This window comes from Salvia miltiorrhiza, chromosome 7, assembly GCF_028751815.1.
Source record: "Salvia miltiorrhiza cultivar Shanhuang (shh) chromosome 7, IMPLAD_Smil_shh, whole genome shotgun sequence".
Classification (NCBI taxonomy): domain Eukaryota; kingdom Viridiplantae; phylum Streptophyta; class Magnoliopsida; order Lamiales; family Lamiaceae; genus Salvia; species Salvia miltiorrhiza.
This window is the reverse complement of record NC_080393.1, coordinates 55865593-55991168: the sequence shown is the minus strand read 5'-3', so window position 1 is coordinate 55991168 and position 125576 is coordinate 55865593. Positions and strand designations below refer to the sequence as shown.

Genomic DNA, 125576 nt, shown 5'->3' with positions numbered 1-125576 from the left:
TTCTTCTCTCTTCTTCTTCTTCTTTTCTTCTTCTTCTTTCTTTCTTCTCTTTCTTCTTCTTCTTCTTCTTTTCTTCTTTCTTCTTCTTCTTCTCTCTTCTCTTTCTTTCTTCTTCTTCTTCTTCTTCTTCTTCTTTTCTTCTTTCTTCTTTCTCTTCTTCTTCATAAATCAGAGAGAGAGACCACGTTATTTTGATTTCCAACTTGGGAAAAATTTTAAGAAAAAAAGTTTATGTATTATGACACTTATTAAACATTTATGCTAAAAATAAAAAATCGTCTAACATTGGTGTATTTTCACGCCAATAATTATAATTCGTCAGTTTCAATTTGGAAAAAAAAAATTAACTAGTAATAATTTCCCCAAAAAATAAAAAATTCGTGTATAATTGAACATTTTTTAATGTTCATGTTAAAAATTAAAGAATCGTCCAAAATTGATTATATACATGTCAATAACTTTTGATCATTAGAATTATAAATCTCGAAAATTTTAGTCCTTTTCAAAAAGAACTTTAATTTAAAATAAAATGAAGTCGAACGGATTGGATGGATTAGCCCTTAGGGTTTACTGATTGATGCTAAACGGTCATCTTTCTACAAAAAGCATAATGATTTAAATTAAGAAAAGAAATGCCATAATAATTACCACAATTGGAAAAAGGAGGCATTATAAAAACAAATTTGTAGGAATTATGGTGTTTGTAACTTTGTATATATATTATCCTAAAGTTTGGAAAGCGACAGGTAGTGTGGGTGAACTTTGAGACACTAACCCTTGCCAGTTTTAGCAAAAAAGTAATTAAAAAATAGCATAACGGTTCTAGGGTTTTTTAGACCTTAGAAATTTGAAGGGTTTTTCAGACCTTAGAAATTTGAAGGAAAAGTAATGGAAGAAACTTAAACAACATCAATAAATAACTAGCTATTATAGATATATATGTTGCTAGCTAGAGGGTTTAGGCTTTATATATAGTTTATGTATGGGTTTGAGTAATGTTGGCCATTTAGCCTAGTTATATATTTTCTCTGTCCACTAATTCAACTCTTTTCTTTTTGGTCCGTCCACCAGCTCAAGGCCTATCTATTTTTAGTAAGTTTTTATTCATATTTTTATTGGTGGGTCCCAATAAACAATACATCTTTTCTTCACTCAACTAATAAACAATACACTTTGTGGGTCATTTTCTCCACTCAACTAATAAACAATACATTTTGTGGGTCTCTTTCTCCACTCAACTAATAAATATACACTTTTTCTTAAAATTCGTATTTTGCCTGTTAGGTCTTGAATTAGTGGACGGAGGGAGTATATATATAGGTCGTGGGCGGCTATGTATTTTCTAAATTTATTTCAAAAGTATAGTTTTTAGAGTGAAAAACAGTATTTAATTCAAGTCTCATTATTATTCTCTATTTAATACTCCCTCCGTCTCACAAAAACATGAACAAAGAGAAATGCACGAGTTTTAAGAAATGTTAGTTGAGAGTTAAAGTAAGTGGAAAATGGGTCCCACTTTAAAATGTGTTGTGAGAGTAATGAATTAATTAAGGAAAAGTAGTGGTGGCCATGATGTACTAAAATGGAAAGGTTCATGTTTTTGTGAGACACCCCAAAATAGAAAAACGTTCATGTTTTTGTGAGACGAAGAGAGTATTTTGTTTGGTATAAATTACACGGCTCTTTATAAATAAAAAATTTGAATATATTATATAGATTTGAACGATTCTATGTATCACTCGAGGAGGTAGTATACATTATACAAATCATAATTACAAAATTATTAATAACTTTACATAATCTTAATATATCATATCAGACGGCAAATTATAATTTTAAAGATAATATATTTTATCAAATATGATATTAATTACGATCGTAGTTAATAATAAAAGACGAGCCCTTACTATATTTAAAATGCAGACTAGAATTGCCAAATGTGAAATCAATTATATTTTATTTTCAAATATAACTAAACAAAATTATATAACTATATTTTAGATGAGTTATTGGGCTTAATTAGTCTTGTATGGGCCTAATATGGCCATTCTTTTAAGATAGTAATAGTTTACAAACTATAGATATTTGGTCTGAAATTTACTATTTTCTGATCAATTTAAAATTTGAAAATTTCCTAGATATAGTTGCAATTCTGTACCTCTTTTCATAAAAGGGTTGAAAAACCAAAATATTAATTATTTAGGTGCAAAAATAAATTAAATTATGCCGGCAGTGCATCTAAACAGTGAGATTCAATACTCGTTATCCCTTTCTCCGTGAGACTCCATAATCTCCATTAATGCATTATCTTTAATTGTAAATTTATCATAAAAAAATAAGGAATAACAAAAAATAGAAAAAAATTATCATTCCCATCTTTGTTATCTCATATTTTTAAGGTGAAAAATATAGTCTATCACATCATCAATACCCCAAGGAAAATATTATCATATCAATTCCGCATGATAATATTTTAATGAGTTGGAATGAAAAAGATGGAAAAGAGGCTGCCCAAACTTTTTTCCATCATGCCGTAGGAAAATTATCCTTTCTATTGAACATGTGAAAATAGTAAAAAAATTGTAAAAATATATGTTTTCCATCCTTTCTCATCAAAGAGAAACGCACCCTAAAAAAATTATACGGAGCAAATAGGACTCAAAGTTTTAGTATCAATATTAAAACTCTCTAAAACTAAATGTTTTACTCACGATTGGATATGCATGTGTCGAAATAGGCAATCTCGATCGGCTCAAACCTAGTAGGTCGGATGGAGAAATTGGACCGGTCGGGTCGACCAAATTTTCGGCCTATCCAAGCCCATCATGTCTTTCAAATTTTATGGGCCTTGACATTTCGATCCATATTTTCATGCTAAAATCTGTGTAGCCCAATTCATCGGATTTTCAGGGTCGGGCTGAAATCGATAATTTTACGGGTCGGGCTGAAATTTGGCAACCCTAGTCAAGATCACAATACAATATAATTATACATAAAAGTATGGTTAATTACAATACTATATGCATAGCCCATATATATACCGAATATAACATACAACTATGATATGAAATAATGTGATATAATTGCACAAGTTGTCTTTTTCCAACCATGGCCCAAAAATCAAGCAATAATAAGACAAGAGTTTAATTTACCTTGATGTTTAACTAAAAAAAGATTCCATTTTCAGCAAATGTGGCATCTATTAGGTGAGATAGGACTATATATATCCATCAAACTTTGAAAAAAAAAAAACAAATTTAACTGTTCAGCAGCAGAAGTTAAAGGTGTAACTTAGCAAGCAATCCACATATTTAGCAATGCTTCAATTAGAAAGTCAAGATGTGGTGTTGTCTAATCACCATCATTGATCCAACACTTAACTTCCCCTCGTTTTAAAGTTATCTCACCCCTTTAATTACCTACTTATTCTCATAATTATTTTATCTTAATTTATCCTTGGTTTTTTTCAGCTATCTACAAAAAATGAAACTTACCTACATAAGATTGTGTATTTTCATATATATTATTTATTTATTACTCATGTGTATACATACTTTCTCTATCCTCCAATGTTTTTTTAAGGGTCTCAATCAATTGCATAGTCCAAAATATGTGATATTATATTTCTTTTCATAATCATTTACAGATATGTTCTTATATATTTACAAATTTAACGCAAGTACATTAGTTACATATTTATTTTTTTTGAAAAAACATTAGTTATATTATTAAGAGCCCGAATTTCATTAAATAATCTTTGTCCCAAAGTACAATCCAATATTTGATATTATGATATGTTTCATAATCATTTATATGTTCTTATGTGATTTACTCCATTCGCCTCAGCATTTAGTATTCATATTTCCATTTTATAGATGTTCCACATTTTTGTATCAATTTCTATTTTTAGTAAAAATAGATGAGACACTTACTCTATTTTAATTATTTTAACACTCACATAAAAGGTTGAACCCTTATTCAACTCACAATACATCAAACCACTTTATTAAAACCCTTTCACTCTCAATCGGATACTAAAAGCTGACACGCAGGGAGTACAAAATTAACGCAGTACATTAATTATATTAAGCGGCCCAAAATTCATTAAATAAAGGTATAATATAGGAAATTTAGCTGAACACCTTATTTTTTCTAATAAAGTTTAACACAAGAGGCCAAAGTGAAATTAATGTGTGATTGGAATAGAGGGAGCGTATAACATAAGTTAATAAAATAAAAACGTGATGAATTTTGGTGTGTGCTTGTATTGTTTATTTATAAGCTTGGGGCTGCATAAATAGTTAAATCTCTCTCTCTCTCTCTCTAAATTGGTTGGTAAAACATTACATCAATCATGCATGCATGGTATTTTAAATTGTTTATTAGAGACGTACATAAACCTCAGCTCAAACATGCATTAATTAATGAAGCCACCTATTTCAAAATTAAACCTAAAAAATACTCAAAACACAAGCAAGCACACACACACGCATATGTGTACGTATATGTATATATATAGCATCTACAAGAATTAGTTAATTAATATTGGCTGCATGTTCTATATCTTACGTAGTTTCTTTCTCATAACATCACTCACAACAAATTTTCACACTCCTCTCTCTCTCTCTCAATACATATAACACACACACACACACACAACCCTATCTCTCACACACACAGAGAGTTGGAGAGTTGAAAATGGGAGTGAGGAAATGCTCCAAGTGCGGGAAAACGGGTCACAATTCAAGAACTTGCAGAAATGATTCATCAAGAAGAGAGAATTGTGGTCAAATTATGAGGCTTTTTGGTGTGGAAGTAGCAAGAGTGGCATCTCCTAGTGATGGATTTGGGCTCATAAAGACTTTGAATTTTAATCAAATGGAATTAGTATCATCTTCCGACCAAGATTCTGATAAACTTAAGCATGTTGGAACACTTCATCAACCCCAGAGGAAAAAGGGTATGTCATCATATATATCTATTTCCAATTAAATTGCATTTTTATACCAAATTTACCCACTACTACTAGTTGGTTAAATGGCTTTGCTCCCACAATCTTGAGAGGATTCACTTCGAAAATTCTTTGTTTAATTTTTACTTGTATATTTTATTTTAGGGTTAATCATAGTGTGTGTTCTCAACTTTCAGCGTTTTTCAAGAATAGCACCGGACTTGCGTTTTTTTTCATTTCAAAAACCCTCAATTTTAGAAAAAAAAATGATTTGTTTCCCACTTTTCGGTAATGGAATAACGACTCGTTTAGCCAAAAATTGCATAATTCAATATAAAATTACAAAAAAAATCCCTAAACCCTAATAATCCAGCAAAATGACTCGTCATTCTGTCATCGGATTTAGTTAAGCTGGACATAAATCAAACTTTTTCAAAATTGAAGATTTTTGAAGTGAAAATGTACGTTAGAGAAATTTTCTGAAAAACTCTGAAAGTCGGGAACATAAATTATGATTAATCTTTAATTTTATGAGTATGGTTCGTGAGATAGTTAGGAAGCATGCATGAAATGTATCACACATGCATGTACGTACTTGATGCTGATTTAAGGTCAGAGCAAGAGTTCAATTTGAAGTTTAATTTTAGAGTAGATACTTCATATTTTATACTCGACTTATTTATTAATTATTGAATAGGTATACCGTGGAGTGAAGAGGAGCACAGATTATTCCTAATTGGGCTTGAAAAGCTTGGAAAAGGAAATTGGAGAGGAATTTCAAGAAATTTTGTGACCACAAGAACTTCTACACAAGTAGCAAGCCATGCTCAAAAATATTTTCTCCGCCAAAATAATGCCAACAAAAATAAATTCACTCCTACAGTGCTCTCCATGGTATGTCATCTTTATATGATTATGATGGTCAAAAGGGTTTTTTAGGACAATAATTTAGACTAATTTGAAAATTATGATAAAAAATTTCGGGCTCGCAAAAATAGGACATTGATCAGTAAGTAATGCATTCACGGGACAATTCTCGACCTATTTTAATAGTTTAATTTCGGCTTACTCGGAACTAAAATGGGCCAAAAACTAAAATTTTTGGACTTACAAAAATAAGACACTAATTAAGATGGGACGAGAATTGTCTTACGATTGCATTACTACTTAGGGCCTGTTTGATATGAGTTTATAGGTAGGATAAATTAAATTAATACAGATTAGTGTGATGTTTGATATCATGTGCAGTTAATATGGTCAACTCCTACTTAATCCCACTTCTCCATGTTATTTTGTGGGAATAACCCATACTAATAATCCACCCCCCCCTTGGATAACTTTAATACTGCGAAGTTGGATAAAAATTCTGCTACCCTTCCTCACGCATATCGATGCAAATGCCCAAGTAATGGTGGACACACATGGTATTTTTAAAATTATATGAGGATAGTTTTGGTATTAGATAATATAATACAACAAAATCCTATGGATATCAAACACAATACTCCCATGAAATAGTATAAATCCACACTAATCCACACTAATTTTTCAAGATAATTTTAATCCTAATCAATCCTAAATTGCAAATCAAACGGACCCTTAGTGTCTTATTTTTGCAAGTTCACAGATTTTGTCCTATTTTTCAAATCAATTTAAGTTAATTATAGTCCTAAAAAACCCTATAAGTCTGATCATTATGGTATATAGGGTTATTTGTCTGAATTTCTTGCAATTGCAAAAGATTATATATTCAATTTTTGCACTTGCAACTTCGATATTTTTTTTCCTGCATTTTCTAATTTTTGGACAAATTGGTATACAATGTTTCAGCATTATTTTAATAATGCTATACATGTGTTTTCTCATCAGATCCGGTATGCCACATGAGTTTTCTGATGATGGTATTTGGACTTCGTGATGATTTAAAAATGTTGATAAATTTTGTACCAATTTATATATATATATATATATATATATATATATATATATATATATATATATAATGCAGACATTATTTACGACGAAAAAAGCATGTCATTAGTTTTGACCGATTTTTGCTTTTAATATATGATAAATATTATTTTAACTACTAAATTATTTTTGAACACTATCGAAAATACTTTTTAAAAGCATGAACTATTAATTGTGTACTATTTGAACCCTCCGTTTATTTTTCTACTTTAAAAAATTGATGTGATTTGTCGGCTGTCATGGTGTATTTCCGATTATTCTTTTTTTTTTTTAAATTACATGACATGAAACAATGTCTATATTTACTAATTAAAAGAATTCACATTAAATTTTATAAAAGTGATTTTTTTTATAATCAATGAGACATAAAACGACGTCGTTTTGTGCAATTAATATGAGTTCATTTAGGTTTAAAGTGTTATTTATAACAGGTGCGGCGCAATGAAGCGCAATGTTGTATTTACTCGAAGAAAAAACCCAACAATTCGCCGTTGAGATTGCCGAAATCACCTTATTTTTGCAGACTTTACAACGATTCTGCAGCTCAAAATTCACCCTGCAGCTTAGAGCTCAGCCTTGCTGCTCCGCCGCTCCCGGCGGCGGCGGTTTGGGAACGGCGGCCGGTTGTGCTCTGGAAGAAGCAGTATGTGGTCAAAAAAATATAGCCATGTCCACCATTATTATATGTTTTGATATTCGATACACTAATAAGAAAATTATTTTAAACGTTCATGTCCATTATATATAGACAAAAACATAAATATTATTTTATAGGGTTTCAAAAAAAAATTTAAACTGTAGTGACCCGCTCTTTTATATATTTTAAATCCAGTAATGAGTGTTTATTTTTGTTCATCAGTGAATGAAAACGTTTATTATCCTGATATGAATTCAGCTTATGATCCTGAATTCATATTATTAAAGCAGTCAATGATATTATTTCAGAGTTATAACTGACTTAGCAAAGTCACGTTAATTAATTAAGCGAGATGAGACTATCGATTCTATTATTTATAATTACTTAAGTCGTGGATTATTTCCGGCTTATGAGGAGAATTAAATCTACGGATTTAATTTAGATTTATTTTACAGTCCATCGATGCTAGCAAGCAAGAAATCAAATATCGTGCGAGTATATATATATACGCTACATTAGTAAGAATTCAAGATTAGTATTTCATTAAGCGCGTTACTGTACTACAAGTTTATAATTCCCAAGAGGCAAGAGCTGTACTTCAGCCATATCCCACATTACTACACATCAAATGCAACACCATTCCTTGTTTAATACCATCAGCAGACAAGGAATCAATAAAGGAAAATCATTAGAGTTAGTGGAAAGAAATAAGTATGTTGCCACCATCCTTTATTCCCCACCTCTTCAACCACCAAAAGCCATGCTTTCCTCCCTTTACAGCCACCAACTTCACTCTTTATTATATCATCCACCAAAAATCCTTCTCTCTTTACGCATCAACAGCTTGAGGAAGTTGTCATAGTTGCTGCAAGATTCGAGAGGTAAGATTGACCTGATCCTCTCCAGTTTCTTCCTAAGTTCCTCCTGCATTGTTAAGCAAACAAAATACACAATTTGTTTTCAGCTATTTTCTCATTGAACTCAACATCACCGCAGCCAACCAAAAGCACAAACATTCAAGGTAATCATGCTATCCTAATATTTAATCCAGTTCACATCCATATCTTACATATCACAGTTCATCTGCATCAACATCAAATAGGGAAGATATGTCCTACAGTAGAGAGATCATAAGTTTCACAATCTGATGCACTCTAGAATAGCAAGTTATAAGCATCTTGAACTTAGTAAACACCCAACTATGCGATCATGAACAAATGACAGATTACATAGGAGTAAACGAGCATAATTTGAGTTATGCAAAACAAGAAGATTTCACCTTGTCTAGTTCACGTTTTCGAATCGATAAAAAGGAAGAATTAAACTAAAGAACTTAGCTTAAGGAATAGGGCCGACTGCCCTGTTTAGTCGAGCTCAAGGAAGACGAAAGCGAGCTGCCTTGTCGGAATCCGAGTTACAGCAGCGACGTCGGGGCTCGGGGAATCGACGGAGGCGGCAGACTTTCGACGGAGAAGTCCGAGAACGGCAGCAGCGGCGACGTGAGGCGCAACTCGAACCCCATCGACCCCGGAGAACAACGAAGGCAACACCCTTCGCCGGGAACAGCGACAACAAACGTGGACCCTCCCCTGCTCGCCGGAAATCACACAACAGCAGCTGACCTGAACCATGGCCGAGCAAGGGCTCGAGCTGCAGCAGCTCCAGGCCGCGACTCCGGCGAAACGGCAGCGGTAGTTGGCGGCGACTTCGGACGAGCTGACGGCAGCGGCGTTCCTCCAGCAGGCGTTTTGACCACCGATCTCAGACAGCAGCAGCAACAGCAACATCTGTCGGCGGCGGTTGCGCCGGATCCTTCGCGGGTCTCAGGCAGTGGCAGCAGATCGCGTGAGAGGGTGAGATGTGCGTCTGTGTGTGTGTGTTTCTTTGAGAGTGAGAAGAGCCGACGCAGGAGGTCGAGCGAGACCCGGCTGTTCGCCGGATGTTGCAGCGGCGACAGATGCGATTTCCATGTCAGGGAGAAACTGGGCTCGTCCTTCTCGCCTCGGACGAACAGATCGAGAAAGAAAGAGGAAGGGGCTGAGCTCGACTGATCTTGAGGGAGAACTCGGCTGAAGAGGAAGATGGAGAGAGGCGTGAGTGATTTTTGAGAGAGAGAACTCGGCTGAGCTCGACTGATTTTGAGCGAGATGGAGAGATGCGTGAGTGAGGAGAGATATGTGTTTCCTTTGAGAGAGAGAGATGGGATTTTGAGCAAAAGGAAGTGAAACAAGCATGGCCGACAATTTTGAGAGAAGAAAAAGAGAGATAGCGATTTCTTGAAGAGAGGGAGCTCGATTTTTTTTAAATAAAGAGAGAGAGGCGAGATTGAAATTGTGTGGGTGAGAGAATGGTATGGACCGTGTTTGAAGGAGAAGAAGATGGAGTTGGGCCAATTCTTTGGGCTTTATTTATTTTAGTATTTGGGCTGTGATTGGGCCTTTATTTTAATTGAGTTGGGCCGAAAAATTTGGGCCTCCTAGTTATTATTTTATTGGGCTTTGTTATTTATTTTCAGTGGGCTTGAGTTGGGCTGGATTATTTATTAATTTTGGGCCGAATTTATTTAAATTGAAGCCCATCTATTTTATTTTAACTGAGCTGTTATATTATCTTCGTTGGGCCTCGTTTAATTTATTTAATTGAGCCCAGTTAATCAAATTATTTATTGGGCCAAGATTTATTTAATTACTTGAGCCGATGAATTATTTCAATCGGGTCTCATGTTAACTACTCAAGTCAATCATATTTAATTAATTATTAGGCTGCCTTATGTGGAGCCTTTTAATTATTTAATCTTATAACATTACTTGTTCCTATTTATTAAGCCCGATTAATTATGAGGTTATAAAGCGAATAAGTTGAAGTATTTATTTATTTTCTATTGACTACGAGGAGCGGGGTTTATTTAATTGGCGGATTAGAACAACCTAAGAGAACGGATTAATTTTTATTAATTATCTGGCTTCATGAGACGAGACTTACTTTTGTTTAAATCCGATAACCTGGATTAACAATAGAAATTCCCTGATTATTATTTCAGAATAATAATTCATGCATAAGGATCATGCATAGTTAAATATACATTCTCATTTGAGGATTTTTATTCGAGCAAATACCTTATATATGTACATATATTCTCGTAATAAAGGTCAAGGGCGAGATTGATAATCTGTTGAGGAGCTTTCGTATCACAGAAAATCACTATCAGGTGGGTTTACTTTCATATATATCAAATGAGTTTAATGTTATGTTTGAACAGTTATTTCATTGCAAAATCTTTGAACTGAAAATTATTTCAACTATTGTCTTGCCATAAATGTTTCAATGTTTGGTATGATATCTATCTGATGTGGCTTTGCCAGTTATTATGAAATCGAATTCGGGTCCTGAGCAGTTGATAGCTATCCTGCCAGGGCTAGTGTACACCAGTGACCGTGAGTCATCTAGCGGGTTGGCCGGTCAAGTGTCCGTGAGAGGTGGCCACCTCTCCGGCACACAGTTCCAGATATGATAGATTACAAGAGAACTTAGTCTGCAGACGAACTTTAAGAATCACAAATGAATTTAGTAAGCTTGGGCCTTTTTAGCGAAAAAACTCCCTTGCTGTACTGTTTATGATGGCATGACAATTTACAACTTTACGAAACATGTTATATTTCATAGTAGGCATATGTGCCCACTGAGTACTTTTGTACTCAGCCCTGCATATATTTCTAAATGTGCAGGTTGAGCAGCTGCCGATGGTGATGAAGTGACGAGCGGGACTCTTTTATCTTATTATGTATTAATGAACTCTAGGGTTACATGTCTTCATACATGTAATCAGAACCTTATTCCGCTGCGTACTCAGAAGTTTTATGTTTATTTGGCTAAGTCAGAGATATCTGAACTTACTAGTTATTTGAGTCTATACGACTAAACTTCTGTTATATTATAAATATTCCTTTTGTTAAATGATGAAATGTGATCCTTTCTTGTTTGATTATTCCCCTTTCTACCCCGCTTCTAATCTCCCTCCATTAGTCACGGTTCCCCCGGCTTAATTATCCTTAATTAGGGTCGGTCGTGACAGAGTGGTATCAGAGCAGTTCATTTGCTCTGAACCCTAGAGTTAGCCATTTTTCTAGTATGATCACTAATATATATGAGTCAGTCAACCAAAGCTCATCACTTCATCACATCGTCATGCTCAGCAAGAAAGAAGGTGGTAATGATTTTAAAACATTGAGAAGTTCACGTTTTATATGAATGTACTGATGCTTACATTCAAGTTGTATGCTTTATTGATTGATTAGATATCTCAATGAACTTAGATGCGTTAAGAATGCATGATCACTGTTACGAGAAAAACAATAGAAGCTAGAAACTCAGTTATATTTCACTATAGCCATGGTGAATAGCTAAGAAAGAGGAAGAGAATCCAATGAAAGCAGTGCAAGCGGAGTGCCACGCACGAATCACTGATGCAGGCATAGTTCTTCATTCAGGTTGTTCACGCGAGACGAAGCACCTAATCGACTATTGCCTTATTCGATGATAATTTAAGTATGATATTGCTTATAGCGATGAGTGCGACTTATGTAATCAGTTAGCTAATCCCTAATAAGCTGAGACTCGCTTGTAGCCTCGATTATCACTAGCTATGGCTTAAGGATAACCTTCATGATTCATGTATGAACTTCAGAGTTAGACTTACGAGGGGTCAAAATGCTTTGTATATAATGTTATAATATTACGATTAAAGCTATCAGCTTATAGTTTCAGATATTCGGAACCATTCTACTTACAGTACCAGGGCTAGAGCAAAACATGGCCTCACCACCCATACAACCAGAAAATAGAATAGAAGAACTATTCTTATGACATAGTCCTCATTGATACTAATTTCCCATGAATATATAGTGACCTTATTAGTCTTTCGCGGCAAGTCATCCCGCTATGTTTTAATTATATGTTCGCTTAAGTTTTAGCAGTAGCAGAACTCGATGAGTTAAGGAGTAACTATAGAAATGATAGTATGTCCTTATTGCATTTTAATGCGTTGACAACTTGTGTTTTGACCTAATAGAATGCCGCCAAAACGAGGACGACCAAGAGGAGGGGGCAGGATTCCCCGAAATGAAAGAAGAGGCCCAGAAACAGGGCCAGAACCAGAAATAGTTCAACCACCTGTTCAGCCAGAACGACGGATTGAGGAATTATTCTTGCGACAGAACCCACCTACCTTCAACGGGACAGGAGACCCGGCAGAAGCTGAAACTTGGGTCCGCGCTATTGAACGCATTTTCAACTTCCTGCGTTGCACCGACCAAGAACGTTTGACTTGTATGTCCTTTCAGTTGACTGGGTCAGCTGATTTCTGGTGGGAAGCAAGGATGAAAACGATGACAGCAGAGCAGTTAGAAAACCTGACTTGGGAACAATTCAAAACCGGTATATATGACAAGTATATACCCAAGAGCTACCGCAAGAAGAAGGAAGCTGAATTTTACAATCTAAAGCAAGGGAAGATGTCAGTAACTCAATACGACAGGATGTTCTGCGATATGTCTAGATATGCGCCGGAACAAGTTGACACAGATGAGAAGATGGCTGAAAAGTTTTGTGCCGGACTGAGGCACGAGATTAGGATGGCTTTGGCAAGCCACGGAGGATTGTCTTACACTGAGTCGCTCAGCCGAGCGTTAGACATTGAGGCAGCCATGCCTGGAGAAAGACTTGCAATTGTACCTGCGCCAGCACCTCCACAGGATCAAAATCATAATCAGAATTTTAACGGAAAAAGGAGATGGGACAACAGTAAACCGAACCAAGGCGAGAAGAGGCCATGGCAGGGACGGGTCTTCCAGTCACAGGGCTATGGAGGCCAGAGTGCACCGAAACAGATGGGAAATAACCAACAGAGAGCCCCACATTGCCCCAAATGTAACAAAAGTCATGGGGGAATCTGTAAGGCCGGCAGTGATAGTTGCTATATCTGCAACCAGAAGGGGCACTATGCAAACCGGTGCCCGAATAAGCAACACGGGACGGGTTCAAGGCCGAACCTACCTATCCAGGCTCCGCATCTGCGAGCAATCCAAGCTCTGTCCCAACCATACCCAGGGCAGCAACCACAGTATCAGCGGCCACAGCAGCACCAACAGCTACCGTACCAACCACAACCTCAACAATCGTATCAGCAACAGGCTCGCCAACAACAGAAACAACATGAAGAGCCTCGTCATGCTAGAGCCTATGCTATGAGGCAGAAGCAGCCCGAAAACAACCAGGGAAACCTGGCAGGTATGGGCATGCTACTCAATACTCCTGTTGTACTTCTATTTGATATGGGCGCATCGCATACTTTCATTTCAAGAACATGTGTCGACACCTTGAAACTTAAAATGGAAAAAGCTGATCAGGAGTTGAGTATATCATCACCTATAGGAGGGATGACGACAGTAGATCATGTGTGCTTGAACCTAGAACTGAACATAGGGTCACTCAAGATTGTAGTGAACAGCTCGTATGTTATACCGATGGGAGATGTGGACATAATCCTAGGAATGGACTGGCTAGCCGAGAACTATGCCACCATCCTTTGTAACGAAAGACGGATATCATTCCGATCCCCAGGAAGGGAGCCGTCACATTTCCACGGAATTAGTATGGGAAGAAGAAAGATGATCATCTCCGCCCTCCAAGCAACGAAAATGATGAATAAGGGATACCCAGCTTACCTCGTATACTTGCACGGAGAACTGGGAACTGAAAAGAGCATAGAAGATGTAGCAATTGTACGGGACTTTTCAGATGTATTTCCAGATATTCTGCCAGGGCCACCACCGGACAGACCAATTGAGTTTACCATTGATTTGGAGCCCGGGGCAGCTCCCATTTCGAAGGCACCATACCGAATGGCTCCTAAAGAGTTGGAAGAACTCAAGATACAACTGCAAGAACTTTTGGATCTTGGATTCATTAGGCCAAGTGTATCACCTTGGGGTGCACCCGTACTTTTCGTGAAGAAAAAGGATGGCACATTGCGAATGTGCATAGACTATAGAGAACTGAACAAAGTGACACTCAAGAACAAATATCCTTTACCAAGGATAGATGACCTCTTCGACCAGCTCAAGGGAACAAGCGTGTTCTCGAAGATTGATTTGCGGTCTGGTTATCACCAGCTGAAGATTCGACCAGAAGACGTACCTAAGACGGCGTTTCGAACTAGGTATGGCCACTACGAATTTGTAGTTGTGCCATTCGGGCTAACCAACGCGCCAGCCGTGTTCATGGACCTCATGAATCGAGTGTTCCATCCATACTTAGACAAATTTGTCTTGGTATTCATAGATGACATCCTGATCTACTCGAAGAACGAGAAAGACCATGAGGAACATCTGAGAATTGTCCTAGAAACGTTGAGGACGGAGCGCCTTTATGCCAAATTCAGCAAGTGCGAGTTTTGGCTCAGCGAAGTCACATTTTTAGGCCATATTGTGTCGTCAGAAGGGATTAAAGTGGACCCTGAGAAAGTGCAAGCAGTGCGCGAATGGAGACCACCTACTAACCCTAATGAGATAAGAAGTTTCTTAGGATTGGCAGGTTACTACCGGAGGTTCATAGAGGGATTTTCCAAAATCGCAAGGCCAATGACGCAACTACTCAGGAAGGGGGTAAAATTTTCTTGGACAGATGAGTGCGAGAAGAGCTTCCAAGAACTCAAGGAAAAGTTAACTACGGCACCAGTGTTAGCCGTTCCAACAGCTGACAAGGAATACGTGATCTACACAGACGCGTCCAAAAATGGACTTGGTTGCGTGCTGATGCAAGAAGGAAGAGTGATAGCATATGCGTCGCGACAGCTTAGACCACATGAACTGAACTATCCGACCCATGATCTAGAATTGGCTGCAGTGGTACACGCATTGAAGATTTGGAGACATCACCTATATGGAGTTAGGTGCGAGATATTCACGGACCACAAAAGCCTGAAATACTTTTTCGAGCAAAAGGACCTTAATATGAGACAAAGGAGGTGGCTCGAACTAGTAAAAGATTATGACTGCGGTATTAACTACCACCCAGGCAAGGCCAACGTAGTGGCTGATGCATTGAGTCGTAAGACTCAATCTAAATTGGGATCTCTCATCACTCGAGAGAAGAAGCTCATAAGAGAATTTGGTAAAATGAGCATAGAAGTGGTCAAACCACCAGGAACGATAGCAAGCGTTGTTGCAACGATACCTAGCTTGAGAAAGATGATCGTAGAAGCACAAAGAAAGGACGAGAAAATGGAGAAGCTACGAGAAGCGGTAAGGAAAGGAGGCGTCAAGAATTATCAAGAAGCATCAGATAATGCTATCCTATTTGAGGGAAGGATATGCATCCCCCAAGATGATGAACTTAAGGATAAAATCATGAGCGAAGCTCACGATACCCCTTATACTGCCCACCCGGGGAGCACTAAGATGTATCAAGATCTAAAGAAGCATTTTTGGTGGGAAGGCATGAAAAGAGACATAGCATCCTTTGTAGAGAGATGCTTAGCTTGCCAACAAGTGAAGGCCCTACACCAAAGGCCATATGGAAAGCTACAACCATTGGAAATCCCAGAATGGAAGTGGGAGCACATAGCAATGGATTTTGTGACCAGTTTGCCCAAGACAAGGAAAGGAAACACTGCCATTTGGGTAATAGTGGATCGACTCACAAAGTGTGCTCATTTTATACCAATTCCGATCACACACGGATCAGACAAGCTAGCTCAGTTGTACGTTCGAGAGATTATACGCTTACACGGCGTGCCCGTGTCGATCACTTCAGACCGAGACTCAAAATTTACTTCTAGATTTTGGATGAGCTTACAAAAGGAGTTAGGCACGAGGCTAAATTTCAGCACCGCTTTCCACCCGCAGACAGATGGGCAGTCGGAAAGGACAATTCAGACTCTCGAAGACATGTTGAGAACAGTGGTGTTAGACAGAGGTGGAAGTTGGGAATCAGTGTTGCCGCTGATTGAGTTTGCCTACAACAATAGCTACCAGGCGACCATTGACATGGCACCTTACGAGGCGTTGTATGGAAGAAAATGCAGATCACCACTTTACTGGGATGAAGTGGGTGAGAGAAAAATCCTAGGACCGGACACGGTCAGCGAGATGATTGAGATAGTCCGACAAATCAGAGGGCGAATAAAGGAGGCGCAAGATAGACAGAAATCTTACGCTGATGCACGCCGAACCGAATTACAGTTTGAAATAGGAGACAAGGTATTCCTAAAGGTATCTCCTACCAAGGGGATAACTAGGTTTGGTGTCAAAGGAAAACTTAGGCCCCGATTCGTAGGACCTTATGAGATTTTGGAGAGAATAGGCCCAGTAGCCTATAGGTTGGCGTTACCGCCAAGCTTTGGAAACGTTCACAATGTTTTCCACGTATCACAACTCAGAAAATACGTTTTCGATCCAAAGCACATAATCCACCAAGAAGAGATGATCCTTTGCCCAGACTTGAGCTATGAAGAGAGACCAGAGGCCATTCTAGATCGAAAAGTACAACAACTCAGGAATAAGGCAATCACATCAGTGAAAGTCTTATGGAGACACCACGGACAAGAGGAAGCCACGTGGGAGCTTGAAGACAAAATGAAGGAGAAATACCCCGAACTGTTTTAGAAGAAATATGCAAATTTCGGGACGAAATTTTTGTTAAGAGGGATAGTATGTAGTGACCCGCTCTTTTATATATTTTAAATCCAGTAATGAGTGTTTATTTTTGTTCATCAGTGAATGAAAACGTTTATTATCCTGATATGAATTCAGCTTATGATCCTGAATTCATATTATTAAAGCAGTCAATGATATTATTTCAGAGTTATAACTGACTTAGCAAAGTCACGTTAATTAATTAAGCGAGATGAGACTATCGATTCTATTATTTATAATTACTTAAGTCGTGGATTATTTCCGGCTTATGAGGAGAATTAAATCTACGGATTTAATTTAGATTTATTTTACAGTCCATCGATGCTAGCAAGCAAGAAATCAAATATCGTGCGAGTATATATATATACGCTACATTAGTAAGAATTCAAGATTAGTATTTCATTAAGCGCGTTACTGTACTACAAGTTTATAATTCCCAAGAGGCAAGAGCTGTACTTCAGCCATATCCCACATTACTACACATCAAATGCAACACCATTCCTTGTTTAATACCATCAGCAGACAAGGAATCAATAAAGGAAAATCATTAGAGTTAGTGGAAAGAAATAAGTATGTTGCCACCATCCTTTATTCCCCACCTCTTCAACCACCAAAAGCCATGCTTTCCTCCCTTTACAGCCACCAACTTCACTCTTTATTATATCATCCACCAAAAATCCTTCTCTCTTTACGCATCAACAGCTTGAGGAAGTTGTCATAGTTGCTGCAAGATTCGAGAGGTAAGATTGACCTGATCCTCTCCAGTTTCTTCCTAAGTTCCTCCTGCATTGTTAAGCAAACAAAATACACAATTTGTTTTCAGCTATTTTCTCATTGAACTCAACATCACCGCAGCCAACCAAAAGCACAAACATTCAAGGTAATCATGCTATCCTAATATTTAATCCAGTTCACATCCATATCTTACATATCACAGTTCATCTGCATCAACATCAAATAGGGAAGATATGTCCTACAGTAGAGAGATCATAAGTTTCACAATCTGATGCACTCTAGAATAGCAAGTTATAAGCATCTTGAACTTAGTAAACACCCAACTATGCGATCATGAACAAATGACAGATTACATAGGAGTAAACGAGCATAATTTGAGTTATGCAAAACAAGAAGATTTCACCTTGTCTAGTTCACGTTTTCGAATCGATAAAAAGGAAGAATTAAACTAAAGAACTTAGCTTAAGGAATAGGGCCGACTGCCCTGTTTAGTCGAGCTCAAGGAAGACGAAAGCGAGCTGCCTTGTCGGAATCCGAGTTACAGCAGCGACGTCGGGGCTCGGGGAATCGACGGAGGCGGCAGACTTTCAACGGAGAAGTCCGAGAACGGCAGCAGCGGCGACGTGAGGCGCAACTCGAACCCCATCGACCCCGGAGAACAACGAAGGCAACACCCTTCGCCGGGAACAGCGACAACAAACGTGGACCCTCCCCTGCTCGCCGGAAATCACACAACAGCAGCTGACCTGAACCATGGCCGAGCAAGGGCTCGAGCTGCAGCAGCTCCAGGCCGCGACTCCGGCGAAACGGCAGCGGTAGTTGGCGGCGACTTCGGACGAGCTGACGGCAGCGGCGTTCCTCCAGCAGGCGTTTTGACCACCGATCTCAGACAGCAGCAGCAACAGCAACATCTGTCGGCGGCGGTTGCGCCGGATCCTTCGCGGGTCTCAGGCAGCGGCAGCAGATCGCGTGAGAGGGTGAGATGTGCGTCTGTGTGTGTGTGTTTCTTTGAGAGTGAGAAGAGCCGACGCAGGAGGTCGAGCGAGACCCGGCTGTTCGCCGGATGTTGCAGCGGCGACAGATGCGATTTCCATGTCAGGGAGAAACTGGGCTCGTCCTTCTCGCCTCGGACGAACAGATCGAGAAAGAAAGAGGAAGGGGCTGAGCTCGACTGATCTTGAGGGAGAACTCGGCTGAAGAGGAAGATGGAGAGAGGCGTGAGTGATTTTTGAGAGAGAGAACTCGGCTGAGCTCGACTGATTTTGAGCGAGATGGAGAGATGCGTGAGTGAGGAGAGATATGTGTTTCCTTTGAGAGAGAGAGATGGGATTTTGAGCAAAAGGAAGTGAAACAAGCATGGCCGACAATTTTGAGAGAAGAAAAAGAGAGATAGCGATTTCTTGAAGAGAGGGAGCTCGATTTTTTTTAAATAAAGAGAGAGAGGCGAGATTGAAATTGTGTGGGTGAGAGAATGGTATGGACCGTGTTTGAAGGAGAAGAAGATGGAGTTGGGCCAATTCTTTGGGCTTTATTTATTTTAGTATTTGGGCTGTGATTGGGCCTTTATTTTAATTGAGTTGGGCCGAAAAATTTGGGCCTCCTAGTTATTATTTTATTGGGCTTTGTTATTTATTTTCAGTGGGCTTGAGTTGGGCTGGATTATTTATTAATTTTGGGCCGAATTTATTTAAATTGAAGCCCATCTATTTTATTTTAACTGAGCTGTTATATTATCTTCGTTGGGCCTCGTTTAATTTATTTAATTGAGCCCAGTTAATCAAATTATTTATTGGGCCAAGATTTATTTAATTACTTGAGCCGATGAATTATTTCAATCGGGTCTCATGTTAACTACTCAAGTCAATCATATTTAATTAATTATTAGGCTGCCTTATGTGGAGCCTTTTAATTATTTAATCTTATAACATTACTTGTTCCTATTTATTAAGCCCGATTAATTATGAGGTTATAAAGCGAATAAGTTGAAGTATTTATTTATTTTCTATTGACTACGAGGAGCGGGGTTTATTTAATTGGCGGATTAGAACAACCTAAGAGAACGGATTAATTTTTATTAATTATCTGGCTTCATGAGACGAGACTTACTTTTGTTTAAATCCGATAACCTGGATTAACAATAGAAATTCCCTGATTATTATTTCAGAATAATAATTCATGCATAAGGATCATGCATAGTTAAATATACATTCTCATTTGAGGATTTTTATTCGAGCAAATACCTTATATATGTACATATATTCTCGTAATAAAGGTCAAGGGCGAGATTGATAATCTGTTGAGGAGCTTTCGTATCACAGAAAATCACTATCAGGTGGGTTTACTTTCATATATATCAAATGAGTTTAATGTTATGTTTGAACAGTTATTTCATTGCAAAATCTTTGAACTGAAAATTATTTCAACTATTGTCTTGCCATAAATGTTTCAATGTTTGGTATGATATCTATCTGATGTGGCTTTGCCAGTTATTATGAAATCGAATTCGGGTCCTGAGCAGTTGATAGCTATCCTGCCAGGGCTAGTGTACACCAGTGACCGTGAGTCATCTAGCGGGTTGGCCGGTCAAGTGTCCGTGAGAGGTGGCCACCTCTCCGGCACACAGTTCCAGATATGATAGATTACAAGAGAACTTAGTCTGCAGACGAACTTTAAGAATCACAAATGAATTTAGTAAGCTTGGGCCTTTTTAGCGAAAAAACTCCCTTGCTGTACTGTTTATGATGGCATGACAATTTACAACTTTACGAAACATGTTATATTTCATAGTAGGCATATGTGCCCACTGAGTACTTTTGTACTCAGCCCTGCATATATTTCTAAATGTGCAGGTTGAGCAGCTGCCGATGGTGATGAAGTGACGAGCGGGACTCTTTTATCTTATTATGTATTAATGAACTCTAGGGTTACATGTCTTCATACATGTAATCAGAACCTTATTCCGCTGCGTACTCAGAAGTTTTATGTTTATTTGGCTAAGTCAGAGATATCTGAACTTACTAGTTATTTGAGTCTATACGACTAAACTTCTGTTATATTATAAATATTCCTTTTGTTAAATGATGAAATGTGATCCTTTCTTGTTTGATTATTCCCCTTTCTACCCCGCTTCTAATCTCCCTCCATTAGTCACGGTTCCCCCGGCTTAATTATCCTTAATTAGGGTCGGTCGTGACATAAACATTGCAAGTATAAATTATTAAGGGCCATTTTTTTAAAAATAGCCCTAACGTTCATTTTATGGTGATTTTTTAATTTGAATGTATAAATATTGCAAAAATATAATCTTTGTCAAAAAGAAACTGCAATGCAGCCTGCCTTTCTTGTGTTATCAAATTTTTTTTTCCAGTCATTTTTTCTTTTTTGAACTTGTAATGGGAATTGGGATTGGGAAGTAATGGTATCTGCTGAACTCTATGTATTTATAGTTTGGGGTAATTCAACATCTTCTCTCCTCTGCATCTTTGGTAATTCAATGGCTATCTTCTTTGTGTTCTCTTTGTTTCCAATAGCGGAAGCCGATGAAGCTTAACTCAAATGGCAAAACTAAGGTATTCAAAGACTCTCTTTTGTGAGAGGTCTTGAATTCAATCTCACTTACGTGCGGATAATTTTCTCACCTTTATGTGAGTAGTGGTTCCGCCTGCATGCGGATAGTTTTCCCACCACTGAGTGATGTACGAGTTGCTTATTTATCCAACGCTAGCTAACAGTGACACGCCCATCAATATTTTCTTCAACATCCCTATTTTTCTCCTTCTTGAGCCTTAATTCCCCTTTTCCCAAACATTATTTCCTTCAAATATCCCTCTTTTTTCCTTTGTGATCTTCAATTTCTAAGTTTGGCGGATAGAGCACCACATTCCCTTGAGCTTTCATTTTAAACTTTAATTAGTTTGAGTTAATTCAATCTTCCCTCATCTTTAAGTTTAATAGTTTGGGGTAATTCAACGTCTTCCCTCATCTTTAATTCGTTTGGCTAGTAGAGTTGCTTATAGGCTAGTTCAGTTTGTTAGGAATCTTTCGTAATCGATGTGTTGGACTGCTAATTTCGCTACTTAATTGATGAACATTGTTTTGAAAAATATTGATTGAGCAATAATACGTATCCTCTTTTTTTAAAAAAACAACACATTTGAAATTAAATCTTGTTTAATTCACTAAATTGAATAACTTTGGGTGATCATGAATCATAGTAATAAGTAAGGTCAAATGGTTTATTTTCGATCTAAAGATTTATATAGAAAATATGCTAAAACATTTAGGACAAATCAAAATTAAAATGAGTAGACAATGAAGCGCAACTTAATTGATAAAATGCTTCCCCTCTCATTAATAGGTTGGAGGTTCGAATCACCAAAAAAAAAAATGAAGAGTATTTTTTATTAAATGAAAGAAAGGAAAAAAAAATCAATATATAGCGCTACGTTTTATTCAAATTACTAGGTTAGTCTATTTTAGGATTATAGTTTGGGATATAGGCTATAGCTATGGATTTTTTATTGGGTTGCGCTTACTTTGATGGATAAATTTATCCATGGAACATGATGGATAATAAAAAATTATATCTTAAAATGTTTCATTTCTTTTCCAACATTCGACACAAAAGAGTTGTTTACTATTTTTTCTTCCATCAGTGGATAATATTATCCATCCTTGAGGTGAAAATAAGAAAGGAAAAATGGTGAACATCTCTTTAGTGTGTCAAATGTTGTAAAAAAATTGAAATATTTCAAGGCATAATTTTTTATTATCCTTCCTTTTACATGGATAAATTTATCCATCAAAGAAAACACAACCTAGATAAAATTATCAAAATACAGTACCTAAAACTGTTTTAAATCATAAACTTTGAATTACTATAATATTTAACCTCGGTTAGCAAATTGAAGTAGCTTTACACGTAACCTCGAGTTTTAAATCAGAAACTTTGAATTATTGTAATTATTAAAAATGCAATAATTGCGAATGATAAAGTGTTAAAGATGATTAAAAAAAAGAGTCCGGCACGTTTTCACTTTGAATATGAAATAAAATGTATTATTTGCTGATAGTTGTATTTAATAACATTTATTTACTAATCAATGGATGCTTATACTAGGTTTTAAGCAATCTAATTGCTTTATTAAATATCTTTATTTGGTGGGTCATATGCAACCAACACCTGTGATGTGATCATAGAAGTACTGCAATAATTTTATACTCCCTCTCACCATGAAAGAACTTCTTAGGAGGGAGTAGCACAAGTTTTAAGAAAAAATATTGTTATGTGTATTGAGAGTGGATAAAAGATAGTTGAGTGTATTGAGAGTGGTGAAAATGTGTTATAATTAATATTGAGAGTTGTGAAAAGTGAAAAGTAAGAGGATTATAAGTGATGGGGTATAGTCCAAAAATAGGTAGGAAATTCTTTTGTGGACGTCCCAAAAAGGAAAGATAGGAAGTTCTTTCATGGACGGAGGGAGTATTTAATTAATCCGGGAAAGTTGAAGGAAGTTGTACGTCTGAAAATTGGAAAAGAAAATTTATACCAAATGTATCATAATTCCTTAAAGAAAATTTTGGATTTAAGGATATTGCAATAAATAAATAAATAATTGTTAGAAATATTTAACTACAAAATACTCTCTCCCTTGTGAACAAATGGTATCAACTTTTCATTTTCACAAAAAATAGTCTCATTTTATTTATAGACTTTACCACATAATATATTACAGTTTAATATATTAACTTATTTATTTTTCTATTATATGACCGATCATTTTTTATTTATAATATAATTAATTACTCCCTCCGTTTCATTACAAATGTCTCATTGTTTTTGGGCACGGAGAATAATGAATGTATAATTAATAGATTAAGTGACTTGGTGGAGAGAGAAAAAAACATTGAAATTTGTAAAAATAGGTCTAGAAAGAGAATAAGTGGTTGACCCATTAATTAATTAATCTTTTAATTATTTATTTAAAAAAATAAATGAGAAAGTGAAATATTTGTAATGGGATGAAAAGAGTATCATTATTACACCATCTCTAAGACTCTAAAGTGAGACATTTTTTTTTCTCCATATAATGCACTCAATTTTTTTTTAAAAAATTCGTGTCATTATTTCATATGATATAAGTACATAACGGACAAACGAATCAAATTACATAATTGTCATTAATTTAGAATTGGTATATATAATCTTCTTTTTAATCCTTTTCATTCTTTTTTGTTGGGGAGGTAGGGAAGGTAAGCTTGGATATTCTTCATCTACAAATAATAATAATAATAAATTATATATCCATACATAAATGAAAGTGATAAGGCTTGACCGCTTGAGTGAAACATTAATGGATTTAACAAGAAAATAAACCACCTGCCAAAAAAGGGAAAATATACGAAATAATCAGCTGTGCATCGATGAGCATGGTCCTACCAGATTTTCTGAAATGGATTCGAGCAACAATTCGCTGGTATATTCTGATTTGATTCATCCATGTAATTTTGATCAGACTGTTGATTTTCAAGCGAAGAGTTATTGATAGTTTTCTCTTTGTTGATTGTTTTTGGTGAGAAGCTGGAGTCTAGCTCTCTGACATTTGCGGAGAAGCTGTGCGCGGCGGTGTTCCCGATTGTAGCGTTAATCGACGCGTTGATCTTCGCGGTTTCCAGTTGTTTCGATTTCAAGTGCAGAAAATCGAGCAATACGAAGAAATTGAGCTACGACTACGAGGATATTGTTCGTCTCTCTCGGGGATCTCATTGTAATAGTAATTTTGATATCTTAAATTGTGCTTTTTATGAAGTTTTCAGTGTGTGTGATTGTGTGTTTAGAGAGAGAGAGAGAGAGATCTGTGCTTGTGTATTTTTAACGACTCCACTTTTTATTGAGTTTATTTGCGGTTGCTTTTGCAGTTACTGTAAATGAAGTGGAGGCATTGCATGAGTTGTTTAAGAAGCTAAGCAGTTCGATTATTGATGATGGATTGATACATAAGGTATGGATTTGTAGATGAGATTTTTTGATTTGTACCTAATTTCTGCATCGCTAATTTTAGTAAATTTTAGCTGCTATTGTTGGCTGAGGACTATTTTTGGCTGCTGTTCAATGAAGTAGGTTGTAATTTTACATGTGAGTGACTAGCTGCTCTTTAAGCTGATGCACATAACAAGCCAAGTTTAAGTAATATCATATCAGATAAAAAGTTTTGAAACTCTTTCGAGGCTCGACTTGATTAAGTGGTAGAAGAGCTCCAATCGTGCTTGAACCGTCCAATGCTCTTTCAACCTCAAATGTTACGACATGCTGAATTTTCATCACATTCTGATTTCTGATTCGTGTTTCATGGAGTAATATTTATGCTAAAGGCTGGCTAATGAAACAGTGCACCACAGTAATGTAGCGTATGCACACCCGACTTGTGTAAATGGTCATTGGTTTTGGTATATCACGGGAATCAGTAATGATTTCTTGCAAAACTAACAGGCTTTAAGTTTAATCCTGGAACGTTTGATCTTACGTGATATTGGATGACTGTATTTTCTAATGTTTTGTTTCACAGGAAGAGCTGAAGCTGGCATTGTTCACAACGGCAAGTGGTGAGAACCTTATCTTGGATCGGGTAAACACAATCTTAATTCTTGTAGTATTGTCATTTTGACACTCCGTACCTGAGAACCTTGCACAATGAAAAGATACAGGGGAAAAACTGATGTTCTGCTGCATTTTTCTCTTTTCTCAATGTTTAGTTTTAAAAAAATCTCAAAGAATAAGCTATTAGGCATTTTGATTGGCATAATATCTGTCTTCAATTGAAGTAATGTCAGTATGACTGGCTAGAAATTAGTGAAAGCTTATTAAGTAAGTTATGGACATGTCTGACTACAAAGTTGAATGAAAATGTTTCGAACACATGCTAGCGTTCTCCTGAATTTCCATATGAAGTCTAGCTGCACATAAATTTGTTGTTTTTTTAATGCATTTCATTTTCACAGTGTTATATTTTTATTCATCACACAGGTGCTGGTGCATATTAATACAGCAAATTAGTTCTCTGTTATTATTATTTCTTTCATTTGTACCGAGTTTTTATGCTCTTCACTCACCACCCAGTGTTATGTTTCTAAATATTACGCAGGTGCTAGTTCAAACTAAAAATGCAATATAGTGTAATATTATGCATAACTAGTTCTTTATTATCTAAATAAAAACTGAAGAGGCTGCTTTGTGATTCTGAATCTACAGGTATTTGATCTTTTTGATCTGAAAAGGAACGGTGTCATTGATTTGGAAGAATTTGTTTGTTCACTCAACGTGTTCCATCCTAATGCCTCTTTGGAAGAGAAAATTGAATGTAAGAGATCAAGAAAATTCTTTTTGTTTTTTGAACTGTGTAAGATAAACTATGTTGTGATGGTGAAGTGAAGTGATTCTTGTTATTTTGCTTAAGAATGTGATCTCCCATCTTCGAACGAACTCTTTTCAGTTGCTTTCTGTTATTTTGCAGTTACATTCAAGCTTTATGATCTGGGACAAACTGGGTTCATTGAGCGTGAAGAAGTAAGTATCTCATAGAACAACTAGTAAGCAATTCCTAATAATTCTGGAATGAAACATAAAGATAGCAAAAACAATATTTTCTATAAACATAAACAAAGGAAAAGCTGTATGGTATTACTATGAGGAGACTTTCTCTCCAGCTTATGTCGTCACTGTTGTAAATTTCTTTTACCCACTGTCCCCACCTGCACATGTTTCAACTGTCTCCAATCTCCTGCAACCAGATACATTTAAGTTGCGTTTATCCTGTTCCATCACGTGAGATGCTCCATATCAAGAGTTCCTTTATCCCCTAGTAACGTTGGGCATCAGCGAGAGGTGAGATCAATAACTTTCCTATTACGTCCAACTTGAATTCAGATATAAAAGCAAGACGATGAGATTGATTATCAAATACAGAGCACATTATCCAACTAGTAGCATTTTTTCATTTTACTTGTAGCATAATAAGCATTTTAAGTACTTTTCTTCTGCTATTCTGAGTTTATGATTCAAGCACATTTCACCTAGTTTTTACAGGTTTCTGAATATGTTTTGCATCAGGTCAAGCAGCTGGTGATTGCTATACTTGCAGAATCTCACATGAAATTGTCTGATGAACTGCTAGAGCTAATAATCGACAAGGTATCAAATACATGTCAATCGACATTTTATTCTGTTACTACACCTTTGAAGATATAGAATGCATGTTCATGGTGTAATCGTCCTTCAAACAGACATTCGAGGATGCTGATGCTGATAAGGATGGGAAAATTAACGAGGAAGACTGGAAGACCTTCGTTATGCAGCATCCATTGCTTTTGAGGAACATGACTCTACCTCATTTAAAGTATATTTCACTCTCCCATCCTCTTTATCACTCGCTGTTTTCTAGAAGATCAATCTGTCATCGATGACTCATTTTACTCCATCCGTCCCGATATCTTTGACAGTTTTCTTGCACTTCCTCTTCCAGGGATGTCACCACGGTCTTCCCCAGCTTCGTTTTCAACACCGAGGTTGAAGATTGAGATGAACAGATCATTTCTTGGACACATTTAATCTCTCTCAAACTTAGCTGGAGAGAGAGGAGAGTAAGATTGTATACTCCCTTGAAGCTGTGAAAAAGGTGGATATCTGACAGGAGGGCTTGATCTTACTTGCTTCAGATTCATCAGTTTGGAATACCTCACAATTTGTACAGAAATTTGAATTTGGTATTCTTGTAGTTTTTGAGTTTATTGTAAAAAGACATTATGAATATCAGAACTCCTCAATATAATTGTTGAGATGATTTAGAGGGTGTTTGGCTGAGCTTATAAGCTCTTTAAAACAACTTATAAAGAGCTTATAAGTTGTTTAGGAGCTTATAAGCTACTTCAAAGTGTTTGGCAAAATAAGCTCCTAAAGAGCTTATAATCTGTAAAAATAAGCTCTAAGAGCTTATAAGCTCCCCAAAAAAATAAGTTTCTCTATTACAACTTATTTTCTCTTTATCTTATAGACAACTCTTATTTTACGAAAATAATTTAACTATAAATCTTTTATTTTCATCATATATTATTCCAATTTCACATTTCTTCGATTTTCTCTCACTAACTAAATATTATCTCTTCAACTTATAAGGTTGATTACCCAAACACTTTGACAACTTATAAGTTCTTAAAAAATTATATCGATCTTATAAATTTTTGAAACATTTTATAAGTTCTAAGAGCTTATAAGCTCTTTAAAATAAACTTAACCAAATACCCTCTTACTCCGCTTTTGTATCACGAGGCATCCTTCTTCTCAACCTACCCCTGCCCTGACTATGAAAATGATTTTATTTTTCTATGATAAATCTAATCATGTTCTGGACTGGATATATATGAGAGGTACTACGTTTGTGAAAGAAAGAATTGTAATTGAGGGGAGATTCCTAGGATTTTTGATATCTAGGTTTCGATTTTGTTTAGATCTCTTTGTTATAAGGGCAGATCTTGTCTTCAATATCTGGGTTTTGATTTTTGTCGTGTCTTCAATAACTGGGTACGTAGATCTGTTTTGTTGTTGAGTTTGTTTCAATAACTGGACGGATTTTTTTTTTCAATTTTTTTTTGGGTTTTGCATAAGTATTTCACTGAATTTGCATATATTCGTTGCTGAAACACATTGGTGATGAACAAATTCTTAAACCCGCTATTAATCCACGATTTTCTTTTAAATATTGAATGTAAACGAAGTTTAAAATATAAATAGTAGTTTCCAGAAAAGTAAAAACTGCAATTTTCGTGAACGGCTAAGCCATGCAAGATTTCGCGAGACGACTCTTGGGCGACTTCCACTGGAACAACAGGCGGAGAGTATTGACGATGAACAGAATCGCCATGAGGCTGACCCAAGCAATGATCCCTATTTGGATGACGGAGCTGAGCGATTTCTCGTGGATTTTGGGAGTGGCCACCATTATGGAAGCGCCGTAGGTGATTCCGACGGCCGTGACAGACACCCACATTATGACGACAAGGGCCCACATGAAGAGCCTGTACTTGAACAACGGCAAGCCGACGATGAGCAGCAAGATGGTGCTCAGCGACGTCACAAACGCAACTGTGTTGGAGCGCATGAAGTTCTTGTATATGTTAGGGTCTTTGTAGGCCATCACGGCCTCCCCGGCCTTGTGTGAGGACGTGTCGTCCTGCCACACGCCGCCCGTGGGGCTAACGGCCGCCTGGAAGGCCATGGTGGCGATGAGGATCGCCACCACCATTATGGAGTCGCGCTTCTTTAGGAGCCAGTCCTCCGCCAAGGTAGGGTGGGCGGGGGATTTGAGGATGTCTGCGATGCATTGTGCAGTTTCCTTGTCCGAATCGGGATTCACCATTTGTAGAGGCGTTTGGCCTTTGGAATTCTTAGAGTTCGTGTCAAGTTTGTTGAGTGCAACCAAGTATTCAATGATCTGCCAAAACATGATGTTAAAAAAGTCCGAAACTAACGGGTTTACCCGAATAGATCGATAAAAAAAGAGGATTAGGATTAAAAATTCTTAGCCCGAAAAAAATTTAGTCCGAATGGCCTGAACCGAAAATAGCCCAAGCCCAATGGGGTTGGTCCAAAAATCGAGTGAGTTGGCCCGATCAACCGAACACTTTCTTAATAATTTATTTTTAAACTTTAATACTTTATTTTTTAATTCGATAATAACATTTTGATGCTTGTAGAATATGTTTTATTTTTTCCAACAGTTAATAACAAACATCTATGATATAAAACTAAAAGTCAAAGAAAGATAGTCATTTATGTTAAATCTATATACAAATTTGATCAGAAACGAAGTTAAAGTTAGATATTATGTAAACTTACGTTAAAATAACACTAATTTTTGTATCCAAAACAAGACGAAATGTTTTGATTTAAAAAATACGACATATTTTTATTAGAAAAATATGATTATCTATAAAAAAATTAAATATATAAAAAATCATAAAACTTGCAGGCCGGAACGGGCTAACCCGAAGTTGTGTGGTTTAGGATTAAGGTCGAAAAAATTTAGCCCGAAAAATTAAAAAATCGATTAGCCCGAATCGAAAATAATGCAAATGTGATGAGAATTATCTTAACATATATAGCAAGGGCTGTCGATCGGTTCGAGTTCGGTTACCCGTACCCGAATTTTCGGTTACCCAAATTCAAAATTGCCATATTTCACTAACCGTTCCCGAATCGTTTTAGGTGTTCGGTTATTCAATAACTGCTTCGATTATTCGATTCAGTTATTTGGGTATCCGAAATACTCATTTAAATAATTCGCGCATGTATACAAGTTTGAAAAAGTGAAAAGGTGATTAAAGGGAAAAAAAATTACTATATAAGAAAAGTGCACAAATTTCACGGGACAATCCAAAAAGAAATACTGCTCAAGCTTCGCGGGATGGAGGGTGTATTATAACTAGCAAATTTAAAATCTAATGTTAAAAATAGCCAGAATCACTAAATTGTATGAGTAATTTTTATTTTTTCTCTGTGAAATTTAACAAATTTAAAAATTTAAAGAACCAAAAAATTGTAATAATATAAGAGAAGTGTAATAATAAAGGATGCATCTATCTATATATATATAAAAGCTCAACCGCTTACTAAAATAGTAAGTTAATTATATTTTTCCGCCAAAATCACCTTACTATTTTTAGAAATACTTATTTTTTTAAAATTTTTTTATTTGTTCTTATTTTCGTCTACTTAAGATTCTATGAAATATTTGTTTGTTATATATGTAAAATTTCAACCGCTTACAAAAATAGTAAGTTATATTTTTCCGCCAAAAATCACCTTACTATTGTTATAATATTATTAAATTATTTTAATCAATTATAATCTCAACAAATTATTTATAACATGATCATAGCACAATAATTTATTACATTAGTAATTTTTATTCTCTTAAATATATTTTATAGGTAATAGTTATGTTACATATATATAATTTTTTTGAATAAAATATATAATAACATATTTTTGTATAAAATCATTACATATGTTCAATAAATGTAAATAAAATACCACTCCCTCCGTCCCGGCTTTTGGTATCCAGTTGAGAACGACACTGGTTTTAATAAAGTGATTGATGTATTGTGAGTGGAATAAAGGTCTCACATTTTATGTGAGAGTTAAAATAATTAAAGTGGAGTAAGGGTCCCACCCACTTTTACTAAAAATAGAAATGGATACCAAAATGTGGGACGACCAAAAAAGAAAAATTGGATACTAAAAGCTGGGACGGAGGGAGTATTTAGTAAATGTAGGTATTACATATTTAACAAATGTTGATGATAATGATGGTTATGCATCTATCGATCTCCTTTAGTATATCATATATTGCTTAAATCATATAAAGTTCCAATAAGAGACATCATTTCAAACACTTATCCGTCCGTCCTATTCTAACAACGTTCACCATAATTTTTATTTAAAAGAACGAGCATGCAATAATTGTTCCTACTCATATCTTGTACAACATAAATTTTTTTAATATCCATATAATATTAATAATTTATTATTAAAAAAATATTATCTCTCGTGCATCACACGCGAGCAAAACTAGTTAAATTAAATTACCTCAAGTTGTCTTAATCTAACAGCCCAATGCAGCACCGTGTTCCCAGCATCATCCTCTTCACACACAAACTCCCCCAATTTCTCCACCAAAACCCTCAACGCCCCAAGCTGGCGATGCTTCACGCACAGATGCAGCGCCGTCTCCCCGCGCTCCAGCCGCTCCATCGCGGCGAAGTCGTCCCTCTCGACGAGCATCCGCAGCACTCCGTGGCTGCCGTTCATGGCCGCCACGTGGACGGGGTTCATGCCGCCGGCGTCGCGTGCCCAGCACATCTTGGGGGCTTCGCCCACCAGCACGGCGGCGATGTCGACGCAGTCCTGAGCTGCTGCGACGTGTAAGAAAGTTTTGCCGGTGTATGTTAGTGAGACTTTGTTGAGGAGAAATCGATCTCCTTCGATCAGTTGTTTGAACGTTTTGGCGTCGCCTTCTGCTGCTGCGTCGCAGAGCTTCTTCTCAGCTGATGATGATTCCATCTCTCTGCAGATCGATGGCTTCTTCTTCTTCTTCTTTTTCACACACCACACACACTAGAGGTTTTTAATTTGGAATATTTAATTTGGAGGGTGAAAAGCTTGCATGGGAAGGGTTAATTGGTGGAGTGATTTTAATATATCGATCTAGGGTTTGTTCAGTTATATATAGTTGTTAGTGAGTATTATAAAAATAACCTAATATATTGTTGGGTGGGTAAGGTTCTGCTAGTTGGTCGAGATGGAGCATAACGACGACCAACAATAAGAGAGTTTACTTTACATCTCAAGATCAGTACGAATTTTTCGATCGAATCAAGTAAAACTAGCTTAAATGATAAAAATAATCAAGACGTTGGGATATTCCAAAATTTTAATCCATTAAAGTAAATAAAGGATTAAATTTACTATTTTTATCTATCAAGACTAATCCTCTAAAGTATATATACACCCCGGCCGGCCCTAAAGCTAGTATAGTTCAACCATCCACACTCGTGTATTATGAATGTATAAGGTGTGGTTCCATTGAGAATTTCTATTTTTCGTGAGAAATGATAATAATGAATTAATCAATATATATAATTCACGAATAGCCATATCTAGTTAATATGGTGAAAATTTCGCCCTCTGGAGACGAAAATATCTATTCATACGTTACATTGATTTATTCATATAATTATTGACTTGTTCGCAGTCATACGTAGTGTGTTCACACACATTCTCAACGGTATCTTTCTTTCTCATTTTATATATAAGTTTTCTCCATGTAGGTTTAATTTCCTAATACTATATAATGAGTAGTTACATGGTCTAATTAACAAGGTGAAACAACTTTTAATGACATGGGTTGTCTTGATTAATTTATAATGAAAATGTCTAATATAATAAAACCAACACAAATTCTCCTGTGCACTCGGGTGTACAGTGTCATTTCGATAATATGATAGTGTCATTTCAATATAGTGTTAGTGTTATTTCGCGACAGTGTTATTTATATAACATAATAGTGTTATTTGTAAAATAAATTAAATAGTGTTAGTGCCATTTCAAGATAGTGTTAGTGCTAGTGTCATTTAATATACTCACTCCGTCCACTAATTGTTGGCCTACTTTCCTTTTTGGTTCGTCCACCAATTTATGTCCTACCCATTTATAGTAAGTCTTTATAATTTTTTAATTGGTGGGTCCCAATAAACAATACACTTTTTCTCCACTCAACTAATAAACAATACACTTTGGGGGTCCCTTTCTCCACTCAACTAATAAACAATATATTTTGTGGGTCCCTTTCTCCACTCACTACACTTTTTCTTAAAATCCGTGTTTTGCCTCCTAGGCCAACAATTAGTGGACGGAGGGAGTAAGTGTTAGTATCATTTTGCACCCGGGTGCACGGTGCACAGGAGACCACTTCTAAAAACAAATGGAGTCTAAATGGAGCTAGCAATGTGTCATTATGCTAATTTTGTCAACTTAATTATAAAGTACTTAGTTTATAGCATACTAATTTTGAATTGGTCGTCGAGTCGAGTAAACCAAATAGAAAGTAGAGAGAGGGGGAAATTTACTTAATTAACCAATTAAGTCCATGTTTATTAGAGGTTCTTGTATCTACCTACCTATACCGTACCATTAATATATTAATCAATTGTTTTTTTAATAAAATGAAAACATGTTTGCATTAACCATGTTGATGCATATTCAAACACACGGTAAACGGCCATTAGCTAATCACTCTGACGATGTTTAAACAAAGACCTCCAAATATTGAGGGTTGACTGTAATTAAGGAAGTCTACTTAATTTTCTTTTTCAATTTGTACATTTAATACATATATAGTGAAACAGAAATTCAATGAAATAAATACTACCTAGCTAATTTGTTACGAATAATTAACTTTCTACATATTTATGGTCAACAACTTGGTTAATAATTAATAAATGGTTTACACTTTAATTACATATATGTTGGATTAACAAGAAGAAAACTAAAACTTGAAATGATTTACACTTTACACAATGTTAAATCCTCCCCAAACACACACACACACACACAATAATAATAATAATAATAATAATAATAATAATAATAATAAATAATAATAATTATTATTATTATTATTGAACAACAATAGTAATTAACAACATGTGTTAATAATCATAGATAGTACTAATATTTTTAGCTACCCGAAACCACGTTCTAACTTCAAGTATATGTCTTTGAAATCAATTGAAATGGTTGCACATTGTTAGATCATGTAACTGCTTTACTAACACTAAAATTAATATTGCACATAATCTCCTGTAACAACCATATACTCCCTCCGTCCACGAAATGAGTACCCATTTGTGGACGGCACGGGTTTTAAGAAATGTATGGAGTGTAGTGTGAATAGTTTAAAGGTCCCACTTTTTGAGTGTATTAATTAAAGAGATGTGTGGGGTACACTTGCCAAAAAGGGAAATGGATACTCATTTCGTGGATGGACGAAAAAGAAAATATGAATACTCATTTCGTGGACGGAAGGAGTATTATTGTTATATTGCATAATATACTATTATATGCATAATGCATCATATTGTTACTCGAGCTAAATTTTCTGTAACAACCATATATTATTGTTATTCTATGCATTATACTAGTAATAATCGAGCTGGTTGGATTATGATATTTATGCATTGTGGTTTTGTTAAATCGATCCATATGTTTTATATTGACTTCCAATATGCATGCTATCAAACAAAAGTCGACCATATATATATAAATCTATAGTTTTACTCCGGGGGAAATTAATTTCTATTGATCAAATGCTTATTAGATAGGTTCGTGTATCAATCCAACCCGAAACCCGTAGAGTAAATAAAATAAATGAGGAGAGTAAATAAAATAAGTTATTTTCTTTTTTGGATTAGGGCTAGGGATGTCAATCCAATTCGAAACCCTGTAGGCTTGCCCGATTAATCCGCCAATTCGAGAGACTTAAGGTTGAAAATTTTCAACCGAACAAAAATGATAACCCGACTATCCCATAATCGAATAGCCTGACACCCAATAGGATCGACCCGAAATTAACCCGAAACCTTATAGGGCTGACTCGGAAATATGTGTTCGCTTGATTGTATGAAAATTTCCTCGTTATTTGATATTCAACTTCATTACTTTACTTATGAAAATTAGTATCCGTCTCAATATTAATGGCCCGTTTTTTTTTTTGGTTGTACCATATATAATGGCCTGTTTCCTTTTTGAGCTATAATTAACATACAATTAAAATTTTTAATTAACCTATCGAACCTTAATCTTTTCTCCCCCTCCTAATTTTTCTACATTTCCTCGTTCCCAGCACTCTCTCTACTTCTCCTTTCCCATTTCTTGTCCCTCCACCGGCCTCCTCCCTCCGCCCTCCAGCCTCGTCGTTTCTACCCACTGACTCAACCTAAATACTACTCTAGATTGACTCGCAATAGGACGAGATCTATTGTAATATGTAAGCTAACCCAAGTCGTCTCTCAATGAAGATTTTTAAGGGCTTCTAATTATGTCGTAGGAAAAACAATAAAGAAAAGATTTAAAAACTAAGAACTTGAACTTAAACTTAAACGTGAATTTAAACTAAAACTTGAATTTAAACTTAATCTAGGCAAAAGCTATAAAAACCCTAGGCAAGAATTTAAACAACTTAAATTAAATCTACTTAAGAAATTAAATACGATTAAACTATGAAAATTAAAGACTTGTAAATTAAAGACTTTCTAAACTAGGCATGAAACTAAAGTGCATAATTTAAATTGCATGATTGAAAAGAAAGCATAAACGTAAAGGCACGGTAAAAACATAATGAAATAAATTAAATTGAATTGAAATACTAAATACCGTAATCGTCTTGAACGTGCAATTGTGTCACTCAATCACAATCCAAGAATAAAAATAATTAAAAACTGAATCGAAACCTATCTAAAACAATGAAATTCAAAAGCTATGAAAACACTAAGAAAGCAAGTAAATGCCTAAGTTTCGGCTGCCAACGAAAGAAGATCTCAAAGGCGTCAAAAACTAGGGCAAGGGATGATTTTACAATAAAAAACTAAGCCCTATTTATAGACTTCAAATCCCTCTTGATCACCATGAAAGTTGCCATGCAAAGTAGAACTCTAAAGGCAATAGAATCGTGTAAGATAAGGCAACTCCAGCCGGCAACGCACTCTGCAAACACCTCCACTCTGGCGGAAATCGCAACTCTGGCAGCATACACGAACTCTGGAAACTTGGCTCTGGAGAAGGAAGTGCAGAGCTGAAAGTTAGCTCTGGCATAGCGAGCTCTAAAAAGTGCAGAGCTGAAAAGTCAGCTCTGTAAAGTTGACTCTGCAAATTTGACTCTGTCGAATTAGCTCTGCTCTTCCGAGTTTACTCTGGCGCATAAGTTAGCTCTGCTCTGATACGTTTGTTCTGCTCTGGAGATCTCAGCTCTGATAGGGAAGTTCAGCTCTAACTCTACATGTTGGCTCTGCTCTGCTACAGAGCTATCCTCGCAGCTCTGCTCTGTCGAGCTTATCTGCTCTGCTCTGCAGCGCGGGCTTTTCTACTCTAGCACGGGCTTTTCAGCTCTGCAGTCCAGAGTACGCCTAAAAACACCATTCTTAACCTAAAATCTCCAAAATTGCACTCTTCCATCTATAAAACCTAAATCTCCTGGAAAGCATAAAATAAACCATAAAACGCATCAATTTCCAGAAGATTTATCTTAAAATACGCACATGCAAACCCCAAAATTTAGAACAATTAAGCATAAATCACCCACCGCCCCCATCCCTCCTCTTTTCTCCACCGGTTCACTCGTCTCCACCATCCCATTTCCTCTACTGGTTTGCCCCTCTGTGTTCCCACCTCCACCGCCCTCGTGTCATCTCCGACCTCCAGCCTCGCCGCTTTTACCCACCGCCTCTGCCCTCCCCTTTCCTCCACTGGTGTGCGGCCTCCGCGCTCCCACCTCTGCCGCTCTCATGTCACCTCCGACCTCCGCCCTCCAACCTCGCTGCTTTCACCCACCGCCTCCGCCTTCTCCTTACCTCCATTGCTTCCCACCTCTAAAAATTAGAGCTTGTTGCTATGTTGCTGTGAATCCGAGCCTTCCAGAAATTAGGGCTCGTTTCTTGACATGTCAGGGGAGGGAGAGAGAGCAGAACAGAAAAGGACGGGAAGGGGCTTCAGGTGGCGGCGATGTCGCTGAATTCGGTCGGCGAAATTTGCAAAAATTTCTTGAAACGCTTATTGAATTTGGGGGAAATGATGGTGTAGTGAATTTCTTGAATTTCTTTGTTGCTAGTTTGAATGATGGTGTGTAGGGGGGGGGGGGAGGGAGACAACAAGGACGGACAAGGCCTTGTCGAAGGAAAGACAGCGGCGCCAACGGTGACCTCACCAACGGCAGCAGATTTTTGGAGGAACAAAGGCCTTATTTATTAACCATATTTAAGATTATTAACTATAAGGTTAAACATGTGGGCCATATAACTTTTCTTCTAATATCACTTTCCTTAATACCCGTGCCGAAAAGAATTGGGCCATTAATAATGGGACGGGGGAAATAATATATTTTTTTCAAAAGTTTGTAAAATATATTTTGATTCAATATTAGAATTAGAAAGTTATACTCATCATTTCATAAAAATGGTACTTTTAATAAAATATTTAGATGTAAAAATTAAAAAATGGTACTTATTTAATAAAAATATTGTATCTTTAGATGTTACTTATTTATGCATTTATTTATTTTAAATATAAAATTGTCAAGAGAAATGCATTAGCTAATTGTTTTAAATAAATTTTTGAGCCTGACTAACCCGATAGGTTAGCCCGAAACCTGAACATTTAGGGTTAGGATTGACTTGAATTTTTTTTCAATATGATTAGCCTGCAACCGAATACCCCGTAACCCGATAGGGCTAGCCTGAAACCATGTGGGTTGACTCGATTGACATCTATAGTTGGGACATTATAAATGGGACGTCCAAAAAGAAAATTTAAGACGTTATTATTGGGACGAAGGTAGGGCTGACAAATCGTGCATGTCGGATCGTTATCAGGTCGACCTGATATCGACACAACCTGATAAGGTCAAACCTGAACATGACCTGTTAAGGAAGTGTTCGACACGAATACGAACCCGACACGATTTAATTAAACCCGAACACGACATGAACCCGACACAAATACGATAACAATACGATTTGAATTGTGTTGACACGATACGATAACGACACGATCTGATTAAAACCTGATTAAACACGAAACCCTAAAAGCTAAAGTATATAAATAATTAAAAATTTAAAATAAATATTTAATAAAAATAACAATATTAACTCTATCATGTGACACGAATCCGACACAAAATTATCAGGTCCTTAACGGGTCGACACGATAAGGACACGAACCTAATAAGGCTTGATATTAACCTATTAATTTCGTGCGGTTTCATATCGTGCTTTCGTGTTGTGTCGAAATTGTCAGCCCTAGACGGAGGGAGTATTTACAGATACAACTTAAATTTATCTACCATAATTAGTAATATTGTGTTAAATTCCTCACTAACTCGTATATTATGGGAAAATAATTAATATTTTAAATATAAATATAAATTTAAATTTTTTGTATAAACTCGATAAATTTTGTAAACATCAAAATATTCAATAAATAGAATTAAAATTGCATTCCATATTAAATAAATTAAATTGAGGCGACCCTGGTATAACCGAATGTACCGTACAATCGGATTGCACTCCACACTCAGACCTTAACCCGCACCCTGATCTAAGCCAGCATCCTGATTCGAACTATCTAAATGACACTATTATGAATGCGAGTCAACTCGATTGTACGGTACATCGTATTGTACCTAAATTTTTGTGAATTAAATTTGAGCCTAATACTATTTGGTTACACCAAAAGAAAATATTCTTCATCCCTAAAAGAAAATTAGGAAATTAATTCTTTCTTTACTACATCGCCACACGTTTCCCAAAACCAGCCCTCGTTAACTTTATGCAATCTCTTCTTACACAGTTACACTTGTATACAACATACAAGCATATACATACAGATAGAGAGAGATGGCAGACAAGCCGAGCAGAGCTCTCGTATTGTACGGTGACGGGCTGGCCCGATTCCTCAGCCCGGCCCAAACTCACCTCAATTCTCTCGCTTCTCGGGCTCTCTGCGGTTTCCTCGCTCTCCCTCATTCTCCTCAATCAGGTGATCATCTTCTCTTTGTTATTAGTTCAATGATTCAATCAATTGCACTTTCACTGTGTGTCTCAGTGTGTTTTTTCTCATTTATTTTATATTTGTTTTGATGATTTTAGCTTATTTGTGGTGATTGATTGGATTTAATTTCAATGAGCTGGTTGATTGGTTAAGTGCTGCCTCTGCTGTTGTAGAATGGGAATCGGGAAATTGACTGGAATTATGTATTATTTGCGTATCTGGAAGAATAATGTTAGCTTCTATCAAATTCAATTGAAATATATTGATTGCTCTTTCCTATGTTTAACTGATCATTTGAGAGAATAATATGGAGTTTGATTTGTACGAGAAAATATGTTCTTATTCGTAGTTAGACTAGTACTCTTTTTTCCTCTCTCCGTGTTTTTCTCATTGAATTTTCGCGTAGGAGTTTTTAATGATATGAGCCCTGATCTCCCACGGTTTTGATTTGGGCTTTCTTTTCTCCCTTTCTTCTATGATAAGACCATATTTCAATTTTTAGTCAGTGACAAATCTTGTCTTGGCCATGACGAGTTAAAGATTTTCCTTAAGTGAGAGGGATTCTTTGTCTTCCAACTTTGATAATGTCAAGATCTTTCAAGCTTCTGAGTTCTTCAATAAACTCGATTTTGTGTTTTTTTGTATGTGTAGAAGTATTCTTGTCTATTGTGGGTTTTGATTTGGGCTTTTTTTTTTTTTTTTTCATTTTCTTCTATAATAAGACCATATTTCAGTTTTTAGTCAATGAAAAATCTTGTCTTGGTCATGACGAGTTAAAGATTTTTATTAGAGAGGGATTCTTTGCCTTCCAACTTTTATATTGTCAAGATCTTTCACGCTTAGAGTTCTTCAAAAAACTCAATTTTTCTGTTTTTTGTATGTGTAGAACAGTAGAAGTATTCTTGTCATTGTTTTTAGCTAGGATTTATGTATGTGTGTGTGTGGGGGGGGGGGGGGGGGAGTATTGGAATCGCTCGTGGTTTTCCTGATCTCGTTTGACGTAGACATTGTTTGCATTTCAAAATATTGAGATTTATTAGGGAATTACATTGCAGAAAATGAGGATATGAGGATAGTTAGGGAGTTTGCAGAGTTGCTTGATGCGAACGAAGCATACGAAAGCTCGGTGAGATGCAATCAATGATCTAATCCAACGTATGTTGTTTGTGATGATGATCTTTTGACAAGAATGTGAAATCTGACAGCTAATGCAATCCTCTTCCAGGTCGCAACAGGAATACGTGAGGATACACCTCAAGAAAAGTGTGCATTCCCGTCTGTAGCAGAGAGGTCCGTTTGTTGAAAGAGTTTTTGTGTGCTCAATTGATCTATCTATAAACGGAACATATGTTATAGGTCGTTTCTTGATTCCGATTTCAGGTTCATGGGAATGAAGGCAGCTATAGTCACTGACAACTTAAGCATGAAATCTTTTGGAGGTATGATGGTTGGCTTCAAAGTGTTCTCCTGGAACGAAATGTCTGAAAACGACGGTTCCAGCGCTGAGTCGTCTCATTTGGCTTCCGAGTTGCTGAAACTTCTTGGATTTCAGGAAGGGCAGATATTGGATTCGAGCATCTATGAGTTGGTTTTCGTTCATATTGGAGCCAACACGAAGATGAATGGGGTTGCGGGCGTAGATCTTGTGAACTGTTTGGTCGGCGATCTCTTACACAAGGCATCCTCTGAAAGTTATATCGGCTCTAGGCTGCACACGTCTGTTATAATGAGCTACGGGGCTACTCTAGGAGACGACGATCTACATCTCTCGATTTCAAATGCTACGAGTGAGGATGATGGTGAACTTTCGCGCCTTATCCCGCGTCAAAGCTACATGATGAAAGCCGGGAAACCTAGGGAAAATATTAGGTATTAGTTGGTAGTTGTGTGAAGTGTGTTTTTAACACGACGGCTATGATACTGCCTAACCAACTTCTTTTTACAGGCAGCACTGTCCAATGCTACTAGCCCAGTATCAGCATGCTGTGACGCGCGTTGATGCAGCCGAATCGTTCACGTTTAGAGATTTTCTTGAGGTATTATACTCTTCAGCTCGTCTCGTTCTTGTTGCAAGTATCATGAAGCATAAACCGCATCACATGTGTTGTTTGGTATAGTGACCAATGTTTGAACCTTTTAGTAATTGCACCTCAACGAATGTGAAATTACAAATTAACTAATGCCCTATAGTACTAATGTTAACAATTTTACCCTATCATTTGATTTCTGGTGGCCGAGCAGTAACTCAGCACGCCACGTCGAAAATAAAAATAGAATAACATAAAATGTGACGGGCAACATGCCGTTTTGGGAGTGTTGATTAAAAATGCCGGTAAAAGTCGATGGTAAGGTAGAATTGTAAACAACATTGATAGTATAGATCATACATTGGGGTTATAATTGCGAGAAAGTTCGAAAATTCGGGTATAAGATGATATTTTCCCAGTATTAGGGGTTGCAAAATATATCCTTTTGGGGTCAGTTGCAACATAAATAGTAAGTTTCAAGGCTAAAAAGAAGCCATTTTTTTCCTAATTTATTTTATCATCTCTTTTATTTTTTTTGAGTTACTAGTTTATATTATCATCTTATGCAGAGCAGATAAAAATCAGAATAAATAGTGTTATTTAGACTTAGATCTCTTTAGATAAGAGATTATGATTTTTCTTTGACATTTGCGTGATGTAATCTTCTCCATGGGTATTGTTCTAAAAAATTCATCTATTGATTATGCTTTTATTAAGAAGAGTTTTTGAAGAATTACGTAGTCTTTGATGATGAACTCTTCTTGCAGAACGGCGGGAACCTCGTTATACCGGTGGATCGATTCTTACACGAGGTGGCATTCAAACTATGGAAGGCCCCAAAATATGGCGCTTGAGAGCTCATCCGTTGCAGGTACGAGAACTAGTTCGAATGCGATTGGAAGGGCCTTCAACGATCAAAATTTTATACCATGTTTCATCTCGTTTTGAATATGATGAACGAATGCATTACGGATGCATCTTTTCATCTCATTTTCCTTGTTCTTCGACGTGAGTGGTCCAAAATCACTAGTTTCACGATTTCTCTAAAACAACATTTACTCAAATTGAATGTGAATAAATAGTTTAGCATTAAAACAAATTTTCAAATATATATTGAACATGAAAATATAGATAACTTTAAATAATTTAACTATTTATATTTACAGGTGGTCTCCTGTGAAATCGATTTTATGGTGAAATTAGCTTCACAATGATACTATTAAAGTGTCATTTGTATGTTGAAGTAGTGTCACTATGAAGTTGGTTTCACCATAAAATCGGTTTCTCGAGAGTTTTTGTGTTAGATTTATTAGGACTATCAAACATGCACTTAATATACAACAAATTTCTTATTGTGCATATTAATGTACACTATCACAATTTATTTGACAGAGACAATAGGTATATCTTGCTACAACATTCTTCTCATAAAATTTCAAAACTATACACACAAAAGCAGCAACTGGATTCTCCAGTTTTAATCTCGTATTTTATTTCATCGATGCCCATCACACATACGGTACAATATTGCAATGACAAAATGAAAAACGAGACTAAAATTTATCGAGAAATATGAATCTAAGGGTCCACAGCTTCGCCGCCACAGAATGCCTCGGGCTCGAAGTTTCTGGCGGACTCATCGTTGTAAACCCCGGGAACGGCTCGTCCTCCCGGCTCCGCTGGCGGAATGACACCGCGTTTTTGGCCGTCCGAATTAACAAAGGGAACTATACACATTAGCAATGATATTCCAAGAAAAACAAGTGTGTTTTTCAATCTACCAAGTACTGGTTTCACCTGTGCAAAAAACATAGTAAATAACCAGATGAAACTACGGGAAAAAATGAGAATCCATTATTGATTTTTTTGTAAAGAAAAATTTTAAAAAATTATAAATACAATTTATTACTCATTTCGTCCTATTTTAATAGGTTCACTTCTTTTGGACATGGAGATTAAGAAATTTACTTTTCAATTGAAAAGTGGCGTGGTCCAGTCCAATTAAATACATAATCTTTACTTAAAATGAAAAACGAGTTCATTCTAATGGGACGTCTCAAAAAAGAAGATGAGCCTATTAGAGTGAGACGGATGGAGTATGACCTAAAAGATTTTAGCAAGAAAATGAGGAATTTCTTCTTTTTTCATTTTATCTTTTTTTTTGGTGGTTTATGAGTGTGTGTTGAGGCTTACAGAAAATGAGCCAAGGAGGCGATCACGAGCCAAAACTTCAGCAGTTTTCACCCATATCTGTAAACAAAAGCAGTTCAATCAAAAATTATATTGTTGCATAAAGAAAATTATTTTATGATTAATATTGTGTATGGTTAATCGTCGAATAAATCACCATTTTTTTTCGACCCATTTTTCATTAAATAGATGTCCTAACAAGAATTTTGAGGAAATAATGAAATGATGATATAAGTGCACCTCCCAAATAAGAATCCAAATAACTGTTCAAGTAAATGAAACTAGAAGTCACACTTGACATATCAGAGAATTTGTTTCTCATTTCTCAATATGATTAAATGACTTCATATCCAAATCATGAACTATAATTTTAATTTTAAGGGGGAGTTTACTTTTTATGATTGATGAGATACTTAAATGCATAATTGAGTGTTTTTTCATCATTATTGAATTTCTTCAGTTAGACGTGAATCAAACAAAATTATACTTCATCCATTCCATTACAAATGTCTCACTTTTCATAAGGAGATGTCCCATTACAAATGTTTCATTCCTTTTTTGGAAATATATTTTATCTACTTACTCCACACTACATATTTCTTAATCTTCGTGTCCAAAAGTAATGAGACATTTGTAATGAAAAGGTGGGAGTAATAAATATTAAAATATCTCAAAATTTCAATGTATCTTAATGTAATAAATTAGCTTATGATAATTTTTATATATCTAAACTCATTGTATTCAAGTTTTTTCACATTATGGGAAAAGAATAAATAAATAGAGATACCTGGCCATCATACCATCCTGTCTCCTCATCTGCCACGCAACAAAATAAAATCAGACAATCATAAATATTAAAATCACAAAACAAAAAAAAATAAAAAATAAAAAACTAATTAATTTTGAGAAATAGAATTAAAATCAGACATTCAACAGTAGCACTGAGCAGCCTGTTGCCGACATAGGCCCAGCCCAAATACATCCTAACCACAGCAACGATCACAACAAAAAGCCCGCTTGCAACGCAGCCCATGATGAGCTTAACGGGCTCGGATTTGGGCCCGATGGATCCGAACCAGGAAATGGGCAGGCCCACGAAGACCGCGAAGCAGGCGCCCACCGCCAGCAGCCGGGAGGAGTACTCGACGACGTCGCTTGACGCCCACGAGAAAGGGAAGGAGTTGGAGAGAGAGTGGAACTCGTTGATTGGCTGCTGCTCCGGTGGGACCGGGCACTCTGGGGTGTTGTTGTCATAATTGAAAGATGACAGGGGTATTTTGGGGAATTTGATGAGGTGGTGGTGGTGGTGGTGGGTGGAGGGGAAGGTGAGAGGCGGTGAGGAGAGTGGTTTTAGAGAGAGAAAGGAGGTGGTGGCCATTCTCTCTCTATATGCAAGTTTTTTGTTTATTTATTTATTTGGGATTTTTTTTATTGGGTTTGGGTTTGGATAATTTGATTAGTTGAGGTTGGGAGAGAAGTTTTTTGTTGCGTATGGAAAGAAATATGATGTGGTGAACAAGAAAAGGAGAGGGAGAATGAAAAACATGGTGACAAATATATTTTGGAGTGTTCAAAACTTTCAAATGAGTGTTGCCCTCGCCAAATTCAAACTTTTATAAGATAAATTAAGTTTAGTTTTGTCATAATTTCTAGTCAAAGAAAATTAAGAGTGCTTTTATTGTATATAGAAGTTGATTATCTTAAAAATTATACGAATATTTTGTGATAATAATGCATTGAATTTTTATTTTTTTTGGCAAGTTAAATCAAATTAAAATAACCGCACGACGGGTGCAACCCAAAAATAAGCTACATAATTCAGGGAAATAATGCATTGAACGTATAAAGTTGATATATTCATAATAAAATTTAGTGCATTAAGAAAAATTGATTTTTTTGCAATTAATTAGATTTGAACCAAATAATGCTTTTGTCGTAGATATTTACGATCAAATGACTAAAATAATTCTCGACTCTCATAATCATTACGATTCTCATTTGAACTATTTCCCATTGAAAATGGTAAATTGGAGTTATTTAGGCCATAGAGGACAAACATAAAATTCACCAAGTTGTCAATTGAAATAAAAATCAAAAGCTGTAGAGTGATGTTGAATTTAAATGATAGAATAGCAAATCCAGAAATCCTCTTTTAACAATCTTTATTTATCCCCCTAAACAAAAAAAAGAAGTCTTTATTTATCTGTTGCTTGAATATGTGTCTATCAACACATAACATATATGCACATGTCAATGGAACCTAGTTTAAGTGGCAAAGTTAAGTCACTCAAGACTCTCATTTATAAGAGATCTTGAGTTCAACCACTCATGCGTGCAGATAATTTTCTCACTTTTGTGTGAATAATATTCCCACTTTTGTATGAATGTAGAGGTCCCACCTCTTGTAATTCTAAAAAAAAAAAAAACATATACGCACAGCGCCACATCATATTTATACTCCATTTTATTGTATCAACAAAAATGATATCCATCTTAGGAACAATAACAAAATAAATAATAACACAACACTTTATATTAAACGAACACCACAAATTCTTGAATCACCGGTAAAATTTAGTGGTTAGGTTAACTTTCAATCCCACAAATTTTCTTTCTTCCACCGCAGGTAGAAATGCACAAATTAAAATAAAATCTGTTTCACTTTCCCTTTAAACTCTTGTCAAAGTACAAACTGCAGAGACCCTTACATTTGCTATATCGACGATCTCAACAGACTCCAAAACTCCCTTTTTCCTTTTTTTTCTTTATTTAAGACATTCTCACAAATAGATTATGATAACTACATTGTTTTCAACCCTAAAATTATGAAGAGAGAAAAAGGCCTTATCATTTTCTCACTCATGTTTTTAGGACTAGACAAATTTTACGGACCAAGCTTTGCCTATAACAGAAACTTACCAAAGTTCTTCCCCAACTGCACACTTTGTGCCAACTTTGAAGTTGAGGATATATTTCGAATCGGCTGCGTTCAGTTCCCACTTTGAATGAACCAACACTTCCCAATTCAGTAAATTTCCTGCATAGGCCTTGGTCCAGACGAATTCTTGAATTCTCTGCTCAAACTGGCTCTTCGAGTCCAGAGACGAGCTCTCAGCTACTGCTACAAACGGTGTTATTCCTGATATTTACAGCTCTCGGTTCTACGCACACTGAGGCGCTGCAGACACTTGAGGCGGGTGATAATCTGTGCAAAAGAAGGGCGTGCCTGTGGATTTCTGCATGAGATGGAGCCTCCAAGTCAATTTCCTATAAATGATCAACGGGCAGTAATAGACTAAGTCGTGAACTTACCTATTCCAACAGTCACTTATTATCTCAGCTACCAGGGGATCAACCGTGGGCGGGATGTCAAGGTGCCTGCCCTGGAATCCAACGGCTCCAACCACCTGCATTGAGTTCATCTCTGTCCATGGCACGCGCAGAGTTGCCAGCTCCCACAGTATGACTCCAAAACTATATACATCAGATCTGTCGATTCAAAGAAATTGACCTTTATTAGTGAGATTCAAAACATGACATCAGTTGCTCAAAGATACAGGGAGACCATTATACTCACTTCTCATTGGATGGTTCATTTCTCAGAACCTCTGGAGCCATCCATTCTGCCTGCACATCCCGAAAATTACAAATAAATATTCAGCATCAATTCAAATGTTTTTCAGCACTTTTCTTTTTCATTTAATCTTCTCATGTGCAACCCCCAGCCCCTAAAGGAATATCTTATCTTGCACAGGGAAATGTACATATAGATGATAATAAAATTGGCTTCACAGGCATTACCGTTCCAGCTGCAGACTTTGAAGATAGGAAAGTGTGGTGCTGCAGACGAGACATACCAAAATCACACACCTGACAGGTTGTGGTGGATAGCAAATGTTAAGAGAGAGAAGGGAAAATTCAATTTCAAAATATATGGAGTTGTATTAAACGTAAACCAAACCTTGACAGCCCAATTTTTATCAACAAGGAGATTTGGGGTCTTCAGATCTCGATGCACAATGATAGGATGGCTAGTATGCAAGTAATTCATTCCCTTGGCCTGCAAAGGATGTGCACGTTAGCAATGTCAAGAACCCTCTTAACAGGTGTAAATACAAATATAACTTATCGACCCATACCACATCAAGGGCCATTTTTATCCTCCTTTTTTCGTCTATTTGGATATTTGGTCGGTGCAGCAGCTTATATAAACTACCCCTGCAAGTAAATAGGGTTTATATAATTGTTAGGTTCATCTCAGCACTGAAAAAGAAGGGACTGACTTGACATATTCAAACAAAGATCAATGTTTATGAGATACAAAAAATGCTAAGAGTCTAAAACCATCAGATAGTGGCCCATGAGCTTTAGTGGATAATTGAGTTAAAAAGAAAAACCTTGGAAGGAATTCAGTCAATATGGACATATGAGGGGGGCGTGTCACAGCTCCCATGAAAAGGACAACATTTGGATGTCTCAACCTTAACATGATCTCAATCTGCATTAGGCAATTGAGAGGATTTAAACACCAAAAACGAAGAGAAGCAGGAGATCTTCCAAGCACATACACATTCAACAAAATCTTCCAAAGGGAGCCTACCTCGCATTTGAATTGTGCAAGTGCATCTCCTGAGATATCCTGTTTCATAAACTTCTTCACTGCAACTTCCTGTCATTAAACCACAATAGCAATGTAAATCTACTGCAGACTAGAAATCTGGTACCACACTACCTAGGACAGTGAGATGGGAGACAAGAAACACAAACCTCAAAATCAAAAACAGCAAATCTCAATGTGCTATACACCCCACCCAAAAAATAACAACAAAAACACACACCACAACCAGGAAAAGAAAAGAAAATAAAATAAAAGAAAAGAAAAGAAAAGGAAAAGAACCCCCATTAGTAATATTCTAGTTAGCACGTGCATTAACCCCATATCAGATCACTAGCAGTATTAACCTACCGTGCCATTCCATTCTGCTCGGTATACCTCACCGTATGAACCTGCAAAAGGAACAAGAAAAATTAGAACAGTCAGTTTGAGAAGACTGCAGTTAAGCATATATCATAACATCTCAACAGAAATTCTTAGCATACAACAAAAGACATTTAGCATCATGTATATTTCCATTTATGTAAAGATAGTGGTCTCAAAGGTGCACATGAATGACGGATAATATTTTACTCAAATGCAGGGACGAAGCTAATGTTTCCAATCAAAGGTGAATTTAGTGGGAGCACACACACCCTACAGGAACAATGCTCTATTTTCATAAATTTTCACAAGGAAAAATGAAATATACAGCTAAAATCTTACCTATACCAATACGTTCACCAATCTGAAGATCCTCCCATAAAATTTCGGCAACTCCATTCAGAACAGGATCAATTTGCACATTATTTCCAGAAGCGTCAACATCTCTACCAAAACCAGCCTCGACAGTTGAGATCACCTCATCATTCCTATCATCCATAGGCAAGTTTTGCTCCCAGGGATTATCAAGAGATGACTTATGTCCTGCTGAACCTAGTTTAAACATGTCTGCTCTCAATCCTTCGGCTGAATGCTTTCTGCTGCTGTCACAAGATATGTTCAACAACTGCTGTCCAGTAGGGGGTGGTACAAGTGAGTGCTCATTTACAGAACATTGTATTGCATGACACTGGTCATCCACCCTGTCCCTGATCACCAGTTCATTTCGTTCCAGTACCTGACCTTCTCTAGAATTATTCCTGGTTGAAGATACCTGATCTTCTCTAGAACTGCCCTTGGGTGGAAGATAAAGATCTTTAACATTATGCTCCAAATGCTCTGTCAAGATTATTCCTGCAGATCTCCTGCCTCTTACATTTGAGTGGACGGAGACCACAGATGGTCCTGCACTTGAAGTACTAGGTTTGGGTCTTTCATTCATACCAGGTGGAATTGATTTATTTAAAGCCGCTTGGTCAGACACTGTACTTTTCAGACTCCCTGGAGAAGTACCAATACTCCTTGCATCTAATTCAAAATTTTGATGATGGGCACTAGGTATCTCGGTAGGAATGAGTGTGCCAGGAGCTCCCATTAGATCAATGATGTATTCACTGCATCAATAGGGAAACAGAAAATCAACTTATCAACTAATGCTATTCACAGTAATCAAAGACCTAGATCTCAAGCACTATTTTAATACACGCAACATGCTTGGACAAAAAGAACAACAAGAAGCATCCGCCAAGATCAACAAGAAATTTATTTTACAACAAGACGATTGTATCTGATGAAGAAAGGAGAGGACAGTTCTGCATATTCAGCATAGCAATGCGAATCCAATTTGAAGAACCTAATTCAGACTCAGCAAGAAATTCTGGACACAAGGAAAAGCTATCTGCAAATGCATATAACACACCAACATTTCTAAGCAGACATAGGGCTCACAGTTACAGTCATCACTGCAATCGATTCAATCTCATTCCAGACCCAACCCATGTACTACCTCAAGGAATTATATACAATCAGATTGGACAACTATTACCAATATCTGTTAGCAAAGGGAAGCTTGATTTGAAGTCCTCAATGGTTGAATGGGTTCAACATTGTGTGTGTGTGTTGGTGGGTGAGGGGGGATGGAAATCAAATTTAAGTCATGGGGTGTGGGTAGTAGGTGAGAGGAGGGTGCTCATTAACTTATTTTAATTACAGACCTCAGCAACCAAGCAGCATCACTAAGAATGCTTCCCCTCATATTCCCTAGTTCTTTTACTCCTTAAATAACAATTGAAACAAGTGAAAATTTATTTCAGAACTAGCGTAGAAGCAAATCGATTACCTTCCATCCTCTAATTTTATCAAGTTCACAGCTCCTTCATCAGTACCAGTATAGTAACTGCCTTTGACTAGCTTGCATGGAAGGTTGACCTTATCAGCAAGGACCTAGAAAAACTATCACAGTTATGGTTCTTCCTTTTGCAGTGTGGTCCAAACATACATTTAAACAATGTTATCACATTCTAAAAAAATGCTTAATTAACATGACCGCACCAAACAAGCATAAATGATCAGGGGGAGATCTTGCTACCTTAAAGAGTAAGGCCCTTTGGCGGGAATGGCCAACATCAAGGGAGCCAAGGGGAAGGATGACCGAATTCAAATAGACTCGTAACTCATGATTCCTTGCCCTCCACCTTCTGAACATTTCTTCAACGTCACTGACAGGACCTCCCATTCTTTCAACAATAAGGTCAGCAATTTTTTGAATTAGAAAACTTGTACTCAAGGTCTTGTCAAGAGCATGGGATTCAACGGACATATAATACACTCTTTCTTCAAGTTTCCGGAGTTCAACATCATCTGCACGGTTGACTAAAACCACCTCACACCCCATATCTTCCAAAGGAGAAATTGCCTTAAGTTCCATCAATGATGGCATTTTCTTTGGGACCGCCAGAGTTGAATCTATTCCACAAACATCATAGAACCCATCTATAACCTTTTCGTCGTAATTTACAACATTACAACTCTGCATCACATAAAACAAATATCTAATGAATCATCAAATGTACTAAAAGATAAAAAGGGAACTACATAGAAAAACTAAAAAAATAAACTGCAAGCACTTTTTAGCCTACACTTTTCAGTGATTATTTTTTGTTGCATAAATTCATCAACAGATCAAAGGAACACAATTCAGCCACATCAACAGCACACATTATAAAATAAAATTTTCACAGGCAAGTTCATCGTGATGCATTGTCTGCCAAGAGTCTAACTTACCACGACTTAGTTCTTTATCGAGCAACAACACAAAACACCATCTATTTTGTGATGTCTTTTATTTTATTTTATTTATTCACATCACGTATAGTAACAATGTCGAAATTGATACACATGGTAGAAACCAGTTGATCCAAAATGGCATTATGTGGAAATGATCATCCACGAACCCTGTTCATGGAAATTTGCTGACTATCCAAATCTCCCAACATAACACGGCCAAACAAATATTTCTTACAAATCCATAGTCATGCGAAAGAAATTACCGGGTAACTAAGTCACAACCTAAAGAAATCATTGCATAGCAGCTCTCCCCACCACAAATATCATAATTTCACAATGGAAATTCGAGAATTTCAATCAACCGACACAGGCAATACAATTCAAGATGGGGCGAAAAAAGAAAACAAATTCTAGCAAAACGATGTACCCAAAATCGAAGAGACATGAATTCCGAGAGGTTCTGAGAAGGCGCGCAGCCGAGGCTAATCTGCTTAGCGACGTTGATTTGAGCGGTTTCCGGGTCAACGCAATTCTGACCCGGATCAGAAACGCTTATGGCCAGCGCCAATTGCATCTGAAACTCCTCCTCGAAGAAACTGAAATTGCTATTGCTCGAATTGCCGCCCGAAGACGACGACGACGCCGTCGGCGGCGCATCGGACAACGGCGATGTGGAAGTCAATTGCTGCGACGGCGCCGTTTGAGATGGGGGAACCAGCGCAGGCGGCCGCCCGTGTTGGTGGTGATCGCCGATGTGAAGCTTCCGCAAAAAGTGTTTCACCTTGGACATTTTCGTCGCCTCTCATCGATCGGGGACAAGAAATCTGATAATTTACAGGAATATACACTAGAATCGAGATAAATTACGGTTTCAATTCGACGATTTCGATCCGATTGATCGAATTTATGGTTAGGGTTTGCGATTGGGGAGGATGATTTTTGGGGGGGTTAGAACTCAAAATGCGCAGCGGTGGGTGGAGAATAAGGAGAGATGAGTATTAAACTACGCACTGTGCGAGTCTTCATTGTCAAGCTAACAAATAGCCAGTTGGGAATAAATTAACTAACAACTAACTATTTTATTATTTTTAATTTGTGTTAGTTATTTGAAAATTTTATGTGCCAAAATTGAGAATTTGGATATTATTTGAATTACAGCGTCGACAAATTTCTATGTTTGCTTTTCTAGCGACATTTTATTAAGTGTTTATAATAACTTCACTTTCTAATGTGCAATATGAGTTTCCAATTTCCATACTTGTTTAACAAGTGAATCAATTATATTGCATTAGTCTTGTAGTAATTAAATATAGTGTTTTTTTTTTCCCCTTAGTTGCTCTTTGTAGGTTGTGATTTTTAAGTGATTTTATAGTTTTAAAAATTAAACTCTCAGAGCATCTCCAGGGCGGTAGTTGGAGTGCAGGACCGAGTAGGCAGAGGGCGTGCTGCGTTGACATGACCCGGGCATCATCCATGGTGCCAGGCACGGACGACGAAATGGCAAGTGAGTGTCATACACGCGCTTGAAAAAAAAAATTAAAATCAGATTTCAAACATTTCAACTGCATCATTTTTTTCTTCTTTTTTTCCTTCTTTTTTCCCAATCCAACTGTTGCATCAAATGCTAGTTTTAGGATTTTATTTTTTCTTTTTCAATATCTATATAAACCCTCTTTCACATTCATACAAATTACTCCCAAAGTCATTATCTACTTCAAAAAAATTCTCTACAAAAATGGAGTCTTCATCATCGTCTTATTCATCAAGCAGCGACGAGTCACGTGCTCAAGAATTCGTCCAACTTGTGTCACAATTTTACAAAATTATTGAAGCTATTGGATGCATCAGTGAGCCGGAAAGCCCTCCTAGCCGAAGGAGACATAGGAAGAAAGCTTACATTTATCGAGACCAAGAAGTCGGAGCACAATGTTTGTATGTGGATTATTTTGCAGAAAATTTGGTATACATTGATTCAATTTTTCGGCTCCGTTTCCATATGCAACATCAACCTCATCCTCCGACTGAGGCCCCTTAAGCCCCAAATTCTCAAGCTTAATGTTTTTGTGTTGTTCATCCCCATCTCCAAGCTCGCCCTTTTGTCCCGATTTTGCCTACCACCATCCTCATCATCCGGCTAAGGCTCCTATCCACAGGACGACCTCGAAATTCTCAAGGTTAAGGTTTGTGTGTTGTTCATCCCCATCCCCAAGCCGACCATCCTGAGGCTCAGGCGTAGGCCCCCTATCCTCAGGCTCAGGCTCAAGCTCCTCATTGTGCCACTTACCCTCAGGCGTAGGTTTCCTCCCATCCTCAGACTCAAACTCCCACCTATCCTCATCCTCAGGCTGAGAGTGAGCGACACAATGAGGAGACCGAATCTGAGGTAAGTTGCACAAAGTTTCTTAAGGAATAATTCATTTCAGTTAAACTTGATTTTATTTTTTCTAAAATTTGAATCTTTTTCTTTTTGAATAACTATTATTTTTCAAATTACACCCATTTATTTAACTTGTATATGAGTTATGAACCTTTTACAAATTTCAAATATTTTTTGAGATAATTGCAAAATATAATATAATCCTATTATGTTTAAGCTATTATAAAATATTGATGAACACCTCTATTTATATCTAATGATTCCTCGTATCAATGTACCAATATCTTCTCCACACTCAATTGATCTAATAGCCATTGTTACTAACTATAGAAATCTAGCAAAATGTCTGGATCTTTTGTTTCAAATATTCTACATAAGAAAAATTAGTATTGTCTACAAAGTTATTTAAATTTAGATAATATTGACCTTAGATAATATTGACCTTTAATCAATCTTGTACCATCCATAATTCATCTACTAATATAGATGAGACAACACCCATATAGCAAAAATCTTAATTGCATAAAATCTAGCTATACCAATAAAATTGTGAAATATGAGTATAATACTAGCCATTTTTTTTTAATTTAAAGTGTGTATCATTGTAAAATACATTTTTATACATACTATTATTTTTTCTCAAGAGTGTGTAACAATCGGGATTTCAAATAAGGCAAGCGTTGGCGCGGACGAAACAGTGGCACTAGAAAATCCAAAAAGGGAAGAGAACAAATCTCGATCAATCTTGACGGCGGAGCAACGGCGATAGTGGAGCATCGGCGATGGTGGCGAGAGGAGTGAGTGAGCGGCACCGCGATGATGCAACAACGGGGAAGCGGGCGGGAAAGGAGAGAGGCGCTGCGGAAATTGGGGGTGGGGCAAGGCGGCTCATCAACATACGGGGGAGGGGGAAATTTGAGAAGGAGGGCGGCGACGACGGCGAGGGGAGGGTGGCGGGGGTGAAGTGCTAGAAGTCTTAATTTAACAAGAGTTGTAAATCAATAATATTATTTAGCATATGATCAAGGAATTTGATAAAACGAGGAAGACATTTCAAATGCTTTTACATAATGTTACGAGAAAACCAAAATCACTCTAAGAGAATAGTTCAATCACAATAATAGATTATGAGTCTATGACATTACAGATCTCATATCTACCCTTACCTACCATTTCCTTGTATCACACATTTAAGTCACAGACAGCTTTCTTGAACATATGGAAAAGATCTAAATTATTTACATCCTAAAAAAGTTAACTTATTATCCTACAAAAATTATGAACATCTATAAAACCCCTAGCCTCAGGCTTCTTCGATTTTGCTTCCGTCACCATTTTTTTTTTTTTTTTATGGATTTTAGAAATTGGGGCACGAGGATTGATCTTTGTACAAGGAGTGACATAAGAATGCAAAGAAAGAGGAAGTAGGGCAGATGGGTGAGTGATTGGTTGTAATTTGAGTTAATTACATACTCCCTCCGTCCCTGAAATAAGTTCCTCTTTTTCCATTTTGGGACGTCCCCTAAATAAGTTCCTCTTTCTTTCTTTCTATTTTTGGACAACTACCCCACCACTAATAATACTTTATTTATTCTTACTTTTCACTTTTTCACCACTCCCAATACTAATTATAACATTTTTTCATCTTTTCACCACTCCCAATACTAATTATAACATATTTTTCTCCACTATCAATACACTTTATCATTTTTCTTAAAACCTGTGCCGTCCCCAAAGAGGAACTTATTTTGGGGACGGAGGGAGTAAAATAAGGGGTGTGATTAGTTTTGTTAATTAATTAAAGCTCTAAATTGTCTATTTTTTGGTCGAAAAAGGAAATGACTCAATTTCGTTTGAACTATTCAAAAAAGTATACGATTCAACTCCGCTGGGACGAAGAAAGTATTACTTTTACTCATATCAAATACTCCCTCCGTCCACCAAATCTTGATCCATTTTGCCATTTTTGGCCGTCCATCAATTCTTGACTCATTTTATTTTTAGTAACTTTTTCAATCACAATAAGGTGGAACCCTTATTCCACTCACAACATACTACACAAATTTCTTAAAACACGTACTGAAAAGTTGCCTATCCAATTGCATATATCGCACACACAAAAAACAACTAACGTGCAACACAAAGTATCAACGAAAGTAACAACACTGAACACAAGAGTTGTTCACCCAGTTCGGTTAAACAACCTACGTCTGGGGGGCCACGCCCAGGGTAAATTATCCACTAGTGAAGATAAGATATTTACAGGACTTATGCGACAGACTCTCTAGCCTTCTAGCCTCAATATCTTTCCAAACCCTCACAACGATGAATAATTGAGAAAAGAACAACGATCTAATCTCTAAGCGTGAATGAACCTCACTCACCACCAACACCCACGAAAATAACATCCACCAACAGGCTGGAGAAAGCAACAAACGAATAAGAAAACACTACCCCAACAGATTGCTCAATAAACCCACGAAAAAGCAATCGAACAAGATCACACACACTCACGAAATTGTATGATCTGAAACACACGAAATTACTCTCCAATATGTAGAAGAATATCAAAGAAATCAGCCACCAAAAACGTCCTCCTTCTCTTCCTTAAATAGGCAAACCCTAGAAAGAGTTATATCTTGAGTAGAACTCTAATAAAGATGATATACTCAATCTATAATTATAATCCCTCAATATTTCAAGCATATTGCTGATATAATGTGAGATATATCCATAAGAGACGTGATATACTCAAACACTAATAAGCTGGAAAATCGCAATGCTGCTGCAGGAAACCTGCACAAGAAAGTATCAGCCAAAGTACCAGACACTGAATGGTACTTTGCTTGTAATCGTATCTGAACATCCTGAGATACTGCTGGTACATTGTCTACATATAATGACAACAAAACTTAGAGTATAGAAATACTCTAACACGTACCATTAGCAAATAGGTCAAGAAATGGTGGACAGGGGGAGTACCTACTTTTACTCGTATCAAATACTCTCATGTCCATGAAAGAAAGACACGAGTTTTAAGAAAAAGTTGTTGAGTGCATTAAAAGTGAAGAAAATGTTATTAATTTTTGAAGTTACAAGAAAATGTTATTAATTAAATGTAATGGAAATTGTAAAATGTGTTTTAATTAGTACTGTGAGTGGTGAAAATGTGAAATGAAGAGTAATATTTATATGCGGTGGAGTATAGTAAAAAAAAAATAAGTAGGAAGTTCTTATGTGGACGTCCCAAAAAGAAAAAAAGTATGAAATTCTTTCGTGGACGGAGGAAGTATTACTTAACAAAAATATGACTTTTTCTTATGGAAAATCTAACTTTTTATAATAATAAATGTGAATTTTCATAATAGCAAGCATATTTAATTACTTAATAGGAAATATAATTTTTTTTCCTAATAGAAAATATTACGTTTTATAATAATAAATATAAATTTTCATAATAACAACCATATTAAATTAATTAATAGAAAATATGACTTTTTTCTAATAAAAATTTGACTTTATTCTAAAGTAAACAGTATTATAAATAAAATTGATTATAAAATGTAATAAAGATTTAATATACAATAGACAAGACTCTACTTTCCTAAATTAAAGTCAAGAGTTCAATTCTCAATCATCATCATCATCATTATATAATACGGTTTGATGAATGTTGATTTTGTGTGTGTGTATATATGGTTTGATTTGGTGATCAGATTAGTTGGCAGCGGCTATTTGATAATTTTGCTGTCTGCTCAATAGTAGCTATGTTCCCTTTAGTTTAAAGTACTTGATTAGGGTTTATCATAACTCGATTAATATTAGTGTGATTCTTCGTTTGCATCAAAGTCGAACTATTACATCTTATTAGTATTAGGACATGTTTTTAAAGTTAGTATTATTCCGATTTTGCTTTCTCAATTTTATATTTGATTATTCTCTTTTTTCTACAATCACATGTATTTGATTTGATTGAAACATACACGAGAGTGACAACTTTGCATATTAGCTCTCCCATCTTAGAGCATCCGCATTGGTGTTACATGATAGCTTATATGATAGCTTACTTTATGAGGGGGACCACATGGTGTAAAGATGCTGTATTGGGGTTACATGATAGCTTACATGATAGTTTTAGTTTTGATTTTTCCATTTTTCATTTAAGTTTAATTTCATAAATTTAAATTACACAATTTACTTCAAATTTAAATTGCATTAATTTTGAAATCTTAAAAATTACATAATTTGAATTTTAAAATTTCAAAATTCAAATTTTTCTTTTTTTTATTTTTTATTTTTTTAAAGGCGCGTGTAAATTTTCAACGATTGTGAGGGCTACATGATAGAACGTGTAGCCCTTGTGTAAGTGTTTGTTGCATCGGTTACACGATAACAGCCTTACACGAGTAGGCTACTATCGTGTAACCGTTGCAGATGCTCTTAGTAGCCAAGAGTCCATTTTTCTATAAGGTACTTGTAGTGTTAGTTTCTAACATTTGCTTTTCTTTATTAGAATTAATGTAAACTTTTCTTATTCCTCTCTTCATTTTGTAGTTGTTCTCAAATGCAAAGTAAATAGTTACTTCTATAACAAAATTATTTAAGGTTGTTGGTTGCAATTTTGGTTCCAAAAATGCTTTTTCAATTTCTTTGTTCAGTCACGGTGATACTTAGAACACTCAGTTTTTTTTAGCATTTTTTCCTTCCATTTTTTTTTTCCTTTTCCCGGATATTGTTGCTGATTTATAGTTTGGTACTTTTGTCAGTTTGTGCATATAGTAATAGCCCTTTTTTTCTCTAGAACAGTTTTTAGTAAGGGAGTTTATCTAGGTCATTATTTGTACTAGCACATGCCCACTCGTGCGATGCACGATCAGTATCGGAACTGAACGATATTTTAAGTAAATAAATATGCATATTAAATATATATAATTTAAATATAAATAAATGTAAATACAAATCTAAATAAAAAATTGAAATTATCCACGATAAAATTTCAATAAAAAACATGAATTCGAAAATATATAAATTTTTAATTTTGTATTTTCAATTACCAATTAATTGATTTTCATTGATAATATGTATAAATATATAAATTCACCGTCAAAAGTAAGTGTAAATGATAATGAGTATCATTATATATCTAAAATATTCTAAGATGTTCAAAACTATTTGTTTGCATATAGTTTAATAGTATATGTTTGGACTGCATATTTAATCATATTTATGTGGTCATTTTATTTAAATACAAATTCTAAAATAAAATTCCTATACAACATCCAAAGAATTGATTTTGCGAAAAGATAGGATTCGTTCACATAATAAAAATGGTCAATTTATTAAGTTTAATTTTATAATATTGAATAATGATGTTGCATTATTTTAGTTGGGGTTTTGATTTTAATAAAAAAAATTATCTGAAAAATGATTTCATCGGTGAGTCATAAGTGCATACATGCCATGTAATTGAATAAACATGACAACAATTATTTTTATATGCATCAAAACTTTTATTTGTGTATTTTACTGACAAATATTTTTTTATCAATGGGTTAGCAGAAAAAATAAAGGGTTGAACGTGTCATTCATTTTTCAAAAATAAAATGTGGAGTATATGATTTAAGTAAATTTGAATAGACATGCTACTACAAAATTATACTCTTTAATTTACTTTTATTTTATATGTTAAAGAGATGATTCTCTTATTAATGATTTTCCAATTAATCATTTTTTTTGCTTAATAGATAAGTAATTGTCAATCTAATATTAAATTCAATTAAGAAATAATAATAACAAATATGATTGAATATATATATATATATTCAATCATTTATATTTTATACACTTAAGAGTGTTTTTATTCTAGCCCTCCCCTATATAGGGGAGGGCTACAGTAAAAACACTTCTTAAAATATAAATATAAACGTTTTTTAATGTACGAATTTTATCCAACAGGGTTACGAATTCATCCAACATGGTTACGAATTGTGAAAAATAAATTTTTGCTACCTTTGGGATTCGAACCCAGGACCACGAATTCATCCAAAAGGGTTACGAATCAACCGTAGATCTTCATGATCTAAGGGCTGAAAATCATTTATATTTTATACACTTAAGAGTGTTTTTATTCTAGCCCTCCCCTATATATATATATATATATATATATATATATATATATATATATATAGGGGCGCGCTCCAGTGAGACCCCATATTTTTCGTGAAACACTAGGACAATAAATAAGACATATAATACTAATGAACAAAACGTATATCTAATGAACAAGATGTATATACTGATGAAAAATAAAATTTAAAAAATTCGTAATGAATAAGACATATATACTGATGAATAGGGCCGTATATACTGATGAACAATGCAGTATATACTGATGAATAACAAAATTTAAAATATTCTGCTCCCTCCAGGATTCGAACCCTGCGAAAAAAAATCACCCTCCAGATACAATATCAGCCATAGGATTGATAAAATAAACGCACCAGATCGTGCCCTAGATCTCACTAAAATTAGGGGGTCTTATTGGAGCGGCCCCCCTATATATATATATATATATATATATATATATATATATAAATTTATATTAATATAAAATTCACTTAACAAAAATATGTTTAACCTAAAGAGTTCTAAAATGAATAAATATAAGTTTCATCTTTTTAGTTGCATTAAATTGTTATAATAAAAAAATAAATAGAAAATATGACAAATGAATGAAGAAGAAAGGACCGTATAGTTAAAATAAATTAGAAAAGAGAAAGGAGAGATAAAAGATGAGAGCGAGAAAAAAAATTGTAACTTTAATTGATAATAACTTATTCGTTTGAAATTTATTTTTTATAATTTTTATATCAAATTAAAGATCTTTTCGTTATCTTTAATTTAACATCCATATTGAATATCTTTTTATTAATCAAAGTTGATAGATTTTTATAGAAGAATCAAAACAAAAAAAGAAAAGTGTCGAGAGAGAAATTTTGGTGGGAAAAAGCAGTTGTCATACTGCTCTTTTATATAATATATAAATTTACTGTTCAAATATAAGTAACATATTTCTCATTGTAACAGAAGAAGGTGCACTTATGGATAGGGGTGAGCATCGGCTCGGTGCAAAACCGAACCAAAAATCCAAAACCGAACCGATGCTAAAAATGGCACCGGAACCGCACCAATTCTAGGTGCCAAACCGAACCGAAATTGAACCGACAAAATCGTCGATTTCGGTTCGATTTACAAAACCGATGCCAAAAAACAGAGAACATATTTTCATAACAAAGAAGGGGCAATAACTACTACAAATCTTCACTAAATAATCCATTTAACAGATGTGCAATAACAAATCTTCACTTACGTTTAGGGTTAGGCCGCGCCGGAAGAGGGACGCGGGGTAGTCGCCGCGTTTGGACTGGAGTCGACGACGAGCCGACTGCTGGAGTGGGAGGGTAGTCGCCGCGTCTTGACTGGAGTCGGCACCGCGTCTGAAAACTGGATGGGGGTAGTCGCCGTGTTTGAACTCTGGGTAGTCGACTGGCGGAGGCAGGCGAGTCGCGGACTAGCGGAGGCAGGCGAGTCGCAGGCTAGTCGGCGACGAGCCGACGACGGGCGGACGACGGGTAAGGACGCCGGAAGAGTGGAAGGCAAGTGAGAGGGAATCAGAGATTGGAATGGAGATTGGAGAAAGCGGCGCCTAGAATGAAAATTGGAAGGGAATCAGATTTTCACTTAGGATTTCTTTAGGTTAAAATTAGAAAATTAAATATATATTATAAAATATAAATATTTAATAAAATATTAATATTTGTAGGTTCGGTTCGGTTTAAAACCGAACCAAAAATTTTCGGTTTTTTATTTTTGAAATCGAACCGAAAACCGAACCAATAGAATTGGGACCGAACCGCACCAATATGGTTCGGTTCGGTTCGGTTTCTGCTTAAGGGGTTGTATATTGAAAGCAAAACTTTATGCTTGTATACATTGATTCCTTAGTTCACTATGATTCTTCTATCTGAAATATTGTTATTGCATAATCCTATTATAATCCAATTTATCTTCTACTATAGATTATATGGTGTGTTGTAGATCACAGAAGATCATATAATTTGACAAAGTTGAGATATAAATTGAGTTCACAATCGAGGCAACTATGGACGAGTTGCTGGTTTAGATTGTAGCATAAATGGATAAATAGTTTGTCTTGGCTATTTATTTATGCTAGTACCTTCGTGTATTGAACAAGATCACAGTGAGATGAATTCTTATATTCTAACTTATTAAGAATCAAAATCTCGGTGACTTAAATAGTCTTAACCTTAACTGAATTAATCGGTGTGAATAATTAATTGACTATTGCTTTGATTTATCATGGGTGAGAATTCCTTTGAAGCTCAATATACTCGATATTTTGGGTGATAATAATTATTATTTGACATGCGATTATATTGCAATAAGGATTCGTGTCCTGCTAATAACAGGATGATAATATTCTCTCAAGGTACTTAATAAGTTTATCGTATTAAACCCTGCAGGTGGAATTAGTTCCGATACGATAATAAGTTTAAGTGGTAGCACTCGAGATGTCGTTTATAATTAAACGACTAATTAATTAATTAATATATGATGATTCCTCATATCAATGGACCAATACATTATCCTAACTCAATTTATCTCCAAACTCAATTGATCTAATAGCCATTGTTACTAACTATAGAAATCTAGCAAAATGTCTGTATCATTTGTTTCAAATATTCTACATATGAAAAATCAATATTGTCTACAAATTTATTTAGATTTAGACAATATTGCCCTTTGATCCTCAATGTATCATCCATAACTCATCTAGTAATACGAATAATACTATGGAAATAAAATAATAATATGTCTAAACAAAATACCCTTGTAGAATATACTGTTACACACTTTATAATCATGAAAAGTGTGTAACGGTTCATTTTGAATTGTTACACATTTTTTTCTCACAATTATGTACATTTATTACTATTACACACTTTTTGCGAAAAAATATGTAGGCATGAAAGTGTGTAACAATCGTGATTTCAGATTGGACAAGCACCGACGGCAAACAAAACTGTGGCGCTGGAGAATCCAAAGAGGGGAGAAAATAGATCTCGATCAATCAATGATAATAGAGCATCGGCGATGGTGGAAAGTGAGGAAGGAGGGAGCGGCGTTGTGATGACGCAACAGCGGGGGGAATCGGGTAGGGAAAGAAAGCGGTGCTGTAGAAATTGGGGACGTGGCAAGGCGGCGCAGAAACGGGGAACGGGGGAGGGGAGGCAGGGACACTGAGGGGAAGCCGCTGCAGCGACGACGGCAGGGAGAGGGTGGTGGGGGTGAATTACTAGAAGTCGTAATTTAACAAAAGTTGTGTATTTCTATAGATAATAATCCTTTAGCATATGATCAAGGAATTTGATAAATGACGAAGACATTTCAAATGCTTTTACATAATGTTACGATAAAACCAAAATCACTCTAAAAAAATAGTTCAATCACAAAAATAGATTATGACGTTACAGATTTCATATTTACCCTTACCTACCATTTCCTTGTATCACGATTCACACATTTAAGTGACAAACAGCTTTCTTGAGCATATAGTAAAGATCTAAATTATTTACATCCTAAAAAAAATTAACTTATTCTGCTACACAAAGGAACTTAATTGAAGTAAGTAAATGCAGAATTAAGAAAAGAAGTAATTACAGCATGAGACAGAGTTGCAATGAGCAACAATGGCTATTACTGATTAAAACAGAAGCATGTATAAAAACAAAAGTACAACTTGAACATAAATATTGTTTATGTACAAGAACATAAAGCAGAGATGGTTGTGGTGTTGCAATTTTCTAAAAGGAACCTTGCAGCCTTAAGCAGTCGCGGCGGCCGCCTCCTCCGCCATCTGTGACACCGGGAGGAGGGTGCAGATAAGGTTCCGGTCTCCATACACGTTGTCGACACGCCCTGAGATACAAAGAATCTCTCGAATTTAGTAAGGGAAGCCAAAGTAGAGAAATAGCGTAAAACAATGTTCGAAAATTATGGTTTTGACTAGGGGCGAGCATGTAGTCGATTGAACCGGTCAATAAGAAGTGCAGTTACTTTATAAGTTCAGTGCAAGAGTTCTCACAATAAGTAGTTTTTATTGAACCACACTCTATATATGGAATGTGGTTCAAATAAAAACTTTTTACCGCGAGAGCACTGCACTTAACGTATAAAGTAAATGCACTACTATGAAGCACCGACTAGTAAACTTTTCGGTGTTTTTTTTTGGATAAATTACACAAGTAAATAAAGAAGTTTTTTGGTGTTTGTTCGGTTATATTCAAGCCTAGCTTTGAAAGAAGGAGTTCTGCACAAAATTATATCGGTAGATCGATTCAACCGTCTTGAATTTACGCACCTGTGGTTGGCCAGAACTTGGCATTCTTGAGCCATGCAGCGGGGAAGGCTGCATATTCTCGTGAGTATGGTTTAGTCCAGACGTCGGCCATGAGCAACGAGGGCGGGTGTGGAGCGCTCTGAAATTGCATCATTGTGATCAGTTGTGTCGGAAGCAAGAAAACAACAAACACATCAAAAGATTCAAAACTGCGAAAATGTAAGAAGCCATAGCCAAATACCTTGAGCACATTGTTGTTGATGTCGGCTTTTCCTTTCTCGATCATAGAGATCTCTTCCCGGATAGAGATGAGAGCATCGCAGAACCTGTCTAGCTCAGCCTGCAAACAAGAAGGGGAGGTTAAGTTCCTATTCTTGTTTGTTGGAAGGAATGGAAATCATTGCTGTGGCGAGCTTGCTTCGCGTTACCTTGCTTTCACTTTCAGTGGGCTCAATCATGAGTGTGCCAGGAACAGGCCACGACATTGTGGGAGCGTGGAATCCGTAGTCCATTAGACGTTTGGCAACATCCTCGGGCTCGATCCCAGCGGTGTTCTACAGCAATCGCCAGTTGCAGTAAAGAAGTGATAAATGGCGCACAGCGCGTGAACAACATTAGTGTTTAAAACACGAACCTTAAAGCCTCTCAAATCGATGATGAACTCGTGGGCGCACGTTCCATTCACACCGCGGAAAAGAACGGGGAAATCCTTCTGTTGATCAAGAAGCAAAACATGTTAACAGAGAGCGATGGTGTAAATTTCTGTAGTGATGAGTGTTCTTGTTTGCACAATGAATGATAAAAATGCGTGATACAAGAAACACAGTATAAAGCGAAGAAACGGAACCTCCAAACGCTTGGCCATGTAGTTTGCGTTCAAGATGGCAATCTTTGATGCATCAGTTAATCCCTTCGATCCCATCATGGCAATGTAGGTGTACGATATAGGTAAAATGAGAGCGGAGCCCCATGGCGCAGCAGAGATAGTACCGAGTGGTTGAGATTGCTCGGGTTCTGGTATGCCTCCGGTGGCTATCTGCAGCACAAAAAAAGAAAACAGATACAGAATCAGTCACCACTGCGCTTACACACACACATGTATGTGTGTGAGGTTTACAGCAAAAGCATTTCTACATACCACTGGATGCGAAGGTAGGAACGGCGCTAGGTGTTTCTTCACCCCAATAGGCCCCATACCAGGTCCGCCTCCACCGTGGGGAATACAGAACGTTTTGTGGAGATTGAGATGACAAACATCAGCACCAATGAAACCCGGGCTAGTCAAACCAACCTGTAGGCAGAAAAGATCGATCATCAGAAGAAACCAACGAGAAATGTGCAATCTTTGTGTGTAATCAATAGAACTTTACCTGAGCGTTCATGTTGGCTCCATCCATATAAACTTGTCCGCCATTGTCGTGGATTATTTTGCAGATCTCGTCAATGCCTTCCTCGTAAACTCCATGGGTCGAAGGATATGTGACCTTGGGTTCAGCAGAGTTTATCAGCACTTGACAAATTCAACGAATTGCAAAATTTGAGCAACAAGACAATCCATACCATAAGAGCAGCCAAGTTGTTCTTGTTCGTCTCCGCAGCCTTCCGCAACTCTTCAATGTTGATGTTTCCCTTCGAATCAGTTCCAACAGCCACAATTTTCATCCCACACATGGCCGCGCTTGCAGGGTTCGTTCCATGTGCCGAGACTGGAATGATGCATACATCGCGGTGGTGGTCTCCTCTCGACTACATTAGAAGTTCACCAGAAACCGATGTTACTAATGGTGGATTGTGATAATCACAACTCAAAGCCAAGAGATTTTTCAATCTTCATTTTTGCAAGTGTAACTGATTCAACTAAGAACAATTTTAATTGAAAAAATGCAATATATTGTTACCCTGTGATATGCTCGAATAACCATGAGTCCAGCATATTCTCCAGCTGCACCGGCATTGGGTTGTAGAGAGAAAGAATCGAAGCCAGTGATCGTACACAATAGGTCACCCAAATTATTGAACATTTCCTGCAAGAAGAAACGATGGTTTAGAGGAATCCTTAGAACTTCCTAACAACGAACGTGTAAATTTCAAGTATTTTATGAATACCTGGTAACCAGCAGCCTGTTCCGTGGGGGCAAAAGGGTGAATGTCCGTGAAGGCAGGCCACGTCACCGGCATCATTTCTGTCGTTGCATTCAGTTTCATCGTGCACGATCCCAAGGGAATCATGCTATGGCACAAAGAGAGATCCTTCGACTGAAGTTTGTGGATGTATCGAAGAAGTTCATGCTCAGTGTGGTACCTACACCAACCAGTACAAAAATGGTTACATCTAATCTTACAAAGACGAACTCAAACTGCAAAAATTTCAAGAAAATGTGCATACGAGTTGAATATTTGGTTCGTTAGAAACGGGCTCTGCCTCACAAGTCCTGCAGGAATCAAGTTCTGAACCTCTGATGCAAGAGATTCAGCAGTGAATGGTACCTGATGAAACACAAATCCTCGAGTTACAATTTTTTAAAAAAAGGCTTGAAACACATCTTGAAAGATATACACTCGTACTCACAGGCTTGCCAGATGCAAAGACGGAAAACAACTTGTCCACATCTTCCAATGTAGTTGTTTCATCAAAAGCAACGGTTATCTGAGAGACAAAAGGTATTTGGTTACTCAACAGCTGTCACAATTTACGAAAAAATATTTAGGTAGGTAATGCTTACAGTGTTCTCGTCGACAACCCTCAAATTTATTTCATTCTTGTAAGCAGCATCAGCAATCGCCTTTGCATCTCCACATTTGACCTTCACCGTGTCAAAGAACGGAAGGCTCTGAACTTCTACAGTCCCGAGCTTTTTCAATCCAGCGGCAAAAGTTGCAGCCAAACCATGCACCCGTTGAGCAATACTCTTAAGGCCTTCCGGTCCATGATAGACGGCATACATGGCAGCCATGTTGGCCAGCAAAGCCTACAATCATAAACAGAACCATATTTCGTCATGGCAGCCATGTTAACCATATTTTCGTCATAAAAAACCCGAGCATAGTTTTTTATACACACATCACCCTCTTTCATATTTGATTCAAGACAAATACATACCACGATTGAACTCAACACCAAAATCAAGCAAAGAGGATTACTTTAGTCCAGCACATTCCTATTTATACCATCACTATTTCTCAACTATCTACTGCAAATCTGCAGCATGATTTCATAAAACAGAATCTAAAAACAATCAATTCATCGAAAACCATACTCACTCGAGCATAGTTTTTTATACTCACATCACCCTCTTTCATATTTGATTCAAGACAGACACATACCAAGATTGAACTCAACACCAAACTCAAGCAAAGTGGATTAGTTTAGTTCATCACATTCCAATTTTATACCATTAGCAAGTCTGCAACACAATTTCATAAAACAGATTCCAAAAACAAACAATACATCAAAAACCACACTTACTCAAGCACAATTTTTTTACACATAAATCAGCCCCTTTCATATCTAACTCAAGCCAAATATATGCTCAGATTGAACTCAACACCAAAACCAAGCAAAGTGGATTAGTTTAGTTCATCAAAAAACACACCAAAACCAAGCAAAGTGGATTAGTTTAGTTCATCAAAAAACAGATTTTCAAAAAGCAAACAATTCACCAAAAAAACCACACTCACTTGAGCAGTGCAGATGTTGCTAGTGGCCTTGTCACGGCGGATATGCTGCTCCCTCGTCTGCATAGCCATCCGAAGAGCAGGCTTCCCGGACGAATCAACACTGACACCAATGATCCTCCCGGGCATCATCCTCTTGTACTCCTGCGAGGTAGCCAAGAACGCAGCGTGGGGGCCGCCATACCCCATCGGAACCCCAAACCTCTGAGCCGACCCCACCACAATATCGGCCCCAAACTCGCCCGGTGGCTTCAGCATTGTCAAGGCCAGCAAATCAGAGGCCATCACAACCTTCACACCATTAGCGTGAGCCTTCTTGACGAACTCCCCGTAGTCGAGAACCTCCCCCTCCGTCCCCGGATACTGCACGAGCACGCCACAGACATCACCGGAGCTGTAATCAATGTCCTTCACATCCGAGACAACAACTTTCAGATCGAATCCATCGGCCCTCGTCTTGCAAACATCGATTGTCTGAGGGTGGCAGTTGCTGGCAATCACAAAGGTCTTCTTCTTCCCCTTCAAGATGTTGTTGCACATCGCCATTGCCTCTGCGGCCGCGGTCCCTTCATCGAGGAGGGAGGCGTTCGACATGGGCAAGCCGGTGAGATCTGTAACCATGGTTTGATAATTCAACAACGATTCGAGCCTCCCTTGAGAAATCTCAGCTTGGTAAGGGGTGTATTGAGTATACCAAGCCGGATTCTCCATTATATTCCTCAGAATCACAGGAGGCACAAATGTGTTGTAATACCCCATCCCAATAAACGACTTGAAAACCTTGTTTTTCGAAGCTAAATCCTTCATGTGCTCGATCATCTGCGCCTCCGTCAAGCCCTCGTCGAAGATTGAAAACTTCATGTCGCCCGCGCGGATGGATTTGGGGACGGTGGCGTCGATTAGGGAATCTAGGGTTTCGAAGCCGACGAACTCCGCCATCTTGGACTGGTCCTCCGGCGTGGCGGAGTTGTGGCGGCGCGGGAAGGTGTCGCTGGGCTTGAGGGCGTCGACGGAGATGGAGCGGGTGCCGACGAATTGGGCGAGGTTTCGAGAGTAGAAGCGGTGGTTGGCGGCGGAGGCATTGGCGGCGCTCCGGCCCTGCACGACGCTGGGGGAGAGGGAGGAGGCGTAGCGCGAGGATTGGTTGTGCAATGGCTGCTGCTTCGATTCGGAGACGAGGCGGCGGAGGATGGCACGGTTGGCTAGCTTCCTCGCGCGCTCCATTTCTAGAGAGAGAGAGAGAGAGAGAATGGGATTGAATTCAAGCAAAACGGAGTGGTTTCGGTTTTGCCTGTGTGTAAAGCTCTGAGCTTCAGCTTCGCTCACTAAAAAGATTTCATTTTTTTACTGTTACAAGAAGTGGGTGGTGGGAAATGGAAATGGGTTGTTGAGATCCAATCTTTTACATATATATAGTTATATAATCGTATAGGGGTAATTTCGTCAAAAATTTATGAATTTTCATTAGATTTTAATTTAATTCTACACGTGAATTTACTAAGTATTACCGATATATTATGGTTAATTATAAATTAAATAAACTGATTTTTTCGAAAAAGAATAAATATTTTTATCTATTTTGTTGTAACATCCACGTTGTAGCTACATCCTTCATTCCTTATTATGTTCAAAAATTTTAGAACACAAAAATTAAGAAAATTTTGTAAATTGATTAAAGGTAATAAAGTTCACAAATTTAAGATATACGGGACAAACTAAAATACTAAGTAAGTTGGTAATAATGGGACTAGTGGAGTATTTTTTTATTACTATAATTTTTTTTTAAAAAAAATAGCTACAGTATAAGAAAATACAGAAAAATAGTTATACAAAAATATTTTGAAGAAAAAATTGAATCAAGTTTTTTCTTATTTCACTAGTAGTTGCTTGGCATCACTCTAAAAAATTATGACTTTAAATACATAAATTTTTAATTATTTTAATTTACTGTATAATTATCAATTATTGATAAATTAACATGCCAATTTATTAAACGATGAAGTTGTGTGTTTACGTCATTTCAATTAATTACGAACACACTAAATCACTATTTCGATTGGTTACAATAACATGAATTCATTCAGATTTGATAATCGTGTGAAATTTTAAAATATTTACCTCGCTTGAGTTAATCATAAAGTGATTAATTTGGTACGTTAATTAATTACAATAACATTATTTCGTCACAATCGATAAATATGTGAAAAAAAAAAAACAGAATAATTGGGTAAGAATTTTGAATATGTAAGTGCAACTAACTGTAATATTTTATTTTTTCCGACACACTCATTCTCTCTCCTCTCTCTCTCTCATGAGGAACAAATCTCAAGATCTAGTGGTGGGTGAAGGGTGACGTGGCACCAACTTGAGGAAAACGACGTAATCTGTGTCAGCCAATGGATTCTTTCTGGTAAAAACAAAATCTAATCTTTTTTCTGTACAAAAATAAGTAGAAAAAAAAAGAAAAAAAAAAGTGCAGCTTGATTGTTAGATTTTGTATGGAAGGGAATCAGCGGGAGAGGATTGAGATTCAATGGATCAAAATAAAAAGGTTTTCTTTTTTTGGAATAAAAATGTTTAAATGTGAATTTTAATTTTGTACCATGAATTCAAAGCCTCAATAATATCTTTCTGTGCAGAGAAATATTGCATGGAAAATCCTCTTTCACATTTGGCTTATCTTAAATTTTCGCCTCACAAAAGTATGGGGGAATGAAACCATTTTTTGAGCCTCATATAATTGAGAAAACAATTAGAAGGATATTGTGTACAATTTTCACATTCCCAGATATTAGGAATATTTTTTTGTGATACTAAATGATTAGCTAAATGCACTATATAAATGTGTTTAACATAAAATTTCATATATCATTCCTAAACAAAAAGAAAAACTCATATATCATGATTAAATACATAACATAAATATTTAAATTCGAATATTATATGTTGGTTTTTCTAAATTTTATATAGCACTTATTTAATATGAAATCTTTAACTCCGAGAATTTTGACGCTTATATATAGGTGTATTGTAGGGAAACAAACAATTTTTGTAGAAGTATTATGAAAAATGTTAGAATTGTTATTTTCAAGTAGCTGATTGTTGTGTCTGAAATAAGGTTTGTAATAATTTATACCCCAACTTCAAAAAAATAAAAAAATAAAAATTAAAAATTAAAAACTTTTTTTAAAAATTTATGAAATTTGTTAAAAGTAACAAATATTTGATTTTATTCCAAAAAAAAAAACAAATATTTGAATTATTTTTCATTTATATCATGGTAGCAAGCCTTCCACGTCATAAACGTGAAATGACTGGGGGGCGAAAGATTGTTTTAATAATATAGTTAAATATCAAACTATTTTTAATAAATATTAAAATGTTAGGATATAGTATTTGATAAATTCACAAAAAAAAAAGTAATTAACCCTTAATAATATCCAAATTAATCGCCTCCCAATCAAGATCAAGTTGCCAATTCATTTTAGATGATTTAATTTTTTGAGACGGAACTCATTTTATTGAATCTGCAATAAAATCGCATAATCTTAGTCTTTGGTGGGTATTAATACTAGTCAATTTTATGAATTCTTTGAATTTTAGCTTTTAAGTTTACCTTAAGTTTGATAAGAGTATCTCGTATTTATCTACAAATACAATTAAAATAAAATATCCTTTCTGTCCACGACAATAAATTCTAATTTGTCATTTTTATCTGTTTACAAATAAATAATTAACTTGTATTAAAACTGCTTTCAAAGAAGAAAAAAAAAACTTGTACTCTCTTCGTGGAAACCTTCATTCCACTATAAGTGAAACCCTTTTTTGGGGCACAAAAATTAAGAAAATTATATTTTATGTATAGATGAAAAAGTAAAAATGTATTTGAAAAGTAAAATTTTTATCTGAAAAAAAATAATCTCACTTATGATGGGACGGAGCAAGTATAAGATTGAAATTCATTAAAGAGGTGAAGATTCTCTCATTAAAGCTTATGAATTAATATGGGGAGTTGGTGAATCCTGCATTCAATAAAACTAAATAACACGTGGCAGCCCCTGGTGTTGATGGGGATAGTTAGATGTTAAATTTGGGCCCTTTGATTAATCATACAGTTCGGCATCAACGGCTTCTGATACTTCCCTTTCAAAATTTTCTTTTGTCGAGTAAACCTAGTAAACCTGGGCTGGCAAAATTAGACCCGGCCCGATTCATAGAATAACCCGATATTGGGTCGAATTGGGCTATGAGATTTAATATCCGGTGAAATTTCGGGTAGGGCCGAACCCGCTTAGTATTAGCCAAAGTTTGTTGAATTTGGCCCTCTCTAACTAAAAAAAATTACATTATAATAAGTATTTAGAGCACTCCCAGCAGATCATCTAAATGCATCACTAACTCTAAATTTAGGCTAAAATAATTGAAAATGAGATAAAAAAATGCATTCATCCCCTAAATTGGATGGGCCCACAAATTTTTTTACACCTATCTAAATTCAATCTTAAATTTACATCCACTCTAAATTTATTTTAAGCTTATAATTAGTAGGGCCCACACATAATTATTGTTTTTATGTAGAAAATAGGAGATCTGGTGTATGCATTTATAAAATCGAGATCCTAAAATTAAATAGGGAAGCTTTAGGGAGAAATATAAGAGCATAATTTTGAAATTTCTGTTGGGAGTGCTCTTAGGTCTGATCATGTTTATTTCGGCTGGATGAATTTTTGGCCCAGGCCGATTTTTAGAAAAAGTCGGGTGAATATGGGTCGGCCCGACCTAATCTTTTGCCAGTTCTAATTGTAAACTGATTAATGTAAACTGATTAATAGAAAATTAGGGATAATCTATGCTATTCTTCTGAAGGGAAATAAATTTCAAACCTCAAATAAATCAAATATTTCGTTTCATATGTTTTATTTTATTTTACAACTTAATTTGTCTCGATGCTTTATTTCATACGAGTTGGTCAAATTTATAAATGTACATTTCAAAGTTCTCAAAAAGTATATAACAATTATTTTTTTGTCTATAGATATTCTCAATTATATTATTTAGGTGACCCTATATTAATTTAAGCGTTCAAGATTCTGGTGGGAATGTCAAATGTGGGAGTACATACAAAAGTTGAAAGCTGATTCATTATTTAGGTGTGCCGAATGACACTCGTCAATAATCTATTAATAATTAAATGAATCCAATAATAAAATTGTTTATAATGCATTGCATAACATATTAACATGTAAACACCCCCTCACAATTATCTTTTCAATAACGATATTATTGTATGTTATTTTAATTAACTTTGGGTTTTTGTTTTGATTAAGGCCGAAAAGCCCATTTCATAGGGTGATTATATATATATTTGCTTAGTTAAAGACAGCTGCATATTTTGAGAGTGAGTTAGGTTTTATATATTGATTTCTTTCTTGCATTCCAGACGATGCATCACTTGGAGATCAAGTTTTAATTAGTTGACTTTTGTTTTCCAAAATTCTATTAGTTTAGAGAATTAAATTACGTAATTTTCTTGCTTTGGGAGCTTGGAGACTTGCGGCTGGCATCAAGAAATTGGGACTTCTTGTTTTCAAGTGGTGATTTATTTTTATTGCAATTTTATTTTCTTGTTTTATGTTTGCTTTTATATGTTTGTTTTTATTTCTTTGATTGTTTCTAGTTTAATTCCGTCAAAAAAGATTGTTTCTAGTTTAATTATGAGTGGCTAAATTCTTAATTCGGCGAGAATAATGAAATATTGATTTAATATCTGTAAGACGACCTAATTGTTCATATAATTTCTTGTGTTTAACGACAATTCTGATTTTATTTAAGTTTGGCCAACTTAGGTTTAATTGGATTAAAGTCAGTTGGTTCCTTCAATCCGTAATTGTTGTAATAGAACTGATTAGTGATAAAGCTACCATGTTTGTAGTAGAAAATAAATTGGTAGACAGAATTATTACTTGCGTTCTTGGGTAATTTGTCTAAATCGAGTTCTATATTTTAATAAGGGAAATAGGCAGGTCTGACGTCTCCAAGTGATCTATCAACACAGTAAATATGAATTTGGATCCCCGTTCCAACATTCTTAGTAGAGAATCGATAAGCACTCTCCCTCGTATTTTCTCTTCTCTTGTTTGATATGCTGATGGCTGTCTTTCAAAATTAGGTTTTCGTATGCATATATGTTTCACAAGACAAGATTTTTGTCTTTGAAATTTAGGTTTAGAGATTAATATAGAAAGACATTCATATCAACGATATGTCTTATTCTCTGCATTTAAGTTTTGATAAAACACATTTATACAAATTAGTGAAATTGGTTAGTCGATTGATTAGTAGATTGATGATGCTGTTCGGAAATAAAAATTTGTATTCAATAAGCAGATGTTACACATCAGAAGTCGGGCTTATTATGTCCGGAGGCGTAAAAAGGAGAGGCCAACAAATATGAAGTCCCTCCCCAAAGAGCTATTGTTCGAAATCCTCCTCCGTGTCCCGGCCGATCATCTCTACGAGAGAGCGAGGCTCGTGTGCCGGCGGTGGTACCACATTATCCATTCTCATGCCTTCATCAACGCGCAGATGCACGGTGCTACCTATGGACTCCTCCTATCACCCGTAAAGTATAATACTCTGCCACTTTATGTAACAGCCGACGCATACGGTGGAATCCACACATCTGAGCTAAATCACATCTCCAAATTGGGAGTTCTTGCTACCTGCAACGGTTTGATTCTGGAGATGAAAGAGAAGGGTTACCGCCTCCCTCGTCTTGTGATTGTGAATCCTGCAACGAAGCAGTCATTCCTCCTCCCACCATTGCCTACAGGCGTAGCCTATAGCCTGGACCAGTATGGTTTTGCATACTCTGCAGCTTCCTTGGCGTATAAAGTGATTGCACCGTACACTGTTCGCCACTCGCCACTAGACCTAGAAATTGACTACGGTCTTCGCGTGCTCACTGTTGGAGTTGATGAATCCTGGAGGCAAGTCGAGATTCACCACCTCCCCGACCATGTCAGGCCACTTTTCTTCAAAAGGGGTCCGGTGACTAGTGAAGGTTTCTTGCATTGGGGAAGGGGGAAGTGCTGCGCGACGCTGGATGTGGAGACGGAGATCATTACACTGAGTGAAGCCCCTGGTCAGTACCATGAAAGCAGGTATAAATATCTGTCAACTGGGAGGTGTCTGTCGGTCCTGGCTGCGTGTGGGTATCTGTCGTGGGAGGTTTGGGAGATGAAGGCAGAGACGGGCGAGTGGAGAAAGGCGCTGCCCAAGGTCGACTTGGGAGCTCAGAAATGCTGGAATCAACAGTTTGGTCCTGAAGATGGTCGAGTTCTTATGCCACTTGGTTGGGTTAAATATCCACATGTTTTGGCCTTGTATTTTGACGACTATTATTGGACGGAAGGCCGGCCTTGCATTTTCTACAATATTTATACGCATCAACTCCACTCCATAGAGCTACCGAAAAGCTATACTGAACGTTATGCGGCTTTTGTGCATAAGAATAGTCTGATGTGGTTAAGTTAGAAGGGTATTAGAATCGGTATTAATTGTTTATATTTGATCAAGTTAAAACAGTTGATATATTATTGCTTATAACGTTTCAGATTTTGTTCAGATATATCTGATGTTTATTTTCTCAAGATACATGATCAGCTTATGTTTGGCAGAATATTTTGACTTTGTCATGTTACCTTTTTGTGAGAGAGAATATTTATGATCACTTTGTATGGACATGATTGTGACCTCACAATCACATTGCTGTATTGCAAATCAGCTTGAGAATATTTTGAATGGAATTATGTAATACAAGCTTGAAAAGTAGGGCAAAATCATTTTTCCAATAACTCGTGCACATTGCATACTACACATTATCAAACAAGCCAACAATTGGCTTAGATCAATGAAGAGTGGAAACAAACACCAATCATATCATTAGTTGAGCTATGAGCATATATATACATGAGTCAATCATGAAGTAATAAAACAAAGAAGATTGTTTGAGGTCTGCAACAATTGGTTCCTCTACAGCAGCACAACTCGAGCTCCAACACTACTAATCCTTCCCTCATTGACGACTAGTTGACTTTCAAACAGAGATTAATTATTTTTTTTTTTGATCAGTAAAATATAACTTTTATTGAAAGAAAAGGAATCAAGGCATCAGGAATGCCAATCAACACTACAATACAAGTTTGAAATCTTTGGAACACCAAGAAGTAAAAGAAATTCCTAACTCCACGATTTTGTAGGCCTCGTTCCAACTCCAAAGTCTCCCCTTAATCTGTAATACAAGTCTATCAATATCCCAAGCCTTGTCCTGGAAACGACTACCATTCCTGCTTTCCCAGAGCAACCACACTGTTCCCACCCACAAAGCTTTAAGTAGTCTTCTTTCTCTCTTCTTTTTTCCAACCGCAATGAAAGAAATGAAGTGTTGGAAAATACCTCTCGGATTTGCAGTTTTGATGTCAAGCCATTGAAAGATCTGGTCCCACACCGCCGCTGCTTTCGGGCAATGGAGGAACAGGTGTTCCGTCGTTTCCTCACTAGAAACACAGGCATTGCACCATCTCTCCTCTACGCTGATCTGGACATTTCTTCTACTCAGATTATCACATGTTGCCAATCTGTTTCTAAGACATCTCCATGCCGTCACCTTGGCTTTATTTGGTGTTGGGGCCTTCCAAACCTTTGCCATCTCCAAAGGTAAAACTTGTTGCACCTCTCTAATTTTTGCCACTATTTCATATGCCGACTTGATTGTGAAGCATCCATCTGATGTCGCCTTCCAGTTCCATCCGTCTGTTACATTTACAGAAGGAGCAAACTCAGCAATCGCCAATCGGAGATCCTCCGCAAACCCTTTCTCCCTCTCCCTTAACTCCCTCCTCCACTCCACCCTCCACACCCATGAGCCTCCCTCCCAAAACCCGCTTTCACCAACCAGGCTTTTCTTGTTCAGGCTCAAATTATACAATCTCGGAAACACAAACTTAAGGGGTTTGTCAACCGCCCACACATCCTCCCAGAAGCTGGTCTCAAGCCCATCCCCAATTTTTCGCCTCAAATTATTGATGAACCACCGATCTCTTCTACCTCCTTCCTTATCCATAATTTTCTGCCACCACCCTTTCTGTCCACCTCTTCCCGCCACCGAACATTCTCCCCCTTCCCCCCACTCTAGCTCCCCATAAATCGATTTAATCACCCTTACCCACAGAGCCTTACCCTCCCCCAAAAACCTCCAGAGCCACTTACTTAACAGCACCTGATTAAACCAATCGATATTCTGAAACCCCAGGCCTCCTGAATCCTTGTTTAAGCACAAGGCATTCCACTTAAACCAGGTGATACCCCTCATCTGTGTACCTCCTCCCCACAAAAATTTGGAAAACAGTGAATTAAGTTCCTTAATCACCGCTTTAGGTACGAAAGCGAGGGATAATTGATAGACCGGGATGGATTGCAACACCGACTTGACTAGAGTAATTCGTCCTGCCAGCGAAAGGTGTCTCTTCTTCCAGCTTGCCACTTTGTTTGATACTTTTTCAACCAAAAACTTCCAATCTCCAACACCATTGCTGCGCCCCCCCACTTTAGTACCCAAGTAGTTGCACGGAAATGATCCGATCTTGCATGTGAGAAGCGATGCCCATCTCCGCTCAACTGCCTCATCCACTCCCACTGTCAAAAGACAGCTTTTGTCGAAATTTACAGCTAGACCCGAGACGAACTGGAAGAGAATCAGGAGTTTCTTCACACTCTCCATATTCCTATCATCTGCCTCCAACAAGAAGATAGTATCGTCTGCGTACTGAAGATGTGAAATGGGCACTTTATCCTTGCCAATCTTCGCCGGAACCAGGAACTGCCTCTCCGCTGCTCTTTCAATGAACTCGTTGAGGCCTTCCGCCACAATAAGGAAAAGGAAAGGTGACAACGAGTCACCCTGTCTCAAACCTCTCTCCATTTTGAAGTCTCCCGTCGATGACCCGTTCACCAATACACTTGCCGTTCCAGATTCTAGACACCCTTTAATCCACTTCCTCCAAACTCCGTCAAAGTTAAGTCGATCGAGAAGCATATCCAGGAAATCCCATTGCACAGAGTCGTATGCTTTTGCGAAGTCAATCTTGAAGAAAATCCGGCCCACTCTCTTCTTTTTTGCCTCAAAAATAGCTTCATTCAGGATAACCACCCCATCTAGGATGAAACGACCCTTGACAAACGCACTTTGATTATCGGAAATGATCGACCCCATAACCCTCTTCAATCTCTCAGCCAGGATTTTAGCCACAATTTTGAACAAACTGGTGATAAGAGAAATTGGGCGAAAATCATCGAGCGACCCAGCCCCTTCTTTCTTCGGAATCAGAACAATAAAAGAGGCATTACCACCTTTCGGAATTTTCCCGTTTTCGTGAAATTCCTTCAACACCTGGAGTAAGTCCTCTTTAACCATGTGCCACGCCGCTCTCCAGAATGTGAAGTTAAATCCATCGGGTCCCGGACTCTTGTCTCCACAACAGCTCCAAACTGCTTCTTTAATCTCGTCCAGATCAAAATCCCTGATTAGCCACTGCCTCTCGTCAGTTGAAATTTTCCTCCACATGAAGTCCAGGGGGAAATCAGGCATCAGTCGTTCTTTCCTTTTGAAAAAAGCTTCAAAATGATTTCTCACTCTTGCTTTAACCTCTTCCGGTTTAGATATCCACGAGTTTTCAAAGAGCATTCCGCCAATTTCGTTTTTAACCCGTCTCCCACGAATTGCCCTATGAAAAAAACCCGAATTAGAGTCTCCCTCTTTGAGCCATTTGATTTTGGCTTTCTGTTGCAGCATCATCTGTTTATTCTTGAATTGAAGGGAGAGCATGGCTTGAATCTCATTTCTCCTGATCACCTCTGATTCTTCAAGACCTCTCTGTTCGTCCACCTTATCCTTATCCTGAAGTTCCTTCTGAAGTTCTTGGATTTTGTGGTCAATCTCACCGAAAGAAGTCCGATTCCACACCTTCAAGGCCTCTTTGAGTTTCTTCAGTTTCTCCTTAACCTCAAAAAAGCTCCATCCCCCCACATTAGTCCCCGTCCAAACCTGCTTTACCATATCCTCGAACTCCGAATGATTCACCCATGCATTGAGGAACCGAAAAGGTCTTGGTCCCCAATCCTCCGATCTTGTAGTGAGAATAATCGGACAGTGATCCGAAATTGAACGTTGAAGTCCTCGTGCCGACGTCCCTTCCCACGCAGCCAGCCAATTCTCATTAACGAGAAAGCGATCAATCTTACTCTTGCACTTTCCATTTGGTTTGTACCAAGTAAACTTCCGGCCATGAGTTTTAATTTCCTCCAAATCGTTCTCCCGGATAAATTCTTCAAAACTTCTTGCATCAGTTGCTCCAAACGCCTCCCCACTGCCCACACGTTCATCCCTCCTCCTAACTGAGTTAAAGTCTCCCAAGATACAGACACTCCTATCCGTATTTTGTTCCACAATTGAGCTTAAGGCATCCCACAAGATCCGCTTATCCCCTGAGCCGACTGGTGCGTACACGTTGATGATGCAACATAAGATATCACCCTCCTTGTACCTACCATTCACCACCACCGCCCCCGGTAAATCCCACGTACTAGAGGCTTCGAAAACCTCCCTATTCCACAAGCAAACAATTCCTCCAGCCCTTCCCTCCGAATTCCTAATCGCTCTGTCTGTATAATTAGACCCCCACCAAGATTTACAGAACAAATCCCTGAACACCTCCATCTTTGTCTCCTGTAAGCAACAAAAATCGATCTTCTGCCCTTTCACCAAATCAGTAACATCTCTCTGCTTCGCAACACTCCCCAAGCCCCGAATGTTATAAGATAACAAATTCATTAAACATTCCTCAAAATACTCCCAGCATTTTCGCAAGAAAGAAAATTACCTTGCACCTCAATCTGTCGAGCAACATCTTCGTCTGGAATTCGACTTGAAAGCCCGATCTTCTTTCCAAAATCCCATATCTGCTGACCTGAAATTTGCTCTCCACCTGTCGTCTCCTGGCCTTCTTCGTTCTCCCCCTCTCTTTCCTGCTCTGCCACTTCCTCCCCCCTTCCATCAATTGGCTCTAAATCTGAAATGAAGTGTTTCCATTTCTCTTTCTCCCTGGCTCTATTCTTTTTCTTTTCTCTCACTTTTTTTCCTTTTGAATTTCGGTCCTCAAACCTTTTGCTTTGCTTTGAACGACTTCCTTCGTCGGAGCTGAAAATCGGAAGCTCGTTCTCTTCGATCCTTTGCCCTTCCTCTTTCCACTCCTTGTCCTCGACAATATTTTTGGCACCTTGACATTCGCTGTACACAACTGAATCAGCTTCTTCCCTTTCCGGAATATCGCTTATATTCTCTCCTTGCGCTTGGTTCGACATTAAGGTATGACCTCCCTCACAAACTCAAACAGAGATTAATTATACCATGACATGTGATGAAAGCCCTAAGTCTAGCATTTTATATAATAAGAAAACTCAAACTAGAAATAAGAGATGATAACGGTTCAAACAATCCATGACAATTATAAACATTCTACACCAAATAATCTAATCTTAACTTGAACATAGCAGGCTATTCTTATGCACAAACCCAATGTACCATGAAGAGGAGTATGGTAATTCAGTGGAGTTGATTTCATGTGTATCAAGATTGTAGAAAAATTCAATGGAGGAAGCACCTTCCTCCATTCACCAGTTTCCGATTTCATCCCCCAAACATCCCACGACAAATCTCTGTTTTCGCCAACCAACAGTGATAGGAACGTCCCCCGTTGACAGATAATACAGTCTCTTTCCCCCTAAATAACCTATAGAAAAAGGAATTATACTCGTTGTAAGGATCTCAGTCTCAATATCCAATGTCAAGACGATTCTTCGATATTCACACATCCAATGTGTGAAACCTTCTGTAATGTGCCTCTAAGCACAAACCATTGCAACTGTTTAGAAATCTGCCTCTGTCTAAGTAAGTGAAGTCGGATGTCTCTATCCGGCCGCCTTGCGTTGCAGTGATGAGAATTGGTATCAAAAGGATTATCAAGAACATCCAGAGTGATACTTATAGATGCCTCAACGAAATCTTCCCTCCGGAAGAAGTGCGAGCTCACATGGAACTTAACACTCTCGTGGCAAATACAAGGGCCACAACCCGATGACGTTTTTACTTCACCATTTTCACTTTGTGTAGAGTTAAAAAAATCCATAACCACTGAAAGAACAGTAGCGGCGGATCTAAACGGCCTATTCTCCGGCGGCGGCTGATTATTGGCAGCGAATTTCAGAGGGCAAATCTGAAAGGTCGATTTTCCATCGGCTCGCCGGCGTCTCCACAGATTTTTAATATAACCATTGAAGAAACAGTAGAGTCTGCGGATCTATACGATCGATTCTCCGGCGGCGGCTGTCTATCGGAGGTGAATTACAGTAGCGGATCTGAAAGGCTGATTCTCCATCTACTTGTCGGCGTCCACACGGATCTGCTTTCCGGCGTGCCCATCTCCATCATTTGTGTATCTACTTTCCGACGGAGAACAAGCTTCCAATTTTATTAGTAAGTTTGATTTTCGTTTATTTTCTTTAATTTTTGTGCGGTTCTATGATTTGAAGTGCTTAGATGCATAGTTGCATAGTTGGGTGAATCGAAGTCCATGATACATGAATAGAAGCGGATGTCACATAAATTTTTTAATAAGTTTGATATTTCTGAGGGTGCATAGTTGCATAGTTGAATGATTCAAATTTTTGAGATGCATAGTTGAGTAGTTGCATAGATGCATAGTTAGATGAGATTTGTTAGCTAACTAGCAACTGTTAGGTTGTCCTGCACTTTTCTGACGCCTCACTTGTGAATTGATGCATTGGAAATTTCTACTTGCACAGTCGAAATTTGTTGTTGCACAATTGAAATTTGTTGTTGCATAGATGAGAGTATTGTGTTGTTCGATATTGTGTTTTGTGTGGAATAAAATTCTTTGTTGTTGCATAGATGTGAGTATTGTGTTGCTCATTTATTGTATTTTGTGTGAAAAATGTTATACTTTTTATTTGAATTTAAATATGAGTTTGAATATGCACAGAGATGTGGTAGTGTGTGCACAATTTAGATGTGTGAGAAATATGTTAGTTTTGTTAGGATTTTGAATGTAAGTTTGTTGTTGCGGAAAATACGTGTTAGTGTTTATGTTTGCACAAAAACTTCTTAGTTGCACAGATGGTAACGTATGTGAAAAATGATTTTCCATTTCCTAAATATGAAAGTAAAATTCTTGTTGCATTTCTGGAGGTTACTAGTTGCACGAAATAGTGTACTCTGAGTTGTTGTTTAGAAATTAGTTATTTTTAATAATAAATTAGAATGATGTTCATATACTAAAAACATTATATAAGAGCATCTTATTAAGATTGGAAATCGATGAATGAATAGTGTTCTTATTTCTTAATAATATTGTTCTTGTTTGTTACATCATGAGAGGCTCACAAATGGAGTTCTCATTTACATATAATAGTAGTTTTGTTTGCACAAAATGGTGTTCTTATTTGAAATTATATAATGTAATATAGGTAAAACAATTGAAACAGATATTGAACATGTTACTGTTAATGAAAAAGGAAAAGACAAAGCATGCACATCAGAAGTAGAAACTGAAGCTAAGTTTTTAAACCAAATAAGTGTGTTATGTAAAATAAACAATTTGTGCAAATATTGATCTTGATATTATAAATTTGTTTGATTTTTAGATTAAAAAAAACTATAATGAGGAGTGCTTCAAAGATACCTGTGCGTTGGGTGATTCTGATGATGATTTAGCGGATGATCAATTGAAGAGAAAGAAAAAGAAGGTTGCTACACAAGAGGCTGGAATTAATACGAGTGAAGGCAAAAAATTTCAAATGCTTAGATCACGGGGAAACCCTTCTTATTTGCACAAATTAATCACCAGCCTGAATGATGCCCATAAAGAAGCTGCTAGAGGAATTGAGTTTGGTCATCTCCTGGATCTGCAACTGAATGAACTTGCATAATTACCACCTTTGTATTGCACATCCGAATGTATTTTTTTGTTGCATTATATATATAGTTATCTGAGTTGCACTATTTCAATATTTTAATGATATTATCTTGTAAAGTATTACTAATAAACATATGAAAAATGAGATCATATAGCAAGTAGTATTGAAAAATTAAAGACTTTTGAAGATTATCAATCTTAATATAATTTTGTAAAAAATATCATGTGCAACTTAATAACAAGTAGAATGCATGATAGCCTAACATACCGGGCAATATTTTCAATACGACAAGTTGAAAACAATGATAGTTAAACATATGTGTTAATATACAATGGTACCCACTTTTATATAGTAAAAATAAATTTTACCCACTCAAATAAAAACATAAAAAAATACCCACTTTTTGTGTTAAATGACTAAATTACCCTTCTATATAAATGGGCAAACCCTAATTTCATTTCATTCTCTCATTTCTCTCACTTTCTCTTCTCTCTCTCTACCCGCTCTCTCATCTCTCTCTCATTCCTCAGCGCTCTCTCTCTGGTGATTGAGGCGGCGGATCGACTGGAGCACGGCGGTGGCGGCCGAGGGCGGCCATTGAGGCGGCAGATCGACTGGAGCACAGCAGTGGCGGTCGAGGACGGCCATGTCGACATCGGCGTTGCCGCCGCGCGTTCCTCTCATCTTCTCCAATCTCGGTGTTGCCGCCGCGCGGTCTCTCTTTCCTTCTTCCTCTGTCTACACGCACCTCCGCCGCTGTTCGCCCCCTCCCCGCGGTCGAGGCTCCGGAGAAGGTCATCGATCTCGACGATCAGATCTCGAGCCTCACCATCGCCGCCTCGCTCTTTCTCTTCTCTCTCTTTCTCTCCTTTTTCTCTCTCTCTCTCTCCTCTCGCTTCTTTCCTCTCTCTCTCCTCTTTCTCTCATCTGGTCTCTGATCTATCAGTAGCAGCAGCGAAGGCGGCACCGCCTATTCCTCTCTACTCTTCTCCAAATTTGAAGCTTTAATTTTGTGATAATTTTTCATTTGAATTTAGGGATCAAGTTTGAATTTTGATGAAGCTTTGTTCTAGAATGAATTTTGAATTTAGGGATGAATTTTTGGATGAATTTAGAGATAAATTTTGATGCCGATGAGAATGATTGCCGAAGAGAATGATTGGAATGAATTTCTGCAGATTGGATAAATTTCTTCCTAATTCAATTGAATGTAATCGAAAAAACATAAAAGTAACGAAGAAATTGATGAAAATCGCGCAATTTTGTACAAATGTTATTGAATTCACAACCAGGTTTATGAATTCACAACTGAATTATCAGCGTTGGTTGTGAATTCACAATTGAAATAGTGTTGGTTGTGAATTCACAATTTGAAATAATGTTGGTTGTGAATTCAAGTTTTATCGGTTGTGAATTCACAACTCGAAATAATGTTGGTTGTGAATTCACGCGAATTCACAACCAACACTTGTTATTCACAACCAATACTTGAATTTAGTTGTGAATTCAAGTTGAATTCACAACCAGTGAACAGTGGGTATTTGTAAAATTTTATATGTAAGGGTAAAATGGTAAATATGGGTATTTTTTTAAGTTTCTATATTAGTGTAAAATTTATTTTTACTATATAAAAGTGACTATTTTCAAAATCCACTCTATACATATTGTGCAATATAATTCTAATATAATTTTATGTAGCGCATGCAACTCATCAATAAAAATAATGCATGAAAATTCAACACACTGTGCAACATAATAAATTAATTTCAGTTTTTCTATGCAACTTACAAATAAGTGGAATGCATTAAAATTCAACATACCGTGCATCATGATTTTTTTCCCAATACTACGTGCTATATGCATGATCTCATTTTTCATATATTTACTATTAGTAATGTACAAGACAATATCATTAAAATACTTAAATAATTGTTATGTGCAACTCAGATAACTATATAATGCAACAAACAAAAACAGAAATACATTCAGGTGTGCAACACGAAGGTGTTAATTATGCAAGTTGAATCCAATGATGTGAAGACCTATGAAATTAACATAAACTTTACGCACAATTTGTCTAAGAAGAAACTAAAAATCTAACATAAAATATTGAACTGTAAAATAGCCAAACGTAGATGACATCAGAAATCCCTTTAAAATCTCACACTACTAGCTATAATTAAAAATAAGTTAAATTACAACACTATCATTTAATGAATACAAAAAGAAAAAAAAAACGTTGGTTTTAAAATGGAGGGAGAAAGAAAACGGAGTCTTTAATTAATTAAGAATATTGTAAAAGACATAATTAACCTTCTACTAATTAAAAAGACCAAAACACGGTAAAATTAAACTAATCAAAATTAGTTAGGCGGTTTTTTTTAGAATAAATCCTAACCACTAGATCTAAAATTTAAAAGGCCAAGATTAGGTTCCTAGTTCTCATTTTAATAGAGGTTTTTATTAGAACCTCTCCCTATATCCCTATATCTATATATCTATATTTTTTTGCTTTTTATCAAATAAAATAACAATGATTACATGTGGACGAAAGCTCTTTTTGTTAATTAGGCCATCCACTATGCTAGGAAGTTAGATGGGTAGTAAAATGCTTCCTCCATGATGGCACACCAAATTTAAGGAAGTAAAAATTGGGTAGCAAACAAAAACAAGCAAAAATACTACCTGGGAAGTAAGAAAGTGGTGGGTCCCAAAACACATTTTTTAATTGAAAGTTGTGATAGTGGTATATAATAATAATAATAATAATAATAATAATAATAATAATAATAATAATACTGGGGTTTATGAATAGTTAAATATGAGGTAGTGGCACAGTGGAAAAAATATGAGGTAATTGGAAAATGAGGTAGTTGTTAAGGTGACACACATGTGACACCACTATGGGGTAGCACCAAATATGATGCTCTTATATCGGTGGTTCCGACCATTGAATGCTGCACTTGGCATGTGCACATCCAATTAATTTTCTACTACTTGCATAGAAAAGTCTACATAAAACAACTGCAACTTGTTTTATTGATTTCGATTTTCAGCTAGTTGCATAGAAAAGTCTACATAAAACAACTGCAACTTGTTTTATTGATTTTAATTTTCATTACTGCTGGTTCATCTGTATCTGCTATGAAAAGTTTTATATCCCAATTGTGGAATCATAATACCAGATTGGTTGCCTTATTCTTTCACCTCTCATATTATCTCATCTATATATTTTCATTCACACTCCCCATAAATATATACATTATTCAAAGAGTTAATCATGGCGGCTTATGGAGCTCTGCTTTCTCTTATGCATATCATAGATCGCCTTGAAAAACATCCTTCCCCTCCAATTTCTATCCACAAACAGCAAGTTGAATCTCTCACTGAAAACGTTACCTTCTTGCGGGATTTTCTTGATGCTTATATTTCTCCAGTTGTCGATGACCATGAGGCAGATCCATTGGAGCGTCGCATTGCTGATGCAGTTTATGCAGCTGAGGATGTCATCGAATCCCAAATTGTGCTTCAAATTCATAACCGATCCACAATTGCTGGGAAGATGATGAGTTTTATCAACTTGTTTCGAGCTCTGTGTAAATGCGCAACTATTGAGGAGGACTTCTATCAGGATCTGCAACAAGTGATAGAAGAAATGAATTTGATCAAGATGGAAGCCATGGAGATTGCAGCCACAGCTCAACTGCAGAGAAAGGTCTCCTCAACTCATGCTGGCTCCTCATCCACCGTGAAGGAAAGCATAATGGTGGGCTTCGACGACGTGTTACTTCAAGTGCTGGATAAGCTCACCGGAGGCCAACTGAGTCGCCAAATCATCCCAATTATGGGGATGGGCGGCATTGGTAAGACCACTCTTGCGCGACATGTATTTGAGCATGCGCTTGTTAAAGAGCATTTTGATATTTGTGCATGGACTACAATTTCTCAAACTTATAATGTGAGAGAAACACTTAGCGAAGTTCTTTTCCAAGCAAGTGGGGATTGGGGTAGTAATCTGAGTGGGGGCGAATTGGGATTACAACTATTCCAGTACTTATCGGGTAGAAGGTATCTCATAATTATGGATGATATGTGGAGTATTGAAGTGTGGGATAAGATCAAGTTTTTCTTTCCTGATTATAATGATGGGAGTCGAATAATCATAACAACAAGGATGTCAAACTTGAATTTGGAGTTGGGTGGGTCTTATGGCATTGGAATGAAATTTCTAGACGAGGCCAGTAGTTGGCATTTGTTATGTAAGACTGTGTTTGGGGGAGAAAGTTTTCCACCTGAGTTGGAGGACATTGGAAAGAATATAGTAGCAAATTGTAAAGGGCTTCCTTTATCAATTGCTACAATTGGAGGTCTTCTGGCAAAATCTGAGCGCACGAGAGAATATTGGGGGCATATTGAGCAAAATTTAAGCTCTATTGTGATTATCAATAATGATGAATTTTGCTTGAAAATATTGCGCATGAGCTATACCTATTTGCCCAACTATTTGAAGCCATGCTTTTTGTATATGGGTATTTTTGAGGAAGATTGTTCAATTCGTGTCTCAATGCTGAAGAAGCTATGGGTTTCAGAAGGATTTTTAAAACCCGTGAGTGGAAAATGTTTGGAAACAATAGCAGATGAGTACTTGAAGGAGTTGGTAGATAGAAATCTGATTTTAGCTGATGAGTTGGGGTTGAGTGGAAATGTAAAGTTTTGTAAGATTCATGATTTGTTGAGGGACGTGTGCTTGAAAGAAGTTGAAAAAGAGAGGTTTTATCATATCATAGAAAAGTCTCCTTCTGTCATAGACAACTTTGAAAGGCCTCACAATTTTAGATTGTTGAGAACACTCAAATATAGAGATACACATCGACCAGCTTATGCTACGGGGCGTGGTGCTCATTTCCTAGCCGATGTTTTTCAATTGGTGAACTCACGGCATCTTGCTGTTAGAGTTCATAGGAATTCCAAATTCCCGTCTTCCATCAATTTGCTTTGGAATCTGTATACGTTAATAGTTGATCAGTCTTCACTCGGTAAGTCTTGGGATTTGAATAGATGCAGTATTATTGATCATCGTTGGCATGATCTTATGGCACCGATTGAAATTTGGAAATTGCATCAACTTAAGCATCTCGAGTTTATGGGAGAAGGATTGATTCTCCCAGATCCTCCGAGTGATGATATCGTTATCATGGAGAATCTGAAAACGCTCAGAGGAGCAAAGAATTTGTATTTGAATGAGGAGGTGGTTAAACGAATTCCCAATGTCAGGAAATTGCATCTAATTTACAGATCCAAAGAAATGGAGAGTTTGAGTGAATTGAAACAAATGGAGATAGCAAACTGTTTCAGCTATCTTGAGTGTCTGAGTAAATTGGAAAACTTGCACTGCCGCATCGATTATGGATATGTTGAGTATTTTCAGAGGATTGGTTTCCCACACTCCCTCAAGAAGTTGAAGTTATCTCTCTTTTCCTCTTACCATCTAGAGTTGGTAGAGATACTGCAAAAGATAGGGTGGTTGCCTCTCCTTGAGAAGTTAGTAATCGAATTTGGTACGTTCAAAACAGGCAAGTGGGACACTATCGAGGGCCAATTCCAGAGCCTCAAGCTGCTACAATTGAACTCGTGTCACGGTCTAGAAGATTGGACGATGGCCGAGAGCTCCCATTTTCCAGTTCTGCAGGAGCTTCGTCTCCGAGGTTTGGAAAAATTGGAGGAGATCCCTTCGGAAGTTGGAGAGATACCAACGCTGAAATTAATATCTTTGGAATATTGCAGTGAATCAGCGGTAGAGTCAGCTGCAAAGATAGTAGAAGAACAAGAGGATTTATGTGGAGACCAACTTGAGCTTCGTGTTCGAGCTATAGTTCGAAATGGAGACGAAAGACTGCTGAGCTTGGCAAGTCCCAACTTTGAAGTTACAGTGAGAAGGCCATTAGAAGCATTCAGCATCCAAGATTGGTAGTTACAAGTTCAGACCTTTTGTTTGTATGAAGCTTATAAAACTTTGAGCTTTTGCTTCTATTTAAATAACTCATTTAGCTTCTCTTCCTTTTTGGAAAGTTAATTAAGCACATAACTTTCCAAGGCTTTCTCTGCAGTTGAGCTGCTGCTTGTACAATCTCCATGGCTTCCATCTTGATCAAATTCATTTCTTCTATCACTTGTTGTAGATCGTGATAGAATTTATCTTCAATAGTTGTGCATTTACACAGAGCTCGAAACAAGTTGATAAAACTGGACATCTTCCCACGAATTGTGGATCGGTTATGAATTTGAAGCGCAATTTGGGATTCGATGACATCCTCAGCTGCATAAACTGCATCAGCAATGCGACGCTCCAATGGATCCGCTTCATGGTCATCCACAACTGGGGCAATATAAGCATCAAGAAAACTCAACAAAGTGATGCATTAAAGAAAGCTGAAGAGGGAAAAGAGGAGATGTTCAAAAAGCTCTTCTTGGCAAGACAAAAAGCATTTGAAATCGTTATTCTCTGTAGTCAATAGCAATATTTCTCTTCCTCAAATTACCTCTCGTGGCAGCTACAGTTTGAATGAAGTCGCATTTCTTATCATTACGTTTTTATTAGTAAAGCTAGCTAGTTGCATTTTAGTTGATCTTTTTCAATTGTCATTTGTAGATAGACTAGCAGAAAGAACGTACGTTGTATGTGTAATTAATGTTATTTTATTTAATAATTTATTATTTTAAAAAATCTATTAATTCATTACTTTTATTAAATTATTTATTGGATGGATATATTTATTTATAAGCCTTATCAATAACTATAGAAATATATCACATAGATTTAGTGTAATATCTAATGAATTAATATATTCTTATAAATATATAATATGTAAAATAATTTTAAAATAAAATATATAATAGGGATAAAATAGGCAATCCACAAATTATGCCTTAAGATGTCTTAGGCTCTTTTCTATTAGTATGGATTATAGCTGTTACTTTGCATATAAATTGATACTATTAATTACACATTCAAGTTATTTCTGCTAGCACTCAATAAACATATAAAAAGAAAACCAGTGGTTGATAAACAATGATATATCAGAAAATGCTGTTTTTCAATTCGCAACGGAAATTCAAGATACCACATAAAACATTTAGGATTTACCTCACACCCACAACAAAGAACAAGATAGTCGAACTGAGTCCAGAACTCCATGCAAATTGTTTAAATATGATATGGAAAAAAAAAAACATCATGCCATTTTTACACTTACCTAGGGAAGTAAAAAAAGTCCGAAACCGACGGGTCGACCCGAATAGACCGATAAAAAAAGTGGGTTAGAGCTGAAAATTTTTAGCCCGAAAACAATTAGCCCGAATGGCCCGAACCGAAAAAAGCCCGAGCCCGATAGGGTTGGCCCGAAAATCGAGTAGATTGGCCCGATTAACCGTACACTTTCTTAATAATTGATTTCTAAATTTTAATACTTTACTTTTTAATTTGATAATAACATTTTGATGCTTGTATAATATGTTTTGATTTTTTCTAACGATTAATAATAAATATTTATGTTACAAAAGTCAAAGAAAGATAGCAATTTATGTTATATCTATATACAATTTTTATCGGAAACAAAGTTAAAATTAAATATTATGTAAATTTACATTAAAATAACACTAATTTTTGTATCTAAAATAAGAAGAAATATTTTGATTTAAAAAGCACGACATATTTTTATTACAATAATATGATTATCCATATAAAAAAATTATACATATAAAAAATCGTAAATTTGTGGGCTCGAACGGGCTAGCCCGAAACCGAGTGGGTTAGGGTCAAAAAAATTTAGTTCCAAAAATAAAAGAACCGACTAGCCCGAACCGAAAATAACCCAAAACTGAATGGATTGACCCGAAACCGAGTGGATTGGCCCGATTGACACCCCTACACTTACCTCTTGATCGATGGATCCTTCAAAAAAATCAAACAAATAATCGAATAATGCACTAAACAGAAACAAAACTCTCATAAAAAGTTGAGAATCATCCTTTAAAAGGGTTCAAACAATCCATGACTATGATATACACGTGCTGGAGCAAACTGTTGAAGCCACCGCTTTTGAGATCCCAACCTAATGGCGGGAAGCACCTTCCTCCATTCACCAGTTTCCGATTTCATCCCCCAAACATCCCACGACAAATCTCCATTGCTCATCAACACTGATACGAACCTGCTGGTTTTGCGGAAGCTATGATGTGGAGAACTTTATTGAAATGGGGTTTTACTTGAGTTGCTACAGCACACTCATATATTTTACTTTGGAGTATTTTTTTCTTTCTTACTTTTACAAATGAGAAGCAACACTATTTATAGTGTGCATAGATAATTCTAGAGATACTAGGTATTAATAGCCTCATAGATATGGGTGTAATCGAACCGAGCCGAACCGAATAGTGGTGTGCTCAAGTTTGGTTTGTTTAGTATCAAATCGAATCCCGAACTTTACTTACCGAATACTTTGAGGCTCACGAGCCTAATCGAGCCTATACGAACTTTCTAAATTTATATTTATATTCAAAATATTGATTATTTTATTTTAAAAATAAATTATTTGATTTAAAATAATAAATATATTAATTATTTTCTTATAACAAATAAAATTAATTAGAGATTTAATACAATTATTATTAATTTTAGTGGATAAATATAAGTTGTATATACTAATAATTTATATTTTTCAAGTTGAATCACTTAACGAACATGTTCACGAGCTAACGAGCCGAATACTACTAAGCTCAAGTTTGGTTTGTTTATCTATCGAACTTCTCTAAACGAACTTGAACGAGCTTTTTTCGAGCCGAGCTCCGAATAGTTCGCGAGCGGCTTGGTTTGTTTACCCTGCAGCATGAGTCTCTTGAGATATTACACTTATGAATGTGACTCTTAACCTAACCAACACTAAATATGAACTAGTATTCAAAAGGTCAAGAAACAAAAAGAAGGGATTATACTCTTTGTAAGGATCTCAGTCTCAATATCCACTGTCAAAACGATTCCCCGATATTCACACGTCCAATGTATATGAAACCTTCTGTAACCAACGGAGAATTCGACAAAATATTCAACACGCGATCCCTTTCAGGAAAGCTGTCAAGCGCAATGTCTCTCCAAGACTTATCGACTCCGAAATTCAGTATGGCAAGATGACGCTGCTGGAACCTCCGATACAAGTCAATTTATACTTGATGGAACATGGAGCAAATGCCATACCAAATCTACTGGCATGTGGTAGAGCATTAGGTATTGTAGGGATCATGAATGATTGCTTTGTTGCGGGATTTATAATGTATGGATATCTAAGAATGCCGTGTACCTCTAAGCACAAACCATTGCAAATGTTTAGTAATCTGCCTCTGTGTAAGTAAGTGAAGTCGGATGTCTCAATCCAGCCGCCTTGCGTTGCAGTGATGAGAATTGGATGATGACCGCCCCACACTTCACTGCAGCAGAGAAGAAGTCCATATGTAGAATGCTGAATTTGTGTGTCGACATAAAATGCAGAAATCGAATGGAAAAGATATTTGTAGTCTTCACTAAGCAAGCTTCCATCGCTGCAGCGGCGGGGAGGCGGCGGCAGGCCGATTCTGGAAATAAACGAATTTTTTTGGGTTTCTGTAGGGGAGAATAGGGCTCTATAGTTATTTTAATAGAATGGGCCATTGTTTTGGGTTTTAGGTTTATTATGGTTTTGGGTGGGAAACTGCTGTATTTATTGAGGTTTACTCCGCCGCCGCGTTCAACACACTTCACCGGAAATAGAAAAGCTCAAATGCTTCCTACGAAACCAACGCCTCCGCGCCGCTGCTTCACCGACGACAGCGTTTCGGATCCCCATTCCGACATTCTTAGTAGAGAATCGGTAAGCACTCTCCCTCATATTTTCCCTTCTTTCATATGCACATGCTTGTCTTTCACAATTAGGTGGCGTATGCATAATATATATATATATATATATATATATATATATATATAGGGTAGGGTTAATATAAAAACCCCTCTTAAGATGAAAACTAGGAACCAATTTAAAACCATTGATTTAAATAAAGTAGAGGGCTGAGATTAAACTACAGATGCACAATTTCGATTGCATAGATGCACAGTTTCAATTGCATAGATGCACAATTTCGATTTGCTTGAGTATTTTGCATTGTTGGTTTCAATTGCATAAATTGCATTTTTTTAATTGCATAGTAAAATATAATAGATGCACATTTTGTTTTGTTAACTAAATCCTAACCATTAGATCTAATATTTAAAAGGTCAAGATTAGGTTCCTAGTTCTCATTTTAACAGAGGTTTTTATTAGAACCTCTTCCTATATATATATATATATATATATGTTTCATAAGAAAATATATTGTCTTCGAAATTTAGGTTAGAGTTTAATATAAAAAGGCATATTGATAAAACACATATACAAATTATTGAATTGGTTAGTCGATTGATTAGTAGATTGATGATGCTGTTCCACAACAAAAATTTGCAGATAAACATAGTGTCTCTCCCCACAGACCTATTGTTCGAAATCCTCCTCCGTTTGCCGGCCGATCATCTCTACCAGAGAGCGAGGCTCGTCTGCCGGCGGTGGTGCCACATTATCCATTCTCATGCCTTCATCAACGCGCAGATGCACGGTGCTACCTATGGACTCCTTCTATCACCCCTGAAGGATTATACTCTGCCACTTTATGTAACAGCCGACGCAGATGGTGGAATCCACACATCTGAGCTAAATCACATCTCCAAATTGAGATTTCTTGCTACCTGCAATGGTTTGGCTCTGGAGTATGATTTCAAAGATTACCGCGTTCGCCTTGTGAATCCAGCAACGAAGCAGTCACTCCTCGTCCCACGATTGGCTAGAGGCGTATCCTATTTCGTGCTCGAGTATGGTTTTGCATACTCTGCAGCTTCCTCGGCGTATAAAGTGATTGCACGGTACACTGTTTGCCACTCGCCACAAACTGACTATGGTCTTGACGTGCTCACTGTTGGAGTCAATGAGTCCTGGAGGCACATCGAGGTTCCCCACCATCTCAGCCCATTTTTCTTCAACAAGGTGTTAGTAAAAAAATGGAAGTAGGTAAGCCACCTACCACCTCCCACTCTTTGCCACCTACCACCATCTGCCACCTACCACCTCTCATCCCCTATAAAATCCTTCCTCGCAGCAGCAACACAACAACACCAAACAACTATCAAACAAAGCTTTCAGCTAAGAAAGATAGAGAGAGAAATAGAGAGAGAAAAATCTTGTGAGAGAAAACTTCAGTGTGGAAGTTATACACGAGTGATAAAAGTGAGTTGAGAGATAGCCTCTGCGTAGGCAGATACAAAATACAGTGTGGTAATTTTGTTGTACTCCTCCTTTTGAGATTCTCTAATATATTGGTGTGGGTCCGTGGACGTAGGCAGTTTGGCCGAACCACGTTAAAAATATCGGTGTCATTTATTTTTCTCGTTTCATATCGGTCGATATCCAAGATGTTGCGTCTAATTTCCTAACAACTGGTATCAGAGCCACGTTGGTGGCGAAATTTTTTTTTCTTGCGCTGGTACTATTCACGTGAATAGTGAATTCGTGAATAGTAAATTTTTGCGAACAGTGTTTCGTGCGCAACGGTAATTATTCTTTTAAAATTCTTAGTATGCTCTGTGGTTGCAGTGTAAACTGAACCTCCACATCAGAAACGAATTTTTTGAGAAAATTATCGTGTTTTTTGATCGAGTGGGAGCAATGTCGACAGACGATAAAATTTCCAAAATGGAGAAATTCAATGGTGTGAATTTTGGAATTTGGAAAATGCAAATGGAGGATTACTTGTACCAGAAGGACCTGTATAAGCCCTTGAAGGAAAAGCCAGTGGATATGAAGGACGACGAGTGGGAGGTGCTTGATCGAAAAGCACTCGGCGCAATCAGACTGACCTTGTCAAAGTCAGTCGCCTTCAACATAAAGCATGAGAAGACAACAGCGTCTCTCATGAAAGCTTTATCCAGCATGTACGAGCAGCCGTCTGCAGCAAATAAAGTTCATTTGATCAAGAAATTGTTCAATATGAAAATGACGGAGAGCGGAAGATTTGGAGAACATTTGAACGAGTTCAACGAAGTGACGGACCAACTTACCACGGCGGACATCAAATTCGATGATGAGGTCCGGGCTTTGTTAATTCTTGGGCAGTTACCTGAGAGCTGGAATGGCACAGTCACGGCCATTAGCAGCTCTGCCGGTAAGTCCAAAATGAAGTTCGATGATGTCGTGAGCATGATCTTAACCGAGGAGATCCGGAGGCAGTCAGATGTAGTCTCCACTTCAGGTGCCGCTTTAAATGCAGAAAGCAGAGGCAGAAACTCAAACAGAAGTCAAGGGCGTGGACGGAGCAAGTCAAGGAATGGCAGGCAGAGCTCCAGGATCCACAAGAATTCCAACAAATCAAAGTCTGTTGAATGTTGGAACTGTGGTCAGGTCGGACACTACAGAACGCAGTGTAAAGTACCTTCAAAGGGAAACGAGACAAAGACCGAAGCCAATGTTGTGGCTGAAGAAGAAGGCGATGCCTTGATATGTTCCATGGAGAAAAGGGCCGAGTATTGGGTCATAGACTCTGGAGCATCTTTCCATGCCACCTCGAATCGAAATTCCTTCATAAATTACATGTCGGGAAATTTCGGAGAAGTATATCTTGGAGATGATCATCCATGCAGCGTGGTGGGCATAGGAGAAGTACAGATCAAACTCAATGGATCTGTATGGAAATTGAAGGACGTGAGACACATTCCAGAGTTGAGGAAGAACTTGATCTCCGTCAAGCAATTGTCAAGAGAAGGATGTGATACACACTTCTCTGGTGATTATTGGAAAATCACTAAGGGCGTAATGATTCTTGCACGTGGCAAGGATACTGGAAGCCTATACACAACGATGAATGCGTGTGTGACAATTGCAGTTGCTGATAGCAAGAAGAATGCAAATCTGTGGCACCAAAGACTTGGGCACATGAGCCAGAAAGGGCTCAAGTATATGCATTCGAAAGGGAAACTACCAGAGCTTCAGTCTGTTGATATAGACTTTTGCGAAAGTTGTATCTACGGGAAGCAGAAGAGGGTGAGTTTCAATACCAGTGGTAGAACTCCGAAGCAAGTAAAGCTTGAGTTAGTCCACACAGATGTTTGGGGCCCAGCAGCAGTTTCATCCAATGGCGGAAAGTCTTACTTTGTGACTTTCATCGATGACCACTCGAGAAAGGTGTGGGTTTACTTCTTGAGACACAAGTCAGAGGTGTTCGAGGCGTTCAAGAAGTGGAAGGCCATGGTGGAAAATGAAACTGGTTTACGGATAAAGAAGTTGAGATCCGATAATGGTGGAGAATACGAAGATATGGCGTTCAAGAAATTTTGTTACCAGGATGGCATCAAGTTAGAAAGGACGTTGCCAGGGACACCACAACAAAATGGAGTTGCAGAACGCATGAACCGGACGTTGACAGAAAGAGCTAGGAGCATAAGGATACATGCAGGACTGCCAACACAATTTTGGGCAGAAGCTGTCAACACAGCGGCATATCTCGTTAACCATGGGCCATCTGTACCATTGGAGTACAGAATACCTGAGGAAGTTTGGAGCGGCAAAGAAATTAAACTTTCTCACTTGAAAGTATTTGGTTGTGTCGCGTATGTACACATTAGTGATAATGTCAGGAGTAAGCTCGACTCCAAATCACTAAAATGTACTTTCATTGGATATGGTGGAGATGAGTTCGGGTACCGTTTTTGGGATGACAAAAACAGGAAGGTCATTCGAAGCAGGAATGTCATATTCAATGAAAATGTGATGTACAAGGACAGGAATGCAGTGCAGTCCACCGACACAACAAGTGACGATCCAACATACGTTGATCCAGATGATACTGCAGAGTGCAGTACATCAAAGCAAACAGATGAAGGTTTGCAGACGAAGGAGCCCAACTCTGAGGCTGATCCACCACAGTCTCCAGTTCCAGCTCCAACTCCTATACCCAGGAGGTCATCTCGACCTCATGTTCCAAACAGGAAGTACATGAATCAAATGTTACTGACCGATGCTGGTGAACCTGAATTCTATGAAGAAGCATGTCAAGTCGGAGATTCTGTCAAGTGGGAGCTTGCAATGAAAGAAGAGATAAAATCTCTTATCTCTAATATGACGTGGGAACTAGTTGAGTTGCCCAAAGGAAAGAAAGCTCTACACAACAAATGGGTGTACAGAATCAAAGAAGAGCATGATGGTTCAAAGCGATATAAGGCAAGATTGGTAGTCAAAGGTTTCCAACAGGAAGAAGGAATTGACTACACAGATATCTTTGCTCCGGTTGTAAAGTTGACAACAATCCGGTCGGTCCTGAGTATTGTCGCAACGGAGGACTTGCATCTAGAGCAGTTAGATGTGAAAACTGCTTTCCTCAATGGTGACTTAGAGGAGGAAATATACATGCAACAACCAGATGGATTCTCTGTCAAAGGAAAGGAGAAGCTGGTGTGCAAGTTGAAAAAGAGCCTGTATGGCTTGAAGCAAGCTCCAAAGCAATGGTACAAGAAGTTTGATGGATTCATGCAGAAAAATGGCTACATGAAGTGCAATGCTGACCATTGTTGTTACTTCAAGAGGTTCGAGTCCAGCTATATCATCTTGCTACTTTATGTTGATGACATGTTAGTAGCCGGCTCAGACTTGAACGAAATCAAGAAGTTGAAAAGACAGCTTTCAGCGGAGTTCAAGATGAAGGACTTAGGAGAAGCAAAGCAAATTCTCGGGATGAGAATTTACAGAGACAAGCAAAAAGGTGTTTTGCAGTTGTCTCAGGCCAACTACGTCAATCGAATCTTGCAAAGATTCAACATGAGCAGTGCTAAGCCGGTTAGCTCAGCATTAGCTAACCATTTCCGCCTATCCAAAGAGCACTCTCCAAAGACTAAGGAGGAAAGAGACTTCATGGCTAAAATTCCTTACGCCTCAGCCATTGGAAGTCTGATGTATGCCATGGTCTGTACTAGACCAGATATCGCTCATGCAGTGGGAGTTGTGAGCAGATTTATGGCAAATCCAGGAAAGCAGCATTGGGAAGCAGTAAAATGGATATTGAGATATCTACGTGGATCTACTGATAGATGCTTATGCTTTCGACGAGGTGATGTAGCACTACAAGGTTTTGTAGATGCAGATTTTGCCGGTGAGGTAGATCGCAGGAGAAGCACTACCGGTTATGTCTTTACTGTTGGCACGACTGCTGTTAGTTGGATCTCGCAGATACAAAAGATTGTTGCTTTATCCACTACAGAAGCAGAGTACGTGGCAATCACCGAGGCTAGCAAAGAAATGATCTGGTTACAAGGGTTGTTGGCAGAATTGGGTTTTGATCAGACGAAGAATGTCTTGCACAGCGATAGTCAGAGTGCGATACATCTGGCAAAGAATTCAGCATTTCATTCTAGAACGAAGCATATTGAACTTCGTTATCATTTCATCAGATCTCTGTTGGAGGATGAGGTGTTAATACTTGAAAAGATCCAAGGAGCTCAAAATCCAGCCGACATGCTTACAAAGGCAGTAACCATTGATAAATTGAAGTTGTGCTCAGCTTCAATTGGTTTGCTAGAATGACAAAGACAGAAAGGCTGTTGCGTTGATCGAGGTGTGAAGACAGATTGAAATCAGTCTTCAAGTGGGAGATTGTTAGTAAAAAAATGGAAGTAGGTAAGCCACCTACCACCTCCCACTCTTTGCCACCTACCACCATCTGCCACCTACCACCTCTCATCCCCTATAAAATCCTTCCTCGCAGCAGCAACACAACAACACCAAACAACTATCAAACAAAGCTTTCAGCTAAGAAAGATAGAGAGAGAAATAGAGAGAGAAAAATCTTGTGAGAGAAAACTTCAGTGTGGAAGTTATACACGAGTGATAAAAGTGAGTTGAGAGATAGCCTCTGCGTAGGCAGATACAAAATACAGTGTGGTAATTTTGTTGTACTCCTCCTTTTGAGATTCTCTAATATATTGGTGTGGGTCCGTGGACGTAGGCAGTTTGGCCGAACCACGTTAAAAATATCGGTGTCATTTATTTTTCTCGTTTCATATCGGTCGATATCCAAGATGTTGCGTCTAATTTCCTAACACAAGGCTCCCTTGACTACCGAAGGTTTCATGCATTGGGGAAGGGGGAGATACTGCGTGACGCTGGATGTGGAGACGGAGATCATTACACTGAGTGAAGCCCCTTATCAGTACCTTGACAACAACTATTATTATCTGTCAACTGGGAGGTGTGTGTCACTCCTGGTTGCGTGTGGGGATCTGTCGTGGGAGGTTTGGGAGTTGAAGGCAGAGACGGGCGAGTGGAGGAAGGCGCTGCCCAACGTCGACTTGAGAGCTGAGAAATGCAGGGTTCAACAGTTTGCTCCTAAAGATGCTCCTCAAGTTCTTGAGCCACTTGGTTGGGTTAAATATCCACAGGTTTTGGCGTTTCGTTTTGGCACCTATTTTTCTTGGAAGCATTGGCGGCCTTGCATTTTCTACAATCTTGATACGCATCAACTCCACTCCACAAAGCTACCACAATCCTATACTGGTGGTTATCAAGCTTTTCCGCATAAGAATAATCTGATATGACTAAGTTAAAAGAGTATTAGAATCGTTATTGTTTCTATTTGGTTTAGTTAAAAGAGCTTATATATCATATATAGAGATACATTATTGTTTATAGCTTTTCAGATTATTTTTGCAGATATAGTATGTATTTCTTTCTTCAAGACACATCAGCCGAATATTATGATAGTATTGAAGGATGATGAAATTAAGATGGAATTTTTATGATCACTTTGAATGGACAGATGACCTCACAGCCAATAGCAAGTCAACGCATATTCTCTCTGTTTCTAAATTAAGGTATATATATGAAGAATTTAGCAAAAAATAAATTAATGTATATGAAGAATTTAACAAAAAAATGTCAAAATTGTAAGGAAGGGGATTTAAACACAAGATATCTAAATGGTGGCATAACTTGAAAGGTAAGAGAAGCTTCTCCTTTGAGGATATCTGTCGAACTATTGCTGCTGAGTATGGGATTGAAGAATTCGACCTGTTTGGTATCTGTTTTTGGTGGATATATGGAAAGGTCGTTGTGATGTTAAGCATGAGAAGAGCCTTTGTTTGGAAATGGTCGTTAAGGTTGTTAGCTTAATCAATTCACCGTGATGGTTTGCTTAATCAGAAATCACAGAGGAGAGATTATGATTGCTGTTCCGCGGCGTATTGGGCGCACCGAGATGACGTTGATGGGAGAGCTTCATGCCATTTTGTTGGGGATTGGGTTTTGCATCGAGAACGACCTCGGCCCAGTTGAGGTCTTTACTGATTCCCTCTTAGCTATACATGTTGTGCTTGTTGTCTTGCGAATTTCGCTTGTTGGTTTGATGATGTAACAATCTGGCAGTCGGATTTTTCAGTCTGGCTCAACGATATTGTTCATCATGATTTATAATATAGTTGCCTCCTTTTATTCCCTTTTTTATAAAAAAGGGGGCGATTCAAAGAGAGAATATTTTATTTCTCTCGTATTTTATTATGATAAATTTATAACTAAGGAGAGCATACCTTATAAGTGAAAAAAAAAAAATAAGAAGAGAGAGAGAGAGCTATCTTTATATAAAAATGAATATTTTAATATACTAACTCAAATTTTATAATTCATGACTTAAAAAATGCTTTTGCCATATTTCCCTCCAACAATATAGCTTCACTCAAATATATAATATAATATTTCACTGACTTATACAACATACAATGCAAACACTTGTGGTTTAACAAATATATTTACAATTTCAAGATTCATCTCGATCGATGACAACAATAGTAAATATATTACTGCAAGTTGGACTTTACATATGCACACAAGTTGGACTTTGAGGTGTGAAGATCCAAATGGTAAAGTTTCTTCTGAATTTTATGGTTTCATCTTTTTTTCATATTGTTTAGATTGATGCAATATTTTTGTTGATGCTTTTTTACTCCCACAACCCAATTTTTCATTATTTAGGAATTGAATTTAAGAAGTGATGCATTTTGATGTGGATGGTGGGGTGGGGTGGGGTGGGAGGGGGGGGAGGGTTCATGTCTAGTTTACATTATTGATTAGTAGTCCATCTTTGTATAAGTAGAGTCTTTTGCAAAGCTATATGTTGCAGTTTTTTTTCCTAGTTACAAATGCTCAGTTATGCGCCCTTTCTTGAACTCTATGTAGTTTTGCATGAGAGTGTAATCTTTTCTCTTAGTTAATTATCATCTATCATGAGTGGAATCATCAAGCTCCCAAATGATCTCAGAGGCCTCATTTGGACAAGTTATGTCTTTTCTATGTTAGCTCTCTCTAGCTAAGGTTCATGTTTGCATTTCGTGTTTCACTTGCTACTCGGAATATATATATGTGGCCTTGATTCATAGTCATCATCAAACTCTCAAATGAACATGGAGGCCTAATTTAGACAACTTATATCCTTTTATGTTAAGCTCTCTTTGGATAAGGTTTGTGTTGCATCTTGTGTTTCACTTGCTATACAACAGGACCTATGTACTACAATGGAGTCTACCACTTGTTCTATCAGTACAACCCATATGCTGCTGTGTGGGGAAACATTTCATGGGCACATTCGGTTTCTTACAACCTCGTTGACTGGATCCATCTCGAGCCCGCCCTCAATCCAACTGAGAGCTATGACATCAATGGCTGCTGGTCTGGCTCAGCCACACTTCTTGCAGGGGAAGGGAAGCCTCTCATTCTCTACACAGGCTCCGACTTTCTAGGCCATCAAGTTCAAAACCTTGCAATGCCTAAGGATTTGTCTGATCAGAGCAGGTATCTGAATTTTCTGTTCATCAACTGTAAAAAAGTTTTCATGCTTCTTTGATCCACAATGTTTTCAACAGGTCCTCACTGCAGACTCCGGTGAAAGAGGCGATTTTCGGGTCGTTTCTTGATGTGGATCCTGATCAAGAAATCTCCCTTAGAACTCTGGTATGTAGTGTTGTCTGAGAATCATTTCATTTCAATCTTAGATTGGAAATAATTGCCATAAACTGCAGATGATATTGCCTTCTTGATGAGAAGCTAACTGCATTGTTAGTTTTGGTGTTTTTTTAGTTTGATGTGTTGTTCTCTATTCTCTCCTACAAAATATTGGGCCCATTTTCATTTTTTGGTCCGGATTGGAATCTTTTGGTCCGAGTTTGAATCATATTGGGCCCATTTTCATTTTTTGGTCCGGGTTGGAGTTTTTGGTCCGGTTGGAGTCATATTGGGCCCATTTTCATTTTTCGGTTCAGGCTAAGCCGACAAGCTGAATGCTTGAATTGTGGGCCGAGCCGTCCTATCTAAGCCCGTCGGGCCAATTCATTTCATTGGGCCTAAAAATACATAGTCCACCTTGCCCGCCTATTGTTTGGGCTGGGCCAAGCTAGATTTGGCAACTCTGGTCTCACTTCGTGTTTTAATGTCGATGTTTCGTTGTGATATCGTCATTTTATAAACACTAATGTGTGAATTTAAGAAACATAAACTACAATCTCGGTGTAGAAGATTTCTCCTTACTAATTCAATGTTTTCGTATCGTATTTTTGACATCATTAATATACACGTGACGAGTCTGATTTAAGAAAAAAAAAATGAAAATATGCTTGTTTGTGCAGGTAGACCATTCCATAGTAGAGAGCTTTGGTGGGAGAGGTAAGAGCTGCATCACTGCTAGGGTTTATCCTAAGCTTGCCATTTCTAATAACTCTCACATCTACGCGTTCAACTATGGCGCGAAGAGCGTCGCGATTTCGAGCCTCGTAGCGTGGAGCATGATGAGAGCTCAAATCGCACATTTTCACACGCGGAGAAAGTCATCAATCAGTTGAGATTTTGTGTTATGTCTCATATTTTTCTTAATTTCGTCGTAAATTTATTAGAGAATATCATCTGATCGTGGCATCATCTCAAGTCATGTTTTTTTCATTACATCCATTGATTGTGTTTCAGAGCTATAGTAATAAACTGACAAAAGTTAATTATTCTTGGGATAATTGCATGTAATATCACAAACTATGACAAAATTTCATTTTTCCCACGAATTCTAAAAATTCCAAAATTTACCACGAAATGAAAGTTTGGTCCAAATTTCCCACGATTTTAAAAGTTGAAAATTCAAAATTGACTCCTTCAAAAAATTTTATTGCACAAAACCCCAACTATTTTATCAAGATACACAGAAAACCCCAAAATTAAATGTATCTTCTTATAATTATAAATCATACACACGCTCTAGCCAAAATGGTATCAGAGCGGGTTTTTAATGAGGAATTATATTATGTTTAATTTATTTTATAATTAACCAATGTGGGAGGAGACTCCAAGTTCTAGAGTTTTTGTCCCCGATCATCTGCATATTAAAAAAACATGGATGTGAGATTGTAGGTTTAACAAAACTAATCACTACAAATAATATTACCAATGTAGAAACAACATTTGTTATATTATCAAGATACACAGAAAACCCCAAAATTAAATGTATCTTCTTATAATTATAAATCATACACACGCTCTAGCCAAAATGGTATCAGAGCGGGTTTTTAATGAGGAATTATATTATGTTTAATTTATTTTATAATTAACCAATGTGGGAGGAGACTCCAAGTTCTAGAGTTTTTGTCCCCGATCATCTGCATATTAAAAAAACATGGATGTGAGATTGTAGGTTTAACAAAACTAATCACTACAAATAATATTACGAATGTAGAAACAGCATTTGTTATATTATTAACATGGATGGACTCTATTCTAAGCTAAGTTAGATTTAGCAAAACTAATCACTCAAACATAAAATGAATGCAGAATGATGCGATTGGTAAAAGTAGATACAAAAAATTAAGGTGATTTTTCAAAGTCAGAGCTTTTCTTATTCATTATGTGAAAAACACAAGCAAAGAAGAAGCAATAACTTTCAGATCATCATCTACATTTGTTTCAAATGGGCAAATTGAAGCAAAAATATAAAGGAGGGTTGGGTCACCAATCTATTTGAATTTTTGGTTTGTGACAGAATTATAAAGGAAAAATAAAAACGTCTTAATTTTTGAATTTCCTTGTTCGTCTTCACTAAGCAAGCTTCCACCGCTGCAGCGGCAGGGAGGCGGCGGCGGCTCGCGGCAATGCCCTTTACTTCCGTTTTCGGGTGAGTTTCTGTAGGGAGAATAGGGCTCTATAGTTATTTTAATTAGAATAGAATGGGCCTTTTTCTGGGTTTTAGGTTTATTTGGGTTTTGGGTGGGAAACTGCTGTATTTATTTAGGTTTACTCCGCCGCAGCGTTCTACACACTTCACCGGAAATAGAAAAGCTCAAATGCTTCCTACGAAACCAACGCCTCCGCTCCGCTGCTTCACCGACGACAGCGTTTCGGATCCCCATTCCGACATTTTTAGTAGAGAATCGGTAAGCACTCTCCCTCATATTTTCCCTTGTTTCATATGCTCATGCTTGTCTTTCAAAATTAGGTGACGTATGCATATATATCAGAATCGATCACCTACCCACCGTGGGTAAATATAACGTGTCCACCACTGATGTGGCAATTGTAATTAGAGTAAGATGATTTTAATTAGAGTAAAATTTATCAATTATCCTTCATAAATAACATTGTCACATCAATGATGGGCACATTATATTTATCCATCGTGGGTAGATGATCGGTTCTGGCATATATATATATATGTTTCATAAGAAAATATATTGTCTTTGAAATTTAGGTTAGAGTTTAATATAAAAAGACATTGATAAAACACATATAGTACAAATTATTGAATTGGTTAGTCGATTGATTAGTATTTTGATGATGTGTTCCACAACAAAAATTTGCAGATAAACATAGGGTCCCTCCCCACAGACCTATTGTTCGAAATCCTCCTCCGTTTGCCGGCCGATCATCTCTACCAGAGAACGAGGCTCGTCTGCCGGCGGTGGTGCCACATTATCCATTCTCATGCCTTCATCAACGCGCAGATGCACGGTGCTACCTATGAACTCCTCCTATCACCCATGAAGAATTATACTCTGCCACTTTATGTAACAGCCGACGCAGATGGTGGAATCCACACATCTGAGCTAAATCACATCTCCAAATTGAGATTTTTTGCTACCTGCAACGGTTTGGCGCTGGAGTGTGATTTCAAAGATTACCGCGTTCGCCTTGTGAATCCAGCAACGAAGCAGTCACTCCTCCTCCCCCGATTGGCTAGAGGCGTATCCTATGTCGTGCTCGCGTACGGTTTTGCATACTCTGCAGCTTCCTTGGCGTATAAAGCGATTGCACCGTACACTGTTCGCCACTCGCCACCACGCCTACAAACTGACTACGGTCTTGACGTGCTCACTGTTGGAATCGATGAGTCGTGGAGGCACGTCGAGGTTCACCACCTCCCCGACCATGTCAGGCCACTTCTCCTCGGCAAGACTCCGTTGACTAGTGAAGGTTTCCTGCACTGGGGATGGGGGAGATACTGCGCGACGATGGATGTGGAGACGGAGATCATTACACTGAGTGTAACCCCTTATCAGTACCCTTATTATTACCATGAAAGCGACTATAATTATCTGTCAACTGGGAGGTGTCTGACTCTCCTGGTTGTGTGTGAGTATCTGTCGTGGGAGGTTTGGGAGATGAAGGCAGAGACGGGCGAGTGGAGGAAGGCGCTGCCCAACGTCGACTTGAGAGCTCAGAAATGCAGGGTTCAACAGTTTGCTCCTATAGATGCTTATCGAGCTCTTGTGCCACTTGGTTGTGCAACGTTAACGACCGTTTTTCGGTGCTTAGCGACCGTTTTTTTTGTCGTTAGAGCCGAAATTTCTTGTAGTGTGACGTATCAATTCACCGTGATGGTTTGCTTAATCAGAAATCATAGAGGGGAGGTTATGGCTGCTGTTTCGCGGCGTATTGGGCGCACTTAGACGACCCTGATGGGAGAGCTTCGTGCCATTTTGCTGGGGATTGGGTTCTGCATCGAGAACGACCTCGGCCCAGTTGAGGTCTTTACTGATTCCCTCTTAGCTATACATGTTGTGCTTGTTGTCTTGCGAATTTCGCTTGTTGGTTTGATGATGTAACGATCTGGCAGTCGAATTTTTCAGTCTGGCTCAACGATATTGTTCATCATGATTTATATATAGTTGCCTCTTTTTTTTAAAAAAAAAGGGCGATTCAAAGAGTGAATATTTTATTTCTCTCTCATTTTATTATGATAAATTTATAACTAAGGAGAGCATACCTTATACGTGAAAGAGAGAGAGAGAGAGAGAGCTATTTATCTTTATATAAAAATGAATATTTTAATATACCAACTCAAATTTTATAATTCATGACTTAAAAAATGCTTTTGCCATATTTCCCTCCAACAATATAGCTTCACTCAAGTATATAATATAATATTTCTCTGACTTATACAACATACACTGCAAACACTTGTGGTTTAACAAATATATTTACAATTTCAAAATTCATCTCGATCGATGACAACAATAGTAAATACATATTACTGCAAGTTGGACTTTACATATGCACACAAAAATGCTACAAATCAACATACACCAGTTACTGTTTCAACTGATTATTCCAAAATAATCTGTATATATCAAACTCTCAAATGAACATGGAGGCCTAATTTAGACAACTTATATCCATTTATGTTAAGCTCTCTTTGGATAAGGTTCGTGTTGCATCTTGTGTTTCACTTGCTACTTGTAATATGTTGTCTTTATTCTTTAGGTATCATCATCTATTTTGTGCAGATTCATCAAACTCAGTAAGCATAGAGGCCTCATTTCGACAGCTAGTTACTCATTTCTGATGTTAGCTCTTCATGGCTAATGCGTGTTGCATCTCGTGTTTCACTTGCTATACAACAGGACCTATGTACTACAATGGAGTCTACCACTTATTCTATCAGTACAACCCATATGCTGCCGTATGGGAAACATTTCATGGGCACATTCGGTTTCTTACAACCTCGTTGGCTGGATCCATCTCGAGCCCGCCCTCTATCCAACTGAGAGCTATGACATCAATGGCTGCTGGTCTGGCTCAGCCACACTTCTTGCAGGGGAAGGGAAGCCTCTCATTCTCTACACGGGCTCCGACTTTCTAGGCCATCAAGTTCAGAACCTTGCAATGCCTAAGGATTTGTCTGATCAGAGCAGGTATCTGAATTTTCTGTTCATCAACTGTAAAAAAGTTTTCATGCTTCTTTGATCCACAATGTTTTCAACAGGTCCTCGCTGCAGACTCCGGTGAAAGAGGCGATTTTCGGGTCGTTTCTTGATGTGGATCCTGATCAAGAAATCTCCCTTAGAACTCAGGTATGTAGTGTTGTCTGAGAATCATTTCATTTCAATCTTGGATTGGAAATAATTGCCATAAACTGCAGATGATAATGCCTTCTTGATGAGAAGCTAACTGCATTGTTAGTTTTGGTGTTTTTTTAGTTTGATGTGTTGTTCTCCATTCTCTCCTAGAAAATATTGGGCCCATTTTCATTTTTCGGTCCGAGTTTGAATCATATTGGGCCCATTTTCATTTTTTGGTCCGGGTTGGAGTCTTTGGTCCGGTTGGAGTCATATTGGGCCTGAAAAGTTACCTATCCAAATATATCGCACACACAAAAAAACAGCAAACGTGCAACACAAAGTATCAACGAAAGTAACGACACCGAACACAAGAGTTGTTCACCCAGTTCGGTTAAACAACCTACGTCTGGGGGCCACGCCCAGGGTAAATTATCCACTAGTGAAGATAAGATATTTACAGGACTTATGCGACAGACTCTCTAGCCTTCTAGCCTCAATATCTTCCCAAACCCTCACAACGATGAATAATTGAGAGAAGAACGACAATCAACTCTCTAAGCGTGAATACTACACATTCACCACCTAAACCCATGAAACTATCATCCACCAACAGGCTGGAGAAAGCAACAAACGAATAAGAAAATACTACTCCAACAGATTGCTCAATAAACCCACGAAAAAGCAATCGAACAAGATCACACACACTCATGAAATTGTATGATCTAAAAACCCACGAAATTACTCTCCAATATGTAGAAGAATATCAAAGAAATCAGCCACCAAAAACGTCCTCCTTCTCTTCCTTAAATAGGCAAATCCTAGAAAGATTATATCTTGAGTAGAACTCTAATAAAGATGATATACTCAATCTATAATTATAATTTCTCAATATTTCGAGAATATTGCTGATATAATGTGAGATATACTCAAACACCAATAAGCTGGAAAATCGCAATGCTGCTGCTGGAAATCTGCACAAGAAAGTATCAGCCAAAGTACCAGACACTGAATGGTACTTTGCTTGTAATCGTATCTGAACATCCTGAGATACTGCTGGTACAGGTACATTGTCTACATAATGACAATCAATATGATTTGAGTATGACCAATACTCAACAGGGCCCATTTTCATTTTTCGGTTCAGGCTAAGCCGACAAGCCGAATGCTCGAATTGTGGGCCGAGCCGTCCGATCTGAGTCTGTCGGGCCAATTCATTTCATTGGGCCTAAAAATACATAGTCCACCTCGCCCGCCTATTGTTTGGGCTGGGCCAAGCTAGATTTGGCAACTCTGGTCTCACTTCGTGTTTTAATGTCGATGTTTCGTTGTGATATCGTCATTCTATAAACACTAATGTGTGAATTTAAGAAACATAAACTACAATCTCGGAGTAGAAGATTTCTCCTTACTAATTCAATGTTTTTCGTATCGTATTTTTGACATCATTAATATACACGTGACGAGTAGATTTGAGAGAAAAAAAAAATGAAAATATGCTTGTTTGTGCCATTCCATAGTAGAGAGCTTTGGTGGGAGAGGTAAGAGCTGCATCACTGCTAGGGTTTATCCTAAGCTTGCCATTTTCAATAACTCTCACATCTACGCGTTCAACAATGGCACGAAGAGCATCGCGATTTCAAGCCTCATAGCTTGGAGCATGATGAGAGCTCAAATCGCGCAATTTCACACGCGAAGAAAGTCATCAATCAGTTGAGATTTTGTGTTACGTCTCATATTTTTCTTAATTTCGTCGTAAATTTATTAGAGAATATCATCTAATCGTGGCATCATCTCAAGTCATGTTTTTGCATTACATCCATTGATTATGTTTCAGAGCTATAGTAATAAACTGACAAAAGTTAATTATTCTTTGAAAAAGAATTTCAAATATATGCGGCTGTTATTTTTGTTCCAACTTGCTACAATAGAATCTCGAAAAGCATTTGGAATTTGATTCATTTTACATAGACTTAATTTGCCCTCTCGTACGCTTCGTACTACGAAAATAATTCTCTTTCAGTTTTTACACTGTTTAAAAAATATAAGTATTTAATTTTCTTTAAAAATTATATTTTATATATAATTATTCTATTAAATATAGATATATAGATGGTATGTCAGGTACCTGATATTATTACAATTTATAAGCATCGATTTCACCTCGTCGTGTTAGCATTTTTTTATATGTTTATTTTAATTCTAACATTTCAAATATTATTATTCACGTTATTAATTTTACAAATTATATAAAAATTCAAGTGCGCGATTTATTTATTTTCCTTTTAAAATTCAAATAAATGAACAAAAAAACTAATCGAGCTTTGATTTTTAGTACACGTACACATATATTTTTACCTTCATTCATACACTATTTGCAAAAATTTATTATTAAATACGATTTTATTAAAAGAAAAAAGAAAAAACCTAAGAAACCCTTGAAAGCACAGAGAAGCAGACTAAGGGCCGAGCCTCGTTAAAACTTTTTCACGGAAAACCCCGTGGGAAAAACCGTGAGAAGGAAAAAGAGTACCCGTCTAGAGAGAAAAAGAAAAAAGAGGGAAGGGCGGAAGGGAAAGTTTCCAAAACTCCGGCCTAACCATTGTCCCCAAACAATCCCGGCTCTTCCCTCAAGAAAGGCAGCAAGAAAAAGGCATAAGGCCGGTGAGACGCCGTCGCCTAAATGCCAAGGCAAAAAAACCAAGCTATACGGCCGGTTATACGCCGTCGCCGTAAGCACACTAAAAAACCACCCCCGTTTACTCATGCTCCCCGGCCGGTTATATACACTATTTGCAAAAATCATATCTCACGAACCATTTATTAATTATCTAACAAATCAATTTGATGAGTTTTTTTTTCACTTTATACATATTTTTCAATATTTTAAAACTCGTATCCTCTCATCCACACCACACTTATCGTGAACAAACGAAATATAAATTATTTTTGTTATCAATTGATCTGAATCATAAATGATGATATTTGGTGTGTGTGTGTGTGCGCATATATATATATATATATATATATATATATATATATATATATATGCATAAAAATATATCATGACATCGTAGAAATAATATCATTCAATTTCGATGCACTATATGCATCGCATAGGCAGTAACTACAAATACAGAGGTTTATAGTTCAATTTTCATCTCCCCCATTCCCTAATTCAAATAAAACATAGTAAAATATTTGTATGGTAACCCTCATAAACTAGACGAGCTAAAATGCTCCCACACGAAACCTTAGGTTTTCCATTTTATTGGATAAGGATATATAATTCTCATACAAAAATGAAGATGCGTTCAAACAATATATATACTTGCAAGCAGGGGCGGAGCCAGACTTTTGATTCAGGGGGGTCCAAAAATTTTTTAACGTAACTTTGAAGTGTGGCAAAGTAAATCACTCATCTTTTATAATTTTTGCAATTTCATCCCCCAATTTTTTCGATTGTCGAATTGTTAACTTAAAGTTTGTGTGAATTATTTCTCCATGTAATATTCATGTTACGATGTATTTTTCAATAAAATTACTACATATTGAAAATTATGGTGCAAATACAAGATACAGTCTCTTTCTAATTTGGAAAAAAAATTAATTGAAATTGTACGAAACGACGTCGTTTAGGCCTCACAAAAATGACGTCGTCTTTACTAATCCACGTAAGTTGCAATTCAACACTCTGACGATCTAAAAAAAATAGGGGACGTAATTGAAAAAATTGAAAAAATAGTGATTTAATTCGCCACAGTCAAAAGTCATGTTAAAATTACAAATTTGAAATAGTTTGTGATTTTATTTGCATAAATCTCATAAAACTTTGTAAGATAAAGTAACTTTCAATATCAAATTAAAAAAATAAATCTCTAAAATCCAATCCAATCATGATATGTATAAATTAATTATGTGTTCACTTCTTCAAAACGTCTTAACTCTAAATATTGCATACCAATTACAGTTTAAAATATATAGCTCAACATAATAATAATGTAGATACAATTATATATTTTTTATTTTTAATATAAAATTACGAAAATACCCCTAATATTTTTGAAAATCCCAGGGGGGCCCAGTGACCCCCCTGCCCCACCCCTAGCTCCGCCCCTGCTTGCAAGTGTGTAAAAATACAAGCACAAAATATGAAACCAAAAATGATAAATATCATGGAAATTTATTCAAACCAAGAAAACGAAATGCCTAGATTGTATTAAATTGAACATGATTAAGTGACAGGCCCTCTGTTTCCACCATTGCCATGAAGCTCTCCAGTTTGAGTGATTCAAGTTTATGCACGCGATCAAGATTACGCAAACACTCAATTAAACTATCATCCCATCCTTGCAAGTGACGATCATATTCAAGATGCAATATCTTGATGTTGGGAATGATGTTGCACACATCCTCACTCAACCTCAAATTCAATGACATTCCCAAGCGTCTGAAGATGTTCCAAGATTAACAACTCATCTGACGAGAAGTGGTTACGGAATCCAGAGTAGTAGACCAGCTCGGCTGGGAAGGGCAGCCGTGCCGCCGCAGGTGAGAGGCGAGAGAAAAAGATGACGGTGGTGGCGGGGCCGAAGGCAGCGCCCTTTGCCGAGGAAGGGAGAGACCGAACGATTGGCGTCAGTCTCGCCGAAATTTCAGAGGCGGCTGCGGACCGCCATCTCCTCCGCCGGCCACCACCATCTCCACTGCCGCCCTCTACCCACCGCAATACTTTATATGTGTTTTCAAAGATATGAAATTTCTTTAGTTTTTTTCTCTTTTTTTTTCCACGTGTACTTCCAACATAGCGCTTGGCCGGATACATCAAATACTGGTCATCAGATTATTTTTGCGAGCCACAAATAAGAAAAAAAAATGAAACGATGGGTTTTGTTTTGTAAATATGCTTAAGAAGGGATATATTTGAAAAAACGCCCCAAACGATATGGGCCATAAACTGATATTTACCCTTCTAAATAACTAAGGGTTCTTTCAAAAAAATATATACTCACAAGTCACAAATTATCTGAATATGAAGGTGATTATGATTATATATTGTTTTATATTATCATAATTTTGAGATAATTTTTGTGACTTTGTTAATTATAAGATGAGTTCGTTAAGAGGAAATGACATTTATTTTAGTACTTGATTTATTTTATTTTATTTTTTCCATCAAAAAATTAATTTAGAATTAAGGAATTTAAAAAATTACTTTAGCACTACCTCGAGAAACTTACTTTTACTCAACTTAACCTACTTTAATAATTTTCTCAAAACCCGTGTTGAACCTCAAATGAGACTCTCTTTTATGGACATGGAGAGTAAATGAATTAGTCAAATAAATAATTAGAAATATTAGGATTGAAACTTGGTGTATTTTATGGTGAAATTATAAGGTCATGTTATAATTGCGATTAAATTGAAAATTTATGTATTTGTTAGTCAAATTATAACGTCAAGTTTCAATTGCGATTAAATTGAAAATTAGTGCATCATTGGGCAAATTTTGAGGTCATGTTATAAACCAAAAAGTTAGCAAACTATAGATATTTTCCGGTAATAACCCATTTATTGATTGTAGCACGCCAGAATGTTGATTGTGGATAAATCGAACACATACAAAAAACGCCATTGTAGACACATCATCTCAACGTTGTTATTTGATTTTAAAAATAATATTTTCTTTATTCAAATGGGACAAATATCAAACTCAGATGTCAACATTGGGTTTAATTTATTGTTTATTTGAAATTAAGAATTAATTCATCCAAGTCAAATTTGATTTGGCCAAAAGCAGAATTTGTGTTAAAATTACTCCAATAAATAAATTGATATATATATATATATATATATATATATATATATATATGTTGGGGATGGATCCAACAATTACAGTTAAGGACGTCGGGGTCGTCCGGTACGATGGGCACTAGCAACCTGAAACACGAACAACGTTAGAGCCCTTCTTGGAGCACCGGTGGGGATGTCGATGGAAGGGCCTCCGACGCTCAAGTCAGTAAACAATATTAATAAAAATCGTATTGAAAACAATTGAAAGTAAATGAAAGATTAAATCGGATTGATCCGGTCGACGGAGTTGAAGGCGATTGAACAATGAGCGAGGGTCGTTAGGTCGTCTCGGTTGATCTGATCACCGGAAAACCTAAGGCTGAGAGCGTGGAGGCAGAATAGTGCGTGAGGGGAGAGAAGAGCGAGAGAACGTGTCGGAGTGCGAATGATTGTGTAGGTCGAATGACCTAGTAAGTTATTATTTATACGCGATGGCCTGACGGCTAGGGTTTTGCTGGCACGTCCCCTTAAACCCTGGTCGTTCCGATATTTTGGGGGGGTCGTATCCCTGACCTTGTTCCTTTCTTTCTCCCCAAGTCGCTGCCCTTCTAGGGTTTGAGGCGATGGGCCTTAATGACCTAAAGTACCGGGTTGGGCTGAATTAATTAACATTAATTCAGTTTTTCGAATTGGGCTAAGTGTTTGGGCCGCGAATATTTATTCAAATGGACTGTACGAATTTTGCCCATTACAGTTTGTCCCCCACTCTCTAGTTGGAATCTTCTCAACTAGAGAGTATAATTATTTGAATGAATAAATTCGTTTTTGATAAATGACGTGTCAACTCTCTGTGCGGGGAATTTCCTGAACCCAAGAATTTGAAATGATATAGTATGATTTTAGGGGCCGAAGGTGAGCCGTCCTTTTTCGTTGTAGCATATATTAATATTGCAATCATATGCGCTTATATGTATTAATAAGGCTAGGAATACTTGATAGTTCATAATTTAACTATCATGGGCTAAGAAAATTTGTGGGCCCAAAATCAGTATATTGGGCATGGCCCTTTAGGCTCTTGGCTGGCCCCAAACCCATCACTTTTAGAAGCTAGGGCTCCACAAAAGAGAAATGGAGCAGCTGCCGCCCTAGAGGCGCCGCTCCAGAGGCGGAATCCGAGACGGAGCGTCCCTGAGACGCGGCTGCCGGTGGCGTTTGCTCCGACGTCCCGGGAGCCGATGGCGAGGCCTGACAAACGAACTAGAGGCGATGTTGGGCTCTCTTGGAGCCGACGGCGAAGCCCGATAGGCGGACTAGAGGTGGCGGCGGATCTTCTGCAATTTTTCGTGCTGCTCTCGACGGAGCAAGAGAGAGAGGAGGTGGCTTGAAGTGTCGTCGGCCTCCATGCTCTTTCTATTAAGAATAAGAAATAAAGAAGGCATGCGATTATAGGTTTATTATATTTGCTGATCTGTATTTTTTCCTTTTCTCGCTTTTCCACGTCCTCTTCTTAAACACGTATTACATGTGAAGAGGGCACTGGTATAAATAGGAAGCTGAGCTTCGTTTGTAATTCATTCACTCATATAATAAAATCTTCTCTTCTATCTTCATGTCATCTTCTCTCTCGAACATGGTATCCAGAGCAACGTATTTCCGCTGATTTTGTGCTCTTCAATGGCGCCTCCAACACCTCCACTCAAGCAACAACAACATCAGCCTCCTTATGAGGACGCATCTAGCCCTTATTTTCTGCCGCACAGTGATAATCCTGGTGTGCAGCTGGTTACGCAGCAGTTAAATGGTTCCAATTACTCAAATTGGCACCGATCTATGACAACGGCGCTTATAGCGAAGAATAAGCTGGCGTTTGTCGACGGATCTCTCGAGCATCCTCACCACACTGATCTGCTATTCACGCAATGGATGCGGTGCAATAGTATGGTGGTTTCCTGGCTTCGCAATTCGGTAATTCCTGAAATTAGTTCAAGTATTATGTACATTGATGATGCTTACCACATTTGGAATGATCTTCGGGAACGATTTTCCCAAGGAAATCTAGCTCGTATATGTCAGTTAAAACAGCAGTTGTTCAATCTCAAGCAAGGTGCAGAGGATGTGAGTACTTATTTTACTAATCTCCGCATTCTCTGGGATGAGTATAAGGATTTTCAGCCTTCTCGCTGGTGTACCTGTGATCATTGTCGATGTCACAGCGCGCGTAGATGGAATGATTTTCAGATGCAGGAATGCTCCATGCAATTCCTAATAGGATTAAACTCTACCTATTCTCAGATCCGGTCTCAAATTATCTCAACCACTCCTTTTCCATCACTGTCAAAGATATTTTCTCTTGTGTTGCAGGAAGAGAGGCAACGATCTATAGAATTTGGTCTTCCCCAATCTTCTTTAACTAATACTGAAGTTCAGGGATCTCTTATTAATGCCACGGGTATAGCTCGAGGTAGAGGTGGCAGAGGCAAGTTTCTTTGCACACATTGTGGCAAAACCAGTCATACAGTGGATAAATGCTTTGAGATTATTGGATATCCACCAGGTTATGGAAGGGGAAGAGGAAAGCCTCAAGGATTTTCTACTGATACTATGTCAAGGTCTGCTAATCAGTTAAGTTCTGGTGATACTATGATTACTCAAGCTCAGGGAGTTGTTCCCCCCTTCTCTACTGCAGATATGACTCGCATGATCTCTTTCTTACAAAGTCAGATGCAGGCTCATTCTTCTTCCACAAACACTCAGATCTCCCCTGCTTCCATCAAGGATGGGAAAGTTTTTGGAGATGCTTCTGCTCCTGCCAGCATGTCTCCTCCATTCAGTGGTACTGTCACCTATACACCTCTTATTTGCTCTACTTTCACTTCATCTATGTGGTTATTAGATACAGGTGCTACTCACCATGTATGTAATAATTCACAGCTTTTTACTCACTCCTCCAAAGCCATCAACACTTATGTAAGTCTTCCTAATGGTAGCAATGCAGAAGTCACTTGTGTTGGTACCATTATTCTCTCAACTTCACTTAAGCTAGAATCTGTCCTTTGTGTTCCTTCTTTTTCATACAACTTAATCTCAGTCAGCTCTCTTACTTCTTCATCTAATTGTTCTGTACTTTTCACATGCAATAATTTTGTTATCCAGGAAGCTTCTCGGGAGACTGTGATTGGGAAGGGTAATAGAGTTGGAAACCTCTATGTCTTAGAAGCCACTCTTGCTCCTTCTATCAACTCTACTGCACCTCTTATTTCTAGTGTATCTGCTGATCTGTGGCACAATAGATTAGGACATTTATCTTTCAATAAGTTGCAGCTGTTGTCTAGAGCTCTTTCTCTTTCCAATTGTAAACACTCTCTCTGTGAGATTTGTCCTTTGGCTAAACAAAAGAGATTATCATTTCCTGATTCACACCATGTTTCCAATGATATATTTGATCTAATCCACTGTGATGTTTGGGGGCCATATAAAACACCTACTACTCAAGGATACACTTATATTCTCACCATAGTTGATGATTACTCTAGATTTGTTTGGACTTTTCTAATGAAGTTCAAATCAGATGTTAGAGATATCCTCACTCAGTTTTTCCACACTGTCAAAACTCAATTTGGGAAATGTATTAAGGTTCTTAGATGTGACAATGGGCCAGAATTCCATCTAGGGGAGTTATATTCTAAGTTTGGGACTCTAGTGCATCACTCTTGTGTCTCTACACCTCAACAAAACGCACGGGTAGAAAGAAAGCATCAGCACTTGCTGAATGTTGCTCGAAGTTTACTATTTCAGTCTCACCTTCCTATTGCTTACTGGGGTGACTGTATACACACAGCCTCTTATCTCATTAATAGAATTCCTTCTTCTGTCTTACCTCAAAATAGTACTCCTTTTGCAATGCTTTTTAAGAAATCTCCAGCTTATTCTCATCTCAAAGTATTTGGTTGTCTATGTTTTGTTTCTACACTTGACAGAAACAGATCAAAGTTTTCCCCTTGAGCCTCTAAATGTGTCTTTTTGGGGTATCCTCCTGGGTACAAAGGTTATAAGGTTCTCAATGTTGATACTCTTCAAGTCAGTATAAGCAGGGATGTAGTTTTTCATGAAACTACATTTCATTTCTCTCATCTACCCTCTGCTACATTTCCTGAGCCTCAGTTTACTTTTCCTCCTGAATCTTCTCCTGTCTTAGATCCTATTTCCATTCCTGTACCTGCTGTCATTCCTTCTCCTTCAGTTTCTACAGACATTCCCATTCCAACTCCATCTTCAGTTTCTACAGATATTCCCATTCCAAATCCATCTCTTCCTACCACTAAGTCTGGTCGTGTTGTGAAACCACCTTCACATCTCTCAGATTATGTCTGTAATTCCATCTCTTGTTCTCCCTATCCTATTCATAAATATATTTCATATGCCACACTTTCCTCCGCATATTATCGACTCATTTGCTCTCTCTCCTCCATTCCTGAGCCTTCTTCTTATCATCAAGCTGCCCTCTACTCTGAATGGAGAAAGGCTATGCAAGCAGAGCTTGAAGCTCTCATCAAAAACAATACTTGGTTTGTCACTTTGCTCCCTCCAGATAAGGTTGCAATTGGTTGTAAGTGGGTATTTCGTACCAAGTTCTTTGCAGATGGTACTCTTGACCGCTATAAGGCACGGTTAGTCGCTAAAGGCTACACTCAACAGGCTGGTGTCGACTTTCTTGACACTTTTTCCCCTGTGGCAAAGCTTGTCACTGTCAAAGTTATGTTAGCTCTTGCCTCTGTTTATGATTGGACTCTCTCTCACCTTGATATTAATAATGCGTTCTTGTATGGTGACCTAGATGAGGACATCTATATGGAACTTCCTCCCGGCTTACTTGATGAAGGGGGGCAACCTTATCCTGCTGGCTCAGTCTGTAAATTGACTAAGTCCTTATATGGTCTCAAGCAAGCCTCGAGGCAGTGGTACATTAAATTCTCTGAGGTTTTGACAGCATTTGGATTAGTGCAATCCGCCTGTGATCATTCTTTCTTTTACAAACAGGACAATGGGAAGTTTTTGGGCCTCATAGTTTATGTTGATGACATTTTGCTTGCTAGTAATGATGACTCACTTGTTGCATCTTTCAAGGAGTTCTTGGGAAAGGCTTTTAAGTATAAAGATCTAGGCAAACCTACATATTTTCTTGGTCTTGAAATTGCACGCAGTAGCAAGGGCATATCTCTGTGCCAAAGGAAGTATGTGTTGGATCTATTGAAAGACACTGGACTTATGAACTGCAGACCTGCAAGTACACCCATGGAATCAGGAAAACATCTAAGTCTTGATGAAGGAGCACCTTTGGCAGATTCTTCTCAGTATAGAAGACTGATTGGCAGACTACTCTATCTCAGTTTGACAAGACCTGATATTACTTTTGATGTCAACAACTTAAGTCAATTTGTTTCTAAGCCATGTGAAGGTCATTTAGCAGCAGCAGAACGTGTGATTAAGTACCTAAAAGGAACTGTTGGGCATGGACTTTTCTTTGCCAAGGAGTCTAGTTTGCATTTGTCTGCTTTTTCTGATGCAGATTGGGCATCCTGCCCCACCAATCGACGCTCAGTCACAGGTTTTGCTGTGTTCCTAGGGTCCTCTCTTATTTCATGGAAATCAAAGAAGCAGAATACTATTTCAAGATCATCAGCTGAATCTGAGTACCGAGCCATGGCACAAGTGAGTTGTGAGGTTACTTGGGTGAGAAATTTGTTACTGGAATTTGGTGTTCAACAGCAAAAAGCAGCTCCTTTATATTGTGACAACAAGGCGGCGGTTTATATTTGCAGCAATCCGGTGTTCCACGAAAGGACCAAACACATAGAAATCGATTGTCATACAGTCCGAGATAAGTTTGTAGAAGGGATCATCACTCCAGTTCATGTGAAGAACACACTTCAGTTGGCTGATGCACTCACCAAGGCTCTTCCAGCTCCTGCACTTCGGAATATTATGACCAAGATGGGTGTCGATAGCATCTTCCTTCCATCTTGAGGGGGGTGTATTAAGAATAATAAATAAAGAAGGCATGCGATTATAGGTTTATTATATTTGCTGATCTGTATTTTTTCCTTTTCTCGCTTTTCCACGTCCTCTTCTTAAACACGTATTACATGTGAAGAGGGCACTGGTATAAATAGGAAGCTGAGCTTAGTTTGTAATTCATTCACTCATATAATAAAATCTTCTCTTCTATCTTCATGTCATCTTCTCTCTCGAACACTTTCAGAGGCAGCGAAGGGGTTCCTCTTTTACAGGGGTTGTCGCCGGTTCCTATTTGAGGGCAGCGGAGGTGGGTCTCCGAAAGAGAAGAGCTTTCGGCGATGGTGATTTGCGGTGCATCGGAAGCCGAGGATCTATGTTGGTGGAGGGCAGCCGCAGCGGTGGCGAGTTTGTTCGCGGCGGTTGTCGCCGAGTTTCGCTCTGGACCGGCGGATCTAATTCGGATGCCGCGTCGAGCCGTCGTGTGTGGGAGACGGAGGTGGCAGTAGTCCAGATGGCGGCGTCCGCCGAGGTTACAAAGAAAGCGGCAGCGGTGCTTTTGTGAGGAAGAGCTCGAAAGTTTCTTCTTTCCTTTCTCTCTCCCTCTCTCTTTTTTTTGTAGCAGACTTTGCCTTTCTTCTTCTGTAATTTCTTGTTGACGTTTATTATTACTGGATTGTGTGTTCTCAATCTTGTGTTTGGAAGATGAATGTTGATAAATGCTCATATAGAGTTGGAAATTGTTTGTAATTTTCTGGTGAAGTTTGAAGGAATTTAACGTGTTGTTCTTCCATGTGCTCATGAACTTGAGAATTTTTGTTGTTGATTTGTTGTCATAATTGTATCATTTGTGATTATTGCATGGAGATGACAATGGGGCCGTCTGGTCCACAGGGTTGACACCCTTTTCTTCTTTATTTTCTGACGTTAGGTAGATACGGGTGAGGATTCTGATAGAGTAAAAAGGGATGAAGGCTACTGAGGTCTTCAAAGTTGTTTAGACTCCTCATGGGGTCTATAAGGTCTTCATGGTTGTCAAGGTCCTCATGGTTGTTTAGAATCCTGAGAAAGTAACGAAGGGTGAAAAGTAAATGGGGTCTATAAGGTCTTCATGGTTGTCAAGGTCCTCATGGTTGTTTAGAATCCTGGGAAAGTAACGAAGGGTGAAAAGTAAATGGGGTCTGTAAGGTCTTCATGGCCATTTACAATTCTGACAGAATAAAGCAGGTATAAGGGACTTATGAGTTTAAATTGTGGGCCCGGGCAACAAGGTTGAAGTGGTTGATAAAGTGGTACTACTAATTAATTTTGGCAGCAAGTTTTATAAGTGATAGAAGTCATCAGGGTCTATAGATGCATGCGGGGCGATGATATTTAGTCTGCTTTACTCATGTCAGATGAATAAGGAGGAGCATTTGTGCAAGGGTCGAGTATTTTTATAGAAAAAGGACCCACTTTCCATTTGTTCGATAGCATCTCAAGACCCATGCTCTGAACATAGCAATTAAGTAAATTGAGTCGAGAGGGTGATAAGGTCGATATGGTGGAGTAGGGCGTTTTCCCTCGTCAACTACCAAAATTCATGTAATAAATTTGAAATCTCAAATTCAATAGATGGTCGACACTTGGCAGAAATCTATTACATTAGCTTTCTATAAATAAGGGAATATGTCTCCCATTCTCCCCACACAAGATTTTTGGCATTTGGATTGTTTGGGGAGCTTGAAGTGGAAGAGTGGGCTCTAGAGAGAAGATTTTTTGGAGGAGATAGAGAGGTTGGCTTCTCTTTTACTTTGAATGCTCTTTTGAAATTCCAAACATGATAGTAAAAAATTGTCGTATTTAGCTTAGAACTTTGTTCGATTCTTCGTTTGTCATATTCGATTTTGATCCAAACTTGTTGTAAATATTTGCGTATTTACTGTTTGTTGGAGCATGCTAAATTTTTCTAAGTATGAGAACTAGTGAGCCCCTTAGGGGCAATAGGGTGATAATCTTATGCATGACAATTGTAGACTTGGGCCCGTCGGGGCGATAGGGGCAATAACTCTTGCTTATGAATTTTTATGACCCGACCCTATCAGGGTGTTGGGGGCAATGGCCTTTGTGATTGAGAATTTATGATTTAACCCCAACGGGGCAATTGGGGTAATAACCCTTTTGCATAAATGATTAAAATTTGGCCCCATGGGGGTGATAGGGGCAATAGCTCTTGCTTATAATAATCATGGACTTAGCCCTTTAGGGTCAATCGAGGCAATAGTTTTCATAAATAAAAACTTAGGAATTGGGCCCAACAGGGCGATGGGGGCGATACCCTTATGTGTAAATAAATTAAAACTTGGCCCCCTTGGGTCGATAGGTACAACAATTTTCACATAAAAACTTAGGAATCGGGCCCAACAGGGCGATGGGGGTAATACCCCTTAAGCATAATAAGTTAGGACTTATCCCCATGGGGTCAATAGGGGCAATACGATCTACATGCTTAACATATATAACCTAAAATAAGGGCGAAGAGATAATATAGCCAATACTTTAAATGTATGATAACGACTGATAAGCCCTGATGGGGGTAATTTGGTTGATGATTTTCACATATGAAAAGTAGAAGCTAGGCCTCATTTGGGCGACACGGTCATTAATATCATAATATTCACGGTAATGTAAAGGTCAAGCATGCTCTTATAAAATTAAAGATGATGTTGAGCAATGGAGTCGTACCTGTTTATTTGAGTGAATCACCCTTGTACAAATGCATTCATATTATCCCTAACACTACTTGATTGGGTTGGGGCGGTCCTTGTTCTCACATGGCCTTCATCCTTGCTACTTTAGGGGCTTTGATTATTATGTCACGTGCACGAGAAGGATCAATCGGGTCGTCAAGTAGGACTCGACATTTGGTTGATGAGGATGAGGATAACGTGTTAGACATTCCTACTGGAGTGGAGATCGGGGCTTGGCGAGGTGAATCGGGTGATTCATCTCAAGAGATGGGCTTAGGAATTAATAGTGCTGACGGACTTTACGGGGTTAAGGTTAATGAGACATTTTTGTTGGGTAAGAACCATCCCTCAAAATTCACCAACATAAACCAAATGTATAACCTTCGAATATTATACAACATACCTAAATGGGTTAGCCTTCACGCACCTGGTACGGCCCTTAGGGCGGATCATAGTGTCGCGGATTGGGTGTGTATGTATGAGAAGACCTTCAAAGAGGGTCTACGACTTCCTCTTCCCCGCTTGGTCCTAGAGTTCTTGCATCACTATCATATCTCGCCGGGTCAACTCATGCCTAATGTCTGGCGAGTGTTGATGGGTATGCAAGCTTTTGGAGAACTGAAGGGCTTCGAGGTCGATCTTGAAGATGTGTTGGCTACTTACACGGTTCAAGAAAATAACATGGAGAGAGGGCGATACCAGTTATCACGGGGAAAAAAGCTTCCCGAATTGATTTGTGGTGTTACGGATTCTGGTTTGGCCTGGAAACAAAAATATTTTTTTATGAACTATGATGCCCTTGGCGACGTGACGGGCTATGATATTCCCTCAGCTTGGTGTAATGCCCGTGAGTATTTTTGGGTTGATCGGGTCATTATGGTTTAAATTTCTTCTAACTTGACATTTTTTCTTTGTTGGTTTGTTTTGTAGGACGTCTCGACGTTCCTTGGCCGGTGAGTAATAGAAATTTGGAGAGAAGAAGAGCACGTTTCACCACATTTCCTAGCAACAAGAGGCATTGGAGAGTTATCTTGGGAGAAGAGAGTTTAAGACAGACTACTTTGTGGAGTTCCGTCCCTCCTGGTCCAGAAGGTATTGTTTTTCCTTCAACTAGTGCTCACTCCGAGCTTATCTTGTCTATTTGGGCCTCGGAGGTTTTAGGGCATAGCGGCAGTTTTCACCCGGCTCTACACGACTTGACTTTGGATGAACAGGCTTATGCAGACTACGTGATGTCGCACCCTAAGATGAATCTTCTTCCAGAAAAGGATAGCTATGAAACTTACTTGAAGATGCGGGAGAAGAAGAAAGCATCCGGTAGGGGCAAGAAGGGTGGTTCGGGTAGTGAGCCCGTTAGTGAATCCGACGTCCAAGTAGTCGAACCGTCGGGGCGGTCAAAGAGGAAGAAGAAAACAGCGCCCTTTGAGGTCCCGGACTACTCCGATGGCTCTATCCATCTCACACTTCCTAGTGGGACTTCAGCCCAGACCGACTATGATTCGTGTGCGGATCATTTTGAGCGTCTGTTGCTCGAGAACGACCGTGCTAGGATGTTGAAGGTTGGTGTGGTTGATTCTGCCAGCACTGCCGCCCGTCTTGCGTTTCAGGTATGGTTAGGGTTGACTTTCATATTCATATTTATAACTATCTTTGCACGATTCATATTTGGTATAATCGAACTCTTTTGTTGCTTGTTTGATGTAGGGCTATCAGTATACTCTGTTCATGAAGGAGCAGCTGGTAGAGGCAGCTGACCAGCTCAAGGTGGCTCTGAGAGAGCAAGACACCCTTCGGAAGGAACTCGAGGAAGAGAAGGGTCGTTATGAAACGGCAGAGAAGGAGCTGAGGGATGAGCTATCCTTGAAGAGTCACCTGATTTCTACCCTTCAATCTCAGATAGGGCAGTTGGAGGCGACTTTGGAGGTCCGAGAGGAGGAGCTTCGGTTTAGCCATCTTCAGACGGTCGTTCTTACCCGAGGTGAGATGATGAAGGAGTTCAAGGAAGGGAAAGCGGGTTCCTGGAACGTAGAGAAGGGCATACGTGAGATGGAGGATGTACTACGTGACAGGGCTGAAGGAGTGGGAGTGGTTGATGCCACTACTGACGGCGAGGGCGACGGGGGCGATGACTAGACTTATTTGTAGTTGAAACTTCTTCAAACAATTTCTATTTGGTTATGTAATAGTAATTAGGCTCTTCGAACTTGATATTATCTACTTTTCTCCCCTAGTTTGAGTCTAGTCTCTTTTGGCTAGACTTGGACTTGGTATTTGTAGGACATGTCATTTTCCGGTATATCCGGCCCGATCAGGGGGTTCGCTCTTTGATGCTTTATCCGACATATGTCTGAAGTTTATGAATTGAAAGATCATATTTTTAATTATTTGGCGTAAGGTTCACTAGGTAAGTGATCTAAGATTTCCTAAGGGTTGAAACCCACGTGATGTGTGCTCAAATTTTTTCCTTGGTTAAGTGAGAAATGGTTGGTTGAAGGGATAGGGGGCTGCGCTCCTTAGAGCTGCCTACATACCCTTAAGAGGGATCAAGCCCGAATGTAGTTCTGACCTGCATAGAAAGGTCAGTAATTGTAGAAGATGATATGGGTCTCGGAAGACCTTATTGAAATAAAGTGAAATTTGTAGAGTTTAGGGTCAAGCGTGGTACTGCTTGAGATGTAGGGCGTTCCAACAGTTGTTGATTTCACGCCCGTCTGATGCTTGTAGCCTATAGGCTCCATGTCCGATCACCTTGGTGACCAAGTAGGGTCCTTCCCAATTCGGGGCTAACTTGCCAGCCCCTGCCTCCTTGGTATTCTGGAATACCTTGCGAAGTACCCAATCGCCCGGTTTGAAGGTTCGTGTGCGAGTGTTCTTGTTGTAGTGTCGAGCAATACTTTGTTGATATGAGGCTATTCTTATGCTTGCCTTATTCCTCTTCTCGTCGAGCAGGTCGAGCTCGTGGCACATGGCTTCATGGTTGTCGTGGTCTGTGGTAAACTCATACCTAGCGGTATGCACTTCGCTCTCTGTGGGGATGACTGCTTCCATTCCATAGGCGAGGGAAAATGGGGTTTCTCCCGTCGAGGTTCTTGTGGTTGTCCGGTAAGACCATAGGACGCCGGGTAGTTCATCTGCCCATTTCCCCTTCGCCTTCTCCAATCGTTTCTTGAGTGTGTTCATGATGGTCTTGTTGGATGATTCAGCTTGCCCGTTGGCTTGGGGGTATCTTGGCGTTGAGAAGCTTAGCTTGATATTCCAAAACCTGCAAAAATCTTGAAAGTCTGCGCTTATAAATTGGGACCCGTTGTCCGTGACGATCTCCTTGGGCACCCCATACCTGCATATAACATTCTTCCAGATAAAACCTTTTACCTCTTTATCCCTAACCTGGTGAAAAGAATCTGCCTCGATCCACTTGGTGAAGTAGTCCGTCACGGCTAACATGTAGACTTTTTGCCCAGGGGCAACAGGTAGTTTGCCTACGATGTCCATCCCCCATTTCATGAAGGGCCATGGAGAAGTGATAGCTTTTAGTGGCTCTGGGGGTAAGTGGGAGACTTGGGCAAATCGTTGGCACTTATCGCATCTCTTGACATAGTCTGCTGAATCGGCTTTCATGGTGGGCCAATAATACCCACTAGTCAGGGCTCGATGGGTGAGGCTTCTTCCCCCCGAATGGTTGCCGCATTCCCCCTCATGTAGCTCGGAAAGGACATATCTTGCCTCTGCAGGG

At 37.7% G+C, this 125576-nt stretch overlaps 13 protein-coding genes and 2 long non-coding RNA genes across 17 annotated transcripts; 10 read left to right on the top strand and 5 right to left on the bottom strand.

Moving 5' to 3' along the window:
* Positions 1–4654: 4654 nt before the first annotated feature.
* Positions 4655–7654, top strand: LOC130994938 (transcription factor MYBS3-like). The gene is made up of 3 exons (XM_057920122.1): positions 4655–4960; positions 5649–5845; positions 7354–7654. Exons 1-3 carry the CDS (start codon positions 4699–4701, stop codon positions 7585–7587), a joined length of 693 nt encoding a protein of 230 aa, XP_057776105.1. The 5' UTR covers positions 4655–4698; the 3' UTR covers positions 7588–7654.
* Positions 7655–10402: 2748 nt separating this feature from the next.
* LOC130995047 (uncharacterized) lies at positions 10403–11544 on the top strand. The gene is made up of 2 exons (XR_009092030.1): positions 10403–10767; positions 11285–11544. It is a non-coding gene; the product is annotated as an uncharacterized LOC130995047 (long non-coding RNA).
* An 8409-nt stretch (positions 11545–19953) lies between these two features.
* On the top strand, positions 19954–21095 carry LOC130995046 (uncharacterized). The gene is made up of 2 exons (XR_009092029.1): positions 19954–20318; positions 20836–21095. It is a non-coding gene; the product is annotated as an uncharacterized LOC130995046 (long non-coding RNA).
* A 3123-nt stretch (positions 21096–24218) lies between these two features.
* On the top strand, positions 24219–27826 carry LOC130994932 (calcineurin B-like protein 10). 2 transcript variants are annotated; one of them, XM_057920108.1, is made up of 9 exons: positions 24219–24462; positions 24567–24753; positions 24905–24987; positions 25552–25611; positions 26235–26343; positions 26497–26549; positions 27093–27173; positions 27266–27378; positions 27505–27826. In XM_057920108.1, the coding sequence occupies exons 1-9, from the start codon at positions 24439–24441 to the stop codon at positions 27557–27559; spliced, it is 765 nt and encodes a 254-aa protein (XP_057776091.1). In that variant the 5' UTR covers positions 24219–24438; the 3' UTR covers positions 27560–27826. The 2 variants fall into 2 exon arrangements, with proteins under 2 accessions (XP_057776091.1, XP_057776090.1); XM_057920107.1 differs by having other exon boundaries at positions 24304–24462; positions 24567–24759.
* An 829-nt stretch (positions 27827–28655) lies between these two features.
* LOC130994893 (ankyrin repeat-containing protein At2g01680-like) lies at positions 28656–32237 on the bottom strand. Its single transcript, XM_057920014.1, has 2 exons — positions 31626–32237; positions 28656–29469 (listed from the first exon to the last, which is right to left on the bottom strand). The coding sequence occupies exons 1-2, from the start codon at positions 32097–32099 to the stop codon at positions 28810–28812; spliced, it is 1134 nt and encodes a 377-aa protein (XP_057775997.1). The 5' UTR covers positions 32100–32237; the 3' UTR covers positions 28656–28809.
* A 6897-nt stretch (positions 32238–39134) lies between these two features.
* Positions 39135–42482, top strand: LOC130994911 (uncharacterized). 2 transcript variants are annotated; one of them, XM_057920046.1, is made up of 6 exons: positions 39135–39344; positions 40412–40482; positions 40582–40646; positions 40737–41225; positions 41302–41392; positions 42151–42482. In XM_057920046.1, the coding sequence occupies exons 1-6, from the start codon at positions 39203–39205 to the stop codon at positions 42235–42237; spliced, it is 945 nt and encodes a 314-aa protein (XP_057776029.1). In that variant the 5' UTR covers positions 39135–39202; the 3' UTR covers positions 42238–42482. The 2 variants fall into 2 exon arrangements, with proteins under 2 accessions (XP_057776029.1, XP_057776028.1); XM_057920045.1 differs by having other exon boundaries at positions 39160–39344; positions 40397–40482.
* Positions 42483–42713: 231 nt separating this feature from the next.
* LOC130994934 (uncharacterized protein ycf36-like) lies at positions 42714–45129 on the bottom strand. Its single transcript, XM_057920111.1, has 4 exons — positions 44501–45129; positions 44361–44389; positions 43577–43633; positions 42714–43180 (listed from the first exon to the last, which is right to left on the bottom strand). Exons 1-4 carry the CDS (start codon positions 44949–44951, stop codon positions 42962–42964), a joined length of 756 nt encoding a protein of 251 aa, XP_057776094.1. The 5' UTR covers positions 44952–45129; the 3' UTR covers positions 42714–42961.
* A 1085-nt stretch (positions 45130–46214) lies between these two features.
* On the bottom strand, positions 46215–52360 carry LOC130994815 (serine/threonine-protein kinase EDR1-like). The gene is made up of 13 exons (XM_057919885.1): positions 51763–52360; positions 50638–51078; positions 50389–50492; positions 48894–49663; positions 48540–48580; positions 48174–48242; positions 47971–48071; positions 47713–47791; positions 47535–47633; positions 47375–47443; positions 47151–47200; positions 46886–47062; positions 46215–46809 (listed from the first exon to the last, which is right to left on the bottom strand). The coding sequence occupies exons 1-13, from the start codon at positions 52123–52125 to the stop codon at positions 46707–46709; spliced, it is 2466 nt and encodes an 821-aa protein (XP_057775868.1). The 5' UTR covers positions 52126–52360; the 3' UTR covers positions 46215–46706.
* Positions 52361–63408: 11048 nt separating this feature from the next.
* LOC130994795 (glycine dehydrogenase (decarboxylating), mitochondrial) lies at positions 63409–69194 on the bottom strand. The gene is made up of 15 exons (XM_057919854.1): positions 67811–69194; positions 66856–67101; positions 66702–66779; positions 66519–66619; positions 66239–66434; positions 66031–66156; positions 65693–65878; positions 65503–65616; positions 65271–65423; positions 64980–65168; positions 64767–64844; positions 64561–64686; positions 64374–64472; positions 64154–64271; positions 63409–63711 (listed from the first exon to the last, which is right to left on the bottom strand). The coding sequence occupies exons 1-15, from the start codon at positions 69029–69031 to the stop codon at positions 63617–63619; spliced, it is 3126 nt and encodes a 1041-aa protein (XP_057775837.1). The 5' UTR covers positions 69032–69194; the 3' UTR covers positions 63409–63616.
* A 4019-nt stretch (positions 69195–73213) lies between these two features.
* On the top strand, positions 73214–75503 carry LOC130994890 (putative F-box protein At3g52320). The gene is made up of 2 exons (XM_057920010.1): positions 73214–73401; positions 74195–75503. Exon 2 carries the CDS (start codon positions 74195–74197, stop codon positions 75341–75343), a length of 1149 nt encoding a protein of 382 aa, XP_057775993.1. The 5' UTR covers positions 73214–73401; the 3' UTR covers positions 75344–75503.
* Positions 75504–75569: 66 nt separating this feature from the next.
* On the bottom strand, positions 75570–80227 carry LOC130994443 (uncharacterized). Its single transcript, XM_057919485.1, has 5 exons — positions 80028–80227; positions 79754–79913; positions 78215–79646; positions 76542–77935; positions 75570–75680 (listed from the first exon to the last, which is right to left on the bottom strand). Exons 1-5 carry the CDS (start codon positions 80225–80227, stop codon positions 75570–75572), a joined length of 3297 nt encoding a protein of 1098 aa, XP_057775468.1.
* A 5911-nt stretch (positions 80228–86138) lies between these two features.
* Positions 86139–89373, top strand: LOC130994442 (putative late blight resistance protein homolog R1A-3). Its single transcript, XM_057919484.1, has 2 exons — positions 86139–88825; positions 89064–89373. The coding sequence occupies exons 1-2, from the start codon at positions 86139–86141 to the stop codon at positions 89371–89373; spliced, it is 2997 nt and encodes a 998-aa protein (XP_057775467.1).
* Positions 89374–92041: 2668 nt separating this feature from the next.
* Positions 92042–93981, top strand: LOC130994441 (putative F-box protein At5g52610). Its single transcript, XM_057919483.1, has 3 exons — positions 92042–92184; positions 92574–92757; positions 93385–93981. Exons 1-3 carry the CDS (start codon positions 92042–92044, stop codon positions 93979–93981), a joined length of 924 nt encoding a protein of 307 aa, XP_057775466.1.
* A 7126-nt stretch (positions 93982–101107) lies between these two features.
* LOC130994952 (beta-fructofuranosidase, insoluble isoenzyme CWINV3-like) lies at positions 101108–102901 on the top strand. Its single transcript, XM_057920163.1, has 3 exons — positions 101108–101793; positions 101865–101952; positions 102624–102901. Exons 1-3 carry the CDS (start codon positions 101507–101509, stop codon positions 102834–102836), a joined length of 588 nt encoding a protein of 195 aa, XP_057776146.1. The 5' UTR covers positions 101108–101506; the 3' UTR covers positions 102837–102901.
* Positions 102902–114592: 11691 nt separating this feature from the next.
* Positions 114593–116392, top strand: LOC130994885 (uncharacterized). Its single transcript, XM_057920006.1, has 2 exons — positions 114593–115935; positions 116256–116392. Exons 1-2 carry the CDS (start codon positions 114777–114779, stop codon positions 116288–116290), a joined length of 1194 nt encoding a protein of 397 aa, XP_057775989.1. The 5' UTR covers positions 114593–114776; the 3' UTR covers positions 116291–116392.
* Positions 116393–125576: the final 9184 nt, after the last annotated feature.

Coding starts and splice junctions, on each gene's coding strand:
- LOC130994952 (XM_057920163.1), top strand. CDS start 101,507: ATGTACTACAATGGAGTCTACCACTTGTTCTATCAGTACAACCCATAT. Junction 101,794..101,864: donor GATTTGTCTGATCAGAGCAG/GTATCTGAATTT, acceptor TGTTTTCAACAG/GTCCTCACTGCAGACTCCGG. Junction 101,953..102,623: donor AAATCTCCCTTAGAACTCTG/GTATGTAGTGTT, acceptor TTGTTTGTGCAG/GTAGACCATTCCATAGTAGA.
- LOC130994938 (XM_057920122.1), top strand. CDS start 4,699: ATGGGAGTGAGGAAATGCTCCAAGTGCGGGAAAACGGGTCACAATTCA. Junction 4,961..5,648: donor TCAACCCCAGAGGAAAAAGG/GTATGTCATCAT, acceptor ATTATTGAATAG/GTATACCGTGGAGTGAAGAG. Junction 5,846..7,353: donor CTCCTACAGTGCTCTCCATG/GTATGTCATCTT, acceptor TATTTATAACAG/GTGCGGCGCAATGAAGCGCA.
- LOC130994441 (XM_057919483.1), top strand. CDS start 92,042: ATGACGCTGCTGGAACCTCCGATACAAGTCAATTTATACTTGATGGAA. Junction 92,185..92,573: donor TTTGTTGCGGGATTTATAAT/GTATGGATATCT, acceptor TTTGGGTTTTAG/GTTTATTATGGTTTTGGGTG. Junction 92,758..93,384: donor ACATTCTTAGTAGAGAATCG/GTAAGCACTCTC, acceptor AAAAATTTGCAG/ATAAACATAGTGTCTCTCCC.
- LOC130994911 (XM_057920045.1), top strand. CDS start 39,203: ATGGCAGACAAGCCGAGCAGAGCTCTCGTATTGTACGGTGACGGGCTG. Junction 39,345..40,396: donor CCCTCATTCTCCTCAATCAG/GTGATCATCTTC, acceptor GAGATTTATTAG/GGAATTACATTGCAGAAAAT. Junction 40,647..40,736: donor TTCCCGTCTGTAGCAGAGAG/GTCCGTTTGTTG, acceptor TTCCGATTTCAG/GTTCATGGGAATGAAGGCAG.
- LOC130994443 (XM_057919485.1), bottom strand. CDS start 80,227: ATGTCGAACCAAGCGCAAGGAGAGAATATAAGCGATATTCCGGAAAGG. Junction 79,647..79,753: donor ATGTTGCTCGACAGATTGAG/GTGCAAGGTAAT, acceptor GTTGCGAAGCAG/AGAGATGTTACTGATTTGGT. Junction 75,681..76,541: donor TAGTGGCAAAAATTAGAGAG/GTGCAACAAGTT, acceptor GATAATGTGTAG/TATGCAATGTGCACGAGTTA.
- LOC130994893 (XM_057920014.1), bottom strand. CDS start 32,099: ATGGAATCATCATCAGCTGAGAAGAAGCTCTGCGACGCAGCAGCAGAA. Junction 29,470..31,625: donor TTAGATTAAGACAACTTGAG/GTAATTTAATTT, acceptor ATGTTTTGGCAG/ATCATTGAATACTTGGTTGC.
- LOC130994885 (XM_057920006.1), top strand. CDS start 114,777: ATGGCGCCTCCAACACCTCCACTCAAGCAACAACAACATCAGCCTCCT. Junction 115,936..116,255: donor CATGTCTCCTCCATTCAGTG/GTACTGTCACCT, acceptor TTTGTTATCCAG/GAAGCTTCTCGGGAGACTGT.
- LOC130994934 (XM_057920111.1), bottom strand. CDS start 44,951: ATGGCCACCACCTCCTTTCTCTCTCTAAAACCACTCTCCTCACCGCCT. Junction 44,390..44,500: donor GCTCAGTGCTACTGTTGAAT/GTCTGATTTTAA, acceptor GTTGCGTGGCAG/ATGAGGAGACAGGATGGTAT. Junction 43,634..44,360: donor CAGGATGGTATGATGGCCAG/GTATCTCTATTT, acceptor TTTTGTTTACAG/ATATGGGTGAAAACTGCTGA.
- LOC130994932 (XM_057920107.1), top strand. CDS start 24,439: ATGGATTCGAGCAACAATTCGCTG. Junction 26,344..26,496: donor TTTGGAAGAGAAAATTGAAT/GTAAGAGATCAA, acceptor GTTATTTTGCAG/TTACATTCAAGCTTTATGAT. Junction 27,379..27,504: donor ATGACTCTACCTCATTTAAA/GTATATTTCACT, acceptor TTCCTCTTCCAG/GGATGTCACCACGGTCTTCC.
- LOC130994890 (XM_057920010.1), top strand. CDS start 74,195: ATGTTACACATCAGAAGTCGGGCTTATTATGTCCGGAGGCGTAAAAAG.
- LOC130994442 (XM_057919484.1), top strand. CDS start 86,139: ATGGCGGCTTATGGAGCTCTGCTTTCTCTTATGCATATCATAGATCGC. Junction 88,826..89,063: donor GCATTCAGCATCCAAGATTG/GTAGTTACAAGT, acceptor TATCTTCAATAG/TTGTGCATTTACACAGAGCT.
- LOC130994795 (XM_057919854.1), bottom strand. CDS start 69,031: ATGGAGCGCGCGAGGAAGCTAGCCAACCGTGCCATCCTCCGCCGCCTC. Junction 66,157..66,238: donor AACAGGCTGCTGGTTACCAG/GTATTCATAAAA, acceptor TTCTTCTTGCAG/GAAATGTTCAATAATTTGGG. Junction 64,272..64,373: donor TCAACAACAATGTGCTCAAG/GTATTTGGCTAT, acceptor ATGCAATTTCAG/AGCGCTCCACACCCGCCCTC.
- LOC130994815 (XM_057919885.1), bottom strand. CDS start 52,125: ATGTCCAAGGTGAAACACTTTTTGCGGAAGCTTCACATCGGCGATCAC. Junction 51,079..51,762: donor TCATGTCTCTTCGATTTTGG/GTACATCGTTTT, acceptor TATGTGATGCAG/AGTTGTAATGTTGTAAATTA. Junction 48,072..48,173: donor TTGCACAATTCAAATGCGAG/GTAGGCTCCCTT, acceptor TGCCTAATGCAG/ATTGAGATCATGTTAAGGTT.